The sequence below is a fragment of the Lynx canadensis genome, chromosome A2 (genome assembly GCF_007474595.2).
Source record: "Lynx canadensis isolate LIC74 chromosome A2, mLynCan4.pri.v2, whole genome shotgun sequence".
NCBI lineage: Eukaryota > Metazoa > Chordata > Mammalia > Carnivora > Felidae > Lynx > Lynx canadensis.
The window spans coordinates 131,962-257,100 of NC_044304.2; the positions used below are offsets into that span (position 1 = coordinate 131,962).

Here is a 125,139-nt window from a genome sequence, read left to right on the forward strand (position 1 = left end):
ATCAATTTTCCAGCGGAAGAATCTGAAGCTTACAGAGCTAAGTGTATTCAATTCCCACGACTGTTGTTACAAATCACCGTGAATTCAGTGGCTTAAAGTTACACACACTGGTTCTCACAGTCCTGGGCTCACAGGTCCAGGTCCTAACTCCCAGGTGTAGGCAGGGCTGGCTCCTCCGGGGGCCCCAGGGGGCCCCATCTCCTCGGTTTTCCGGCTTCCAGAGGTGCCGTCCTTGGCCCATGGCCCCTCCTCATCCTCAGAGCCAGAAGCACGGGGTCTGCCCATCTGTCTGACTTGGTCCTTTATGAATGGGGTAGATTACACAGGCCCCAACCACCGTGATTACCCAAAATAATCTCCCATCTCAAGATTCTTCTTCTTTTTAATGTAAGCTTTATGCCCAACGGACTCCAACTCATGACCCCGAGATCGAGTTGCATGCTCCAGCCAGGTGCTCTCTTCCCATCTCAAGATTCTTTTTTTTTTTTTTTTCAACGATTATTTATTTTTGACAGAGAGAGACAGAGCATGAACAGGGGAGGGGCAGAGAGAGAGGGAGACACAGAACCGGAAACAGGCTCCAGGCTCCGAGCCATCAGCCCAGAGCCCGACGCGGGGCTCGAACTCACGGACCGCGAGATCGTGACCTGGCTGAAGTCGGACGCTTAACCGACTGCGCCACCCAGGCGCCCCCCATCTCAAGATTCTTAATCTCATCTGCAAAGTCCCTTTTGTCCTGTGAGGTGGTATAGTCACAGGCTCTGGGATTAGGATGTGGACGGCTATGGGAGGTGAGGGGGGCATTATTCTCTCCCACAGTAAGTGACCGGCCCCATGGCACAACCAGGAAAAGGCAGGGTTGACCTCGAAGCCAGTTCTATTGCATCCAGAGCACACTGGCCATGAAGCCTCTGTCTTAGGACTCCATTTCCCTCTACCCTTGAGGGGCCACATTCTCTCCCGTCCGTCCTTTTATTCCACTCCTGCAGGCCCTGCCTCCTGAGATCACGTCTTCCTTCTCAACCGGCACGATTGCAGCAAAATGCCATTGTATACCTCTCCATAACATCTTCAACGCCCATGCTAAGAGTTTTCCAAATATTATCTCATGTAACTCATTTTACAGATAGAGAAACTGAGACCTGGCTTAGCATCCCAGGGCCATTTCCAAGGTCAGAGCAGAACTTAGGTTTGAATGCAGGGCGCTCCTGTGGCACGTGACGGGAGGCCCACATCAAACTGGCTTCATAAGAACGAAAGTAATTTATCAGTTTGCACCTCTGGAGCATTCAGAGGTCAGCATGGCTGCATCCAGGAGCACACACAGGGTCATCAGGATCCCCGAGTGCCACCTTTGTTCGTAGGGCTTGTGGTGATAAGACGGTCCCCTAACCTCAGGCCAGGTCCCCACTCAGTCACCCCAGCCCAGTGTTCTCAGAAAAAGTCCCAGAGCTGCATCTCATTAGATGGTTGGCCACATGCTGTTCCTGAACCAACCAGTGCAGCCAGGGGCTTGGAACGCTCTGATTGGGTGACCCGTCCCTGCAGCCAGGGTTTGGGGGGTCAGTCCAATTTGAACCTTACAGACTAAGAATGAGAAGCCCCTAAGGGAAAATCAAGGTGCTGTGGACACCCCAGATGACCAGCACTCCAGGATATTTCAGAGCCCAAGGAGCAGGCTTTCCTGGGGGATGAGGCCCCATGTGGCACCTGCTGGAGCGGCCATAAACTTGGTACCTCCCTTTACCTCTCCAAGGCCACCCCGCCCACCCAACACTTTGTGGGGCTGTGGGGATTACATAGGGAGATCCTGGGAAGCCTCTCTGGAAGAATCACGATTAGCTCTCACGACCGTTTATCTATAAGCTACCACACGCCAACGCCGACACTGCTGCTATAGGCAGAGAATGAGCGTCAGAGTGCACTTGGCACAGGGCACACAGTCCTTTCACAGCTGAGGGGCCCACTCCACGCGCCTCCAAGGAGGGCAGAGGTTCTGAGACTCGAAGCCCAGAGCCCCCTTTATGGATGAGACAGTCAAAGCCCCAGGCTTGGGTCAGCCATCTGAAGCTCAGCTCTGCCCGGGGTTCCTTCTCAGAGTACCCTGACTCTCTCCCCTGTGGAGATGTTGCTCACCTTGCCCCAGACAGGTTTACACCTGCCTGTCCTCAGCTGGGACACCTGGAGGAGGGCCGAGCCCAAGGTGTTGCAGCTATTGGCTGCCCCTGACACCTGCCAACAAGGCTACAGGCACATCCCAGGGCGGGACCACAGCAGGTGCCACTGGCCCAACGCCCACTCTCATGGGGAGCGGTCACCCTGAGGTTGTGCAGGATGTTGGCCTGGGCACCACGTCTGACTCTCATGCCCAAGTGTCCCAGCAAGGGTTGTGTGTCTAGGCCTCGGACCAGCCAGATCTGAGCTCAGCCACAGTCGGAAGGACAAGCTGGGGTGGAAGGTCAGTCTACGATTCGGGCACAAGCAGGGCTCAGCCGAGGGTGGGACTCAGGCGGGGGGTCCGGCCAGGATGGGTGCTGAATCAACACTGCCGAATGAAACCCGAAAGCGGAGGTGCACTGATCTCCCCAGCTTGCCTGGGGAGCAGTGTCTTGCCCATCTCTGGATTCCAGTTCGTCGGACCGAATTGAGCAGGGAGGTCACTCCTCACCTCTGCCTCGAGAAACTGAGGCACCGCCCAACGAGGACCGGGTCTGCGGACCCCAGACACTGCCTCACCCCACCCTCCCGCCTACCCACTGCCGGCCGGGCCGCCCTTTCCGCTCGCTCAGAACCGCGGGAGAAGGGAATCCGCCTCCGTCCTCCCTTCCCGGGCCAAAGGACCCCGCCCCGGCCCGCCCCCGGCCCCACCCCGTGCTGGGACGTCATAAAAAAGACCCCAAAAGCTCAGCGGCCCGTGCCGGGACGACGCAGCCCAACCCTGCCCGCCTCCCCGCGCACAGGGGTCCTGGGTGCTAGTCCGAGAGGGGGGCGACGGCGGCCTCCCGGGGGTCGAAAGCTCCAAGGCGCCTGCGCGCTTGGCCCCCCCCCCCCTCCCCGCGGTTGCGCCTGCGCGCTCGGCGGGCCGGGGGCGGGGACTCCACTTCCCGGCGTGCCCCGCGGGCGGGCGCGCAGGTGCGGTCCGGGCTCGGCCGCCGCGCGCAGGCGCAGTCGAGGGAGAGGGGGGGCGGCGGCGGTACGCAGGCGCAGCGTGGGGCGGGGCGCGCGGGTCAGGCCGAGGCGAGCGCCGGGCGGGCGGCGGTGCCAGAGCGAGTGGAGCGTTCAGGGGCCCCGAGCGGCGGCGGCGGCGGCGGTGGCGTAGAAGAGGAAGGCGGCGGCGGCGGCCCCAGCCCCGGCGCCTCCCCGGCCGGCGCGCGGCCCGGCCCGTCCCGCGCCTCCGCGGCGGCCCCACGGCCCAGCGCGCCCCCGACCCCGGGCCCCGCCGCCGCCGCCGCCGCCATGGCCCGGCCGCTGGTGCCCAGCTCGCAGAAGGCTCTGCTGCTCGAGCTCAAGGGGCTGCAGGAGGAGCCGGTGGAGGGCTTCCGGGTGACCCTGGTGGACGAGGGCGACCTGTACAACTGGGAGGTGGCCATCTTCGGGCCCCCCAACACCTACTACGAGGGCGGCTACTTCAAGGTGAGCCCGCGGCTCGCAGTCCCGGTTCCCACCCGGCCTCTGTGCCCGCGGCGGTCCCCGTCTCCCTCGGTCTAGCTGGTGGTTCTCTCGGCCACCCCTTCCGTCCCTGGAAGCAGCTCCAGGCCCCCGCCTTCCCAGCCGGTCTGCCGGATCCCCGGAGAGAGGGCTCGGGGCGCTCCCTGTTTGTTTGGGGGTGGGGCTCGTGCTTACCTCAGCCTCTGGCGGACCCGGGCCCTCAGCTGCCTTCCCCGCCCCCTGCCCGGAGGAGACAAAGAGCCTCCCCAGACCTAGCAAGCTCTATTGTTGGGGAGCACGGGGTTGGGGAAGGGAGGGAGGGAGGCCAGACTGGGGGGGCTGCTCCGCCACTTGTTTGGGTTCCAACAAAGGCTCAGATGGGGCCTTGCCAGCTGGGGCCTGCTTGGAAAGCAGCCACTCTTCCCGATAGCAGCCGGCCAGGCCCACTTGGCTTCCTCTGGAGCTTTATGTAAGTTGTTCTCTAGGGAACGTTGAGGCAAGACTGTGGCATCACTGCCACTCTCCACTTTGTCCCTGGGAGCCACACCTCAGAGAGCAACCCCACGGACCCGGGACCCTGGCCTCCAAACCTGGGGCCCCTCTCTTGCCGCAACTTGCTTTTCTCAGGTTTCGCTGAGCAGGTGTCCTTTTGGGGCTCAAATCTCACGTCTGGGTCGTTTTCTCTGCCCCCTGTGATAGTTTCATCCCGGGCAGTTCTTTTCTGGGAGCAGGGAGGGGGTGCTGGCCCCGGCACTGGCTGTGTTTCGCGCTAGTGTGACAGAAGATCTGAGCCAGAACCCAGGCAGCTTTCTTGATCTCACCATTTGAGCCCCCACGTGGCCTTGGAAGGACCCTTGTCAGATTGTAGGGCTTTGCTCTTTGAGCCAGAGGGATGGGGCAAGGGGTCTCCCTGCATGAGAGGTGGGGAAAGGGCCCTCAGCCTGGGAACACCCTCCCCCAGCCCTGCCAGGTTGGGGGGGGGGGCGGGCAGAAACCACAGCTAGGCCAGGCTGTGGGGGAGGGGCAGGTGATACTCCCAGGACAGATGTCTGCGTTTGCACTTTTGGCTCCTGTTTTAGCTGAGCCTGCTCAGTGGCTGTGAGGGAGCAGCCTGGTCTGCTGGGGGTGAGTCCTGAGTTGAGATTCCCCTGGTGTTGGGGTGGGATGGGGGGAGGACTGTGGACCGCTCCCGCCTGAGTTGTGCATCAGCAATCCGGCCTCTTGCATGCGGGGACTGGATTTGGGGTTGATCGCCTAATGGTCCAACTAGATCCCTCCCCCAGCCTCCTTTGTGTGCTTCAGGCTGGAGGGATGGGAGCTCCATTCAGAGCTGGAGGTGGAGTCCCACCCTGAGGCAACAGCGAGACTAAGAGACTAAGTGAGCTCACAGATCTGGAAGGAAAGGATGTGGGCTTCTGACTCTTGCTCACTAACTGGTTGCAGGGGATCCTCCACACTAGGGTTGGGGGATTGTCCCGTTTTTCTGGAGAAGAATGGACTGGGGGTGGGGCCCTGCCAGATTCGAACACATCTGCCATAGGTTGTGTTGTGTTGTGTCCTCAGAGAAGCCGGCGGGGGACCCAGGGTGGTTTTGGCACCCACCCTGATCCTCCTGTCGAGGCGTGACTGGGTGGGGAGACCCTCTGCGGCAGGTGTGGAACAGCCAGACTGGGAAGTGCCTGGCGGCCACCGCCACTTCCCAGCCACTTCCCGCGGCGCCTTCCTTGTCCTTCATGGGCCATGGTGAGCATTTGGGCGACGCGGTGTACTCAAGGGGGTGCCAGAGAGACGCGGTTCAACAACCTCCTCCGAGCTTGCTTGCTGTGTATCCTTGGGCAAGGTACTTTCCTTCTCTGAGCCTCAGTTTGCTCAGTAGTGAAGGCATCTCTGGGGACGCTTGAGACAAGATGAGGTGGGACTTGCAGAGTGTTTGAGAACAGCTGTCCTCGGGGCCATCGCTTAGAAACCTGTAGGGCAGGTTCTGAGCTCCAGGTTTGCTCTGCACTCACCAGTAAGTTACCTGCCTCCCAGGCCTCAGCACAATCACCCAGGAACAGAGGGACTTCTAAATGCCCCCGTGCCCCTGCCCAGGAGGGTGACTCTCCAGAGATGGGCCTGGGAAGCTCCAGCAGAGGAGCCCAGCTTTGGCTCCCAGCACACTGGCTCGCCCGGGAGAGCCTGGAGCACCACCAGGACCCTAGGCCAGACATCCCCATGTCTGGGACTGGGGCTCAAGCCGCAAACGAAGCTCCTTCACCTGCTGAGGCCTCGGCAGGCAGCCCTCCCCAATCTGCCCCAGGACCTTCCTGTCTGCCTTCCTGGCCCCCCAGGATGGATGCTTGTGGGCAGAGAGCCCATCCGTCCAGCGCTGACTCATCTCCTCCCACAGAGCCCAGCCCACAGAGGTGTCGGGAATGATTGCCGAGTGAACACACATCTATTTTTAACCTTCCCCACAGCCTGGAAACTGAGGCCTAGGAGTCGCCGCCATGCTGGGGGTGCACAGCTCCCTGGGGCCTGGCTCCTGGCCCCTCCCACGGGCCTGGGCCAAGAATGGCCTTGGAGTTGCCCTTCAGCAGCAGGAGGGGGGCCAGGGTCCGCTCAGGCCACCCCAAAGAGTCCTGGGGGGGGGGTCTGTGAGGGGTGACCAGCAGGGTCCAGGCGGTCCTCCTGCAACAGGTGGGTCTGTCCTGGCCAACGTCCTTGTTTGTGTGTTCGTGGGCACAGTCCCTGAGCAGTGGCCAGCACTGGCTGAGCTTTTCTGCTCTCTGCCCCTCCCCAGGCACGCCTCAAGTTCCCTATCGACTACCCCTACTCCCCGCCAGCCTTCCGGTTCCTGACCAAGATGTGGCATCCCAACATCTACGAGGTGAGCCCACCGGGCAGGCCCCTCCCGGCTCCCCTGTAGTGGGGAGGGCACTGCGCTGCCTGGTGGCAGTGCTGTGGGCACTGACCCCTCTCTCCTGTCCTCACACAGACGGGGGATGTGTGCATCTCCATTCTCCACCCCCCAGTCGATGACCCCCAGAGTGGGGAGCTGCCCTCAGAGCGCTGGAACCCTACGCAGAACGTCAGGTGAGGCTGGGCCAGACCCTGCGGGAGGGACTGGTCAGCACGTGGACCCCTGGCCCCCACAGCATTCCTGACCTTGCTCCTTCGGGGCCTCTTCAGGGCCATGACTCGCCAGAGTACCGTGGCATCTGTCCAAACTGGCCTCCCACCAGGATACTGGGGGCCCCAGAGACCCCAGGACCAATTCTGCTAGCCTCTCCTCTCATTTCTTGGTGCCCCCTGCCCCATCCACCGTGAGGAACAGCCTCTGGGAGTCTCGGGTCTGTGTCTTCCCGCCCACGGCCCCTCTGCCTGCCCCTGGGATCTCCCCTCCGTCTCAGGGCTGAGCTGCTCATCCTGAGGGGCTGGCCTCCCTGCCTCGCAGCCTGCACGTCTTTAGTCCAGCCCGAACTATTGTAGAAGTTGGTGGCACAGAGGGACCTGTTTGCCCGCAGGATGCCTCGGGGATAGGGACACGTGGGACAAAGGTGGTCCTGGCTTCAGCTGCTCCCACGTCATGTTGTCCTGGGAGCTGGGCGGGCAGGTGGATGGACTGGGGGGGGGCGGGGGTCGGACCCTGCTGTTCTTGGGGCCTGAGACAAAAAGGGACAACGAGAAGTCCAGTCAGATGTCATCTGCAGGGTTGGGGGGCTGTGAGGGTCCCCAGGCAGGTGCTGGCTTCAGAGTGTCCGGAAGCTCCCCAGTGACGCTTGGGCCTGGGCGTAGCCTGAGAGCCCAGCTCCTAGGTGGGTGGTGTGGGCCAAAAACGCCCTGCACCTGTTGACTCCCTACTTCCCCAGGACCATCCTGCTGAGCGTCATCTCCCTCCTCAACGAACCTAACACCTTCTCGCCGGCGAACGTGGATGCCTCTGTGATGTACAGGAAGTGGAAAGAGAGCAAAGGCAAGGACCGGGAGTACACGGACATCATCAGGTGAGGAGGGCTTCTGTGCAGGCCCACACACCTCCAGCTTGCTCATGGCCAGCAGTCCCAGTAGGGACTTGCAGCCCTGGGGAGGAGCCAGCCAGCCTGAAGCCTACACCTTGGTTCTTCTGCTGGTCTCCTTGCCCTCAATCTCAACCTTGCCCCCCCCCCCACCTTTTTTTTTTTTTTTTTAAAGAAAATGGGTGTTCTCTTTCTCTGTCGCACGGTGAGGTGCCCCAGTGTATGTCACAGATGTGTAGCTTAATGCCTGTGAGATGTATAACACGGTGTGTGCATTCAGAGCACCTGTGGTGCATGTGTGTCGCGCGCAGACCTGGTGGCACATACGTACAGAAGCCCCTGAGTGGTGACCGCCAGGCTTTAACAAGGGTTCGCTGCGGTTTCTTTGCTTTGTAACTAAAATAGCAGAGACTCTCCCGGTCTTCCGTCTGCCCCCGCCCCTCTCTCCTCCCTCCTGGGGAGCCTCTCCCAAGCATTGCGGGGCCTCCTGTCTGCATTTTGGCCCCTGACGCCTATCTACAAACGCTCCGGGACCACGGTCCTTCGGGTACCTGCTCCTGACATCAACTCTGTTTTCCTACTTTCTTTTGGGGGGGAACATATGTTTTGTGTACTACTGAGGCCTGGTTTATGTCACGTTGTATCTTTTCTGCTCAGTGGTTTCTTGCTGTGAACATCATTTACATTTGTAATTTTGAAGCTTGGAATCATTTCCTAAAGGCAGAAAATGATCATGATACTAGCGCATTTAGAAAATTGCTATCTTTTCTAGAAAATAAGTTTTGTCTGGTTAGGAAAGCGATGCATCACTTGGGGATTGGCCAGGACTAATCCTCCACCTGGCGGGTGGTCATTTCCAGTGCTCTCCCCTTCCGAATAAACAGGTGAGCACCCTTGGGACCTTTGCACAGGATGGACACTCAGCGGGCAGGTGCGGGACCAGGGTGGGAACCTGGTCTAAGGCCCTGGGTGTACACGCTGTCCGCTTAGGGCCTAGAGCTGCTTGTGCTTGACCCCCTTTTCTCTCTCCCTGGATTTGTGTGAGCTGCTCTGTGTCTGTTGTCCATTGTTGCTTTTTAATGCGGGTTTACTGACTCGTTTCATGACAGACTTAACCCTTTGTTAGGTTTTCCCTAGATGCCCTTTCAGTTTGTCATTTTTTAAGTTTTATTTAGGTGATCTCTACTCCCAACGTGGGGCTCGAACTCATGACCCCAAGATCAAACATGCTTTTCCGACCCTGCCAGTCAGGCACCGCCACCGCCCCCCCCCCCCCCCCCCGTCATTTACCTTTTAATTAAAAAAAAATGGGTAAGTCATGTGCACACCTACATTAGGACCCAGCCACTTGAGGTCTGAGTATTTACCCAAGAGAAACGGGGGCGCGTGTCCACACCAGTACGCACACGAATGTTCAGAACAGTCTCGATTTGCCAAAGCTGTCAACGGCCCAGGCGTACAGCCGCAGGCAAGGAGGGAGCAGGCCGGGGCCTGTCCACGTAGCCTCAGAAAGCACGTTGGTGTCTGTCAGAGAGGCAGAATGTAAAAGACACAGCAGAACCTCCGGGGGTGAGGGGTATGTTTGCGACCTCGCTTGTGGGGCAGCGTCTCAGGACATATGTGGGTCAAAACTCACCGCCATGCACTTTAAGTTGCCACAGTTCACACAGACGAAGCCCCAGAAACAACTGTGTGCTGAGAAGGCAACGTGTTCGTGATAGAGAAACACACACATCCTGAGAGAAACGAAAAGGAAGCCCCGTAACACTAACACCTGACAGTTTCTGTGTAGCCTTCCAGACACCCACGTCCACCACCACCCTGCCCTGGCAGCCGCTGATCTGCGTGCTAGAAACGTGGAGAACAGCGCCGTGCACGTGCACGGGCCTCACACTCACTTCCGCATCGTGTGCCAGAGCTCTTTGCCGCCTCGTGCTTCACGCTGGACAGACGCAGGTGTCAGGGGTCCACAGCCCGTAGCTGCAGGCCGTTTCTGTTGATTTTGGTTCTCTTTCCTCTGAGTAAAGTTGTGCCGGTTTTCTTCCGTAGACCTGGCCCGTTTTTTGCTGCTTCCGTGGTACTTTACGTGAGCAGAATTTTCTGAACGATTTCTGCGGTGTTGCACGTGTGACCTGAGTGCATCAGAGCCCCCCCAGGCCACACACGCGGCCCCAGGGTGACCCATGCGCATGTAGGGCAGCCCTTCCCCCGTTTGTTTGTCCCCCATTGTCGTCCCAGGATAGCTGTCCCCCGATGCCGGGCGGGGTCACAGCCTTGGGTCTGTGGCAGTGAGGAGGCGCTGAGCGGGGTGTCTGCCACGAGTGATGCCGGGTGCTCTGCAGGCCTCCCGGTGCTGCTGCGCGGGACCCTCGTGGGGTCTCGGGGCGAGGGCGCTCGGCTCAGCTCCGTGGCGGGGGGTCCTGCCCACATGGCCTGTTCTTCGCCCCAGTTTTTCCCAGCACCTCCCACGTGGTGCCAAAATTAAAACCAGACTGTTTTTATCCCTGAAGACTCCCCGTGGGCTGGCTCACATGCGCCCACGTGAGCAAGGCTGTGACGGGCGCTTCTGCCCGCCTGTCCCCCCGCCCCCGCCAAGTGTGTTCCCCGCGCAACGGGGGCAGAGCCCGCTGACTTGGAGGGCCCCCCCCCCCAAGTGGGGCGATGCTGCAGGGTGTCCGTCTGGGGTGTCATCTGTGCTGGGACGTGGGCTCTCGGTGTCCACCCTGCCACAGCTCATGGGGGCGCCACGCCGAGTCCCCAGGAGAGCTGTCTGCTCTGTCCTGGGCGTGACCCATGGCGCCTGTCACCTCCTGGGCCCGCGTTCCCTTGTCCCCGTTTCCCCCTGGCGTTGGCCCTCTTCATCTGCTCCGCCCCTGTCCGGCCGGCACAGGCAGCTGGAGATCTGGTCCAGCCCCGGTCCCCTCGCCCCTGGTGGCTGATGTCTGCCGGCTTGAACCGCGATAGTGGCTTCACCCTCCCACGGGGTGCCGCCGGTCTCCATGATTCCTCTCTGGTGGCTCAAGGGGTCCTCCCCTGTGGCGTCTGTGCTCCTGCCTGCAGGGCCCCGAGGAGACAGAGCGGTGACCTGTGGGCCCGTGTCTCCCGCAGGAAGCAGGTCCTGGGGACCAAGGTGGACGCAGAGCGGGACGGCGTGAAGGTGCCCACCACGCTGGCTGAGTACTGTGTGAAGACCAAGGCGCCAGCGCCCGACGAGGGCTCAGACCTCTTCTACGACGACTACTACGAGGACGGCGAGCCCGAGGCTGAGGCCGACAGCTGCTTCGGGGACGACGAGGACGACTCCGGCAACGAAGAGTCCTGACAGGGCGACCCCAAGAATAAACGTACAGATTTTACCTCAGCAGCCCCGGACTGTGTGGCGAGACTGCCCCATGGGAGGGGTGCTGCCCGGCCCCCTGGGTGGTCTCCTCCCGGGCGTCGCCCTCCCTTCCTGCGCGCGTTTGTCCCGGGTCCCTTGCAGCCCGCCAGGTGGGGCGGGCCTGGGCGGCGGTGGCCTGAGGGACGCGGACCCGCCCGTGTGCGTGTTCAGCTCCTGCTGGCCGAGCCAGAGACTTGGGCCTGCGGCTCGCGCTGACGGATTCACTTGTGGTCACCTCTTCTCTCTGCTTTGGTTTGTTTGGAATCTAAATAAAACGACTTTATGAGAAGCTACAGAACCAACTGTCCTTGGCCTTCCCGAAGGACCGCAGAGAGCGGTGGGCCACCAGGTGCCCCTTCCGGGCCGGGTCACGGCCCCAGATTCTTGGGGCCAGCTGGTCTGCTGGCGGGGCCGGCCATCGGGCCCCAGGCGGCCCCTCTGTGGCCGCAGCACCCCCAAGGAGTCCTGTGTGCTGGTGTCACCCAGGCCCGGTGGCTTCATTTCAGTGTAACTGTTAAGTCCAGAGTGGCCTGGGCTCAGGGTCAGATGGCATCAGGACTGAGGTCCCCCCTTGGGTCAGATGAGCACACGCCCAGCCTGACCAGTCACTGGGCTCAGACGACCCCACACAGGTGGGGGACGGGCCAGAGGGGCAGGTACATCCAGGGTGCACACAGATCCCCACGGCGGCCTGCACACGCCTTTCCCGGTTTGCCCTCGCGGTCTGGTGGTGTTTTAACCTGAATGATGTTTCTCCATTAAAACGTGGAAGGTTTCACTCTTCATCTGTGGCTTTTCTTAAACCCGGAGGGAAGTGCAGGGCGGGGAGGGGCCCCTCTGGACTCAAGTGGTGTTCTCGGCGGGACTGTGGCGGCCACACCTGTTCCCGCTCCTCCTGCACCTAGTTTGGGCCTCTGAGCTCTGTGGGGTATCACCAGCGACCCAGCCTCCGGAGTGGGAGCCTGGGCGTGTGACCCTCGCCCGTGTGCTGAGCAGGTGCAGGCAGGGCCAGGCCAGTGGCTCATGTTTATAACCTCCATAGGGCGCCGAGGCCAGGCTGGGCACTCCCTTCACCTCAGCCTAGAGGCGTTTCCGGGGAGCGGTTTTGGGGGGCTGGCAGCCTGCATGAGAAGACCTTGGTGGAGGTCTGGAAGCGGACGGCACGGTGGGGTGGCCCGTCCCCACCCCACCCTGTCCGGGTGTCCTCAGCACGGCAGCACGGGCTCCGGCGGGAGGACCCCGGGAGCAAGGCCGCTTCAACACTCGGGGGTCACACGCACCACTTCTGCACAGGGCTGGACACGGGCGTGCGCCCACCCAGACCCGAGGGGAGGGGCGCGGACCCCACGTCTCCATGGGAATCGTGTTCCCTTCATACCGTCCCCCCACACAACTGCCAAGGAAGCTTCTGCACAGAGATCTGACTGATACCTGAGGCCTTGGGGTTCACATCCCATAACCTATCTGCAAAACAGAGATCATAATTAGGGTTGCCCAGGGGCGCCTGGTGGCTCAGTTAGACGTCCCGACTTCAGCCCTGGCCACGATCTCACGGTTCGTGAATTTGAGCCCCACATTGGGCTCTGTGCTGACAGCTCAGAGCCTGCTGAGAATTCTCTCTCACTCTGTCTGCCACTCTCTCACTGTCTCTCTTTCTGAAAAATAAACCTTAAAATAATTAGGGTTGCCCAGTTAAATATAAATTTCAGATAAATCATTCTTACTGTATATATAATATGGTGGGTATATATCCTGTGCAGTGTTTGGGACATGTTTAGAAAGCATTTGTTGTTTATCTGAAATTCCAAGAACTCTCTATTTTTAGTTATTCGATTTGACCGTCCGGATACTAATGGAGCCTACTTCCTGGGGGTGGTTACGGCGAAACTAGACAGGACATGTGAACACACGCTATAAATGCTGATTTTTCTTGAACTCATCCCTCGCCTGACACACCCGACTGGGTGAGGACAGGATGCCACCAAATGGGCGGTAATGGTTTCCAGAGTCTCTGCACCTGGGTGAATTCATCTGCCTGTTGTGATCAGTTGTCTTGGCCACCTCTCCTTTATAATGACCCCTTCGGTAGCAGGACAAAATGCCCAACTCAAAGTGACTTAAACAGAAAGGAATTTAATTGGCTTCTGTGAGTGACAAGGCCAGGGATTTCAGGCATAGTCTGATCAAGGCACTGGTTCTGTGCAGTCTCTCCCCAGACCTGTGGTCACCAGAATAACAGCTCCAGAGATGTCCGTGCCCTGATCCCGTAACCTGGGAGCCAGAGAGCTCTCTGAGAGTCAGAGCAGGCAAGGGTGCAGGTCTCCCCTGGAGCCTTCACGGGAGCCAGCACTGCCCACACCCGGACGTTAGCCCCGTGAGGCCCGTTTCCTACTTCTGGCCCCATAGCTGTTAAAGAATAAGCTTGTGTGGCTTCAGGCCCTGAATGTGGTAATCCGTTAATCCGCTAGAGCTGCAAGAAGAAACCGTCACTGGCCAGGCTCAGCTTCCACTGAGTGGCCCTCGTTCTCAGGTGTGCTCCTGTCACCTTGGGCCCACCCAGGCTGACAGGCTAATCACGGCAAGTCCAGAGGGTGAGAGCTGCTTTGGAGAATCCCCACGGAAGAGGCTCCAGACCACGGTCTTCATTGAGCTGACTTCCTGGGCACCACGGGAGCCCGTAGCCCCTCTGCTGGCCCTGGGGGCCTGTGTGCAGGTGAGTGGGAGCCAGAGCAAGATGGGGACGGCCCCTGGCTGTCAACTTGAACCTCTCAGGAAACGGGGACTTGGGGCCACTGCTAGGCTAGTAACATCAGGTGTCTGGGGCCTCAGAGCTGAGGTAGCAACGTCACAGGAGGGGGTGGGGCCCCTGCCCGTAACCTGGCTCTCTCCCCAGGGGCAACGCCCTTGAGATTCACATCACCACAGGGTCTGCCCCCCACTCCTCGCCCATACTGGTCTCGCTGCGGAAAGCTAGAGCCCGCCTGTGCAGAGCTGGGGGGCAGTCCTCGTGCGCTCAGGACTGTGCCTCCCACCTAGCCACAGGGGCAGAGCTGACCCACGAGGGTGGCAAAGTCCACACCGGAGGACCCCGGGGCCTGCACGCCATGGTGAAGCCCCCAGATAAACCCACCCTGGAGCCAGCACCAAAGACCCCAGACTCCACTGGTTCGGGTAACCAAAAGGCCCCTGTTGCCTCCTGTAATGCAGAGTCTGGGAGGACACAAGCGTCAGGCACAGCTGGATCCCAGTGCTCACAAGAGGTCCTCACGACCCTGCCGCCTCTCAGCCGTGGGATCATGAAGGCTTTCTCTCCTGGCGGCAAGGACGGCTGCCCCTCGGGTCCCATGGAAAGCGCTTGTTTCTAGTGCCGCTGGACCCAGCCTAGGTTTCATGCTGGCCTCTGGACAAATCACTGCTTGAGGCAGAGCCCACGCACGGGGCAAGGCCGGAGCCTCTGCCGAGGGGAACCCAGCCAGGGGCTTGGCGTTTTTGGACACACGCCTTCTGGAGTTCGGGGCAGCGGTGGGAACAGGGGAAGACTGGCCAGACAGGAGCCAGGAGGGGGCTGCAGGCTGCGGGGCGTCCCCAGGACACAAGAGCAGCCTTATGCGCAGCATCAGGGCCACGGCCCAGCACCCAGAGTACAACTGGCCTCCAGTATGGAGAATACCTTCAAGATGTTCAAGGTGCATCCCAGGACCCCCTCCCCCAGCTTTCCCATCCTCCACTGCTCTCCTCCCCCCATCCCCACTCACCCACCCCTTCCTGTCACCTGTAGCAGGACCAGAGGCTCCTGGCCTTGCCCCAGTGTCCACGGGAGCCCAGTGCAACATGGCAGGCTGGGCGCTGACCCTCGGGGTGGGCCCCCACCAGGGCGCTTCGGGGCCGGGCCTGCAAATGCTGAACATCCAGAGTGTGTAATTCAGTGGGTGTTCGTACATTCACCGGGTTGTGTGACCAGCACCTCTGGAACATTCCATCTCCCCGGAAAGCAACTCTGTCCCCACACAGTCACGCCCCACCGCCCAGCCCCTCCCCCACGAACCCCCTTCTGTCCGTGGATGAGCCTGTTCTGGACGTTTCACACACGTGGACTCACACCCCGCGTGGCCCCTCGCGTCTGGTTCCCTCCCTGAGCGTCATGTGTTCGGGGTCCGTCCGCGGGGCGGCGGGGGTGGGCGCCTCGCTCCTGCTCGCGGCCGAGGGGCGTGAACCTTTCGCAGTGGACGTCCACCTTTTGTGTGTGTCCGTCCACCTGCCGACGGACACTGGAGCTGTTTCATTGGCTGCTGTGAACTGCCTGGAAGCACTTGTCTGCCCACACGCGCCCATTAGGACCGAGGTCCCCACTGGTTTTCAGGAAGCTGTGGTTTTTATTGTTCTTCAACAGACATCCTCAGGTGAGACTGCATTTAGAGGTGTGCTCCCAGGCACCAAGCAGCTTCCTCTTCCTTCGCGCGAGGCCTCGAGCCTCGTCAGGGGTCTGGCATGGCTCCATCTGGCTGCAGATTAGGGGAGGCCCGCCTGCTGCTGTCCCGGGAGAAGGCTTATCTCCCCGCCTGGCTGTTCCTTCCTGGCCCAGCAGGGCTCCTCCCCCCGCCCCCCCCCCCAACTGACCCCCAGGTGAACGGGAGGCCACCGACAGGAATAAACAGGTGCCCCACCCTGCCTGCCTGGGGACTCAGCACCCGCCCAAGGTGGTCTCTGATGCTTTGATGACATAGTGTGATCTGGGGCATCAAAGCCACACAGCAGGAACTCAGAACAATGGGACTCTATCTTCCCACATTCTGGGGCCAAAAGTCAGAGATCGAGGTGGGCTGGGCTCCCCGCCTCCACAGGCTCCAGCGGGGAGGGTCCTTCCTGCCTCCTCCAGCTCCTGGAGGGCCCGGGTCTCACTTGCTTGTGGCTGTGTCAATCCCGAGTCTGCCCCCATGATCACATGGCCCCTGCTCTGGGTCTGTGCCAGAATAACCCTTTCGTCCGGATGTCAGCCATAGGATAGGGCCTGCCCTGTCCGCTGCTGGCCCTCTTCTCAGGCCCCTCTCCCCTGGGCGGCTCTGATGTCTCCCTAGAACACAACAGAGGATGGACCGCCCTGGCTCAAACCCCTCCCAGGGCTCCCTAACACCAGAATAAAACCTGCCCTGTCCTCCTTCAGTCACTGCCTGGAGGGGGTGGATTTCAAAGCTCCCCCTTTCAGAAAAATGCACATAAAAAACTAAGCTGAAACATTTTAGCAGTGGACAGATGGGTAACAGAATGAAAGTCTGATGTCATCTCCTCATCTATGAGTTTGAGGGTTGTTTTTTGTTTTGTTTTGTTTTGTTTTTTACGTTTATTTAAGTGACCTCTAAGCCCAAAGTGGGGCTTGAACTCACAACCCTAAGGTGAAGAGCTGCAAACACCTCTGACTGAGCTGGCTGGGCGCCCCTGAGAGGTTTTGGAAGAAAAAGCAGAAGGCAAATGAACCAGAGCAGACGCCGTGTCCTGTGATGGGGCAGGGGTGGCATGCTGGGGCTGAGGTCTTGAAGACACGCTGCCCAGGACAGTCTGGTGGTCACTGGGGTGCAGGGAGGGAGCCAGCGGCACCACACGGCAGGACTCCGAGGCAGGACACGGGCCAGTGAGGCCTGAGGGTTCGGCAGGGGCAAGGTTTGCGGGTCTCCAGAGATGCTGCATCAGAGGACGGGCTCCTTGCCTTCTTTGCACCCCCAGTCCGGCTGCTGCACAGAGCAAAGCTGCAGAAACAGGCCAGAGAGCGGGGCTGCTTCCTTGCCTTTCTGTCTGAGGAAGACGTCCAGATCCGGAACCTGGGACCGTCCCAGTGCAGGCCTAGAGGCCAGGGGTGGGGGCGCGGAGTGAGGAGGGTACCCTGTGTCCCTGCTCTCACACACAGGTGGGTTGGACACGAGGTCACAGAAGGGACCAGTGCAAACGAGGGAAATGACAGTGGGTGATGAAGCGGGGCTGCTTTTGAGCAGATCAGATATAGAACAGATACATTTTAGCATAAGTCTACCCCAGATACTGCATGGGATAGACTAATACTTTTAAAATCACTCTTTTTTTTTTTAATCTGAAATTCAAATGTACCTGGGTGTCCTGCCTTTCTATTTGCTAAATCTGACAATGGAGTGGCCCTAGAAGGCTTCTCCTGCCCCAGGTGGGGCCAGGACTGAGCAGCAAAGGGATCCATCCGACCAGTGGGAGGAGACAGGGAAGACTTTCCAGAGAGGGAACCAGAAAACTGGGCCTGGGAGAGGACACAGCTTGGTTTTATAAACAAAAGCAAAGACTGCCTGGTGGCCCTAATATTTCCCACGAGATCTGTCCTCAGCCCAGCCCAGGGAGGGCAGGAAAGGGGGCCGTGGAATTCTATCCAGGCCAGAGGGACTTTGAAGCCAGCTGGCTGCTTTCCGCCCCATTCCGCACGTAGCCCTTGAGCCCCGACACTGCCTCCTCCCCACTCCCGACCGGCTGTTCTCAGACTTGCAGCTCACCTCCCGCGGCTGCTGCCTCTCTGAACAGCACAGCCTTCAAGAAGCGGCTCCAATCTAGAGCAGCCCTCCCTTTACCCACAAGGGGCAGAAAAGTCTCCCTGCTTCCCTTTCAGGTGCTTTGGCTGCTCTAATGATTAACGGATGTAAAACAGATGAGCAGGAGAAAAACAAGCAGAAGAAGTTTAGTAACACATGTACTGAATGGGAGACAGTCGCGAAAACCGACTGACACTCAGAAGCACGGAAGCCATCACCTTCAGAGAAAGCCAAAGATGACGCTGGGGGTGCGGAGTGTGTTATGGGAGGTGACCCGGAACCGCACAGTAGACAGGGGCAAGGCTGCAGCACATTCAACTCCTGCCTCCCCTCCTTACAGGTTTCTGAAGGGACACACCCTTACACAGGGACTTTCCCTTGTGAATGTAAATGTTTCTTGCAAAAGGGTAACTGCTGCTTGACTTTTCAGAGTATCTCAGGTATCTGCAGCTCTTAAATATCCAGTTGAAAACAATCAGGATGCACAGGAGGGACGCGGTGCCTCACCTGGCTGTGACCGGCACTCCCTGATGGCTCACGATGGCCGGCGTCTCCTCATGGACTCGTTGTCCATTTGTAGGTCTTCTTTGGAGAAGCGTTGTATTCAGACCCTTCATCCATTTTTTTTTTTTGATACTGATTTTTGAGAGAGAGAGAGAGAGAGAGAGAGAGAGAGACAGAGTGTAAGCAGGGGAGGGGCAGAGAGAGGGGGGACAGAGGGTCTGAAGCAGACTCAGTGCTGATAGCATCAAGCCCAACGCAGGGCTCAAACCCATGAACCACGAGATCGTGACCTGAGCCGAAGTCAGACGCTCAACCACCTGAGCCACCCAGGCGCCCCTATTTGTACTTGTTTTAAATTGAATTGTAAGTGTTCTTTATATTGGATGTGAGTCTCTTATCAGATCTATGATTTCCCAGTGTTTTCTCCCATACTGTGGGTTGATTTTTCACTTCCTTCTTGGTGTTCTTTGAAACACAAAGTTTTTAATTTTGATGAAATCCTATTTATCTATTTTCTTATTGTTGCTCAGGCTTTTCGTGTCACAAGTAAGAAACTACTGCCTAACCCAAGATCATGAACAATAGACTACCTGTTTTGTTTTGTTTTTTGAAATTATTTTGTCATTTAACAAGGTATTTGCTGTGGGGGCGCCCGGCTGGCTCAGTCAGAAGAGCATACGACTCTTGATCTCAGGGTCATGAGCTCAAGCCCCGTGTTAGGCGTGGAGATTACTTAAAAATAAAATCTTAAAAAAATAGGGGCACCTGGGTGGCTCAGTCTCAGTTAAGCCCCCGACTCTTGGTTTTGGCTCAGGTCATGATTTGTGAGTTCAAGCCCCACACCGGGCTCTGCACTGACAGCTCAGAGCCTGCTTGGGATTCTCTCTCTCCCTCTCTCTGCCTCTCCTCTGCTAGTGCTCTCTCTCTCTCGCACTCTCTCTCACAAAATAAGTAAATAAATTTAAAAAGTTTTTAATAAATAATCTCAAAAAATTAAAGAAGTATTTGTTGTAAAGCATGGGGAACCTCAGGATGGGTTTTCCAGACAAAATACAGGACAGCCAGTTAGTGTGAATTTCAGATAAACAGCGAATGTTCTTGCACAGCCACGTCCATATGTTGCACGGGATACTTACATTTAGAAATTACTGGCTCTCCACCTGAAATCCACACTTAACTGCCATCCAGGTATTTTTATTTGCTGAATCTGGCAGCCCACCCCAGCCCAAGGCACACATCCCACCTGTTCACAGGGATCCCCACCGCCTCCCTTAACGCTTTGTTTCTTTTCCGTATTGTGGTAAGATGCACAGAACATAAAGCGAGTATTTTAACCTCTACAGAGCACGCACTTACCTGTTCTGTCATCACACTGCGAGAGGCTGAGGAAACAGAGGCGGGGCCCAGCCCAGCCCTCGCAGGCCCCGCCCCCGTTTCCTAGCAACGCAACCACGCCCCTAGCCCGTGGGGCGTGGCCGCCAGGGTCACGTGGCACCGCTGCAGGCGCCCGCTCGGGCCGACGCGTGCGTATGTGCGTCCACGCGCATGCGCAGGGGGCGGCTGGCGTGCCGTGCGCGCCCCCGCCCCGCCCCGCCCCGCGACGTTGCCCTGCGTGCGCGCGCCCGGCCCCTCCCGGTTCTTATAGTGCCGCGGGCGGCGGTTGGTGGCGGGGACGGCACGGACGGGGGCGACATGGCGGCGCGGCAGCTCGTGGTCCTGGCGCTGGCGCTGCTGAGCGCCGAGGGCGGCTCGGGAGCAGGTGAGGGTCCTGCCCGGCGCGGGTGGAGGCTCAGCCGCGGCAGCGGGGGCCCGCCAGGCGGCCCTGCAGGTGGAGTCCCTAAACCCCGGCGGCCGGGGAACGCGAGGGGTCCGAGGGCTGGCCTGACCCCTGGGTGAGGGGACCTGGGATGGGGTCTGGAGGCGGAGCCCCGCCCTTCCGCCGTCCCCGCGTCCGGCGGCGGAGGCCCGGGCCGGAGTCCAGGAGCGGCCCCTTCTCAACCGGCGGGGTCCCCGCCCGCGGCGTGCCAGTGCCACCGCGGGGTGCATTGGCGCGGCCCCGGGATCCCGCGAGCCCTGGCAAGCCTGTGCGGCCTGGAGCGGTGGCCGCCTCCACAGGCCCTCACGTGGACGCTGGAACCAAGGACTGAGGAATGCCCGCCCCTGAAGCCGGTGGGCTGTCTGGCACAGGAAGGGATTGTCATTCTTCCCAGGATTTAGGTCCCATGTCTGGCTCTGGGTAGGCACCTGCCCCCTGGTGTTTGCCCAAACCCTGAAACCTCCGGCAGGAAGCCAGCACGCTCTGCTTCCTTTGGTTTTGTCTGATTCCAGGCCACAGAATGAGGTGGCAGCTGGTCCACCCTCCTCCTTTAACAGGAGTGGAAACTGAGGCCCAGGGCGGGAGGGGACGTGTTCCAAGGTCACCGTGAGGTCGCTTTGGCAGCCCAGTTCTGGGCAGGATGTGTTGAGAGGGTGTTTTTAACGGAGTCACGAACAGCACTTATTTCTGGGAGGTCCGCACCGTGTAGAGAACGCTCAGGGGAAAATGGATCAAAGCGTATTTTTCAGGGGAAAAGCGGGACAGGCTCTCTTTTGCCTGATGGAAATTTTCTTCCTTGATCGAGACTTCCCGTTTTGTTCTGGGTTAAAGATTTATAGTGATGGGCATGTAGGGAACAAAGTGCAGAGAAGGGTCTGGGGAGGCAGGAGTGCAGGGTCACAGTGTCTGCTGGGGGGGTGGGGGGCAGGAGGAGCTGCCTCTTGTGGGAGCTTCACCCACTTACTCCTGACCCACTTCAGGAGCTCAATTGGCCTCTTTCCTCTTCCTTATGATCAGAACGGCCGTTCATTGAACGCCTCTGGGCAAGGGCCTTGGCGCCTGGCGTGCACATGGCTCACTGCCCGCCAGCGGGTCCCTGGCCGCTGGAGCCCTTCAGGAATAGCTCTCCCTGGTGGGAGGTGGCCACGGACGGCCCCGGGGACGGCGGCGGGGGGGGGGGGGGTGAGGAAGTCTCTGCGCTTGCTCCTCCCATCAGGGGGAAGCCCTGGGTTAGCGCCTTTTCACCTGTTTCCTGGGACCAGGCACCAGAGCTGTAGCTGGAAGCCCTGGGTCTCGCGTAGGGTGTGTGTGCTGGGGAGTCTAGGTGTGTCTGTGCCGTGTCTGAATCCACCTGGGACCTTTTTACTTTGTCACCTTTCCCGGGGACCCTCACAAATACCATGCGTCCCTTTTCTGCTGGGACGTGTGAATTAGTGACCGTGTTCACCTCTCGTGGCTGGGTCAGCTAGCTCCCCAGAAACTTGTTTCAGGAGCTCTGCCAGGGCGACCCCTGCTCTCCCTGGGACTGTCCAGGGCCCCACTGTCCTGGTGCACCAGGTTGGGAGGGCACACATGGGCACCAGGTTGCTAGCTGGGTCCTGCGGGCTGGTGATTTGGCCCGAGCCTCAGGTGAAGGGAGCAGGAGCGGCCTCCTGGCCAGATGGAGGGGAGGGGAGGGTGGAGAGGCCCAGAACCCACGCCTGGCATCCCAGAAATGTTCTCTTGCTCCTCCTACCTGAGTAGAGCTGCTGAGTTGGGTGGGGAGGAGGGTGGGTGCCGGGAGCCTCAGTCTCATCCCCAGCTCGTGGGCTGTTTCCCATAAGGCCTGCCTGGCCCTGTGCCCTGCCCAGCAGCCTGAGGTCAGGGAGGAGGGGTGGCTGTTTTTAGATGAAGGTGACTTTACTTGAGAACGTGGGTCACAGTCACATGGCCAAAATGGGGGGGGGGTCAAATGTTCTCCCTTGTTCCTCCTTCCTGTCCCTGTGGCCCTTAGGGTCCCTGTGAATTCCGCGGGTGCCCTCCCCCCTCAATCTGCTGGGCCAGGTGGGGCGTGTCTCAGTTCCCTGCTGTGTGCCACCCTCAGGTCAGGGCAGGGGTGTCAGCCTGTGGTTCCTCAGACAAGGGAGGAGGGAGGCAGGGTGGGGGAAGCTGTGCCCCGGCCCTCACTGCTCCCGCTGGTGGAAGTGGCCCTCAGGCCTGTGGCCTTTGGGCGACTTCTTTCTCTCCCAGGGAGGCAGGGCGCGGCTGGGTAAGATCGGACTGACCTTTCTAGCAGCCTCTGGGTGAGGGGACAAGGGCACAGACGCGAGGCTAGGAGGAGAGCATTCTCTGGCTTCACTTCCTGCCCTGACTCACCCTCCCGGCTCTGCACCGGCTGTTGGGTTTTGCAATCTTGGGAAATCTTGACTCCTGAGAAATGTGGGTTGCCGGGAGGTGCTCCTTCTGAAGAGACAGCACAGCCACAGAGGGCTCAGGGCAGCCACAGAGCCCCAGCTTCACCCTTCTGCCTGCTTGGGATTGTGCCTGTTTTGAGTCCTGCGAATGGGCTTTGGGCCACCCCAGGGGCAGGCATGAAGGTCCACCTTGCCCCAGAGCAGTAGCCCGCGCCCTCCGATGCGGACTTGAAGCCGTGAGTGTGTGCACGCACGTGTCCCTATGTGTGCTTTGGGTGTGTGTCTGCACACACGTGTATACGTCTGTACTCACGTGTCGTGTGTATGTGTCTGAACCCATGTGTCCACGCGTGCATACACGTGCTGTGTGTGTGTGCACGCCCGTGACCACCCCCGTGTGTGTGCACGCGTGCGCGTGTGTGTGGTGCTGTGTGCGTGTGCTGCATGTGCGTGCACGCGCCAAGGGTGGGTAGTGCCTAGGGCAGCAGAGAGGAGCCTCCCTGTAGCTCCTGTCTGGCTGCTGCTGAGCTGTCTGCCTCTTCCCCTGCCCGTCTAGAGTCCTGGGACCTTGTGTCCTGCCCTCCACTGGCCTCAGGTCCTGCCTCTTCCACACACAGAGGCCACCGCTCCCCAGACTGGAAGTGCCTGCCTGTGGCCAGTCCGTAGCAGGACAGGGGAGGGGAGGATTCAGTGACCTCTCTCCAGTAAAGCTCGCCTGCTGCCCTTCGGGTCAGGTTAAATTTTCTTAATGACCGACCCGGTCTCTGGACGAGAGAGCCTGCTTCTTGTCGCTGCTTACTTCACACTGTGGCTTTTTAAATACAGTCTCACATTCTGATTTTTCACCCAGTTTTGTGCTGTAGGCGTCTCCCTGCAGACTGGATGGAAAAGAAGCTTATTGCCAATAGCCCCGGGATGGATCTCTGTGCCCAAATCATCTGGGCGTGGTCTTCTAGAAGGGACGCCTCTGGGGCATATGTCACCGGGGAGGCGAGCTGGGGACAATGTGGAATTCCAGGATGATGGCACCAGAGCGTCCCTGTGACACCTGCTCTGAGCCCCGGGATGGGGCTCTGACGTGCACAAGGATGGGTCTGCTGCTTCACCGATGCCCAGTGTCTGGTGTGGAGGGAAGTGGGGGGGGGTCCTCCTGGTTCATTCTCATAGCTCCGTGCCCCTCACCTTCGACCCTGGGTCCCCTTGAGCGCCTGACAGTCTCTCTCCCTGAACTCTGGTCCCTGGAGGGCAGCCCTCCCTGGTTCAAGCCTCCTTGCCTCAGCAGGCTTCTTACCGTCTGGTTCTAAGTGATTTTTTTTTTTTTTATGTTTTTATTATTTATTTTTAAGACAGAGTGTGAGTGGGGGAGGGGCAGAGAGAGGAAGACACAGAATCGGAAGCGGGCTCCAGGCTCTGAGCTGTCAGCACAGAGCCCGACGCGGGGCTGGAACTCAAGGACCGTGAGATCGTGAGCTGAGCTGAAGTCGGACGCCTAACCGACTGAGCCACCCAGGCGCCCCTGGTCCTAAGTGATTTTTGATTCCTAAAGAGAACATCTCAAGCCAGTGGGGAGGTTTGCGTAGTTGGAAATTGAACAGAAGGGCCAGGCCCTGGGAGTCCACCAGCAGTGCCTTGGTTGTCCCTACAGAGAGGCTTAGTGGCGAGTGGGGGTGCGCTCTTGGCCTTCCGGAAGAAGGTGCCGTTCAGGACGGGGCAGCTGGAGCCAGCAGCCCCTGCCCCAGTGGGAGGTCCCCACCTCGGATGGCCCTGCCTTGATGGGAGGAGGGGTGGGTTCCACAGGGGCCTCCAGGGAACGGCGGCTGGGACTGTGCTAGATTCACTTGTTTATTTATTTGTTTGTTTATTTTTGAGAGAGTATGTGAGCAGGGGAGGGGCAGAGGGAGAAGGACTTTTTTTTTTTTTAATGTTTATGTTGAGAGAGAGAAAATCCCAAGCAGGCTCTCGAACTCCTCTGAGCTGTGCAAGTATGACCTCAGGCAAAATCAGAAGTCAGATGCTTACCTGACTGAATCACCCAGGTACCCCCCCCCCCCCCGGTAGATTTATCTTTTTTTTTTCTTTTAATTTTTTTTTCTTAATGTTTTCTTATTCTGAGAGTGAGAGCATGAGCAGGGGAGGGGCAGAAAGAGGGAAAGAGAGAATCCCAAGTAGGCTCTGTGTTGTCAGCGCAGACTCCTGTGTGGTGTTTCATTTCCCCAACTGTGAGACCTGAGCTGAAATCAAAAGTCAGAGGCTTAACTGACTGAGCCACCCAGGCGCCCTTAGATTTATCTTTTTTTTTTTTTTAACATTTTTTTTTAACATTTTTTTTTTTTTTTTTTAACATTTACTCATTATTGAGAGACAGACACAGGATGTGAGCAGGGCAGGGGTAGAGAGAGAGGGAGACACAGAATCTGAAGCAAGTTCCAGGCTCCAGGCTGTCAGCACAGAGCCCGACGCGGGGCTCGAACTCCTGAACCGTGAGATCATGACCTGAGTCGAAGTCAGTCGCCCAACCGATGGAGCCACCCAGGTACCCCAGATTTATCTTTTAAAAGAGGAATTTCGGGGGCGCCTGGGTGGCGCAGTCGGTTAAGCGTCCGACTTCAGCCAGGTCACGATCTCGCGGTCCGTGAGTTCGAGCCCCGCGTCGGGCTCTGGGCTTATAGCTCAGAGCCTGGAGCCTGTTTCCGATTCTGTGTCTCCCTCTCTCTCTGCCCCTCCCCCGTTCATGCTCTGTCTCTCTCTGTCCCAAAAATAAATAAACGTTGAAAAAAAAAAATTTTTAAAAGAGGAATTTCGGAGGTGCCTGGGGGGGCTCAGTCAGTTAAGAGTCCGACTCTTGGTTTCAGCTCAGGTCATGATCTCGCGGTGTGTGAGTTCAAGCCCTGCATCAGGCTCCGTGCTGACGGTGTGGAGCCTGCTTGGGATTCTCCCTTCCTCCCTCCCTCCCTCCCTCCCTCCCTCTCTCTCCCTCCCTCTCTCTCTCTCTCTCTCTCTCTCTCTCTGCCCCTCCCCCACTCACTCTGTCTCTCTCTCAAAAATAAATAAATAAAACTTAAAAAAAATTAGAAAATAAAAAAAAGAGTCCAACTTCAGCTCAGGTCATGATCTCACAGCTCGTGAGTTCGAGCCCCGCGTCGGGCTCTGCGCTGACAGCTCGGAGCCTGGATCCTGCTTCTCATTCTGTGTCTCCCTCTCTCTCTGCCCCTCCCCCACTCACAGTCTGTCTGTCTTTCTCAAAAATAAATAAACATAAAAAAAAACCTTTTTTAATACAAAAGGAATTTCAGGTCTGTGCTGGACTGGACCCAGCAGTCCATGTCTTGGCCAGGTTCTGAGGCCCAGGGTGGTTATTGGCTTTTGTTTCCAACACCTGAGGCCCAGCTGGTTAGAATGTTTCCCGACAGAACCTTCATCAAGCCCTCTTCTCTGCAGCAGTAGCTCTGCAGACCCCAGGCTCCTTTAACTCCACAGAAGGTGTCCTTCCGGAAGGAGCCAGGTGTGATTCAGGACTCCTCTCCTCTGGGCCGGCTCAGGACAGTGTGGATGGCCTGGGGTGTCCGGGCCATTGCACGCTTGCCACAGGGACAAGTGGGCAGGTGGTTCAGGGTCCTGGGTTTGGGTCCTTTCTTTCCCTGACCTTTTGCCAATGTTCTCTCCCGTGGCCACCTAGGGAGCGGGATCTGGACATCTGTAGATGATGCTGGCTCCAAAACACGCCTTACCTGTGCCTTGAACCACAGCACCACTGAGATCGTCGGCCACCGCTGGGTGAAGGCGGGCAAGGTGCTGAAGGAAGACGCGCTGCCCGACCTGAAGACAGAGTATGAGTGAGTGGGGCCTGCCTCAGGGCCCGCAGACACACCGGGCCCCATCCCAGCCTGCAGGCGTCACCCCCAGGCCCCTTCCTGCCCCTGCTCCCACACCGTGTTGCTGCTCACGGCCTCTCTGGTCAATCAGAACTGGGGTTGTAGTCGGCGGGCCTGCTTTGGACAGACGTTAGACACAAGCTCTGCTCAGATCCCTCAGCGTGAGAAGCCCAGGCTTCTGGGGTCTGGGATGGCCGAGGCCTGGCATCCATCGAGGGTCCCCTGGCTGCTGAATGTAAGGCTGGACTCCAAGACCCTTCCCTTCTTTCTCCGGGGTGCCGGCTGAGGAGGGCAGGCAGAGCTGGGGTCTCCCAGCCCGGAATCCCCAAGCACCTGGCTCCCTGCGGTCTTGGGGCCTCTGTGCCACCCTGCTCTGAAGCCTGGTCTTAGTCGATGCCTGAGCCAGCTCCAGAACCAGAGTCCGGTTTCAGGGGTGACTGGGCACAGGGGCTCATCGATGCAGGCACCGGGTCAGTCAGTGGGGGGGGACCGGTTCCATCTGCCACCCATGCCTCCTCGTCTCTCCCTGATGGGAAGCGGGCAGCCTGTGCCCTCGTGCCCTGCAGGGACTCCCGAGTGTGGCCTTGCTCTGGCCCCCGGTGGGAGTCCCCTGCGGCTCGCAGAGGTTCGAACTTCACCGAGGACAGGATGGTGTCCGTCCCCACCACGAGCCCCGCTCATTGCTGCGCGTCTGTTTGCAGGGTGGACCTGGATGACCGCTCTGGTGAGTACTGGTGCGTCTTCCTCCCAGAGCAAGCAGGCAAGACCAGCATCGAGGTGAAGGGTGAGCTCTGGGGGCCCTCGGCGGCGGCGGGGGCGGGGGCCAGAAGGACCCCCAGAGAGGGACAGCTCCTCCTCCAGGGTCATGGGCTCAGGCTCCTGCTTTGCTTGGTTACCCCTGTAGGGCTCCCCAACATCAAGGCCGTGAAGAAGTCCGAGCACGCCACCGAGAGGGAGTCGGTCGTGCTAGGCTGCAAGTCTGACTCCTTCCCCCCGGTCAGCGACTGGGTGTGGTACAAGATGGAAAGCTCTGGTGACCAGGTGAGGCCCACGCCTGCCGGGGGAAGAGCTGGCCTCCGCCCCGGCCCCGGCCCCTACAAAGTCCGCCCACCCCCAGGTCATCAGCAACAGCTCCCAGAACAAATTCTTCGTGGTGTCCTCGGAGACGAAGACGGAGCTGCACATCTTGAGCCTGGACCTGGAGACGGACCCCGGCAGGTACGCCTGCAACGGCACCAACTCGGAGGGCACCAGCCAGGCCGTTGTCACGCTGCGCGTGCGAAACCGCTTTGCCGCCCTCTGGCCGTTCCTGGGCATCGTGGCCGAGGTGCTGGTGCTGGTCACTGTGATCTTCATCTATGAGAAGCGACGGAAGCCGGACGAGGTCCTGGACGGTGAGCCCACAGGCCCTTTGCTCGCTGTGCAGGGGGGTGGGGGGTGGGGGCAGGCCACTGTCCGGGAGTGCGGGACAGAGGAGGGCGCTGTGGGGTCAAACGGGTCCCCAGCTGGAGGTCTGCTCGCCTGTTGCCTGGTCTGCCCCGCTGTCCTCCCTCACTCGGCTGCAGGTGGGTGACCTCCGAGGGGAGTGGCTGTCCTCTTGGCTGCTCTGCCCCTGCCCATGGCGGCTGCTGAGGGCCCAAGGGTTGTAGGCACCAAGCATGCTCTTGACTTTGCACGTGACGGAGCTCAGGAAACCTGAGCTTGGCCCCTGCCTGGCTCCTGCGGGCTGAGTTCGTGGGGAGCGGGCAGGGCTCCCAGGCACCCCTTGGGCCATGACCCCAGACAGCTCGTTTTGAGGATGCACATGCTGGCAGCTGGGCCGGTTGCCTGCACTTAACAGGGAAACTGAGGGCAGGGCCCAGCAGGACCGGTGCCAGCCCACGAGGGGCCTTGTCCCGGGACACTTCCTGATGGCCTGTCCTCTCTCCACATGTGGCCGCGCGTCTGCACAGATGAGGACACCGGCTCCGCTCCTCTGTAAGTCGTGGCCTTGCTGGGCTAGCAGGCAGGCAGTGTTCCCCGGGCAGGGCCTGGAGGGGCTGCTGGCCTGGATAGCCTGCACCCTGCACGTGGTGGGTGGGAGCAGGGACACCGTTGTGTCTTCCCGAGTGTCCGTCAGCCCTCTGTCCCTCCCCAGGAAGAGCAGCGGGCACATCAACGACAAAGGCAAGAACGTTCGCCAGAGGAACGCCAACTGAGGTGAGGAGGGGCGGGGGGGGGAGGGGAGGGAGGACTACCCCTCCCCCACCCCACCCCCCCCCCCCAGCTTCGGGCTGCTGTCTGAGCGTCTGTCCTGCCCCCACACAGGCCTCCAGCCTCTGTCCGGAGCAGCTCAGTGTCTGCTGTTCGCAGAGTCCACGTTCTTTCCTCTTAAAGGAGACCCGCCCCACGAAAGCAGACCACACTGTGGGTCAGCTCACGTTTCTTTCCTTTTTAAAACTAAACTAGGGTTTTGTACGTGTAGATTTCCATTCTTTAGGAGTTTTGGTTTTCCTTTTTAAATATTTTGTGAGCGCCTTGAGGAAGCCATGAGCTTCCTGTGAGATTACTGGTGCCCTCTGCCCATCCCCTCGCTGTCCTCCCCCCCCCCCCACACACACACGCAGACACCTGTCCCTCCCGTCCCCCCAGCCCATCCCCTCGGCATCCCACCCCGTCTTGGGGGTCATGAAGGGCAGACTGGCCTTCTTGTGGGGCTCTACCTCCTGAGGCTGCTGGGTCTCGTTGGGACCCTTTGCAGAAAGTCATGGGTTGTGCGGTGGGAGCATATCGTGCCTGCCTGTCTGTCTGAGGTCTGTGCTGCCGGGTCGCCTCCAGTCTGTGTTGTGTGTTGGGACAGCTCGAGGCAGGCAGGGCCCCCGACATCCCCGCCTGGCTGTGGAGGAGTGGTGTGGCGGCCGTCCCGCCAGAGCTGCGTCCTGACCTGCCCGCCACCTGCCTGCTCACCAATAAAGGCTGACCCGTGTCCGTCTTTCCAGGCTCCTGTGTGCGCCGGCCCAGGGTCTCAGCAGGAGAACCAGGGCAGGGGTGGGGGGGGGGTGCAGATGGGGGGGGGGCAGAGGGGCCAGGCCTGTGGCAGGTCTGGGAATGGGGGGGGCTCACCAGCTGGTTCCCTCCACACAGCAGCCCTTCCCTCTGAGTTTGTTTCTTGCCGTCAAAGAGGACTGGACAGGGGCACCTGGGAATCCTTCCCATGGGCCCCCCAGGACAGAACAGACAACCCCCACCCACAGCTGCCTGGCACCCACCTGCCCTGGGCAGGAAGCTCCCTGTGGTTTGAGTGGGAGGTGAGGGGGTGGGGGGTGGGGCAGGCCCTCATGATGGATCCAGCCCCTTGGGACTTTGTCCAGCTGAAGGGGGGCCACTGAGGCCTAGAAAGCCCCGAAGGGCAGTGCTGTGGTAGGGAGGTGGCCCTTCTGAGCTGGCCCCCAGGAGAAAGGGAGTCCCTGTTTGCACAGCCCACCCTGACAACTGCAACAAACATGGGTGGGGCTGAGGGTCTGGGGAACACTCCATGGGAGCAGATCACAGGAGGTAGGGCCTCATGAGCTTCGTCCTCGCCAAACCTGGGGGCTCTGGCCCGTGCCATCTAGGCCTCCTGCTTGGTACAGAGGAGGAGTGACCCCGCAGCCACTCCTAGGGAGTGTGGTCATCCCATACCTCCCCTCTGGGGTCAGGAGGAACCAGAGGCCAAGGAGCCCTGAGCCAGCTATTCCCAAGTCTCCGTAGCAGCCAGAAATTGGGGCTTGCGTGTGAAATTCTTAATTTTCAATGTGGGCAAAAACCCCAGCGTAACGACGCCCGCGAGGTCAGGCCTGGCCCGCGAACTGCCAGTTTGAGACCCCAGGCTCTGAAATGGAGCTGACCGGGGTGCCCCCACCCCCGCTGAGCTCTGGCGGCCACACTGTCAGCTGCAAGTATTCCCTGGGCTTCTGTGGGCAGAACGGGTGTCCGTGATACAGCCCCCTCCCACCCCCAGGTCACCGGGAAGAGCTGAACCCGCTGGGCTGGGGCAGCTGCGGACCCGGCCTTCCCCCTGGCCGTCACCAGAGGGCGCTACGCACTTGCCGTGGAGCAGGCTCTAGGGGCCGGCGGAGCCCCTCCTCTACAGAGGGCTCTTGGGGCTGCACCCGCCTGGCCCTGGACACGGCTGGCCCAACCTCCCTGCACCCTGGGGTTCCTTGGGGGCACCCACCACTCACACTTTGTGGAGATCACGAAGCAACACTGGCTGGGCACCCGTGTCGTGGCTGGGCTGTGGCGGGGGAGGAGGTGATGACGAGGTGATGACGAGCTGGCCCCTCGCTGGGGAAGCTGCCGGGGCTCAGGTGCGGCCTCCCTCGTCGCCCGAAGTCAGAAGGCACACGTGCGCACTGGGTTGCTGGGGCTCTGTGTCCCCTGGGAGGCCAGGGCCCCGTCCATCTGCTTCCTGCTGCGCTCTGCACTGGGTCCAGACGGGACGTGCGGGAGCTTCTGGCCGGCAGAGCCTGGGGCAGGAGCGGGGTTTCCTGGGGCGTGGGGGGTGCTGTGGCGAGGCGAGCGAGGCTCGGCCTCCTTAGCAGCCCTCTCTGGTCCTCCTAGCCCAAAAGACCCTCCCCTCACAGACGCCCCTCACGTGGACGCGTAATTAGCCAAATTGGGACCACTCACAAGCAGCTTTGTAAGCTTTCTTTGTAAGTACTTAAGTATTCATCCCTCCATCTGTAAGCATTTAATGAGCACGGCAGTGTGCGCTCTGTGCCGCTGGGGGGCATTCTTGTTAACAGCCTGCTGGAGCCTGCCTCAGTTTCCCCAGAGTGGGGTGAAGAAGTGACAGCAGCCAAGTCTCAAGAGTCCATGGGTTCATATTTGGCAAGTGCTAGGAGGCTCAGGAACCGGTGTCTCAGGGTCCCAATCTGTGGAGGGCAGAAGGGCAGAGGGCTGGGGTGTCCATTAGACGAAACGGCACGTTGCCGGTGCTGTTTGGAAGTGCCCCACGGGCATCTCTGGGCCCACAGAGGGGGCTGTGCATCCTCTCCCTGGGACACCCCACCCAGAGCACCCCAAGGTGCGGGCACCCCAAGGTCTCACACCGGTTGGCAGCAAGGGAGGGATTGGGGGTCTTGCCCAGCAGCAGAAGACAGAGCTGGAACGAAGTAGGACAGAGGTGCTGGGGGTCATCAGGTTTGGCTGTCCCGCCCCACCCACCGGGGAGAGTGATCTCTGTGAGGAAAGGAAAACCCTGCTGAGTCCTAGGTTAGCAGAACTGAGGACATCCTCACTGCAGACACCATGAAGCTGAGGTCACTTGCCACTCTGGGCGGGACCCCCAGAGCACAATGGTGTTTGCATGTGCGGCTCTAAGACCTGGGGCACGTCACCCTCTCTTTCCTAAGCCAACCGTCCTGCCACCGATGTCTGATCAGACATCTCAGTGTTCTTTGAGTCCGGCAGCCCCTGAGGCTTAAACTCCGGGACAGTCACTGGTCTGGGGCCTGCCAAAGCCCTGGCCTCGTTTTGTCTTCTTGTTCTTAAATTATTTTTCACTCAGAGGGAGGGTGCCCAGACTGTCTGGGCTTCAGGGCCTCCAGCCTGGACTTGCCCCAGCTAGAGAGGGAGCAGGCTTGTGAGTGGAGGTCCGAAGGTGCCCCCAGAGCCCGTGCCGGGGGTAGCACCGAAGGAGGGACGGTGCCAGGGGCTCAGCGCAGCAGAGGCACCGTCCGTAGAGTCCAGGAATGGTGAGGGAGGATGGGGGGCTAACTGGATGGTGCGGAGGGATTGGGGTTTCCTTCCAAAGGCACTGGGGAGTCCAGAGCAGATTTAGGCAACAGACCTGCCTCACCCACTGCTGTCTCAGCGTCCTCATCATCTTCACCCACCCCCTGGGTCCTTGATATCCTTTCTTCTCCCACAAGCCTGGCACCATCCTGCCTCAGGGCTTTTTTTGCACGGGCCTTGCCACCTTTCAGACACTCTTCCCGCAAATGTCCACATGATACCAGCCCTCTCTTCCTTCTGGTTTTCCCTCAGGGAAGCCTCTGGACATCGCCGCCCCCCGCCCCCCCCCCCCGGCACCTTTTTCCTCCCTTTCCTGGCCTGAGTTGCGTGGCACTGGCCACCTTCTAATTATCTATGAAACGTAATGTTTACTGTGTTGACTGTCCCCTCTGCTTAACTGTTGGCCTGTGAGAATCAGTTCTGAATTCCAGCCCCTGATCAAGTGCTTAATGAAGATTTGTTGAATCAATGAATTGAATGAATGCAAAGAACACTCTGTCCTGGGCAGGTGGTGACAGGGTTGGGAGACGCACGCTGGTAGCCATCTGGCCCAGGGAGGAGTCTGTGGGAGGAAGGGGAGTTGTTGGGACCTGCGGACAGGGTCCCCAAGGCTCAGGAGGGGCCGGGACCCCCCCCCCCCACCGAGGCGACTCCCAGGTCCAGGCCTGCCTCTCCCACCCCCAGGCCTGGTGGGTCCTCAGGCTGGGCCACAGTCCGCCTCCCTCCCGCTCTCAGCCACAAGCCCTGGGGCTCTGGCGGCCTGCCCAGACTGACATGCTCCCGGGGTGAGCATAAAAGATCCCCCTTCAACTGGAGCACACATCTGCCCGGGGCGGGCCGCAGCCTGGCACTGCCAACCCTACTGCCCATCTTCTCGCCACCACCTCAGGACAGAGAGCAGCCCTGCCCGCCCACCCGCCTGGCCGTAGGTCTGGCCACAGGCAAGGTGGCAGTGACCCCAGGGAGGCCAGGCCTGCCTCATGGAAGCACCGGGGTCCCCGGGGCTCGAGGCAGCCTGGTGGGGGCTCAAGATGGCCCGGCTCAGTCCCTCTCTCAATCACCAGTGAGCACCCACCGTGTTCAGGGACAGTTACATCTCTGCTCTCATGGACCCAACATCCCAGCAGGTGGATGGGCCCACGGAACAGTGCTATGAAGGCTGGAGGCTCCCGGAGGCCAGGACGTGCCTTCTCCTCTCTGTCTCTCTCCATCACCTGCCTCTCAGGACGCCTCTCCCCCACTCTGGTTGAGCCCAGCTAGGGACGAGGGCCTAGGGGCTAGGGACCAGGGGCTAGGGCCTGTGCTCCCATGTCACTTAACACCAAGTAAGTCCCCAACCTGGCTCCTGGTCCCGGCACAGAGCCTCAGGTGTCCCCCCAGAGGTGGGGGCTGGGCCCAAGAGGCAGAGAAATGGGGCAGTCGGGTGGGACTCCCATGTGGGCATCAGTGGGAAGTGGGCAGGGACTCTGAGTTCCCCTCTATGATCCTGGGACCCACCAGCCTTACAGGAGATCCCAGCCCTCCATTGGATTTTAGGGGGTAGGTGCCAACACCAATGGGTGGCTCTTCCCGTTGGCCACAGTTTTCTTCACACGCAGGAGGCGAGAAAGACCTGGAGACTGGCCGCATGGACCCCGTTTTGCCCCTCCGCACACAACACACTCCCACGGGTCTTTCCAGGGCCCTCGAATTACAAAGCCAAGGCCCTTCTGGCCTTTAACAACATCCTTCTTCTTACGGAAATTCTCACTTACAGAAAGGAAGGAGGCTGGCACGGGGGCGGTCTCGCTTCCCTGCGCCTGGCTGTGGCCTCCAGGCGGGTGAACCCTGCGCGCGGGGAAGATCCCTTGCGAAGGTGGAGCGCGGAGGAGGCTCTGGTCCCCGGGGCTGGGCTCAGTGACCTTGGACGTGTCCTTCCGCCTCGCGGGCCTCAGTTTCCCTTTCTGGAACGAGGCCTGAGCAGGTCTCCAAGGCCTCAGGCCGCGTGCCCTTGGGCGGTCACCGACCCCGCGGCCTCAGTTTCCCCGGCGCGGGGGTCTGGGCGCGGCGCGCCGGGAGGGGGCGCGGGCAGAGGCGGGGCCCCCAACCCGCCCCTGCCCCTGCCCCTCCCCGGGGCCCCGCCCCCGCGGCCCCGCCCCAGCCCCCCGCCTCCCCCCCCTCCCTCGGGCTCGGGCCGGCGGCGGCGGCGGCGGCTCCGCTCCGCACTGCCCGGCGCCGCCTCGCCATGGACGCGCGCGGGGGCGGCGGGCGGCCCGGGTAGCCCGGCGCGACCCCCGCGTCGGGCCGCCGCCGCCCGCCGCCCGCGCCCCCCCATCCGCAACCCCGCCGCCGCCGCCGCCCTCCCCCCCCGGCCCCGGGCCTGCGCCCCCCCAGCAGCCGGCCGGCCGAGGCGGCGCCCCCGGAGCGACGGACGAGAGCGGCCCGCGGGCCCGGCTCCGCAGCCGCGACAGCTCGTGCGGCCGCCCGGGCACCCCGGGCGCGGCGAGCACCGCCAAGGGCAGCCCGAACGGCGAGTGCGGGCGCGGCGAGCCGCAGTGCAGCCCCGCGGCACCCGAGGGCCCGGCGCGGGGGTCCAAGGTGTCGTTCTCGTGCCGCGGGGCGGGCGCGGGGCCGGGGCCGGCGGATGAGGCGGGCAGCGAGGAGGCGGGCCCCGCGGGGGAGCCGCGCGGCAGCCAGGCCAGCTTCATGCAGCGGCAGTTCGGCGCGCTCCTGCAGCCCGGCGTCAACAAGTTCTCGCTGCGGATGTTCGGCAGCCAGAAGGCCGTGGAGCGCGAGCAGGAGCGCGTCAAGTCGGCGGGGGCCTGGATCATCCACCCGTACAGCGACTTCAGGTGTGGCCCCGGCGGGCGCCGAGGGGGGCGCCGTCCTTGGAGCACCTCGGGGAGGGCGGGGCTGCGCGCCCCGTGGGTGACCTCGGGGCCCCTCGGTGACCTCGGGCGCGTCCGAGACCCGCCCCGTGATGGCCTGGGCGCGCGAGACTCCGCCCTGGGGCAGGGGTGGGGGTGGGGGGGCTCTGGGAAGCGCGCGCAGGCTCCCGCGGTGACCCCTGAGCGCCCCCTCCCACGCGCCCTGACATCCCCATCCCTGCGGGATGGGCGCGCGTCATGAGCCGCAGGACCAGGGTCTGAGCGCGGAGGGGCGGAGAGGACGAATAGAGGGGAACGTGGGCGCAGGGGAGGCGGCAGAGCGGAAGGAAGGAGGAAGGAAGGGCGCCCGGGAAGGACGTGCCTGGGAGAGGCCGGCGGAGAAGGGGTTAAGCGAACGTGGCTCGCTCCCAAGGTCTCCACCTGCGCCCCACAGCTCAGGGAGGCGCGTTCCGGTCCGCGGGCCCGGGTATTGCGCGAGGAGAGGGCGCTGAGCGTGCTGGGGTCCCCAGGCTGTGTTCTCTGAGCCGCAGCAGCCGGAGCCACTGGGTGGCGTGCCCATGTGTCAGTGGGTGTGTAGACGTTGTCTGTGTTCAGGCGGTTGATAGGTGCAGAGGCTCAGAGCAAGGCCCAGCGCAGGGTCACGGCTGAGTATGTTTGTGGTTCTCGTTCCTGGGTGCGCGCCCTGTGGCCTGCAAGCGTGAAGCGTGCATATCACTGCAGGCTATGTGTGTGATGGGGAGCATGTGACTGCAGGGGGCGTGGGCCGAGCGATCTAGGGGGCAGGCGGGTCCCTAGGGGTGTGTGTGTGTGTGTGTGTGTGTGTGTGTGTGTGTGTGTGTGTGAAGTTAAGTGGCCGTCAGGGAGGTGTGACTTGGCACGCAGAGGGTCTCCACGGGGCCGAATCCCAGGGCGGGCGCGGCTTCAGCACCACGGACAGCGGCCCAAGGCGCTCTCGGAACCAAGCTCTGGGTCCTGCCCGGAGCCTGAGCCCCTCGCCCCCACCCGGGAACTTGTTCCGCGCTTGCTCCCGGATGTCCGGAGCTGGAAAAGGGGGCTGTGGGGTTCTCCCCTGTTCTGACCCTTCCGCAGCTCCAGGGCTCGACAGCTGAGGAAACTGAGGCCCCAGGGGCGCACAAGTCAGGGATAGAGACTGGGATTCCACCTGCCTACTCTTCAGACCTTCCCTGGGGGGTAAAGACACCCGTGACCAATGGCTTGAGTTCTGGGAGAGGCCACGGGTGGGGCGACCTGGGGTGTCCGAATGAGGTGCGTCTGGATGGTCCTGACCTGCACAGGGGCTCCCCATTCCGTGCAGGTGGTCCAGGCTGGGCGAACTTGGGTCAGTGTTTCTGCTCACGTTCCAGCGACCTGGCCAGCTGGCTGGGAAGGGACATCAGGGACATGGGGGGGGGGGCAGGGGAAGGTGCCTGCAGAAAGTAGCCATTGCCCTGGGTCTTCTCCAGCACGTCTGCCTGCAGCCAACCTCCCCCCCCCCCTCCAACCACCTGCCCACTGCCAGCGGTGGGGGACCCTGGGCTTCCTCTTGGCTGCAGAAGGGGCGGCTTACAGCCTGGGGGGAGGGGATGCCAGGGGGAGGAGCTGGGCTTCCCGGTGCTTGTGCCACTTGGAGCGTGGTCACCTGTGAGGATCTGGGCAGGCCACGTGGTCTGGGCTGGGCAGATAAGCTGTAAAATAGGGTTGAGCAAGCAGGGGGATGGGGACTAGGGGAGACACTGTCAAATTGAAAACAGGATATTTCCAATCTGGGATGCCGTGGGGCCTCTACAGCCCCCCATGTCTTAGTGGAGGGCTGATTCAGTATGGACACAGGCCCCAAGCTTCCTGAGGCTCCCTGGGCGGCCCAGGTGCCATGGCAGCGCCTTACTAATACTGATTCAGTCATGTCAGCTGTAAAGTGGGAAGGGCACAGAGAAGTTAAGTCACCTGCCCAAAGCTACACAATGAATCGGGCCAAACTGGGGGTTCGCACCTGGGCAGGCTGGTAGCCCAGCCTCTGGCCGCGTCCCATCCAGACCGGGAAGACACGGGAAGGGAAAGGCTTGCTGGAGACTGTTCGAGATATCGGGGTACCCGAAGGCGGGCTGCAGATCATTGCTATGCTTCTATGCGTGTGTGAGCTTTTGTGAAACTGCTCACGGAGCAAAAGGCGGAGGAGCCTTTCTGGGTCCGCTTTTCCACACTTGCCCCCTTGAAATCTGACCCGACGGTGCCTGCGTCCACACACTGTGCAGGCTCTAAAGCGGAAAGAGATTCTGAGGTGCAGGCTCCCACGCCAGCCCCCACGCCTGCCCAAGACCAGGGTGTCTCCACTTCCCTGAGCTCTCGCTGTTGCTTGCCTGTGAGGCCCTTCCCGTGCCCATCGGCCCGGCCCCCACCTGGCACGGAGAACGGGACGACGGGTGTCCGCTGAACTGGAGCCGCCCTGGCACCGCCTCGTGCGCAAGCGGGCATACACCTTCCAGGGCGTGGGGTGCTTGTGGAGGCCTCGAGGAGGGGGAGCTCTTGACACGTGGGAGTGGACAGAGGAAGGTGTCCGGGAGGAGAGAGCGTCCGGGGGAAAGGCCAGAAGGCAGCCGTCTGCAGAGGGCCCCGTGCTGCCTGCGGCTGGGCTCGCGTGCTCTCTGGGCCTCCCGCCTTGGTTTCCCCAAACGTGAGAGGCGGTGGTGTGGGCAAACGGGGGTGTGTGACTTTCTGTGCCATTCCGGCCCCTCCCCCTGCTTCCCTGGAACGACCAGCCTTGGCACACGCTGTCCCCTTCCCCACCCCTGCCCGCACCCCAGCTCTGACCCACTGCCGCCTTGTCTCACGGACGCGCTGCCGGCACACCCCGACGCGGCCATTTCCACTTCATGTTGCTGGCCTGCCTGCCCCTCAGCGCCTGCCGTGGGCCTGAGGGCCCGTGAGGTCCCTGTCACGTCTGGGGTCTCAGGTGTTTGCGAGCTCGCTGAGCTCACACAGGCGCTCCGTGGTGCCCATCCCGGGGCTGCGATGGACCAGCCCAACCCCTCCTGAGGCTGTTTCTCCGCGCGGAAACCGGGCATGTGGGAGGCACCAGGGCCAGGACGGAGAAGCCCCGGGACCTGTTCCAGAGGGGCTCGCAGGGGGCAGGGGTGGGGGGAGAGGGGGAGCAGGCGGAGAAACAGGTCCAAGGGACAGAGGGAACAGTTTGGGCTTGGGAGGCTTGGTGTTCCTTCTGGGCACCCTGAGGTCCGTGCCCGAACGGGACCAGGTGTCAGAACAAGAGTGCGAGGCAGGGGGGCAGCCACAGGGCCGGTGTGGAGGGCCACAGTCACAGCCGGCACCTCACCAAGTCCCCTCCCCTCCAAAAACACGAGAAAATAAGTACAGTTAATTCCTGTTCCTTTCACCTGGACCAGCACTGATTCCAGAGGGCAACAGGCCCCACGTGTGTGAAGCTCATGGGGGAACAGTGGGTGGGCAGGGGGACCCCAGCAAGGGTGGCCCCTGTGGGGCCCGGCTGGGACCTGCAGAGACGACCATCACTCATTCTGGGTTGTTCTCCCCCACCGCCTCCTCATGTGGTTGTCACTCTGGTAACTGAGGCAGCCCCGGGGCCCGGGCGCCCGGGCAGGTCTGGAAAGTTTGGGCGAGTGGCTTTCAACTTGCTCCTGTCTGTAAGTGCCTCTGAGGTCTGATCTGAGTCTCTGCCGCTGCTGCTGACTTTCCTGCAATGATCCCCAGTTGTCTACCGCGGGGAGGCCCCGTGTGAGGGGAAGAGAGGAGTCCTTTCCTGCCCCTCAGAGGCATTTAGACAAAGCCGGGACCAGTGGACGCTGACCTGTGTCTGTGTCACGTCCTCTGGGGTCCCCGGGGGACTGGGCCGGTGGAGGGGCTGGTCTGAAGCACCGGATGGGACTGGAGGCCCCTGTCTCCTACCCCAGATGGCCTGGCGGATCCGAGGGAGATCAGTGTGGGAGCACTGTCTGCAAATCCCCGCATTAACTCACGGGAATAAATCCTGCATTATCCGGGGAGTGGGGGGGGGGGGGCGGGGGCAGGGGTGAGACGAGGGTTTCCCTGGCTCCAGACCCAGCACGGAGGCACGTGGGGTGGGGACAGGGGACAAACCCAGCTCCCCAGGTGAGGGTTGAGGCCCAGGGCCCACCTGGTGGAAGGAAGGAAGCTCCATGATCCACATGAAGGGTGAGAGGCCATCTGTGGCCGAGGTCCCCCTCCTCTCTCCAGGGGACTCCTGCCAGAATTTGGAATCTCTGGTCCCTGCTTTAAAAAGCTCATGTCTCCAACCCCCTTGCTCCAACATCATGGGGACTGGGCCTCCTCAGACCAGACCCTGCTTCGCTTTTCCCCGTCAAGAAGCCGGCCCCAAGTCCAGCCACCACAGGCCATCCCATCTCCCTCCTGCCCCCTTCCTAACCTCCCCACTGCCAGCATGGGCCTCTCAAGGTACATTTGTCCGTCTTTCCCTCTCACTTACGGCCTCCCAAGGGCCTGCAGAACCCAGCTCCTGCCCTCAGCCGTTTCCTTTCGTGCCTACTCTAGCACCAGGCCACCTGGGCAGCCTTGAGAGGGGAAACCCCAGTGCAGCCACAGGACCTTTGCACTTGCTGCCTCCTCTGTGTGGGGCGCAGGGTCCCCTGAACTCTGTCAAGCGGCTACTTCTCCATTGTCTGCCCAAGTGCCATGCCCTCTGAGAAGCCCTCCCCACCCACTCTGAAGCATCCCACTCACTTATCTGTTGGTGTGGAATGTCTGTCTCCCCCACCCAGCCTGGGGCTCTGAGGGAGAGCTGGGTCTGTGTGGTCGCCAACTGTCCTCCCAGCCTGGCACACACCCTGCCCCCACAGCCTGCCCAGGCCCGGGCTCACCCAGGAATCCGCTGATCTTTCCGGGAGGTGTCTTCCTTTCCTAATCCCTGACACTCGACTCGGATTTGAAACTCCATAAGGGAGGGCTCCTGCCCGCCCTGGCCCTAATCCCTTCAGATTTGCCTGATTTGTAATTCCTGGACTGCTTCCTGCCAGGTTCTTAGTGCTGGGATCCTGCGGTGGGGTGGGGGGTGGCGGGCTGCCTTGGTTCAACAGCCCTTATCTGGCCTGGAAGTCTCTGCACCTGGGTTCTGTCCCTCAGCACTCGCCGTTCAGGGTGGGGGCCCCAGCTGAAGTCCCGTGCCCCTGTGGGTGCACGCGGGTGCATCTGGGACAGGGCTCCAGGACCTTCTCCCAGCGGCAGGGCACTGGAGCTGAGACGTCCTGGGCCTGGGGGCTGGGGGGCATGGCTGTCGAGCCCCGAGCTCCCTGGGAGACCCTGCATCGTCCCAGCGTCCCCGGGGCTGAGCCTGTGTCACTCAGCCAAGAAGGCCGCTGCCCTCCCGGGGCTGTGCTGGAGACAGAACCGAGGGATCCGGGTGCTCCCACAGAAGCAGGGGCCCCTCTGGGGCCTCATTGTTATTTGTCGGGGAAGGTTTTTTCTTTTAATGTTTATTTATTTATTTTGAGAGAGAGACAGAGAGACCGTGCGAGCAGGGAGGTGCAGAGAGAGAACAAATCCCAAGCAGGCTCCAAGCTGTCAGCCCCATGTGGGGCTCCATCTGACAAACCGTGAGATCATGACCTGAGCCAAAATCAAGAGTCGGACGCTTAGGGGCGCTTGGGTGGCTCAGTCGGTTAAGCGTCTGACTTTGGCTCAGGTCATGATCTCAGGGTTCGTGGGTTCGGGCCCCACATCGGGCTCTGTGCTGACAGCTCAGAGCCTGGAGCCTGTTTCAGATTCTGTGTCTCCCTCTCTCTCTCTCTCTCTTCCCTTCCTCCTGCTCATGCTCTGTCTCTCTCAAAAAATAAATAAACATTAACAAATATATATATATATATATATATATATATATATATATATATGGTGGGATGCTTAACCGACTGAGCCATGTTAGGGAAGATTTTAAAATATGGGATTTAATTACGGTCATTGAAGGCCCTGGGTAGCTAAAAGCTGACCGTGAGCCAGGCCTCTGCTGGCTGCCTGGGGAGGCCCTTGTAGTCCCTGGGCCCCAGTCCTGCTGGGGTGGCCCAGTGAGGGAGGGCTGCCAGGATTGGGCAGATGAGGCACTGAGGCTCAGAGGAGAATGGTTAGTCCCAGGCTGTGCGGCCCAGGAGGGAGGTCAGGGGAGGGGAAGGGGAGGGGCTTAGGGGGAAGACCGGGGTTCCTCTGTCCCCTGACCAGATCCTCTGCCCCAGTCCTTAGGTCCCCCTTGGTGGGTGTGTGCAGGGCCCTCTTCCTCCTCCTGTCCCCTTCCAGGGGACCAGGGGGCTGGTGAGGACAAGGGTCAGGGCCTCGGGCCCCTTTTGGGGCGTCCTGGTTGGAGCAGGTGGGGCACCCTAGTGATGGACCTGGGGATTGGGCCACTCTGCCCCAGAGCTGCTTCAGAGCCCCTGTCCAGCGCTCTGTCCTCTGTGGTCTGACTCCTCATTAGCCCAGGGGACACCATCCAACCTGGGAAGACAGCCCGGATAGAGCGACAGGACCAGGGATCGCTCCCCAGGGACCAGGGGCCGTGGACAGGGCTCCAGGCCTGCAGGAGGAAGGTTAGCCCTAGCCCTAAACAGGCGGGCAGTAGACAGAGGACAGGTCCCGAGGGCACCAGGCCTGGATCTCGGTTCTTTGCCCCCACTCCCTGGCGGGGCCACCTCTCTGGTCTGTCAGTGGGGAAGTGTGATGCTTGCTCCTACCCTCATCCCAGGAACAAAGGGAGAGAATGTCTGTGAAGAGTCACCTGTGAAGCCACCTTGCACTCTGGCCATTTAGGTTGTTTCTAGACTCCCCCTGGTGGTTTCTAACCGCCCCCCACCCATGGTTTCTAGGTCCTCTGGCCTTCTCAGTTACTCTTTCCCTCTTGCTCTGCCCCAGGCGTGTGCCGGAAGTGGGGGAGGGGGCAGGGCAGGCCTCAGTTCCCAGAGGGTGAGGGGTGGGACTACAGTGGAAGCGCTGGGAGGGAGGGTGGGGGGCAGGGGCAGCAGGCAGGTGGGGCCCCTCATCCGGCGCCCCACACCTTGCCTAGATTCAGGCAAAGAAAGGTCCTGAATTTTCAGCAGCCATTCGATTTTGCCCTTAATACTCACCCCCAGGGCACTCAGTCCTTTCAGCTCTCAAGGTCTTCAGGTCTTTGTCCCCATCCCCAGGCCCTCCCATCACAGCCCAGCCACGACCACCACCACCACCACCACCACCGAGAGGAGGCTCCCGCTGCAGGTGTGGGTGGGACAGGCTCGTGGAGGGCCCTCGCAGGCTGCCACTCCCCGGCCCCTTTCTCCCCGATGGAGAGAAGAGTGGGGGTCCCAGGGGCTGTGGGACTGGCGCACGGCCGCACCCACCAGCAGCCCAGAGAACCGGGTGTCAGCCCGGGTCTGGCCGCTGCCACCGAGGTGTTAGACGTTGGGTGCCTTCCAGCCTTTGGCTCTCGAAGACTGAGCTACTGTGAACATCTTGGTACAAATTGCTTTTTAATTTTTCTCTCTTCCTCTTGGACAGTTTCCTTGGGATCGCTTCCCCGAAGTGGAGGGCCTGGGCCAGCCGGCACACACGGGGCTAACTGCTGTTCCCCGCAGCGCCGCCCAGAAAGGAGCTCCCAAAACACAGAGCTCACTGTGGCCAAGCCAGTCTGCAGCCTTCGGCTTTGCTTCAAGTTTTTTCTTTTTTTTTAAGTTTACTTATTTTGAGAGAACGAGCACATGTATTTCAGCCAGGCAGGGGCGGAGAGAGAGGAGAGAGAAGCTTAAGCAGGCTCCTCGCTGAGCATGGGGCCCAGAGCGGGGCCCAGTCCCAGGGCCCCAGGACCCTAACCTGAGCCGAAATCGAGAGCCCAACCGACTGAGCCACCCAGGCACCCCTGGGTCGTATGGCTTTTTATTCATTTGTGCTAATTCGGGCGAACGCTGCGGCCCACGGACCCCTCCTCTGCCCCTCCGGCTGGCCAGCCAGCAGGACGACCCAGGGAGCCGCAGCCTTTAGGGGCCTCTGGGGCCTGTCCCGCCCACAGGTGACAGAGCTTTCTCTAAGTGGATGTGGGGACCCCCACCGTGACGGGGAGGGCACTGGGCCCACGGCAGAGCCCTGCACAAACCTGTCTGGGAGAGTGACCACCTGGAGAGAGCTCACAGGGCCGACGCGATCCAGGGGTGGGCGTCTCTCTCTGCAGTACTCAGTAAGAGCAACTGAAAATAAGCGACTTTGTTCAAAATTCGAGACTCTCCTCTACCTGGATCTAGACAGGATGTGTGGACCCAGACCCCAGATCTGGGGCACCCGCTCATCACGGAGACCCCCAACCCATAGCCTCAGAGTTCTTTTTTTCTTTTATGTGACATAAAATTTGGCATTTAGTCATTTAAAAGTATACACTTGGATGGCATTAAGTACATTCACAATGTTGTGCAGCCATCACCACCATCCAAATCCAGAACTTTCTCATCTTCCCTAAAACTCCCCAACCCCCACGAGCCCCCCTCCTGTCCGTGGATGAGCCCGTTCTGGACGTTTCACACACGCGGACTCACACCCCACGCGGTCTGTTGTGTCGCGTTCCCTCCCTGAGCGTCGCATGTTCAGAGTCCGTCCGCGCGGGCGGGGGGGGGGCGCCTCGCTCCTGCTCGCGGCCGAGGGATGTGCGCGTGCGCGGGGAACACGGTCGTCTGTGGACGTGCGCGTGCGCGGTGGACACGCTCATCCGTGGATGTGCGCCTGCGTGGTGGATGCACCTGAGGGGCGTGCGCGTGAGCGGTGGCCACGTTGTGTGAATCTGCTCCCCCACCGAAGTTTCCACCTTTGGCTTTTGTGAATCCTGTTCCTGCGAACACGCATGCGCAGTTATCCTTAGGTTCCTGTTTTCAGTTCCACCTAGGAGTGGAATTGATGGGTAAGACCATGATTCTATCTTTTTTTTTTTTAAGCTTATTTATTTATTTTGAGAGACAGAGCGAGAGCAGGGGCGGGGAACAGAGAGAGAGTCCCAGGCAGGCTCCTCGATGTTAGTGCAGAGCCCGACTAGAGGCTCGGTCTCATGAGCCATAAGATCATGACCTGAGCCAAAAGCAAGAGTCAGACACTCAACCGACTGAGCCACCCAGGCGCCCCGCTACTGTCTGGACTTTTGAGGACCTAACAGAACAGTTTTTCCTTGGAGTAGTTTTGATTTGCATTTTCTCCATCGCTGCTGTGCTGGGCATCTGTCCACGTGGCCCTTCTGAACCTGTGTGTCCTCATGCTTTGTTCAGAACACCAAGCCCAGCCACCAGCAGATGTCCCTTGAGTGGACAGGCCTTTCCCTGAACGTGCTTCCCGGGTGGAGTGTGGAATCGGCCTCAGGGACTTGGGAGTGGAATCCGCCAGTCAGCACTTTTTCAGGAGAGTTTGTCACATGAAATGTCCTCTCTCCGCCTCTCGCAGCCACCCACCTCCAGCCTGGGGGGGCTAGGCCTCTTTCCCCTGCTTCCCGCCCCCCGGGGTGCTGCCTGAGATGCAAGTTGGGCCAAGAGCCCCTTCTGGTGCCTCACTCGAAGCCCTGCTACTCAGGACAGTGTGCGCCCTGCATGCCCCGCCCCCATCCCGCACCCCAGGCCCCGTTGTCCCCCACTGTGCCTGTCCCCCCTTGCATGCCCACCGCCCCTTCCTCCAAAGCCCCCTACTCCCTGCCACCCCAGCTCCTCCTTGCTTGTCTCCCCTTTTCTTTCTCACACGGAATAGTTTTGTGGACACTGACCCTGTGTCTTGCACATTGAACTTTTTTGGTCATGGGAAAGTTTTAACCAATTTGGGGGGCACCTTTTGGGCTCTGCCAGGTCTCCTGCTTTTTTTTTTTTTTTTTTTTAATTTTTTTTTTTTCAACGTTTATTTATTTTTTGGGACAGAGAGAGACAGAGCATGAACGGGGGAGGGGCAGAGAGAGAGGGAGACACAGAATCGGAAACATGCTCCAGGCTCTGAGCCATCAGCCCAGAGCCCGACGCGGGGCTCGAACTCACCGACCGCGAGATCGTGACCTGGCTGAAGTCGGACGCTTAACCGACTGCGCCACCCAGGCGCCCCATCTTTTTTTTTTTTAATTAAAAGAATATTTATTTTTGAGAGAGAGAGAGAGACAGCACGCAAGCAAGCAAGGGAGGGGCAGAGAGAGAGGGAGACACCGAATCCCAAGCAGGCTCCAGGCTCTGAGCTGTCAGCACACAAATTGATGGGGGGCCTGAAGTCACGAACTGGGAGATGGTGACCTAAGCCCAAGTGGGAAGCTCCACCAACTGAGCCACTCGCGCCCCTCTCCAGTTTCTTTAAGGAGGGAAGGTCGTGGGCCGGCTAGAGGGACCCAGGCTGTGGGGGCCCGGCGGGCAGTGGGGGTCATCAGGGGGTGGGAGGGCTTCCTGGAGTTGGGGTACACACTGTGATTCGAGGCCCAAGTCTTAGCCTGGAGGAGGCGGGATCCGGGCCGGCCCTCGAAGGCGCGCGTGTGCTTGCGCGCGCCGCGGTGGGGACAGCGTGCCCCGCAGCTGCGTGCCGCGTGGGCCGAGGCCTGGCGGCGTGACGGCCCACGCTTCGCCCCCAGGTTCTACTGGGACTTCACCATGTTGCTCTTCATGGTGGGAAACCTCATCATCATACCTGTGGGCATCACCTTCTTCAAGGATGAGACCACCGCCCCGTGGATCGTGTTCAACGTGGTCTCGGACACGTTCTTCCTCATGGACCTGGTGCTGAACTTCCGCACGGGCATCGTGATCGAGGACAACACGGAGATCATCCTGGACCCCGAGAAGATCAAGAAGAAGTACCTGCGCACGTGGTTCGTGGTGGACTTCGTGTCTTCCATCCCCGTGGACTACATCTTCCTCATCGTGGAGAAGGGCATCGACTCCGAGGTCTACAAGACGGCGCGCGCGCTGCGCATCGTGCGCTTCACCAAGATCCTCAGCCTCCTGCGGCTGCTGCGGCTGTCGCGCCTCATCCGCTACATCCACCAGTGGGAGGAGGTGAGCGCCGGGCCCGCGGGCGGGTGCTGCGGGCAGGTGCGGGCAGGGGAGGCTCGGGGAGGGGCTGCGAGGGGCAGGGTCGGGGGGGGGGGGGGGCCGCAGGCGGGGCCCTCCACGCATTCGCGCGCCCCCGCCCCCCCCCCCCCGCTTCATTCTGCCCTGGGAAGGGGGGATCCCGCCCCCCGCCCCCACTGGCGGCAGCGAAAACAGGCCCAGAGGAGCGAGGTCACGCCCCCTCGGCCCCGAGTGAGCCGCTTCTGGACTGTCCTCCAGCCCGCTGCCGCCGATATCGCCCCCAGTTTCTGGGGCCGCGGCAAGGCTCCGGGGGGGCGGGGGGGGGGCGGCGGCCGCGGGTGGGGACGGGGTGGGAGGGGACCCGCGCCACGCGCTCTCGTCAACCCGGAGGGCAACGGGCTGGGGGGTGGGGTTAGAGCTTGCGGTGAGGCGGGGACGCCCGTCGCAGGTCTCGGGGGCTGGGGGTCCGGGCACGGGGGGGGGGGGGGGGGGGGGGGGGCGTCTTCCTCCCACCGCCCTGGTGGGTGAGAGGCGGCGGGCGGGGGACCCTCACGCCGCGCCCCGCCCGGCCCGCAGATCTTCCACATGACCTATGACCTGGCGAGCGCGGTGATGCGCATCTGCAACCTCATCAGCATGATGCTGCTGCTGTGTCACTGGGACGGCTGCCTGCAGTTCCTGGTCCCCATGCTGCAGGACTTCCCGCGGAACTGCTGGGTCTCCATCAACGGCATGGTGGTGAGCGCCCGGCCCACCGTGGCGCGCAGCCCCCGGACCCCGCCCACCCCAGTGCCCGCCTGGGTGCTCTGGTGACTCTGAGACCTTCAGACCCCAGCCGCCGGGAGGCGGCTTGTTGACCAGAGCGCCTAGGACAGCCTCTGGCACCACACACAGTGTCACCGACGTTTCCTCCGTGTCCACTGCTTACTTACACACACTATGTCGGAGAGGGCTTGTGGTACCCTAACCCTGAAGTGGGAAAGCAGTATCTTGGGCCGGAAGAGATGAGAACCCACCGAGGGAGGGCGCAAGCACCCGTGTGGATTCCTGGCGGAGACGCTGACCGTTAACAAGGGCGAGTCTCGGGGCCAGACGTGGGCCTAGATGGCAGGATGGGCGGGTGGGGCCCCTGAGGTCAAGGGACTCCCTGGGGTGGCGACCGCAGGCCCACCTGCCCCTCGTGGCTTTGCAGAACCACTCGTGGAGCGAGCTCTACTCCTTCGCGCTCTTCAAGGCCATGAGCCACATGCTGTGCATCGGGTACGGGCGGCAGGCCCCCGAGAGCATGACCGACATCTGGCTGACCATGCTGAGCATGATCGTGGGCGCCACGTGCTACGCCATGTTCATCGGCCACGCCACCGCCCTCATCCAGTCGCTGGACTCCTCTCGGCGCCAGTACCAGGAGAAGGTCTGAGGGCAGGCAGAGTCTGGAGGTCTGGGGGGCCCACCCTGCTGTCCCCCAGCTCCCTGTGTCGTGCCTAGGACAGGGGCCGGCAGGGAATGTGGGGGCTGAGGACCCTAGAGGGGTCCGTGGCTGCGATTAGGGGCAGTTAGAAGGTCCCCAAGACAGTGAGGAAGCTCGGGGCCCTTTAGGAGGAGGGCAGTCCGGAGCCTGGGTGGGAGACATGGTGGGAAGGGTTGAGGGGGACACAAGCTGAGGATAGGGTGGGAGCTGCGGTGGGGGGGTGGGGGAGGTCCCAACGGAGCAGGGCCAGTCCATGGCGCATCAGGGAGCCCCTGGGGGCTGCCTAGGAGGCGGGGCTCACCCCAGGGGACTCTGGGCCAGCGTGGGCGAGGCCAGAGCAGGGAAGCACAGAGAGGAGTCCAGGAATCCTGGGGTCGCTTGAGGACGTGCTGGGTGACTGAACCCACGGAGGAGGCTCCTGGGGGAGCAAAAGGATGTCTGGCCCCTCGGACCTGGCCTCTGGGCGGGGGCAGCCCCCCTCTGGGGGGGTGGCGCCAGGGCCCCCGGAGGGGGGCAGGAGGGGCCAAGGGGAGTGGGCAGAGGCCCCGTGTGCTGGCCCTTTCTCGAGTTCTGCCTCGAGCTGCACCCTGCCTCAGTGTCCCCCTTCAATGCCGAGGTGTGCTCGGCTCTCCGGGACACAGCCCCGTCCGTCCTGCACTGCTGCCTAGTGGCCGGTCCTGGCTGGGCAGCCCCACGGCAGCGCCGGCTGGGTCGGCCGGGTCAGCTGGGCCTGGTGCCAGGCGCCCCGGCTGTCCGGAAGCCACGGGTCTCACACCCAAACATGAGCTGGTGCTGCCACCCGCCTGGCATCACGGGTTCCGCTGAGCTCAGGGCAGCTGTGTCCGGGTGGAGCCGGGGCGGAAACGGGGCTGGGGGCACCCTGGGAGCACCATCCTGGGGACAGCAGGGCCTGGCACCCGTCTAGTGCCCACAGCCCCGCCCTGCTCAGGAGGGGCTGAGCCGGTGGTTTCTGGAAAGCTCTCTGGGGAGGGGAGGCAGGGCCACTGACCGATTCGGGAGCCTCTGGGATGGCTCCGGCATCCCGGGGGACCTGGGGAGTCTGGCCCAGCCCACTGTGAGGGCCTAGAGCCAAGCTGTCCCCCCACTTCTCGGGTCGGGGGGGGGTTCCCAGATAAAATCCAGGACACAAAGAGTAACTTACCTTCGCATAAGCACGTGCCAAATATTGCACGGGTACCGTTAAATATTTTTGCCGTTTATTTGAAACTCAGATTTAACTGGGCACCTCGTGTTGCCGTTGTTGAAGCTGGCAGGCGTGTCTGGGCTGCAGCAGGGGCCCCCGGAGGTGGCAGCCGCTGACCCGGGCCCCCCCTCCCCCCACTCACACAGTACAAGCAGGTGGAGCAGTACATGTCCTTCCACAAGCTGCCCGCCGACTTCCGCCAGAAGATCCACGACTACTACGAGCACCGCTACCAGGGCAAGATGTTCGACGAGGACAGCATCCTGGGAGAGCTCAACGGGCCCCTGCGGGAGGTGAGGCGGGGCCACGGGGCTGTCCCTGCTGCCAGGCCCTCCTTCCTGGGGTTGGGCGGCGGGGGGACTGGCCCGGCTGCAGCTAGACGTGTCCTCAGGCTCTGACCCTCAGCAGGTGCCCCTCTGTGAGTCTCCACGTGCTGCACCCCCACGATGCCCCTCGGCGCCCCAGACCCCGCTTCTGCAGAAGTCCTGGGTCCCCCACAGCCACTGCCTGATTCCCCTTACCCCGTCTGGGGTCCGAGCTGGACAGAGCGGGGGAGGCGGCCCGGAGCTGGCGAGCCCAGGGTGGTGGTCGGGCTTTGCTAAGCACAGGAGCCCTGCCGAGCACCAGCTTTGGGCGCCGGCTCTGCCGGGACAGCCCGTGTGACCTCTGGCGAAGTTCCTGGGGCAGCTGTAATCGGTTCCCGCCAGCTGGGCGGCTTCACACCCCAGAGATGTGTTCTTTCACATTCTGGAGCCTAGAAATCCGAGATCCAGGTGTGGCGGGGCCACGCCCCCTCCAGGGGCTCCGGGAGGGGGTCCTTCCTGCCTCTCCCGGCTCCTGGTGGGAGTCCTCGGTGTCCCTCGGCTTGTGGACACCTCTCCCCGATCTCTGCCTCTGCCGTTACATGGCCTCCTTCCCTGTGTCCCCCCTCCTCTCTCTCTCTCTTTTTTTTCAATGTTTATTTTTGAGACAGAGTGTGAGCAGGGGCGGGGCAGAGAGGGGGACAGAGGATCTGAAGCGGGCTCTGCGCTGACAGCAAGAGAGCCCATGTGGGGCTCGAACCCACAAACCGTGAGATCAAGAGTCGCATGCTCTACCCACCGAGCCAGCCAGGCGCCCCACAACGCAGTAGCTCTTAGTGTATTTAGAATTGTGCGGCATTACCCCCGTCTAACCCACAGCACCCTTGAACCCCAGGACACCGCTGGCGGCTAGTCGTCACTCCCCGTGCCACCCCCCAGCTCCTGGCAAGCCGTGTTCGATCACTATTTGCTCACACGGTTCCAAAGTCACATTTACAGAAACACGTATGTCCAGACAGTCTCTGGCTCCCGTCCTGACTTCCTCCTGCCACATCTCCCGTTTCCTTCTTCGACGCAAAACCAAGGCGTGGCCACCGCTCTCAGCTGCCTTCACTGGACCCTTCCGGCTGTGGGGGCCTCCAGGCACCGAGGCCCCAGGGTCCGCCCTCCTCTTTCCCCTGAGTTTCTGGCATGCACCTCTGGAATTTTGCTCATGTATTTGGGACGGGGCTGAGGGGTGAGGGGAGGGTCCAGTCCCTCTGGGCAGCCAGCCCCAAATGCACACGTGAGAGGGGCGTCTGGGCTCTTTATGTGATGAAAGGCTGTTTTGTGTTTCTCCTTCTGTGAACCGGCCATAGGTTGCGTTTGTATTTCTACAGAATTTTTTATCCTTTTGTCATCTTACAAATCCTTTATGTGTGGAGGACTTCATGTGACGCAAATCTGCACCCCAGTGGCTTTTAACTTTGCTTATTGAGTGTGTGTGTGTCTGTGTGTGTGTGTTGCCATGCGGGACTTTCATGCTCTATGAGTGCTTGCTGTACACAGCAGGTGTTAAATGTGTGCCTGCTGCACAGAGTGGGTGTGCAGTGGTCAGTGTCTATCTTCTGTACACAGCAGGCGCTCTGTGTGCCTCCTCCACACACTAGGTACTCAGCACCTAATTGCTGCACAGAGTAGGTGTTGAATACCTACTCTCTGTATACAGTAGGTGCACAGTACATGCTTGCTGTGCCACCCAACTGTGGGGGTTCACCCACACTTCCTTACAGCACTTCTGCAGTTCTGCTTGTTGGGCTCATCCTAGACTATCCCGTGGGGACGGGATGCGGGTTCATCTCCTGCTCTCGGGCTGAGACGTCTGGTTTGGCCTCGGAAGTTGTGGGGCAACCCTCAACTCGCTGCGTCGTGCTTGGGCACGTTTCTGGCCTCCCGGTGTCTCCCGCCGGCCCGCCTGCTCTGTGTGCCAAGCCCACACGGAGTCTGGAGGCTGCACAGCGTGTTTCAGTGTGCCGGGGGGGTCAGTCGCCCCTTCTGCTCTTCGGCACGAGCAGGCTTCGCTGCGATTTTTGCTCATTTGTTCTGAACGGCCTTGCGTAGCTTCAGTAACTAACAAGCAAACCTGATGGTGTTTTCTTTGGGAGCACGTTACGTGTGTGGATGAATAGGGAGAACGGTCGTCTTTCGTCCTCGTGACGGTGACGAGCTCTGCCTAATGACCGTGTGTTCAGCCTCCCACCGTGCCTTTCGGGGGGCTCTCCAAGCTCCCCTCATACAGGTGCGGACATTTCTTGACCTCGCGCCGTGCTGTTTACTTTGCTCTCTGTGCTGGTGTCAACGGGGTCTTCCCATGTGTTGTGTCTTCTTCCGAGTGGTTTTTGTTTGTATACGTAAAAGCTATTGAGTTTCCTTTTAAGGTTAAGCTTCCCTTTTTATTGAAATGTATCTTACAGAAAAAGTGCCCACGTCGTGAGGGCACACTGGACGGATGAGAGCGAGACCCTCGTGTACCCACTGCTTGGATTGAATGTGGAACATTTCCACCCCTCTCAGAGGTTCCTTGCCGGGGGTGACCATCACCCTGGTCTCTGCCACCACTGATTCATTTTACAGTTCTTGGGTTTTTGTGTCGATTTTTCCAATCGCTTGCTATTTTGACTCTTAATGTCGTAGTCGTACATGGAGTCTTTCGGATCTTCCAGGTCCGTCATATTAAAAGAGTAAAGAGATTTAGTGTCACTGTTTCTTTCCCAGTTCTCATGTCTCCGATTGCCTTTTTCTTGTCTAATTGCACTGGCCAGCATTGCTAATACAGCGTTAAATGGCAGGGTATCACTGCACATTTTTTTCTTGCTCTTGCCCCTGGCGGCAAAACCCTTCGATGTCTGCCCTGTAAGTAAGACGCCGGCTTTCAGCCCGAGTATTTGAAACTCCTTTCATGGGGCGCCTGGGTGGCTCAGTCGGTTGAGCGTCCGACTTCAACTCAGGTCACGATCTCGCGGTCCGTGAGTTCGAGCCCCGTGTCGGGCTCTGGGCTGATGGCTCAGAGCCTGGAGCCTGCTTCGGATTCTGTGTCTCCCTCTCTCTCTCTCTGCCCCTCCCCCATTCATGCTCTGTCTCTCTCTGTCTCAGAAATAAATAAACGTTAAAAAAAAAAATTAAAGCTCTTTTCATAGATGAAGAAACTGCGGGTCTGCAGGAGAGGCAGCCCCTAAGGGAGGGCGAGACGGGAACAAAAACCTGCGCCCTGTGTCACCCCCTGCTTCCTGCCCCTACAGGAGATCGTCAACTTCAACTGCCGGAAGCTGGTGGCCTCAATGCCACTGTTTGCCAACGCCGACCCCAACTTTGTCACGGCCATGCTGACCAAACTCAAATTCGAGGTCTTCCAGCCCGGTGACTACATCATCCGAGAAGGCACCATCGGCAAGAAGATGTACTTCATCCAGCACGGTGTGGTCAGCGTCCTCACCAAGGGCAACAAGGAGATGAAGCTCTCTGATGGCTCCTATTTTGGGGGTGAGCCGGGGACCAGGGGCTGGTGAGAGCTGGACCCCCTTCCTGGGGGTGGGGCAGGCGGGGAGCCTGCAGGGGTGATGCCGTGGGCGTCAGGAAGGACCTGCGGAAGGGCCCTAGGGGAGGAGGCGGGACTGAGCCCAGCCGCTGTGCGACCCCGGCGCGGGGGGGGGGGGGGGGGGGGGGGGGGCGGGGCTGGATGGGGGCCGGCGGGTGTGACCCGGAAGCTGAGGTCGTCTCCCTCGGCCGCGCGCGCGCAGAGATCTGCCTGCTGACGCGGGGCCGGCGCACGGCCAGCGTGCGCGCCGACACCTACTGCCGCCTCTACTCGCTGAGCGTGGACCACTTCAACGAGGTGCTGGAGGAGTACCCCATGATGCGGCGGGCCTTCGAGACTGTCGCCATCGACCGCCTGGACCGCATCGGTGAGGGGGCTGCTCTTGGCGGGGCGGGGCGGGGCGGCGGGGCATCCGGCGAGATAAGGCGGTGTGTCCCAGCTGACCGCAAGTCCCCTTGTAGTCCCCAGACCAGACTCTCTGACCTGCTTTGTCCCTTGGCCAAACATAGTCCTGGTTCCCCAGGAAAGAGCAAGTGCAGAGTGTTTCCAGTTGTGCAGTACTGCTCACTTGGCAGAGATTTGTGTGGCACCTGCAGCGTGCCAGGAGGTGTGGACGCTGGACCAAGAGGCTGGCTCGGAGGCCACCCTCGGGCTTATGTCACAGAGGAGGGGGTGGGGGTGGCAGGGCTTCTGCGCGATGCTGAGTAGAGGCCAGGCTGAGTAGCTGTTGTCAGGTAGAAAGGGACAAAGTACATTCTAGGAGTGAACACAGCATGTGCAAAGAAAGGCGGGGGGGGGGGGGGGGGGGGGGGGGGCCTGGAGCCCAGGGAGCTGGAGAAGCTGGGAGGTCGGGGAGGCAGGCAGGGACCAGGTACACGGGACCTACTGGGCTGCGGATGGGAGTTTGGACTGGGAGCAGTAGGGAGCCATGGATGATTCCGGGCAGGGGAGGGTAGCATACAGGAGAGAGATGGCAGCCTGGCCTCGGGTGTAGGGAGAGCCAGAGGGTAACCTCGGCAACGGTCGGGAGGTGGGGCCCTCAGCACTTGCTGCTGACTAGACACGCGAGTCAGAGAGGTGGTGGCCCCTGGTGCTATTTTTGGAAGTGAAGACAAGTGGGAAAGGACTGGGTGGAATGCAGCGGTGTTAGAGGAAAGACTTCCCAGCATACAGAAAGCATTCAATTCATGTTTGCGTACAACAGGCACTCAACAGTGTGCTCTATACATAGGTGCTCAGCATATCCGTGAGTGGCAGGTGCTTAGAGGTGTTTGCGATACACAGTAGTCTCTCGACATACGCTTGCTCCACACGGTGCGCACTTAGCACCCAGGCTGCGTACAGGCGAGTGCTCTAGGTGTGTTGCTGTATACTGCGGGTACTCAATACACGGATCACTGTACGTAGGAGGTACATTGCATGCTCGCTACGGTGTCTCATACCTGCTTTGTGTACACAGCAGGCACTTTAAGTGCTTGCTGTACACTGTGGGTGTGCAATACGTGTCTCCTGTATGCAAGAAGTTCCCCAGGCATGCTGGAGGTATACAGTAGGTGTCTCATGCCTGCTTTGCCTATGCAGTAAGTGCTCTAATGTGCTGGCTACACACAAGTACTTGATTAATACTGTATACAGTAGGTACTCCATACCTGCCTGTTACATACAGCAGCAGGTCATGCGTGCTTATTGTACACAGTAGGTGCTCAGTTTTGCTGGCTACACTACACACAGAAGACACTTGGTACCTATTTGCTGTAGGCAGGAGGGGCTCCATGCACGCTTGCTGTGTGGAGTGCTTACTTGTACGCGACGGTTTCTTGACGAGTGTGCCAGCTATATGTCGTAGGTGTCCGACACCTGCCCATGCTCTACGCTACACGCTCTCCGTGCGCTTGCTCTATACAGCAGGTGCTCCATACATGCCTGTCGTGCACAGCGGGCGCTCAGATTCTGGCCTAAGATGTGCAAAAGGTGCTCGGTGCGTGTCAGCTACAGCAGGTAGGTAGGTACGAGCGGGGGCGCGGTGCACACTGGCTGTGCCGAGTAGGCGCTGACAGCCTGACGCAGTGCACGCAGCGGTGTGCGCCCTGGATGGACAGAACAGGTGCCCAGTACCCGCGGACCCACTGCGGGAGGCGCGCCGCGGAGGCACACGCCCCCGGGCTGCAGCCCGCTGACGCCCCTGCCCCGCCCCCAGGCAAGAAGAACTCCATCCTGCTGCACAAGGTCCAACACGATCTCAACTCGGGCGTGTTCAACAACCAGGAGAACGCCATCATCCAAGAGATCGTCAAATACGACCGCGAGATGGTGCAGCAGGCAGAGCTGGGCCAGCGCGTGGGCCTCTTCCCGCCGCCGCCGCCGCCGCAGGTCACCTCGGCCATCGCCACGCTGCAGCAGGCCGTGGCCATGAGCTTCTGCCCGCAGGTGGCGCGCCCGCTCGTGGGGCCGCTGGCCCTTGGCTCGCCACGCCTCGTGCGCCGCCCGCCCCCGGGGCCCGGGCCCGGACAAGGGAAAGAGAACTAATAAGAAGAAGCAGATAGACGGGAAACGAGAAAGCCTGAAGTTAAACAGGGAGCGCCCGCCAGCCCCCGGGCGCCTCGGACCTCGCCCTACGGCGGCGCGCCCGGCTCCCCCGCCGCACCCCGCGCCGGACCCGCGCTGCCCGCGGCGCCGCCTGAGCCGCGCTCGCGCCCGCTGTCGGCCTCGCAGCCGTCGCTGCCCCACGGCGCGCCCGGCCCGGGCCCCGCGGCCTCCGCGCGTCCGGCCAGCAGCTCCACGCCGCGCTTGGGGCCGGCGCCCGCCACCCGAGCCGCCGCGCCCAGCCCGGACCGCAGGGACTCGGCCTCGCCCGGCGCCGCCGGCGGCCTCGACCCCCTGGACTCCGCGCGCTCGCGCCTCTCGTCCAACTTGTGACCTTCGCCGTGCCGCCCCGCGGGCCCAGGCGGGCCGGGGGCGGGGCCGTCACCCACACCAAAGCCATGCCATCGCGCGCTGCCCCGGCCGCCGTCGTCGTCGTCGGCCGCCCGCCCCAGAAGCCATAGAGGAGTCCTAGGTAGTTGTAGTCGGACGGGCGGGCCGGGGCGGCGCGGCAGCCCCCTCCGAGCCCCCGCCGTGCCCTTCATCGCCCTGCGCCCACCCACATCGTCCTTGCCCCCGGCGGCGGCCTCGCCTGAGTGCGTGCGAGGGGGCCCCCCTTCACCTCGGTGCCTCAGTTCCCCCAACTGTGAAGCGGGGACGGGGACGGCCCCGTGGCCGAAAGGAGATGGCTGTGGAGTCCTGCCCGCCCCCACCCTCGTAGGTGGCCCGTCCGATGAGGATTCTGTTTTTTAAGTGCAATACTTGGCCCGCCGGCTTCCCGCTGCCCCCATCGCGCTCACGCAATAACCGGCCCGGCCCCCCCCCCCCCCCCCCCCCCCCCGACCCCGTCCGCGCGCGCGCGCGGCCCGCGGTGACCTCCCCCCGGAGCGGGCACGCCCCGCCCCCTCCGGCGCCCAGGGGCGGGCAGTCCTGGCTGCGCCCGGGCGCGGGGGTCGGAGGTGAGGCCGGGCCGCCGTGATGAATGTACCGACGGGCCGAGGCAGCAGCGCCCCCGCCGCGCTCCACGCCCCTAACCCCCACACCCCCATTCCGCGCAATAAACGACAGCATTGGCGTCCAGCCTGCCGGCCTCTGACTGCTTGGTGCCGGGGCCCAGCTGCTCGGGTGCCCCGAGACCGGCGGGAGACGCTCGACCCCATGGGTGGCAACAGCTTTATTTACACTATGGTACAGGGCGGGCGGCGGCGCGGCGTCAGCTGAAGAAGTAAGTGGAGTGCTTCACCTGCTTCAGGTCGAAGGCCCCTGTGGAGCAGAGGGCCCAGCGGAGACCTTGCGGCGGGGCCCTGGGCGACACCTCCGCGCCCCCCGCCCTCAGGGAACGCTCGGGGTGTCGGGCCCTACCTGTCTTGGGCACCGACTTCAGCGTGTCCTGGAGCTTGCCAGTCCGCACGCTCTTTAAGTGCTGTGGGGACCTGAGGCCGAGGGCAGGGCGGGCGTGAGGCCCAGTGCGGCAGGGAGGGGTGGTCCCGGCCGCACTGGGGGAGGGGGCGCTAGACCTGGAGCCAGAGCAGAATCGCTTCATCAGGAACCTGGACAGGTTGTGCAGGATGGGCTGGCTGTGCAGGCGCACAAACTGCTCCCGGCATACCTGGGGGCGGGGGCGGGGGGGGGGGTCGTCGGGAGGGAGAACGGGGGGGCGGGGCTTCCCAGGTCCCGCCCCAACCCGGGCACTGACGGCTGGACTGAGGCAGCCGGTGCCTGGTGCTACGGGCGGGGCAAGGGCGTGGGGTCAAGGGGACCCGCCGCCCTCCGAGGGGGGCCGGGTGTGGGCGCAGGGCGGGCAGCACCTGGTTCATGACCTCCACGTCAGCTGCGTGGGTCCAGAAGCAGTCGTGCACGGAGACGAAGGTCAGGCCTTTCCTGCGGTGGCAGTCGGGGTCTCCCGTGAGGGGGGCTGCCCCTCCAGGGCCACTCCCCCCTCTGCTCCTTCCCATCCTCACCTCAAGCCCCCCCACCCGCGGTGGGACCCGGCTCCCCACCGGTCAGCTCACCTGTTCATGGTCCCGCCTCACACCCTCTTCACACCTCCCGACCCCCCGTGTCCCAGCCACTGTTTGCCAGTCTTGTTAATACCGGGAAACGGTTCTCCTCTTAGTAAGAAAACTCTGTCCCGTGTCACTGCCCCCCCCCCCCGCCGTCCCCAGTTGCCGCAGCCGATACTGTCCCCCCACCCGTCACTACAGGGCTCCGTCCCAGGGGTCCTGTGCCACCCGCAGGAGGCAGGCACAAATGGCAACCTGTCTCTGAACGCTGGCTCCTTTCTAACCCGACTATCCACACACCTGCCCTATGGCCATGCTTGGGTGCCTCTGCAGAGCTCAGAACAGAAACCCAGACGCTTCCCCCTACAAGGCCCACGAACCCGTCAGAACAGTGTGCTGCCGTGCCGGCACTCCCTTGGATGGAACCACAGGCACTTCTCACTCGGAGCAGTGACACCTTCCCCACCGGCCCAGCCAGCTGCTTCCCCCTCACACACACCTCGCCGCCTCGGGGCCTTTGCGTATGCTTACGTGTAGTCCTTTTCTGGGCACCGGGTCCCACGACCCAGGTGACTAGGGTCCTCGCCTCCCGTAGGCCTCGGTCCTGGTCCCCTGACCCTGTCTGACCCGGCCTCACCACCCGCCTTCCCCACTCGGTGGGTCCCCACTGTGTCCCCAACACCCAGAAGAGGGTGTGCACACAGATCGCTAACAGACACAGTCTGAGCACGCCCGGCCCACGAGGCAAGCTGCAGACGTGGGGCCCACCTGTAGCAGTGGAGGGCTGTGAGCATCATGTGTGAAGAGTCCAGAGAGTGGATGAAGTTGGGGGGGAAGCCGTTCTTCTGCTTCAGTGTGTTGGGCCTCCTGGGGAGGGGGAGGACTCAGCCGCCTCTAGCCTGGTCTGACCCGGGGGCAGCCCCCAGCCCAGCACCCCCACCGGCACTCACTGGCTGGTATCCCCGCTGTGGCTGAAGGTGAGGCTCTGGATCCCGCCGCCGATCTGCAGGAGCGGGGTGGGGAGGGTCAGGAGTCCCGCCCGGACAGGGACACACGGAGCGGGGGTGGGGTGGTGGGGGCGGGGCCGCACCTACCATGACCTTGGAGTCCCGGTGGTAGGGCTGGATGACGGGGATGCCCAGGGGCGTGACCCACTCCACAGCCGAGCCCGCGTGGGCAATGAGCCGGGCGCTCTCAGTCAGCCAGTGCTGTGGACACAGGGCACGGGCTCAGGGCAGGGCCCCCCTTGTCAGGGACAGCCCGGTGGGCCCGGGGAGGGGGCGAGGACACACCTGGATGGCCCGCGTGCCCGAGAACATCTCCTGGAGACTGTTGAACACCTGGCGCACCAGGTAGTGAGACGCCTCCCACACGAACTCCTGGAGGGGGTGCGGGGCAGCGGTCGGCGGGCGCACAGGGTGGGCGATCACCCACCCACCGCCCCCCAGGAAGACGACCTCATGGCACCCTCTGGGAACCCAGAAGCCCGGCCCCGTCTTTCTTTCGGAGAGAGACACGGGAGCCCCTGAGGCTGGGGGGTCGGGGGGGGGGGGGGCAAGGACTGCTTGCTGTCCAGCAGCTGGCCGTTCAGGGCAGGGGGCGGGCCGGGGCCGGGGGAAACCTCGACGCCGCCGCGGGGCCAAGCGCCCGCCAGGCTGCGCACCTGGGGGAAGTCGCTGAGCTCCCGCAGGCGCCTCTCGATCTGCAGGCGGCCCCCGTAGCGGGTGACCCCGTACACCACAGTCATCACCGTCTGCTTCACCACCTTGCGGCTGATGAACCCCTCGAGCACCTGGGCGACCCGCACGCCCCGCTTGGCGTCCTGACTGCGGAACACCTCCACCTGCGCAGGCGTTCGGGGTCAGCGGGCGGGTGCGTAGACCTTCCACCTCCCGCCCTGCCCGGCTGCCCCTTCTCTTCCCAAGGACCCCACCGTTCCCTCTTCTGACCCCTCCCCTGGGGAAGCCCACCCTGACTGCCTGCTCCCGTCACCGGTGACTGGGGCCACGCGACCTGCAAATCCAGGTGTCCCCAGGACGGAGACCCCACGCGGGCCCTGGGCACGAGCAGGCGGGGACCGCGGTGCCCACCTGCGCGGCCACTCCGCTGTACACGTCCTGCGGCACGTCCGAGGGCAGCAGGTTGACGGAGGCGGCCCCGATGCTGTCGCGGCCGAGAGCGGCATAGTGCTGCAGCCCGTTACAGGAGCCGTCCTGGGGCCGACAGGGGCGGGGGGCGGGGCAACCCTGGGGATCGAGCCAGCGCTCCGGGGCGCCCCAGTGTGCCGCCCGTACCACCGCCGTAGGAGGTCGCCCCGCAGGGCCAGCCACTCCCACGGGGGCCGGCCTCCACGAGGGGGACACCAGCCAAACACAGCGGGATGTGCACTAGACGCCCGCACTTCTACGGAACCTCGCACGCCTCCAGCCGCGCCCCGCTGAGCCAGGCGCACCCCGAGACAGGGTCCCCGCCAGCTCACCTGGTGGACCGGGAAGTGAGAAATATAGGCAGCGGGGTCGGGAGCGCGCACGGCCCGAGCGATCTCCATGCAGCAGGCCAGGGCCTGCCAGGGCTCCTCCACCTCCATCCACCACTTGCGGCCCTGAGGGAGGGCAGCATGAGGCCGGGACAGAGCCCCCCGGAACAGCGGCGGGGGGGGGGGGGGGGGGGCGACGGGAGCGATGGGCAGGGAGGGACACCCGGGAACAGCCCCGAGCGAGCAGGAGCGGGACGGGGAAAGGTCTGGAAGGAGAGCTAACCCTGGAGGGAAGGGCCGCAGAGCCGCCGGGGAACCGGGGCCAAGGGAAACCCCGAAGGAAGGCCGCCGCCAGGAGCGTGCCAAGGGAGGGGCGGGGGTAGCGGGTGCCGGGAACAGGCGGGGGAGGTGGGGGGAGGGGAAGACCCCGCCCCTACCGTCATGGGCCGGTCGGCAGAGTCCAGAATGTCCTCCATCACCTCGTCGGCGAAAACCAGGCGCGCCCGCAGCGGCTCCCGCTTCTTGAGCCCGGTCAGGTTGACCAGGTGGATCTTGAGCCAGTCGAGGCCGCGGGGACCGAGCGGGCGGCCCTGGGCGAACTCCAGCAGGGCTCGCGCCAGGTCGCTGCCCAGGTGGTTGAAGTGGGGCGGGCAGGGGTAGGTGCGGCCGCGGAAGTCCATGTTGTGGGGCAGCCAGAAGACGCAGTGACGCAGGTGCTGCGCCAGCGAGAGGCGGTAGAGCGCGTCCGACCGCAGGCTGTGCATCTCCCGGGCCACTTTGAGGCAGCGGGCCAGCTCCCGCCGCAGCTCGGCCTTCTGGGCAGGCGAGGCGTCCGGCGGCAGGCGGCCCTCAGGCGGCCGGGGCGCCTCGGACGGCGGGGCCGGCACACCCAGGCGGGGGCAGCCCTTGGCGGCGAAGAGCTCCAGCACCAGGTCTAGCACGCGGCCGTTGACGCGCCAGGCGCAGTTGCCCAGCTGGGTGAGGGCGTCCAGGGCGCCGTGTAGCTCGGCGGGCGGGCAGCTGTCCAGCAGGCGCTGGTGCTGCGTGGTGCCCTCCACAGAGCGCACGAGCTTTGTGGGACTCAGCAGGAAGGCGCCCGTGTGCGGTGACGTCCAGGGCAGCGGCGGGCACAGCATGGGCACCTCGGCCGCCTCAAAGGTCAGCGTGTGCTCCGCTGCGGTCGCCAGCAGCTGCGTGAAGGCCGGGTGTGGCTTCAGGATCCCGATCTGGGGGCGAGGCGGGCAAAGACCGGCAGAGGCGTCGATCGCCCCGAAGGACGCACGGCGGGCAGAGGGCCCCCTCCAGCCCCGGGCCCGGGCGTAGGACCCCAGCAGGATTTCCACAGGACCCGGCCGCGGCCCCCCTCCGGGCCCCCCGGAGCACCCCCGCCTCGCGCAGGCCCCACCTGGCGGAAGCTGCGGAAGGAGTACACGTGGTAGAGCACCGGGATGAGCGAGCAGGAGCCCTGGGGGGCGGCCAGGCTGCCGGGCATCCGCACCACCTCCACCAGCATCTCTGCCAGACGCTTGCCCAACTGCACCAGCACAGGCAAGGGCCAGGGCTGTTCATGGGGGGCCTCGGGCGCCCCCAGCGTCTCCCAGTACTGCCGCGGCAGGCAGGGCACCGCCACCTGGGGGCGGGGGAGTGGGTCAGGGGCTGGGGGTCTGAGCCCAGCCCTGCACCCCCCCCACCGCCCCGGGCCTCACCTGGGTGTCCGAGCCGCCCCCCCCCCCCCACCGACGGGCCTCACCTGGGTGTCCGAGCCCCCCCCCACAGGCCTCACCTGGGTGTCCAAGGCCCCCCCCCCCACAGGCCTCACCTGGGTGTCCAAGGCCCCCCCCCCCCCCCGACGGGCCTCACCTGGGTGTCCGAGCCCCCCACGGGCCTCACCTGGGTGTCCGAGGCCCCCCCCCCCCCGGGCCTCACCTGGGTGTCCGAGCACCCTCCCCCAGCACGAGCCTCACCTGGGTGTCCGAGGCCCCCCACCCCCACCCACGGGCCTCACCTGGGTGTCCGAGGCCCCCCACCCCCCCCCACGGGCCTCACCTGGGTGTCCGAGGCCCCCCACCCCCCCCATGGGCCTCACCTGGGTGTCCGAGGCCCCCCCCTCCCCCACGGGCCTCACCTGGGTGTCCGAGCCCCCCCCCCCACGGGCCTCACCTGGGTGTCCGAGGCCCCCCACCCCCCCCACGGGCCTCACCTGGGTGTCCGAGGCCCCCCCCTCCCCCCACGGGCCTCACCTGGGTGTCCGAGGCCCCCCCACCCCCCCCCCACGGGCCTCACCTGGGTGTACGAGGCCCCCCCTCCCCCACGGGCCTCACCTGGGTGTCCGAGGCCCCTCCCCTCCCCCCCCAACGGGCCTCACCTGGGTGTCCGAGGCCAGCAGGTGCAGGTACTGGTAGTAGCGTTGCTGCAGCGCCTGCACCTGGCTGAGCTGCTTCTTCTGCACCGCGTGCCGGTTGAAGACGCGCAGGCCCAGCTGCTGCGCCAGGGAGAGGAGGGACTCTCCCTGCGGCGGCAGCACCTGCAGGGTCTGGGGCGGCACCGTGAGGTGAGCAGAGCCCGGCCAGCGCCGCCGCCACCCCCCCCCCCCGCCGCCCCCCAGCCCGCCGACGCCCCACCTGCAGCAGCAGCCTGGCGAGCTCCCGCTCGGTGAGCAGACACAGGTACGGGAAGAGCGTGGGGCGGCCGGAGCGGGCGGCGCGGGCCTCACTGGCCTTCACGTCCCGCAGCCCCGCGCACAGCGCCTCCACCCACGCGGTGCGCAGCTGCTTCAGGGTCCTCCGCTGCGGGGGCGGGGCGGACACAGGAGTCACCGCCTCGGGAGGGGGGGGGGGGAGTGGAGGGGGGGGGGGAGGGGGGGGGGTGGGGGGACCCCGGAGGAGGGGTCCTGCCGAGCCACGTGGCCCACCTCGCACTCTCCTCGCGGCGGCGGGCGACCCACGGGCTGCCCCGGCCCCACCGCCCGCCCGACCCCAGGGGGCTGCGATTCAGCCGAGCTCCTCACCGCGTGCAGGACCTCCTTGGTGAGCAGCTGGGCCTTCTCCACCGACTCCACAGTGACGGTGGTGGCCATCTCCACACGCAGCTGCTGCTGGAAGAGGGTCTGCAGCTTCCACAGAGGCAGGTGCAGCTTGGGGTATGACACGGGGCCCTCCTGCGGGGTGGGGACAGTATGACACGGGGCCTTCCCGTGTGTGTGGGGGGGGCAAGCAGGAGGTCAGGCCCCCACAGGCTGGACTCTCCTACACACAAGGCCGACGAGGGCAGCTGTCCGGCGGGCACGTCCAGGACCCCCACCCGCAGAGCCACATCTGCTTCTCCGAGTCCCCGGAAAATCACCCCTCCGAGAGGATGGAAGGCAGCAAGGTGCCAAAGAGCACGTGACAGCCACCCAGCATTTGCCCGGCCTCACTGGGTGGGGGTGGGAACTACCTGGGGAGACACAGCTCAGGTCTCTGGGCGGTGAGCTCGTGTTTAAACTGGAAACTGTGCAAATGCGTGACCCACCCAAAAAGAGAAATCGAAAACCGCAAAACCCAGCACGCTGAGAATCACACACAGGCCCACACAAGGCAGGTCTTCTAATGACTGCACAGCGGACAGAGCCCCGGCCACACTGCCCACCTGCTGCTTGAGGCTGGCCAAAGCTCGGGCTGTCTACACCCAGCTCTGGTACGACGCCTGTGCTCTGCTCGCCGCTGAGCCTCTGGGTGGGAACCCAACGGCGAGGCTGTGGCACCTTCCAGCTTTAATCTTTAGGGTCAGGGCCCCGGTGGGGACTGGGACTTGCCAAGGCTGGTTCGTCTGGCCTCTGAAGAGCAGGGAGGGCACCCCTGGGACGCGGGTGGCTCCGAGAGAAATTAAAGGAGGGGCCGAGGAGACTCCACAAGGACAGGGTGGTCCCGGCTCATCCCCAACAGGACACGCCCCCCCCCCCCCCCCCCCCCGCCCCGTGGGTGTCCGGGCCCTCTCACCTTGGCGTAGATCTCCCTGAGCAGGGGTGAGGTGTTGACCTGGGGCTCGGGCTGGGGCTGCAAAGGAGGGCTGAAGGTGGGCTGGGCCTTGTGCACTGCCTGCAGGAGCGCGGCCTGCTCCTCCTGGCACAGTGGCACGCTGGAGAAGAGGTCCTGCAGCCGCAGCCCATCCTGGGCCATCTGGTCCAGACACCTGTGGGGGCGCATGGTGCCTAAGGGATGGGCAGCCCCCAACACCCTGCAGGTCTCAGTGCCAGGCGGCCATGGCGGCCTTCTGGGCGGCCCGGGCCCCAGCAAGGGCCCGATGCCCACCCACCTTTGGACGGTCCTGGCGTCCTGGTCCAGCCGTCCCATGCACTGGAGCGCAGCTGCGTAGGACAAGAGGTCTGGGGTGAGGCCGGCATCTTTCACCATGAAGAACACGTAAACCAGCTCTTTGAAGGAGCCCTGGGGAGATCAAGTTGGGGTGAGGGTCCTGGGGTGGCCAGCCCGTCCCTTGAGACCTTGCTCTCCAGCCAGCGAATTAGGAAAAGGCTTGCCGGCCAAGTGCAGCGCAGGCACTTGGTGACACCACGTGGGACCAGGTGGGGGCTGGGTTCCCGACGGGAGAGGTGCTGATACCGTGGACGTGAACGTGCACTACTCCAGCCGCTACAAGAGGCTCTTCAGTGTTCTCTGCGTCCGTGTGCTGTCTTCCACCCACCTGCTCCGGGGTTAGCCCACCTCTTCCCCATTTCCGCAAGTGCTAGTCCTGTCCCTGGTTTGAGTGCGGCCTCTCTCACACAGGCGCCGTGGCTGTCAACCTCCCTCCGACACCCCCCGGCTGGAGGCACGCCGCGTTCAGGCCTCCGTTCATTTCCAAGTACAGGAAACCTTGTTTGCGAGCATAAGTCGTTCCAGAGACATGTGTGTAATCCAAAGTACTTGTATGTCAAAGCGATTTCCCCATGAGAAATAATGGCAACGCACAATCCAAACATATTCATGTAAAAATGATTACGATACTGTAAGATAATAGAAAATAATATAACTCACGGTATAAAGAAATACACATTAACCTGCACTTACCTTTGAGAACCTCCGTGGCTGGAGCGAGGGAGAGGAGAGAGAGGAGGGTGACTGTGCAGGACAACTGTCACTATCACTAAGGGAATCGCTGCTATCTATCGGCTCAGTGCAATCTTCTTCTTTTCCTGAGGCTTTAACAGGGAACCTATCCGGTGACGCTTGCTTTGCCTCCTCTTGAGGGTTTCGCAAAAACGGGACATCGCGTTGTCGCTAAACAGACCCGTTGCTCACATTGCTACAGCCTTATTCGGGCGGTGCTTTGCTACACAATTTTGCAGTTTCCCACACTTCACACATCTCCCTAATCTCGTGTGAAGTGAGGGATTCCTCCGCCTTCTCCTCCTCCTCTGCAGGCGAGGTACAGACGTAGACTTCCTGTAAAATCTTGCAATTTCAGCCCCTGCATGCCTCGTTCATAGTCTCCAATGATTTCCTTCGACTTCCACCAGAATCATCTCCTTCTTACCGCCTTTCTCCTCAACCTTTTTCTGCGTGGGGGTCACTGTATACGCTGCCGCTGGTGCTGACTACAGCACATGATTAATAAACTTTTGTCACGTGCCGCACTTAACGTAACTGGCAGCGAGGCAGCAGAGGACAAGGTCCCTATCTGCAGGCGGCCCGACCTAGAATGAAGCAAAGCGTTCCCGAGCTCGCTCTTGGATGGAAAAGCAAAGGGCTGTCCGCAGGTGCGTCGAGGGGACAAAAATACACGAGCGCCAACGTTCTGAAAACTCACTGAGTTCTGCCAACGAGACTGAGCATCCCAGCGTGGGCGATGATCACCCACCCCCACAGAGAACCACTGGCTCAGCTGCGACCACATGACACTCGGCGTCATGTTCTAGGTGAACTGCAAGACCTCGCTCGCTCACCAAGTGAGAATGTATCAGGAACGTCTGCCTGTCTCGCGGAACAGCTTCCTCGCGGTCCAGGTTCTGCTGTACGTGCTACGTTCTCTTGCAGCTGCTTCCCGGACCACTGGAGGTCTGTGCCGCTGCAGACCCGCTGGAGAAAACAAGGCTCCTAGCACGCCCCACCCCCGCCCCCAGCTCCTGCTGCCTTCATCCAAGGCGTGCCGCCACACCAGGGACCGCGGTGCCGGCAACCGGGTTTTCAGGCGCTTGTCTCAAGAACCTCGCCCAGGCCGCCCTACTGGCCGTCAGCGGCCACACGTAGCCACCACGTTTAAACCTTCAGCTCTGCAAATGCTCGGGGGTCACGCGCAGCCGGAGCAGGTGAACGTGCCAACGGGGCAGGGACCCCCGCCGGACAGCGCTGGTCTACAGGAAGCATGTCTGGACCCCACGTGCCGTCTCACCTTTACGCTTTACAGAGACACACGCGCGCACGCGGACACGGTGGCCGAGGCTCTAAATCAGGCCCCTCTGCCTTACACGCGGGGACACCGAAGCTCAGAGAGAAGTGGGAGGTGTGGGCCACACGGTGGGCAAGCGGCAGCCACGGGACTCAGGCTGGGCTCTGGGTAACAGCCAAGCCCCATCCCGCATGCGCAGGCCGCCCAGAAACCATGACTTCCGGAGCCCGGGATGCCTGTGCAGTCCACGCACGACGGGCCTGGGATGGGGTTAGCAATGCCCCCAAACCCCCACCTACTCGGGACCTCATAACACGGGCCCTTGAGGGATCTTTGCTAACGGAATGAGTTCAGATGAAGCCGCGTGAGGAGTGTCAGGACAGGGCAGATGCGGGACACCTGGAGACGCCTGGGGACGCGGCCACAGGCCCAGGACCACAGGGGCTCCGGGAGCTGGAAGAGGCAGGAAGGCAGCGGCCCCGCCCGCTTTGACCTGGGACTGGAAAAAAATAACTGTCACTCTAAGCCACCCAGGTTTTGGTCATCGCCGCAAATGCAGGAAGCTGGCGCCCGCGCCAATGGCAGAAATGTCCCGCCGTAACAGGGCCCTGTGACCTTGGGGGGAAGAAAACGACCCTCTTGCCTTCACTAACTCCCTGAAGCTAGTGCGTCCCAGTGACAAAGACGAACGTGACTGCCGCCTGTGGGGACCGGGCATCTCCACGCCACGGGCCGACGCAGACGTAAAGCGATGGTGGCCCCTGGGCCTGCTGTCCTGTCCTCGAGTGAGGCCCGGCCGTCTCGGCCACAAGCCCACGCTCACAGCCGGCGCCTCGGTCCCCACGCGACGGTCTCTGCCTCGGGCCTGAGCACAGGGAGGGGGCTCGGAGCTGCGCCCCTGCGAGGCCACGTGAAGAACACTCTTGAACAAGCAGCCCGGGCCGCCGCCGCGGGGAAATTAAAAACACTTGGAGAGACACGGGGCATGGCCAGAGCGGACCCCGCAGGGAACCCCACGGCCACGAACGAACGCCCGCATCGAGACGCGCTGAGCTAACTCCCCACCCGAGGAAGCCCCACCTAAAGCAGCGAAGTCGCTGTCCCGAGAAGGGGCTGGAAACTCCCCCGGGAGGCCAAAGCGCCCCTCACACCAGTCAGGCACGGAGGCCCCGGTCGAGGCATCCAGAAGGAGCTAACTCCCCACCCGAGGAAGCCCCACCTAAAGCAGCGAAGTCGCTGTCCCGAGAAGGGGCTGGAAACTCCCCCGGAGGCCAAAGCGCCCCTCACACCAGTCAGGCACGGAGGCCCCGGTCGAGGCGTCCAGAAGGAAAGGGACTAAAACGTTCAGCAGGACTCCCTCCTTCTCTTTTGGCTGTTTTGGGAAATGTCCCTTGAGGGCCACGTGGGACCCATGGTTGACAAGCCACGAGAATCATCAGGACGGTAACAAGCACAGGACTCGGCCTCTGGGGCTCAGAGCCCCGGGCTCGGACCAGGCGCGCCCCCGGCGGACCCCGCAGACGCCCCTCCCCCGGGGCCGCCGCTCACCTCGCGAGCCCAGCCGAGCATGACGGTGTTGTACGCGGCCAGCGTGAGCACCCGCCGCTGCCGCCACTTGCTGTGGCAGGTGACCAGCACGTGGTGGGCGAGGGGCAGGTGGCCCGAGAGCAGGCAGCACTCCAGGAAGGCCAGGAGCCTCTGCTGCTGGGTCTCCAGCCGCGCGGGGGCGCCCCCCGCCTCGTGGGCCCGCTCCGCCTCGCAGCTCAGCCTCCGCGGCGCCTCCCGCAGCAGCCGCGCCAGCTGCTCCTCCCAGGGGCTCCGGGGGGTCTCCTGCTCCCAGCGCAGCAGGCGCTCGGCCAGCGGGGCGCTCAGCAGCTGGGGCACCATCCGCAGCCTGTGCTCACAGGCCAGCTGCTGGGCCCGCACCTGCAGCTTCGCCTGCAGCCGCTGCTTGCGCCTCTGCATCGCCCACTTCTCCTGGTCCAGCTTCTGCGCCCAGTGGCCGCCGAGCCCCGGGGCGGTGCCCTCGCCCCCCTTCTGGGCCTTCCTGCGTGGCTGGAAGCCGCCGGCTTCTGGGAGTCGGGCCGGGCGGGGCCTCCTCACGGTCACCTCCGACACACGCGCGGCCTGCAGCTGCCGCACCCGGGCCTCGAGCACTGTGGGGGCGAAGGGCGAGGACGTCAGGGGGACCCCCGTGCGAGCAACAACCTCTTCAGACCTGCGGTTTTGGGGGGTGGCTGGCCTCGCCAACTCTCGGGGCCTTGGTTCTTTTTTTTTTTTTTAAACGATTATTTATTTTTGAGAGAGACAGAGCGTGAACGGGGAGGGGCAGAGAGAGAGGGAGACACAGAATCGGAAGCAGGCTCCAGGCTCCGAGCTGTCAGCACGGAGCCCGATTTGGACTCGAACCCGTGAACCACAAGATGACGACCTTAGCCCAAGTTGGATGCTTAACCGACTGAGCCCCCCAGGCACCCCTCGAGGTCTCAGTCCTATGTTATGTCCCCCAATTTTCAGGCGCATACACCCTACCCACTCATTCAGCACCTCTGCGACAGCCTGACTCGACTTCCCAAAACCTGCCCCTCCGTGTCATCGTCACTGGCTGTCACTGTCACTGGCGGCGTGGTCCTTGCAGGCCCTCAGCCAAAAAACCCTTAAGATCGTCCAAGCCTCCACACCCAGCCTGTCTGCACACCCTCAGAGGTGTGGCGCTGCCTCAAAATCCATCCAGGTGCCCCAGGGGCCCTGCCCTCGCCTCCCCCCACTCCCCCCAGGCTGCGGCCACAATAGCCTCAGGGCCTCTGCACACTCTACTCCTGATCGCTATGATCGGTATGACCGGAGTTTCCTGCAGAGTCAGGTGCCACGGCTAGCCCTGCGTCACAACGGCTTCACAGATCACGGGAGTCCCCGACAGATCAACACGTAACCTTCTTCCGTGTCCCTCTGTTTAAGATGCCTTATTTCACATACGTTGTTAATTCACTAACGTTGAGCCCACAGCCAACAGCACCGCAACTGTAAGCAAACACCTATTTCTGGGCGCCTGGCTGGCTCAGTCGGTTAAGCGTCTGACGCTTGATGTCGGCTCAGCTCATGAGCTCACAGTGTGTGAGTTCGAGCCCTGTGCTGGGTTCTACACTGTTGGTGTGGAGCCTAGCTGGGATTCTGTGTCTCCCTCTCTCTCTTTCTCTCAAATCAATTAAGTAAACATTAAAAAAATAAAAACGAAAATGTGTATTTTCTCCAAAAGGCACATCACAGCCCTCTCGAACTTAGGCACTATGCTTGGGGACCACGTTAAACAGCAAAATCACCAACAGACAGCCCCCAAAATGCAGAAACGTGGCACTACACATACCTTGAGAAGGACACTTGTTTACAATATGTGCTAAAACAAGAGGCCAGTGTGTCACCTGCTTCAACCCCAGCTGGGGACGGGGACATCGGGCAGCTCCACTATTTGCTGCTCTGCACGTGTCCACAAGGGACTGGGACTTGGGGGTTACGGATGGAGTTTAGTTCTTAGGTAACTGTGCAAATACTACTGAGGACCAACGGCACCCACGCAGTCCAGCCGCACCCGCCGGCTTCGGTCCAACAAAGACTTGCTGGAGTAAACTGAAGAGGCAGGGCGGCCTTGGCCCCTGTAGGAGCCAACACGTGGGGCGTGCATGTGGGGCACCCGTGTCTGTCGAGGAGGTGAGGCCGACGTGACGTGGCTGTGCGCACAGCTTTTCTCCCCGCGGTGGCAACGGTGCCTTTGGATGACAAGGCAGGCATGGACCTGTGACTGTCGGGGGGGGGGGGGGGGGGAGGGTTATTAGCTTATCCTATGCTAGAGGACAGAGTTGGCGGGTTTTTAGGCTGGAGAGTGATGTAATGCGATTCAGACTTCCAGAACCTTCCTCCATTGAACATAGGATACTCGGGCTTTAAGACAATTAGGTAGCGAGTAAGAAACGAAAGAAGGTTGGTGTTGAGGACGATGGTACTCTACTTCTCTATGTTCAGAATTTCCTGAAACAAACTTTTCCTTTTTAGACACACTGGAGACGCGGGGCGGGGGGGGGGGGGGGGAAGCAGGAAGCAGTGGCCATGGTCTGGGGGGCTCCAGTGAGGGAACACACATGCCCCCACCTCCCTGTGGCGGTGCCAGGACTGGGCCGGCCCACGCTGTGAAGACGGCAGGACCCCGACTGGACCCCTCGGGCGCCCGAGCCCAGACAGCCGGGCCAGGGCACGTGCGTCAGTTCAGGATTCGAATCCTGACTCTGCAGGAGCAGTTCGTGCAGCCTTGGGCCAGCCTCTCCAGCTACCACGTTGGGCCTCACCAGGAGAGTAGGAGCGCCTGCGGGGTTCGGGGAAGGGGAAACAACAGCCCTCTGTGTACAGCACAAGCTTCCTGTCACCATCCGCATGAGGACACTGAGGGCAGGGGAACCATTCAGTTACCCTGCTTTGCAGAATGCAGCCCTTCTCGTGGTGTCACTGTGAGGAAACGGGGAGGTAACCCCCCAGCAGAGTGCCCGTGGCTGGGAGGGGCGGGGGGACAGAGAGGAGGGGCTTCAGGCTCCAAGCCTTCAAGCCTTGGGGGTCTGGGCTCACCCTCCAGCAGCTCCGCGTGGCCCCAGTCCTTCCGGCGGTCTTGCTCACAAGGGCTGGCGGACAAGCTCCTTCTGCGGCCCCAGACACCACTGAGGGCCCCTGTGGGCGAAAGAGAGAGGCTGAGGGAGGCAGAAGGAGGCCCGCGGCCTGGGGGGCTGGGAGGGCCTCGTGTGGACAGAAATCGCAGGATCCTGGGGCAAAAGAGCTCTAAATTCATTGCAAACCGTCAGTGGTCACGGGCCTCACGTTGGAAAGAACCCAAGAGGTCAAAGGTGAAGGGGACCTTACAGAAAAGAAATTTGGGCGTGGGATCAACATAAAGGGTTCCTCCAACTAAAGGTGCTGTGAGAGTTCAAAGGTCAAGGGCCCTAAGTCGCAAAGAAGGGGTCAGGGGACTCCAAAAGAAACCAAGAGTCAAGCGTCCAAGTGCTGTGCCGATCCCCATCGGGGGAGTGGCCTAAGGGCGAGTGAAAGCGGGGTCCAGTCAATGGGTTCCACAGAACCACACTGGGCAAGGAGCAAAGGTGGGGGGTAGCTGGATCCCGGGGACCTAAAAGCCGAAGGTCACGGCCGTGGGGAGAGGAGGCAGTGGCAGCGGCCATGGCGTCACCCTCGGGTCTCCCCCGCGTTACCTTCCTCGGCCAGGGGGCCGGGGGGGCCCGCAGGCCACAGGGCCCTCCGGAGACCGGACGCGCCGCGGCCCCAGCGAAACGCCGACATTCCGCACGCCGACCGCCGCGCCGCCCGCGCTGTTCGCACCGCCCACACCGCGCCTGCGCCGCCTGCGCCTGCCGGGAGTTGTAGTTCCACAGCCTACGGCGGCTGTGAAGGGACCTCGCAGCGAGAGGAGGCAGCCGGAACCACGATTCCCAGGGAGCAGCGGGGCCCGGGAGTCTCCGACGCATGCGCCGATACAGCCCTCTAATTGGCTCTTCCTCCTGCCAGGGAGGGGCGGGACAGAGCCGTTGCTTGGGTAACCCGGGGTGACTCTAAGCCGTCTTCGGGAGGACCGGGAAGCCGGATTGTTGTTGTTGTTGTTGTTCTTCTTCTTCTTCTTCTTCTTTCTTTTTTTTTCCTAAAGGAATGGTCGCCAAATAGTTAAGACAGCGTTCTGCAATTTAGAGGTTCCTGTCTGCGATCTTCATTGCTCCAACTTCGACTTTGGAGCGGCAACTATGACTAGCCCCAGTTTATTGCGGAGGAAGTTGAGGCTGGGAGAGGTCGAGCAAGTTGCCCCAACATTAGGGAGACCGCAGTGAAGGCAGAGGTCTGTCTGACTCCCAGCCCCAGACCAGGGGGAGCTGGGACGTCGTTTCCAGGACGTCTCCCTCGTCCACTCCCTCCAGTCCCAAGGACAGGAGCAGAGCAGGGCGTGAAAAGCAGACCAACCTACTAAACTGATCTGATGAAAAATGGAATGAGCCCGGAGCCTGAAAGTTCCCAGTCCTGATCTTCAGGGTGGTCTCACTCGGGAGTAGTCAGAGCCAGAGCTTCAGAATCAGACCAGGAAGGCACTTGGGAAACTGAGGCGGGGGGGGGGGGGGAGAGGAGCATCAGCTGGCATGGAAGGATGAAACTAAGAATATCTGGGGTAACTGTGTTCCAGGCAGAGTTCACCGCAAGTGCAAAGGCCCTGAGGCAGAGTCAGGTGTGGATACCTGGAGAAGCTTGAGCAGAGAGGGGGTTAGGAAGAAGAAGCTAAGACAAAGCTGGAGGAGTTCTCAGGGGCCAGGCCAGTGGGCCTTAGGGGCTTCAGCTCAAGCTGCCACCTGCCCTTGGGCTCTCAGACTTGGTTATCCCATTAGCCCAGAGTGGAAGCTGGACGTGTGCTCTAGAAGGGCCAGCCTCCTCGGCCTGGCGGCCTCTTGAAAGCACATTCCAGACGCAGCTGCCCACGCGGGCCTGTGCAGTATGATTCCACCGGCTGGGAATGTTTTCAGCAGACAGCAGCGTCCTCTCAAACCTGCCCCAACCCACTCCAAGATGCCCCAGGGGCCTCGACCTCAGATCTGACTCACTCCTGGGATGGCCTTCCTGGCCCTGAGGGGCTGAATCAGTATGACCTGGTCTCCCCAAGACCTAGATACACCCCCCTCGGACCCCCTCAGTCTGGCAGAGCCAGGAACCTGTGCTGGAAGCCTAGACTTTGGAATCGGTGTGCCTTTCTTGACGCCTTGGTCGTCTCTTACATGCAACGGGGCATCAGATGCCCTAAAGCATATTCCCCTGGAACCAGGGTCCTGGAACTTAGCAGTGAGAAAGTTCTTTCTGCTCCCACTCAGGCACAGGAGGTCTCGCTGAGTGCTGCCTACATCTGACTCCTACCTCAGCTCTCTGGCTGTGATCCTATCGGTCTGAGAATTTGTCACATGGTCGTCTCCTCAGTGTTTCTTTTTATGGCTTATCGTCATCATGTGTGTGTGTGGTTCTGGTTTTCCACTCCTGATGGTGACATCAAGTTTCCTTGTAAAACTTAAGTAAGAAAAATATGAGTAACACACAGGACAGGTGGAGGCAGATGTAATTAAACGGGGAACACAGCGTCAGAGGTTGGAATTTGGGCAACACCGTGTTTCAGAAGCTGTTTGCTTATGTCGGGTTCTGACCCAAAATGTTCGGTCAGATTCGTGCCATGAGACATTCAGATGAGCCTGGGTTGTGTCCATGTTGAGAAAGGTGGAGAAAGGCCAGGATCTCTAGATGGGAGGAGATGGTATCAGCCCCCTAGGGCTGCGTGTACCTTCAACAACAGAAAGTTATTCTCTCACATTGCTGCAGACCAGGGCAACGTAAGTATCTGTGAGCTGAAATAAAGGTGTGGCAGGGCTGTGCTCCCACTGGAGGCTCCAGGGGAGGGTCCTTCCCACCTCCTCCAGCTTCTGGGGGCTCCACGCGTCCCTTGGCCTGTGGCTGAGCCCCTCCAGTCTCTGCCTCCGTGGTCACGTGGCCTCCTCTGTGTCTATGTCAAATCTCCCTCTTCTGCTTCTCTTATAAGGACACTTGTGACTGTATTTAGGGCCCACTGGGATGATTTCCTCATCTGAAAATCATCTGAAAATCTTAATTGTATCTGCCAAGACTCTTTTTCCAAATGAGGTAAAATTCACAGGTTCCTGGGATGAGAATATGGATATATCTTTGGGGACCGTTAATCAGCGGATCAGAGACTATCCTGAGTTTGTGATCAGGAAAAAAAAAAAAAAACTATTGGAGGACATTGTGGGGACAACAGGGGCCATCTGAGCATGGATGGTGGATTAAATTGCAGTTTGGTTATGACAGAGGACCTTGCCTTCGGGAGATACATCCACATGTTTAGAGGTGAACTGGTACCATCCCTGTGGCTTATTCTCGAATACCCACTTACGTAAAAAGATTACGTGTGTGTGTGTGTGTGTGTGTGTGTGTGTGTGTGGAGGCACAATGTCAACAGTGCACAGGTCAAGAATATAGCTCAGTTTCCACCAACCGGACACATGGGTATTCCGAAACATGCCCCGCCCCTGAAGCCCCCTCACGGTCCCATAGCTGCCCCAAGAGTGACACCCACATCCTGATGCCTCACACCGTGGCTGCTTCGGCCCCGTCGCAGACTGTGACATAAATGGACCTCCTTGTGTCAGGCTACTTCTACACAACATTATGTCTGAAATTCATCCACACTGTGCTGTTCCTGGGGCATAGAATTCCTGGGGGCGCCTGGGTGGCTCAGTCAGTTGAGCGTCCGACTTCAGCTCGGGTCATGAGCTCACGGTTCGTGGGTTCGAGCCCCGCGTCGGGCTCTGTGCTGACCGCTTGCTCAGAGCCTGAAGCCTGCTTCGGGTTCTGTGTCTCCTTCTCCCTCTGCCCCTCCCCCACTCACGCTTCATCTCCCTCTGTTTCTCAAAAATAAATAAATGTCAAAAAAATTTTTTAAAAATTCCCTTGTGCATATACGCGACAGGGTGCATGCCCTCCTGCTGATGGAGAGCAAAAAGAATACATAGAATTGGAGAATACAGGAACAGGGTGCTCACTGCACTGTCCTTACAACTTTTCTGTAGGTTTGAAGTCTTTCAAAAAACCGCAGTGAGACATCACTCTGCCCCCACGAAGGTGCCGGTAGTCACAACAACGGACGATCACCAGCGTCGGGAGGGTGTGTAGAAATCAGAACCCTCAGGCACGGCTGCTGGGGCGTAAGACGGGGCAGCCGTTGTGGACAACGGTCTAGAAGTTCCTCAAAACACTGAACACAGAATTATTATATGACCCAGCAATCGCACTACACATATACACGAAAGAAACGAAAGCAAGGCCACACACAAACCTGTACACCCACGTCCACGGCAACATAATTCACAGCAGCCAAAAGGTAGAAACAGCCCATGGGCACCTGGGTGGCTCGGTCCATTAAGCACCAGACTTCGGCTCAGGTCACGATCTCACGGTTCATGAGTTCGAGCCCCGAGTCAGGCTCCGTGCTGACGGCTCAGAGCCTGCAGCCTGCTTAGGATTCCACGTCTCCCTCTCTCTCTGCCCCTCCCCCGCTCACACTCTGTCTCTCTCTCAAAAATAAACACATTAAACACTTTTTTTAGGGGCACCTAGATGGCTCAGTTGGTTAAGCGTCCGACTCCGGCTCAGGTCATGATCTCACAGTTTGTGACTTCGAGCCCGGCATCGGGCTCTGTGCTGACAGCTCAGAGCCTGGAGTCAGCTTTGGATTCTGTGTCTCCCTCTCTCTTTAATGCCCCTTCCCCACTCACACTCTGTCTGTCTCTCTCTCTCTCTCAAAAATAAATAAACATTAAAAAAAATTTTTTTAAAGGTAGAAACAACCAAGTATCCGTCAATAGATGAATGATACACACCATGTGTCCACCGCGCACGCGCACATCCCTCCGCCGCGAGCAGGAGCGAGGCGCCCACACCCACTGCCCCGCGGACGGACCCCGATCACACGACACTCAGGGAGGGAACCCGACACGAGAGGCCACACGGGGTGTGAGTCCACGGGTGTGAAACGTCCAGAACAGTCTCATCCAGGGACACGAGGGGGGCTCGTGGGGGCGGGGGCTGGTGGGGGAGGGACTTGAGGTGAATACTAATGGGTCCGTGTTTCTTTCTAGGCTGATGGAATATTCTGGAACTAGATAGAGATTCTAGATGATGGCTGACAACTGTGCACTGAAAACAGAGTTGTGTACTTACATGAGGGAATTGTGTGATGTGTGAATTATATTTCAATTTTTTTTAACGTTTATTTATTTTTGACAGAGAGAGAGAGAGAGACAGAGACAGAGACAGAGACAGAGACAGAGACAGAGCATGAGTGGGGGAAGGGCAGACAGAGAGGGAGACACAGAATGTGAAGCAGGCTCCAGGCTCTGAGCTGTCAGCACAGAGCTCGACACAGGACTCGAACTCACAGACCGCAGAGATCATTGACCTGAGCCCCCCAGGCGCCCCCTGAACTATATATTTCAATGAAGCTGTTATTAACCTGCAACAACGCCTGGGGCAGGACAGCTTCCTGGGCGTGGGTCCCACCCCCGTCACGCAGAGCCCGAAGACTGTCCTCCTGGGGGGCAGGGTGGGGAAACTCCAGGAAGGGAAGACTGAGTGTTGCCTGGTGGGAATCAGGACGTTATTCCAAGTTTGTGTGTTGCACCCTCTGCCCAGCAAGGTCACGGATTCCCTCATTCTGTCCTTCCAGCCTTCCCTTCCCGGCCCATTTTCCAGAGACACCGAGGCTTGGGGACCTGATACAAGCATGCAGGGTCCCCCAGGCACTGGCCTCAGGGCTCTGGGTGTGGGGGACATCCTCTCCCAGATGGGAGGGGGCACACACCACGCCTGGCCCTCCTGGGGCCAGGAAGAGGGATCAGGGAATCCCCAGAGCCACAAGGAAGGCATCCCAGCTTCTGGCCAGACCGGTTACCCCTCCAACACGCCATCAGGTCAGGCTTGTCACCTTGTCTTCACCCGGGTGCTATTTAAAGGTGCCACCTGGGGCTCTGGCTGCAGGACTGGGTCTATGGCAGCAGAGGGACAGGGACTGGAGCCCTGGGATGTGTCCTGCGTGGGGCTTTGGGGAAGCTGCTGACCCACTCAGCCTCGGTTTCCCCATCTGTCAATGACATCTCTTGGCTCTGAGTCTGTGAAGGAAGGTTCACTGTGCTATTCTCAGGATCCAGGGCACAGGGTGCCTCCCAGTGGGCCCTGGGTGTGTCTGTGAATGATGAGCAGGTGTGGGTGTAAACGGAGCCACGCCATTCCCACCTCGGACATGCAGCTCTGAACGCTGGGCACAGGGTGCTGGCCTCAGTCATCACCCATGCCCCTGTCAGCCGGCCAGAGATGTGCTCATGTGTCCACCCGCCATCAGCCACCTTCCCGCCCCCAGCACCCCATCCACCCCCCTGCTCCTACACCTGTAGCACAGCATTCCCAGGCATTCACTTGCTCCCCTACCTACATGCCTCCCCATGCCCACCCCTCAGTGAAGACCCTGCCCCTGAGCCTCTCAGGGAGTTCAGTCTGGAGGGCAGACAAATCCCACCTGGGCATGCCCAGTGCAGGGACCGGGCTGGCACGGACACGCAGGCCAGAACTTCCCACCCAGTCTCTGACCCCTGAGCTGCTCCATTTCTCCCGGTATCTCTCAGATCTCTCTATCTCTCTCTGTCTCTGTGTCTCTTAGCCGCCTTTCCTCGTGTGTCTCAGAGTCTCTGTCTCTCCATCTTCGTCTTTGTCTCTCCCGTAGCTGTCTCCCTCTGCGTCTCTACGGGCTCGCCTCTCTCACACCCACGCCCCCGCAGCCCCTGCAGGCTAACCCGGTGACTCAGGAACATGCACTGCTGCCCTCCCCATCCCGCAGGACAAACACGCGCGGAGGCAGGAATGTTTTCCCGAGTGGGCCCCGCCCCGCGTCCTGGTCCCGCCCCAGCCGCCTCGTTGCCCCGCCCCTGCAGCGTTTGCCCCGCCCCCCCACGACGCCCCATTGGCCAGCCCCAGCCTCTCCATTGGTTGGCTCGTTGATCGCGGCCCCGCCCCCGGCCCCGCCCCGCCCCCCTGTGGAGCGGCTCCCGCCCCCGAGGCTCCCTATTGGCCCGCATGGGCCGGCCCCTCCGGGCGCCCCGCCCCCGTCCCGGCGATGGCCCGGCCGCGGACGCGCGGGGAGACAGGAGAGGGCGGCGAGCCGGGCGCGGGGACATGCGCGGCCGCCTGTGGCTGAGCCTGGTGTGGCTGCTGCTGGCGCGGGCGTCCGGCGCCGCGGGGACCCCAAACAGCCCGCGGAGACCGCGCAGCTACCCACACCTGGAGGGCGACGTGCGCTGGAGGCGCCTCTTCTCCTCCACCCACTTCTTCCTGCGAGTGGACCCCAGCGGCCGCGTGCAGGGCACCCGCTGGCGTCACGGAGCTGACAGTGAGTCCGGGGAGGGGGTCCAAGGCAGACAGGCCGGCAGTACCAACAAGGGCAACATGATAGTAAGGATGAGCCGGGCCCTCCTGCGCGCGTGGGAGCGTCCCAGAGGCTCCTCTGGCTGTGTGTGTGCTGTTGGCCAAGTCGCTTCCCGTCGGGGACCTCAGTATTCTCAACTGTGAAATGGGCCCAGCCCACACGGTGGGAGGGTTGGACAGTTAAAGTAAAGGTCACCGAGGAAGCTCCTGGCTCTGGGCCTGGCTCCGCAGCACAGAAAGGTCTTTGCAGAATAGTCGAGGCTGGGGTCGCTGGGGCCATCTACAGAAGGGCAACTCTGCTCCTGGAAGGGCCCCCGGGGGGCCCAGTTACATCACGAAGTGGAGACAGAGCTGGGGTCTGGACTCTGGACTTCCCACACTGCAAATCCAAACTCAGGATCTGCCTGAGTTAGGGACCCCTCTATTTCTTCCTCGACATCCTTTTGGTAGATGAGGAAACTGAGGCACAGAGAGGGAAAATGAGCAGCCCTGGGACACACTGCTGGGGTGGGGGCAGGGGTGTCGCTGGGGCTCCTTCATGCCCATAACCTTGTCAAGATGTCCTGCCTAGCAAACAGCAGGCACTCAGTGTTTGTGGGATGTATGAGGCAAGAGGGGACATGGGGCCAAAGAGAAGCTAGAGCCTGGGACAGCTGGGGACAGTCAGTGGCCCCCGGTCCTGTCTCAGTCTCCGGAGAGCTCTGAGGCCCAGGTCAGGGAACGGGGTGGGGCGTGGGGGGCGGTGGCTGATCACTGGCCACTGCCTGAATCACCACCATTAGGGCAGATAATCACCCCCTGCCCCTCCAGCTGCTTTCATCGGGCTCCCAGGGCTCTCATTAGGTTCACCGGACAAGGGCGATGACAGGGGGACTGGCTGGGCCAGTTGCTCAGCGGTGGGCACAGGCAGGCAGGGTGGCCTCAAGATGGGTGTGGGGCCTGGATCTGCCAGGTGACTTGGGACAGTCGCCGTTTCTGTCTGAGCTGCACCTTCCCCATCTGGACAGCAGTGGCAGTGACATGGTTGATGGCTCCACAGGGTGGGGGTGGGGGGGTCCTTGGAGCTCTTCTCTCCTTCATTAATTCTGTGGTTCCTAATTGGGCACCTATTGTATGCTGCCTTGGGCACGGGGGACGTAGCAGTGACCAGGACAGCCACCTTCACGGGGCTCCCACAGCAGAGTAAAGCAGTAAAACAAATGAACAGCTAATGTGGTAATTTCACAGGAGGCCACAAAGGGTGCAAAGAAAATGAAAACAGAGTGACGTCCAGGAGATGACTGGGTGGCAGCTTTATCTGAGAGGTCTGGGGCCTCTCCATGGAGATGGGCTTGGGTTGGCTTTCATATAGGGCGAAGGAGCTGGCATGGTGACACTCAGGACCACACAGGCCCTGCGGGAGCACCCCAAAGATGTGGGGGTGACCGAGGGGGCAGGAAGGACACTTGAGCCAGCATGAAGGCTCGCCCTGGTCCTGCCAAGTGGGAGGAAGTCAGCAGGGCAAGGAGCACTTTCCTTTCTGACAGAGGAAATAGGAGGAACAAAGGCCCCATGCAACAGAGTGAGCTCCCCATCACCTCGGGCATCCAAGTCCAGACTGAAGACCAGAGGGCAAGGCCTTGACTCCAGATTAGGCCCCAGTACATGGGGGGGGGGGGGGGAAGGTTGAGGCTGTGGGCGGCTGCTCATCCCACAGTTCTACTTCACTGAGCAGCTCAGAGTGGGACAGGGTCACCCAGGGTCACCCATCTGCAACTCAGGCCCAAAGCTGGCTCTGCCACTTCCCAGGCTCAGTTTCCCTCTCTAGGAAGGAGACACAGCAGGCACCTCCCACCTGGAGTTGATACGTGGGCTTGGTGGGACACAGCGCTCCAGCAGCATCCGTGCTGTGCTCACTGCTCACGGAGTTGAGCACGGTAATCTGTAGACACCCCGTGTCCCGCCTCCAGGCCTTCGCCTGGACCATGCCTCCCCTCTGGAGGCCGACTGGGGGGTCTACGCCCATCACACCCGTCACTTGTTCTGACATCACGGCATGCCCAGGCCATCCCCTGCCTCCTCTGGCTTGGTTTTCTCACCCTTGACCTCAGTGCCCTCCTGCCCCGCTGACTTCCCCCCGCTTGGCAGGGCTGATCCTGTCTTGAGCCTTCACATTGGCTCGAGTGTCCTTCCTGCCCCTTGGTCACCCCCACATCTTTGGGGTGCTCCTGCAGGGCCTGTGTGGTCCCGTGTGTCACCATGCCCATCACAGGGCCAAGCACACAGTAGGTGCTTGGTGAATGTCACCTGAACGAATGAATGAATGAACAAACGAACGAGAGTGCACAGGTGAGTAGATGGCGGACCATGGGCCCTGACTGCCCCCTGCCCCCAGGCATCATTGAGATCCGCTCCATCCGTGTGGGCGTCGTGGCCCTCAAGGCTGTGCACACCGGCTTCTACGTGGCCATGAACCGCGGGGGCCATCTCTACGGGTCGGTGAGTGCACAGTGTATGTGGTGGTCGGGGGCGGGTGGGTGTCCAGTGCGGGGACCAGTGTCTGGGGGACAGGCAGGGTGTCCGGTGGGGGACGGGGCGTCCAGGGCGGGGCGGGGTGTCCGGTGGGCGGGCAGGTATCCGGTGGCCTGCCTCACACACCCGACCCCCCGAAGCGGGTCTACACCGCCCACTGCAGGTTCCAGGAGCGCATCGAGGAGAACGGCTATAACACCTACGCCTCGCTCCACTGGCGTCACCGCGGTCGGCCCATGTTCCTGGCGCTGGATGGGCAGGGGTCCCCGAGGCGCGGTGGCCGGACACAGCGGCACCACCTGTCCACCCACTTCCTGCCCGTCCTGGTCTCCTGAGGTTCCCAGGGGCCACGAGGAGCAGCTGGACAGAGATCCCACAAGATGCCCGAGCTGCACGGCCGGGGGCTGGGGAAGCCCAGGCCCTGGCAAAGCACGTCTGGTCACTTCTCTGTTCCACAAGCAATAACGGTGTGTCCGCAGTGTGCCGGGCTGGGGACACTGCAGGACCCCCACAGATGCAGCCTGACTCCCAGGGGGCTCCTGTCTGAGTCTGCGGGGAGGTGGACGCTCAGCTGAGCACAGGCTGCAGGTGTCCGTTCACAGGCTGGGAGGGCACGGAGGCCCCACTCACCACCGGGGACGGAGACTGAAGGATGTGGCCGTGTGCTCACCGGAAGGTCTGGGAAGGGCACTCCGGGCCGGACCCGGCCCAGGCAGAGGCTCTGAGGTGGGAACCCACCGGTGTCCGAGGCAGGGAGGAGGTCTGAGGGCCAAGAGAGAGAGGGCAACGTGGATGTGCCTGGGTCACAGGTCCCCATTCTGGTCCTGGGACCTGCAGATGTGTCACCCATGTGGCAGAAGGGGACCTTTCAAGGCCCCCTTTCGGGGGGGGGGCAGTGTCCTCACGAGGTCCTCTCGAGAGGGAGGCAGAGAGACAGGCAGACCCCGAGCTGCTGGCCGTGAGGATGAGGAGGGGCCACGGGTGGGCCAAGGGGGCTTTATGCCAGTGTCCTTCAGGAGCTCAGGGTCCCGGGGAGGCTGTGCCTGCTGCCCGCCGGGCACCCCTGAGCCCTCCCCGCCCAGCCCAGCACCAACGGAAGGAAAGGGGGCGGAGCTCAGAGGCCAGGTCCAAACCCAGCTCTGCAGCCGGCCGAGGGAGATGGGATACTCTGCTGCGGGAAGGGGACAGTCCCTGGGGTGGGGGTGTGTGCAGCCCGGACACTCACTGGGGTCAAGGCCCCTGGTCCCCGCCCGCCCCCCCCGCGGCCACACAAACACACAGTCAGGCTCCCAGCGGGCAGGGGGCGGGGTGGCGCTGCCGACAGGCCCCGCCTCAGCTCACCTTCTGCAACACCGTGAAGCTGCCGCCCGCCCGGGGTCCCGGGGTCCCGGGGTCCCCGGGGTCTGCGGCCACGGAGCCCGCCAAGGCCGGAGAAGCTCGACCCGCCCCTGGCGCCGACGCGGAAGGAAGACCCCGAACTACCTGCTTCTCTAAGTAGGTGTATTTTTAAATAGCTTTCAAGATACACGTATTTTTTCCTTTAAAAAATGTCTGTCGGAGCAGTTTTGTTCTTGTTTTGCTGGTCATCCTGTGGTCCCGAGCTCCCGGCGCCTGGGTTGGGGGCTGGCGACCCGTCCAGGCGTCGCGGAGACCACGGCCTAGCGGCTCCACCCGCTCTCTCCACAGATCATGCAGGCCGCACGTGAGCTAAACGTCCATTTATTTCAAAGCAGTAATAATTTAAAATTATAAAAACCTTTCCGCCGTCGAATGTGTAGGGGTGAGGTTAGAGACAAACGGGTGGGGGGGTCGACGCGTGCCCAGGCTCCTGCGCGACACACTCCGCGGGGAGGGCTGAGCCTGCTCCGGCCCGGGGAGGGGGGGCTGCGGTCCTCGAGGCTCGGCCGGCGGTGGCGCGGGGGTGGTGCGGGGGCGGAGGCAGGCGGGGGTACCTCCAGGCTCCAGCCCCGCCGCGCCGCCCCCTGTCCCGCCCCGCCCCGCCGGGCCTGGCAAGGCCCAGGTCCTGTGCCCTCTCTGGAGGCCGGCCGGCGCGCTCACGAGTTGCCCGCTGGGTTTTCGTTGCTCGGCGAGCTCGAGGACGACGAGGACGACGAGGACGAGAAGCTCACGCCGCTCAGGCCCGGGGGGTTGGTGGCCGTGTTCTGTCCGGTGAGGCTCTTCCGGCACACGGGGCAGCTGTCGTGCTGTGTGGGGACAGCGGGGGGGGGTGGGGGGGGGGGGTGGGGGGTGGGGGTGGTGAGGGGCCGAGCCTGCGGCGGGGGCGGGGGCGGGGGCCGGGGTTCGGCCCGGGGGTGGGCAGGGGCCGGCTCACCTGCTGCAGCCAGGGAACGATGCAGCCGTCGTGGAAGAGGTGACTGCAGGGCAGCTGCCGCACGCGCTCTCCCAGCCCGTAGTCGTCCTTGCACACGGGACACTCCAGCCCGGAGCCTGCGGGGCAGGGAGCCTGTGACGGCGGAGACCGGGGAACCCCCCACCCCAGGTGTCCCCGGGAGGGGGCGAGCCACTTACCTACGTGTTCCTCGGTGACGGGGACGGTGGGGAGGGCCTGGATCTTCTCTTTGTCCGCTGGGGGGGGGCCCGTGTTTTCAAACTGATTGAGGAGCTGAAAGACAAGAGGCCAGAGTGCCAGGAGCTCGGCAGGCAGGCGCGGCCCCTCGCCCCGCGGGGCTCTGAAATGCAAGGCCGGGTTACCTGCAAAAGCACCAAGGCTGTGTTTTTCTGGGGCCCCGGACCCCCCCCCCCCCCGAGGCTGAGCCCCCTTGCCCCCCACGCCTGTCCACTCTTCTGCTCATCCTGTCGGGGTCACCCTGCAGCCAGGGAGGCCCCTCCCAGCGCCGAGGGTCCCACCCTAAGTCCTCTCACCCGCTAGAACCAAAGGGCTGGGCCTGGCTGTGGCCACGTTCACCACCAGTTCACCAGCGAAAGGCTACAAAGTTGGCAGCGTTCCTACCGCACAAGGGCCACCAAGGTCATGGTGAACACCCCATCCCCAGGGACAGCTCAGGAGAACGTGCAGGTCCACACGGGGCCCCCCAGCCTCAGGATGGGAGTTATGGGGAGCAGGGCATCCACACCAGGGACATCCTGGTCCCCGGAAGATGGTGACACCCTGGCGCCCACCTCGGGGAGGCCACCCTGTACCTGCGTGATGATGGCATCCAGGCCGTTGGCCCCCCAGGCGTAGTCCATCGGGTTTGAGTGCAGGACACCCCTGGGCAGAGAGGTCTGGGGTTCAAGTGGCAGAGGGGCTGGGCAGGGCGCAAGGGGACCCGCCCACCTACTCACCAGGGGCCCAGGCCCAGGCTGGGGATGCTGGCAGGAGTGATGATGCCATTGACCAGCTGCTGGATGATCCTGGAACAGAGCGGGGCCCGGCCTGTGGTCAGCGCCCTCCAAGGCTGGGCACCCCCAGGGGAGGCAGCAGAGGACACACGTGTCCGGCTTTGAACTTCACGGTGTTTTAAAGGTTGTGTTTTCAACCAGCAAGATTTGCAAGCAATCAAACACAAGACAGGCCGAGAAAAGTGTCTCCCTTGCAGATTTTCGGGCCAGCTTTCCCAGAGGCCTGGACCGTGCCCGTTAACGCATGGCCACACCTGCTCCCTATTTTACAACCTGGGGGGTAGGGATCCCCAGCCCTGCTGTTTGCAGACGCTCCGCAACGTCCGGCTGAGGTCACAGCGAAGCCCGTGTCCGAGCTTGGGGGCGAGGGGCTGCTACAGGGCAGCTCACGAACACGAGACACCTGGGGGGTCAGGGCAGCCCAGGCTGTGTCCTGGGCTGGAATGGAACAGAGAGCGTCGGGGCTCCCTGTGACACAGGCACTTCTGTGCACAGCCTGGTTCCATCTGCGAAGATGCTGGAGGACCCTATGTTCTCTGGGAGTGGGGCCCTCAGAAAAATGTTTCCTTTTCACCCCAAGTCCTCTGAACAAGCCTCAGGTTACAGAGAAGCCGTTCCTGGTGCCGACGCCGACACGGAGGGAGCTCGGGGCTTTGTGGTGGAGCAGGGGGGCCCAAAACCCACCCCACTTGCCTGCGGCCCTGGGAGGCAAGGACCCAAATGTGAATCGGCCATGTCTGAACAGATGGGGATGAGGGAGTCGGGGGACAGACACCCCTCCGGAAGGATGGAAGGCACTGAGTGGACGAGAGGCCCCCCCGGGCCACACTGCAGGGGCCCCCCTCCACAGCTCTTCAGCACGGTGGGCTCTGCCTGGATGCACAGGGGAAGTGCCCCGCCCACAGGTCGGCCCCAGAGCTAGCATCCGCCCCTCTGCAACCACAGAACCTTCTGGAGGGGCAGACGCTCAGGCCGCCTGAGTCAGGGTGGGGCAGGCTGCAAGACTCTGGGGAGCGTCCCACCCGCTGGCTGCCCCCAAGCGCCCTCACCCTTCCAGCGTGGGGACGCCTTCGTGCCGGCCGGTGGCCCGTCGTGCAGTGAGGCGGGCGCGAGGCTGCCGGGCGCCATACCGGTGCCGGGAGTGCTGCTCTCTCTCCCGACGGCTCTCAGGGTCCCTGCCCTCGTCGGCCTGCACCCCAGGGGGGAACGTGGGGATCTCGAAGCTGTCGTCAAAGATGCCGAAAGCAAACTGCCCGTAGCCCTGTGGCAGTGTGAACAGGTGCTGGTCCGCGTTCTGTGAGGGGGAGGGCAATGTGACCACGGGGCGGGGGGAGGGCAGGGCCCCGAGGACCTTCTGTGGGGAGGAGGGCCATGGGACCGTGGGGGGGGCGGCACAGGAGTCCCGAGCGGCCACCTGGGTCCCACCTGACCCAGCCCCTTGCCTGGACCCCACGTCTCCTCCGTGTGCCACGGGGCCCCGTCCCAGGCTTGGGGTTCTGAGGGTTGAGGATACAGCAGGGGAGCCTTGGCATGTGTGGGAGAAACGAGGAAGGACAGGTCCCAGTGGTCAAGGGTCAGGTGGGAGGACCGGCCCACATGGGGAGGGGAGGGCAATCTGGGGCCCGACTCACCTCAAACGGTGGCCTGCTCTGGTCCGTGGGGGCTGTGGAGGGGGCGGAACCATTCTCTGTACTCCTGGGAGGATGGGGTGTCCTGAGTCAGGAGAGAGGGAGGCCCTCTCCACCTCTCACCCCTGCCCGCCGCGGCCTGTCCAGGCTCTGCCCGCCCACAGCCCCGCCCACCCCAAGGGGCCTGGGCGCTGCCAGCGTGCACCTGGGCTGGGTTACCTGGTCTCTTCGGGAAGCTCCTCAATAAAACCAGACTCGCATCTGGGGCAGGTGTAATCCTGCGGAGGAGAGGGCGGGTGAGTGCGATCTCGGGGGTCCCGGCCCCCGTGCTGTGTCAGCCGTGCCTGTGGGGTCACCGGACACCCCCACCTCAGGCCACACCGAGCGGCTCCAGGCACATCGGTGAAACTGCTCAGGCCCAGAGTCCGATTTGGCACAGACCTGCCGGGTCTCTGAGATGTCTGAGAGGCGGGCGCCCTTCATCCGAGGCCACCACCTCTGTGTGGTGATGACCGCAGCCACCTCGACCTGCCCCTCGTGCAGGCGAGGCCTGAGCCCCCAGGTGAGCTCCTGCCGTGCCCAAGTCCATCAGCCCACGCTCCTCAGGGTGACGAAACTTTCCGAGCTTCAAGGCCTCCACTCAGCCACACCAGCTGTTGAAGGCGCCGAAGAAGCCTGTACCAAACGGGCCAGCTGACGCGGGCCCACCTAGCAGTTCCCGACTGGTGCAGACGTGAGACGTGAGAACATTCCGTGAGAGACTCCCCTTTTGCGTATAAAGGCACCTGCCCCGAGCTCCTGAGAAGGTTGCAGGGGGGACTGTGGGGTCACAGGACCATCGAGGCCTCAGTAGCTCAGCTCCCAGGAAGGCGGCCGCTGAGGGCGGGAAGCGCCACCTGAGCAAAGGGACCAGCCCGCGGGCGTCCCGTGGCGGCATCTCTGGAACATTCCAGCAATCCCAGCGCAGGGCCTGTGATCCCAGGCTGCAGTGTGACCCCACCCCCATTGGCCATGCCCCCTCCAAGCCCAGCCACTCCCGCCCCAGCCAGGCCCGCCAGTCAGATGGGGGAGGTGTGATGTCCCGAGTGGAGGACGGGCCCCAGGGGCCGCAAGGCATGGAAATGCCAAAACCAAACATGTGGGTTGGGGGCTCGCACGGGTGTCCAAAAGCCACCCAGACAGGAAGACGCAGACGTGAGTGCCAGCTGTGCTTCTACCTAAGGTGACGTTTTGGAAGCACTGTCCCCGCGTGCCGAGTGGGAGACACAGAGGGGATGCAGACTCTGTCAAGGAGGGGGCCGCCAACGGCCCCACGTGAGCCACAGGCACCGCTGGCTCAGCGGGCACGGGCCTCCCTGTGGACACCCAGCGGGAGTGCCAGGCACCTCCACCAGGGCAGCGGGTGCCACCACAGCACGCGCCACGTCCCCCCTCCTACCCCGCCACCAAAAGCAAAGGGGGGGTGGGGTCAAAGAACACTGTCTGCGCCGACTGGGGAGGACAGGAAGGAACTGCACCCGCCATAGGAGCTGGGATCCAGAATGCAGAGCTCTAACGCTTCAACGCCAAAGACACAAACAACCCGGCTAAAAAATGACCAAAGAATTAAAACAGTTCTCCAAAGACACACAAAGGGCGACCAGCCGGCAGAGAGCCGCTCGACACCGTCAGGCAACGAGCAAACGCAAACCGAAACCCGTGAGACACCACCTCCCGGCCGGCCGCCGGGACCGCGACACTCAGCCGACTACGGCTAAGCGTCAGCGGAAGCGGAGGAACCAGAACCCCCGGCTGGCGGTGGGGACGAGAAGCGGGACGGTCTCTCTGGAAGACAGGCCCGCGGTCAGTTCCTCGTCAGGTCAACCCCAGGGTCACCACACGACCCCGCGACCCCACTGCCGGGTCCACACCCGAGAGACACGAACACTCACGTCCACGCAACCCCCACCCGCACGCCCACACATGACCGCGTCCCCCGCGCACGCGCACAGATGACCGTGTCCACCGCGCAGGCGCCCACCCCCGCTGCCCCGCGGACGAACCCTGAACGCACGACACTCAGGGAGGGAACCCGACACGAGAGGCCCCACGGGGTGTGAGTCCACGTGTGTGAAACGTCCAGAACACGCTCGTCCACGGACGGAAGGGGGTTCGTGGGGGCCGGGGGAGGGGAGGGGGAGTGAGGGTGAACGCTAACGGGCACAGGGCTTCCTTTTAGGGTGAGGGAATGTTCTGGAACGAGATAACAGTGGTGGGTGCAGGGCTCTGAGCGTGCGGAAAACACTGACATGCACACTGTGAACAGGTGACTTGTATCTCAACAGAGCCGTCAGAAGGCGCAGCGAGGACAGTGACCCCTGCCCTCCCAAGTGGGGACACGGGGGCAACGGGCAGCTCGGCTCCACAGCGAACGACCAACCCTCGGACCGTTGGCTGCGGTGGAAGACGGCCGCGTGAAGCTCTGTGGACGGGCCAGGGCTCTCACGGCCTGGTGCAGCCCCAAGGGGAGAGAGGGCCACGGGCATGGGCCAGTGTGGCTGCAGGTGGCTGCGACGGCCTCGGTTAGGATGCTGGCAATCAAGCCCTTAGCGTGGCCATGTCACAGACGACAGCAGGCGTCTGCTCAGGGCTCCCCTTGGCTCGGGGCCGGCGGCAAGGTCCAGGCTCTCTCTGGGCCCTGGTGGAGCCCACCGCCACCACACCTGCCCTACGGGGGAGACGGAAATCAGAAGTGCGCCCGCCCTCTCCAGCCAGGATGGGGGTGGGGGGGCCTGGGTGAGAAGCTGTCCCTCCCCCTCCTCTCCTCTGAGCACGCCGCCCGCCCCCAGTCTCCATGCTCCCCTGGGCAAGCCTGGAAGAGCCAGGGCAGGACCGGTGAGCCAGGCGGCCTCAGCCTCAGCCTCAGCCTGACCTGCTAGAAACAGGCAACCTCTTCTGCTACCAAGGCCGGGTGCCATTTCTGAGCGTCACCTTGGAGCCCCATCCCACGCGGCGCACAAGAACCTCATCGAACTACCTACCTGCTCTGCACTCTCCTCCCCTGCGGTCGGCTCAGAACAGGCTGGCCCGCCACTCCCACTTCCCTGCCCCATCCAGGCCACCGCCACCTGCCCTCTCTTCTCAGGGCCTGCACACCATCCCCTCTGCCGGAGCATTCTCCCCCAGATAGCTACCTGGCTTGCCCCCTCTTGGAAGTCGGGTCTCTGCTCAAACGTCACATCCTGGCTGCAAGCCTCGGTCTCCCCACCTGTAAACGGAGGATGGCCTCAACCCTAGGGCTCTGAAATCCAGCAGCCACTGAGGACCAGAGGGCTATGGCTCATCAGCTGGCTGCGGTCAGGGCCCTGCCTCCACACTCTCCATCCCCACGCAAGCCCCACGCTAAGTCCAGATCGGCCTGACCATGGGCCACCTGACACCTGGCATTTCAGGAGTGGGCTGCAGCTTCTGCTTGGATGCAGCAGGGAAGGGACCAGATCTGGGGCTGCCCCAGTGCTCTCCTCCTCCACGGGCACCCCCCACCGGTTCCTGTTAAATCAGACTAGCCAGTAACGGCCATCTGCATCCAAGCGAGGAGACGCTGGGATGGATGTCTGCCACCCACAGGGCAGAGCCCAGGTCCAGGTGGTGACAGCCCCACTTCCCAGGTGGGGGTCAGCCGGCGTTCGCTGGCCCTAACTTGTGAGCGCCTGTCTCTGATGGTTCCTCACCGTGAATCAGTTACCTCTCCCCCTAGGAGGAGGAGAGGGAATGAAGGGGACCACCCCAGCATCATCAGCAAGGGCGGTGGCCAGAACACCAACGACAGGACAGACAGACGCAAAATTCACTGAGCACTCGCTCTCTGTGCTCGGTCTCTATGCCGCGCCTAAGAGGTGCAATTCAGCCCCTCCTCGGCGACGAGGAGGACCCGGGGGCTCAGACCAGGGAGTAGCCTGCCCAGGTCTCCCAGGGTCAGCCAGGGCAGCCCTGGGGGACAGGCGCCACTCTTCACACCACAGCCAGGCAAGCATGATTCAATCAGGGAAACTCGGGCGGGAGGTAGAGAGGTGGCTGGCCCCACGGGATCGCCTGCTGTACAGTGACCTCGGCCTCCGTGGGCCCCGGCCCCTCAAGGCCCCTCCAGGAGAGGCAGAACCCAAGTGTAGCGCTGCGTCGAAGGAACATGGACTCAGCCCCGGACACAGACGTGATGGGACAGCCAGGCCCCTGCTGCCGGTGCTCCCAGCCTGTGCCCCACCAGCCCACGGACCGCGGGAATGCACTGGCTGCTCTACACAGCCCTCCTCAGCTGCCACTGGGCAGACAGGTGCCCGGGGCCCACGGAAGGCCCACCCTGCTGCCACCACACCCCACATTGAGCCCACCTGTCCCCCAAGCGCCCGTGAGCATCACGCACACCGCTGGATGCCAGGGTGCAGAGCCACGCCGGGATCTGGCCGTGCGTGAGGCCCACTGGGAGCCAGTGATGCTTACACACAGAGCCCAGCAGATGTTACAAGCTTCCTTGATCTTGCCAGGGTGCTTCTGACACCACTGCTAGGGACCGGGACCCCGTGTGACACGACATGTGTGCCCACTGTGCTGGGAGCCCCACCTCACTTCAGCCTCCCCACAGTGCCACGTGACTCAGAGGCCTGGGGTGCCCTAGGATGTGGCTCCGCCCAGCATCCAGCCACCTTCTGGGGGCTCAGCTCACTTCCTGCCCCGCTGACTTCAGACCCTGAGCAAATGCCAGCCCTCTCTGCAGCACCCGCTGTGTGGAGTTGCAGGGTGGGGTCTGTGTCCCCCAGAGGGGCAGCCCACACGTCGGAGCACCCGGATTTCTGCAGCGGTGAACAGACGGCTGGTCACAGGGCAGGACCCGGCACGACACACAGCATCCGGAACGTGGGCACACAGAGCTGTCAGGTGGCCAGAGGGACCCGCCCGAGGCCACAGGGTGCCTGGGGAGGCAGGCCCGGCCCCGGGTGCCCCATGGGAAGGACTCCGCTTATTCTGCTAAGCATCAGGGGCCAGGACTCCTCGAGGCCCCTCGAAGGGCAAGGACAGAGGACACGTAGACTGAGGCATAAAGAGAGCGAGGGCGGACACCCACCGCCGCTGGGCGCTGACCACAGGCTGGCTTCCTCCCTCCAGCGCCCTCCGGGTCCGGGTCCCGCCCAGTCACACACTCAGGCCGTCCCTGAGAAGGAAAGCAGTCGCCAGCAACGAGAAGGCGGCCTGAAGAGGGCCACCGGAGGCACCGCCTGCGGCGAGGCGCTCGGGGCCGTGGCACAGGGGTGGATACGACCCCGGACTGTCACCCGCTCAGCCCCCCTGGTGGGAACCTGCACCTCCTGGCGAGCCCCAGGGTGCCAAGCACGGCAGGTGGCGGCCCGTGGACGCTGCGTTTCCACAGCCCTGCAGTCGCGCCACGCAACCCCGCACGTCCGCCTCATCCCAAGAGCTGCCGTTTCCTGGGCGGGTTCGAGTCTGGGCTTGTGTGCCAGGCTCGGAGGCCCTCACGCCAGCCGGCCTGTCTGGTTCCTGCTCCCACATGCCCTGCTCCGGCTAGGCTGCCAGCCATTCCCCGTCCTGGGAGCCAGGCACTGGGCTCCCCCCTACACGTGTGCTCCCACCGAGCCCCACCGAGTGGACACGGGTTATCTCGTCAAGCCCATCTTGCAGGCGAAGAAACGGAGGTCCAGGGAGGTCGAGCACCTCACCCGGAGCCACACGGGTGATAAGAGGCACAGCTGGGTGTGGCCTCAGCCCGACCCTGCCGAGAAGCACCTGAGAGCGGGCACTATCTCAGTGCCTACGGAGGTACCACGATGGTGACAAAAATCAAAAGTAAGAACTGCACAAAACCCAGCCCCAACGCCCTAGAGCAGGCCAAAGTCAGGGCTACCTCCCGTGAACAGAACGTGCTGCGTGCTGGCTGGGACCTGCCACCGCTACCAGGTTGAGGGCCAACCCTCCCCATCCCGAAACAGCAGGTGCGCCCCTTACTGGTAAACAGTCACCCTGTCTACCGGGCCTCATGGAACCCTTCAAACCCACAAACAGGCACACGAGTACCTTACTGCCATTTGCTAATTTTACGGAATTTGCCAGCATTCCTAACTAAATATTTGCCAATCACTTATTCAACACTGGCTCCCTGACCAGCCTATAAACTCTGAGGGCAGAGGTCAACGATACCTTGTCACCACCGGATTCTTGTGCTGAGGCAGGTCCTCCCCAGCCCGGTGACAGCTGCGAGAGATCAGGGTGCTCCGGGTCCAAGGCCACATGGCCAGGAAGCGGGCACACCTGGCCAGGCCCCAGGCCCTGTGCTGGCCCCAGGAAGAGAGGCCCAGAACAGCTGGCTATGCAGACCGCCCAGCCCCAGGTCCCCCTCGGCTCCGGGCAGGCTGCTCTGGGGAAAGCCTGGGTCCCAGGGCCTGTCCTGGGCTCATACCAGCCGCAAGGGGCTGCAGGCAACTAACTCAGGCCGGTGAGCTGTCAGGCCACCAGCCGCCTCCTGCCGTGGTGACGGTCGAGAACGGAGCTGGGGCTGCAGAAAGCCAGAAAAGGCAGAAGCAGGACTTCCGGGAGGCTAGAGTGAGGCAAGTGTCGGCTCCCCCAGCGGGCGCTCACAGCTGAGGTTTCGTTTTATTTCTCCCTCCTCCCTTGCTTCTGGAAGCCGCACCTCCCTACCTTTTCTCGCCTTCTGGGCCCAGGCATTGCTCTCTGCTCCCAACCTGACTTGAGCCCACTTCCTTCCTCTGTGGCTGGGATGATGCCCATAGACTCCTTCCCCTGGCCCCCTCCTCCCAGGGGTCCCCACTGCTGGCAAAGGCAGGACTGAGTCTGGCTTTGAGACGAGAACAGCCTCCACCCACCACCCACCACCCAGGCGACTGTGGGGAGCATGCGGGCCGGAGATAAAGTACTAGGAGCACCTAGAAAGTGCTCAATAAATCCTCACCACCTGCAGGGCCTCCACCATCCCACACCTCCCTCTTCCTGCTCCGTGGGAGCTGGCCCAGGGGCAACTGTCAGGATGTCAGGGCCACAGCTGGCCTGCGCTTCCCCTGGCTTCATTTTTCCCACCTGTAAAATAGGAAAGGGTCGAACTAGACCACCGCTTTCCCTGTGGGCCTGGAGCAGGGGAACACGGGCCCCATCCTAGACCTGCTAACTAGGAACCTCCGGGGCGAGGAGCCTGAAACACTGTCCGTTGAACAAGCAGTCCCCTGCCGCACCACACGGTTTGGGAAACGCTGGCCTAAAGGAGAAGGCAACACCTGGCCACAGGCGGGCCTAAACCCGCCCCCCAACCCCCACTCCGGGGAAGCACAAAAGCGCAGGCTCAGGTCACGAAAGTCCGCCCGGGGCTGTCAGGCCCGGGCCAGGTACGCAGCCGTCCCGTCTCGACATCGGGAAAGCAGGCGGGAGCGCTCGGCGGGGCGGCCCGCAGCCAGGCGCCCGCAGCGCCGACCACGCGCTCCGGGAACGGCCCCCGGAGACATCTCCCGGGGTCCGATTCCCCCCACCTCCCTCCTCCGGGGCGGGGCGCCGAGCGCAGGTCACGCGGCCTCTGCGGGCCTCAGTTTCCCCGTCGGGGACCGAGCGGCCTCCCCGCCGCGCATCTGGGATCATCGGTCCCGCTGCTTCCCCGGGGGTGGGCCCCGCCTCCGGGCCCTCCGCAGAGACCGGGGCCAACGCCGCCCGGGCCTCAGTTTCCCCGGCGGGGCCAGCTCGCTTCAGGCCAAGGGAGAGAGAGCCCCCGCCCGCCGCCCCGGCCCGCGCCTCACCGGCAGGCGCGGCACGATCTCGACCGAGCAGCAGTGGCAGAAGTACCGTCCGGGCTGCGGCGACGCCTCGGCCATGGCCACTGCCGCCTCCTCCGCGCCGCCCGCCCCCCGCGCGGCGCCCGCCGCCCGCCGCCGGCCGTTTGCTGCTCCCTTGCCGGCCGACGCGCCCGCGCACGCTCACGCAAGGCACGCAAGGCACGCACGGCGTGGGGTGGAGGAGCGCGCGGGAGCGAGGCGGGCGGCGCGCGCGGCAGGCGCCTGCCCGGGCGACGGTGGTCGCGGAGGGACAAACTCAGTGCGGGCGCCTCTCTCGCCGGGCTCCGAGTAAGGGGACGGAGCCGGGCCTGGAAGCCCGAAGACGGGGCTGGGAGGGGCGGGGCCGAGTCTCCTTGGCAACCCGGAGCAGGGAGCGGGGGTGTGGCTGGGGGCGAGGCCCGGCTCCGAGGAGGCCGAGGGGAGCGGCCTGCGCGGGGTGGGGTCGAGCCCCTCCTCTTCTCCGAAAGAGGCCAGGCTTCCACTTCCCTCGTCGGGTCTTCTATCCCAAGTGCCGCCTTTCTGTCCCCCCGCCGTCCTCACTGGTTTCTGGGCACCGGGCGCACTCTCACCTCCGGGCCTTTGCACTTGCTGTGCCCCCGCCGGGTGCACCCCAGACACCTGCGTGGCTTGCTTTCTCCTTTTCTCAAGCCTTTGCCCTTCTCAATGACACTTATTCCCTCCTGACGAACCACAGAGTCGGCTCCGCAGTGGAAGGGGTGTTTCTGTCTTGTTCCCAGCTGGACTCCTAATAGCGCCTGGTACACAGGTATTCCATGAACACTCGTTGAATAAATGCAGGGAGACCCGTTCCTGGGTCGAAGGAGGACTGCCCTCTGTGCCTCAGTGTGACCCACGGGATAAGACAGTGCAAGGCCTGCGGGGTGTGGCCTTGTTTTTGAGAGCAAAGAGAACCTAACCACTCCCCTCTCCAAAAAATTAATCAGCAAAAACTGCACTATCACCTGGCACAGGCCCGGAACATTTCTGAGGTCAATTCCAGCCCAGTCATGAACTTATTTCCCTCATCTACTCACCAGAACGTTCATGGGTCACCTGCCACATGCCACACTTTGTGATGGGTGGTACAAGGACACAACACGGAACGCAACGCAACAGGCAGTGGCTCGGTGGCTCAGGGAGACAGAGCTGGACGCAGGCACCCCAGCCCCGTGAGGCTGAGCCAGAGGATGGGTCCCTAAGGTCGTACTGGCTCTGCCTGGGGAGACAGACAGGGTTTCCTAGGGGAGGGGGCATTTGAGCCAGGGCTTTGAGGAATGAATAGGAGTAGGTTGGAGTTGGGCCTCCCGCAAAAGGGGGCACAGGAACCAGACTGTCAAGGCATTAAAAATTGGAGCCTGTGTACAAAGGATCTTGAATGTCAGGGTAGGGACAGGGACTTCTCTGACAGTCAGTCTTGTCCCCCTCAAGGTTCAGGGGGGATTCCAAGCCATTCCTGGTCTGGCCACTAGAGAGTATGCGGGTCCCATCACTGGGAATCCAGGAAACCCCAGATCCAGGGAGGGCAGTTCATTTCAGGCCACTCAAGCCCAGCCCCTAGCTCATTTCATACCACCAACATTCATTCATTCATTCATTCATTCATTCATCCATCCTGTAGAAGTTTATGAGGTATTGAGCAAGAGGCCTTACAACCATCAGGCCTGTGTTCAAATCCCACCAAGTCATGCTGGCTGTGTGACCCTGGGTAGGTCACTTAACTCCTCTGTGCAAATGGCAGAACCCACCTCCCGGGTTTTGGGATTGGATGAGGCTGGGAGCACACATGGGCACACACGGCACTTCCTTGGTCCTCGCTGGTCCCCTTGGGTGGGCCAAGCTGCATCCCACCTCGCGACCCCTGTCTGGTCATGCCCTCTGCTGGGCACGCCCTTCCCACTGTCCCTTCTGTTTCCTTGCTTCTGTTCCCAGTCCCTTCCTGAGGGAGCCCCATCCCATACTGCACCCCGCTGCCTGGCACCCTCTTTCCTTCTCCTACAGCTATCCCCAAATCCAGGAGTTATCAATGGCGTCTCCCAATACATGAGGCCAGTACTCAGCATATAGTAGATGCCCCATAGATTCTTGAATAAACGAATAATTAGTGAGTGCCTGCTGCGTGCCAGGCCCAGGCAGGGTTTGTGTACTATAAATCTAAGGGCTAAGTATGTGCTGGGCCTGAAGTTTAATCTTCATGCAAGCACCATGATGTGAGGAAAATGAAGACCCCCATTTTATAGTTGGGGAGACTGAGGGCTCAAACATGGTCATGCGGCAGGGCCAGGACTCAGGCACAGGCCATTGGGTCTCTGTGCCCTCTGCATGGGCTCTTGCCTGCTGGCTACCCTGGGACTGTGGCATTGGAATGCAAGCACTCGAGCCGTGTCTGCAAACGACCCGGTGTCTCTGCAGTTCTGGGGCCCTCAGGTACCCACTTCCGGCCCTGTGGCTACCTTGCTGCTGCTGCTGCTGCTGCTGCTGCTGGGACAGACCTGGGAGGGCGCTCTGATTGCCAGGCACAGTGAAACACAACTTGAGGGTTGCCCAGCACTTCCCGAGAAAGGCTCTGAAAGTGGGTTGAGGAGGTAGGCGGCACCTGGGCCCTACACATACCCCCCAGGACAGGGCCACGCCTCCCTCCTCAGACTTCCCACAACACGGTTGTGCTTCCCCCTAGACACTGCAAGACAAGGACCAACAGCCCCTCCAAGACTCAGTCTTTCATCTGTAAAGTGGGTCTGCCTCCCACCTCCCGGGGAGGCTGCCTCTGCACGTGGCGGCTGTGATTATAGTCTCCCAGCTCTCTCTAGTTGCTAGACCTTTCACGTGCCTTCCCCTTTGCCGGGAGCACCCTTTCCTTCCGCCGCGGCCGCCGCCACGCTGAGCCAGGGGCCTCAGGGGCAGAGGGGAAGTTGCCCTGACACCGTGCACCCTTGAGTCTCCGCCTTGGGCGGGTGACTTCTGCTCTTGCTAGGTTTCCTCGCCTGTCACCCAGGGACACAGTAGCTTTGTCCTCTGTGTGGGGAGATTTCAGGAGGTGGAGCCTGTACAAGGGCAGGCCCCCCCCCCCCCTCCTAATCCTCTCCCAGGTTCACTCTGTTCCTTTTCTTGTGGCTTTGTAGTGTGTTCGGATCTTGATTTGGGGCAAGTGACCATGTTTGAACTTCTTTTCTTTCTCATTTATTTTTCCAGATGAGAGTTAGAACGGTCTTGGTTCGTTCTCAGGAGGGACCAAGCCATGGAGATTCCGATTGGAGCCACATTCAACCACCAGAGAGCTGGTGGCATTAAGTGGCCTGTCCTGGGCCAGGGGGCAGGTGTGCCCTCATGTATTCACCTGCTTAGTTCAAATCAAGCCTCAGGGAGGAGCCTTCGGGGACTTCGGGGTTGGAGAAAGCGAGTTCCCATGTTGCAGGCAAGAGACTGAGGCACCAAGCAGGTAGGGCCACTGGCCCACCAGCCAGTATTCCTACAGGTGTGAATATGCCACCGTCTGAGTATGCAGTTTTTGTCTTTGAAAAATTTTATTTGTGGATTTTGAGTTACGTCTTTTCTCCCCCATTTTAAAATTTTTATTTGAGAGAGAAAGAGAGAGAGAGAGACAATGAATCCCAAGCAGGCTCCACACTCAGCCTGACTCTGGGCTCCATCTCATGACCCTGGGATCACCACCTGAGCAGAAATCAACAGTCAGACACTCAACCGACTGAGCCACCCAGGCATCCCTTCCCTTTTTGTTCGTGTTTGTTGGCTTGTACTTTTTATTTCTATTTTTCATTTTATTCATACACACCCAGGTGTATCTCCAAAAGCAAGCTGCTCGCTTACCTGAACCGAAGGCACATTTACCAAAGACACAAAGTCAGGGCTAATTCATCTCCATGGTTTTGTCTCGTTCCGCATCCCATCCTGTGGTTGTCAGCTCTCCCACATGGGACATTTTTGGCCGCGACCTTACACACGGCATAGGCTTGGATCAGGCCAAGCGAGTTCTGGTGCTTTCTCTTCCCGTTCACAGGCCCAACCCCAGAACACTGGACACCTGAGCAAACAGACGACGGGCCAAGGTGGATGACAGGACAAGGACGTGCCCAGGTCGCCCCTGTGCCGGGTGGTGAGGACGTGCCCTGGGGGCGAGAATGCTGTAGGACAGAGGACGCGCCCTGGGGGCGAGGAGGCAGAGGCCACCCGCCGGACAGCGGCGAGCGCTGCGACTCCCCGACACATCTGATTTTGGCCGCTGAGACCCGCCTCAGACCGCTGACCCCCAGCACCGCGAGTCGTCGGGTTTGTGCAGCTAGAATCGCGGTCATCTGTTAGAGCAGCAAACGGGAACCGAATCCATCAAGCTCTCACGGGTCACGTGCACACACGCTCGGCCGCGCCGTCTTCCAGTCCCCGCCCTGGCAGGTTGTCTCTCCTACCATTGGCCAGATCTGGGTCACATGGTCACGCCTAAACCAATGGCTAGCAAGAGGAGGGCGGGCCCTACCTTTGGTTACAAATCATACTGCCGGCTCCCTGCCCAAGATCTGGTCACTTTGCGGGGACGGGGGTGCGGTGGGGGTGCGGTGGGGGCGCTTGGGGGTGGCGTGGAAGAGTTGCGGCGGGGATTGCATGGATTGAGCAGGAAGGGCCTGGAACCCAGGCTGAGAAGGCTGGACTTCGTCCAGGGGCCATGGGGAGCCATGGTGGCGTTTGAGAGGGGAGGGCACATCCGATGAAGGCGTCATGAAGCCCAGCTCTGACCAGAGTTCTCCCGTAGCATCCGCCATGCCCGAGTCTTCAGGTGCTGCCTTGGTTATCAACATCACATACCCTATCGGAGAACCCACAAGGCCTTGAAGTTTTCAGGTCCTAGTGCAAGGGCTGTGGACATTGAGTGTGGAGTCCATCACAAGCCTTCTTCCGGCTTGAGGAAGGTGGGAGCTGGGAGGAAGGAGGGGGAGGAGGGGGAGGAGGGGGGGGGGGGGGGGAGGGGGGAGGGGAGGGGAGGGGGGCGGGGGCGACCCTGACCGTTCTGGACCAAGCTAAGACCCATATCCTGGAGGCAAAGGTCTGCACTTTAGGGTGTGTGTGATTCCTATAGCCCCTGCAGACCCACTGCTCTGGGTCCTAAAGGCTCCACTTGAATAAAATGTAAATGGGCTTGTTGAAAGCTGGTTTTGTCCACTACGAGTGACAGAAACTCAGCTTAAATGGACTTCGTCTTATTGGGGTGGAGGAGTTCAGGTGCAGCTGGATCCAGGACTCCCAATAGCGGCACAGGGAATTTCTGCTGCCCCCTCTTGGCTCAGCATCTCACTGGATTGGCCTCTCCCTGGCCATTGGTAGGAGCCACCTGCAGCTCTAGGCTCACACCCATCTAGCTCGGGCAGGAAGTTGGTGTCTCTGGATCCCAGAAAAAAAAATCTCAGAGCTTACTCCTCCCGGCTTGCTGAATGTCAGATGATTCTAATTGTTTGAGCCTGGGTTGGTGTCCATTCCTGGGGTCATTTGGACTGGAAGCACAGGAGGTGATTTCTCAAAGGAAAATCCAGTGCTGGAACCAGAACGGGATGCCAGCCACAACCCGGGGGCTGGCCCCCAATGTCCGATCCGGAATGGGGAGGGACCTGCCCCACAGTTCAGCACACGGGGCCTGGGATCTTGCTTCTCTGGTACTGTCCCGACACTGTGGGGCTTTGTGACTGCCGGAAAGTCACTTTCCTTCCTCCAGCTTCAAATACCCCCTCTGTAAAACGGATGCCTGCCTCACAGCATTGTGGTGAGTGGCAGAGAAGACTCGTCACGCATCTTCCCTGGACAAACAGCTATCTGCTGGTTAATAAGAACCTGGGCACACATGTCGTGCCCCTACTGTGCACCAGGCACTGTCCCTGGCGTCCTTCCTAGAATCTGCAGGCCTGGGATCTGTGCCCATTTTACACGTGAGAAAATGGGCACAGAGAGAAAATAGCCACACACGTGGCCTAGCCAAGGCGGCACATCCTCCTTCCCCCAGAAGGCCCCTTCTCGTTCCAGGCCCCAGGGTCACCCTCCTGCTCCTGGGGGCGTCTATACCGCCGCCTGCCTTCATACTTGTGATCACTCTCGTTTGTCTCCAGCCAAAGGGGACCCTCTCACTGTGGCACCAAACCCAGTCTGTAGCACCCAGACTGCAACCCAGTCTGTTGCACCCAGACTACAACCCAGTCTGTAGCACCCAGACTGCAACCCAGTCTGTTGCACCCAGACTGCAACCCAGTCTGTTGCACCCAGACTGCAACCCAGTCTGTTGCACCCAGACTGCAACCCAGTCTGTTGCACCCAGACTGCAACCCAGTCTGTAGCACCCAGACTGCAACCCAGTCTGTTGCACCCAGACTGCAACCCAGTCTGTAGCACCCAGACTGCAACCCAGTCTGTTGCACCCAGACTGCAACCCAGTCTGTAGCACCCAGACTGCAACCCAGTCTGTAGCACCCAGACTGCAACCCAGTCTGTTGCACCCAGACTGCAACCCAGTCTGTTGCACCCAGACTGCAACCCAGTCTGTAGCACCCAGACTGCAACCCAGTCTGTAGCACCCAGACTGCAACCCAGTCTGTAGCACCCAGACTGCAACCCAGTCTGTTGCACCCAGACTGCAACCCAGTCTGTAGCACCCAGACTGCAACCCAGTCTGTAGCACCCAGACAGCAACCCAGTCTGTTGCACCCAGACTGCAACCCAGTCTGTTGCACCCAGACTGCAACCCAGTCTGTTGCACCCAGACTGCAACCCAGTCTGTTGCACCCAGACTGCAACCCAGTCTGTAGCACCCAGACTGCAACCCAGTCTGTAGCACCCAGACTGCAACCCAGTCTGTAGCACCCAGACTGCAACCCAGTCTGTAGCACCCAGACTGCAACCCAGTCTGTAGCACCCAGACTGCAACCCAGTCTGTAGCACCCAGACTGCAACCCAGTCTGTTGCACCCAGACTGCAACCCAGTCTGTTGCACCCAGACTGCAAACCCAGTCTGTTGCACCCAGACTGCAACCCAGTCTGTTGCACCCAGACTGCAACCCAGTCTGTTGCACCCAGACTGCAACCCAGTCTGTTGCACCCAGACTGCAACCCAGTCTGTAGCACCCAGACTGCAACCCAGTCTGTAGCACCCAGACTGCAACCCAGTCTGTAGCACCCAGACTGCAACCCAGTCTGTTGCACCCAGACTGCAACCCAGTCTGTAGCACCCAGACTGCAACCCAGTCTGTAGCACCCAGACTGCAACCCAGTCTGTTGCACCCAGACTGCAACCCAGTCTGTTGCACCCAGACTGCAACCCAGTCTGTTGCACCCAGACTGCAACCCAGTCTGTAGCACCCAGACTGCAACCCAGTCTGTAGCACCCAGACTGCAACCCAGTCTGTTGCACCCAGACTGCAACCCAGTCTGTAGCACCCAGACTGCAACCCAGTCTGTAGCACCCAGACTGCAACCCAGTCTGTTGCACCCAGACTGCAACCCAGTCTGTAGCACCCAGACTGCAACCCAGTCTGTTGCACCCAGGCTGCAACCCAGTCTGTAGCACCCAGGCTGCAACCCAGTCTGTAGCACCCAGGCTGCAACCCAGTCTGTTGCACCCAGGCTGCAACCCAGTCTGTAGCACCCAGGCTGCAACCCAGTCTGTTGCACCCAGGCTGCAACCCAGTCTGTAGCACCCAGGCTGCAACCCAGTCTGTTGCACCCAGGCTGCAACCCAGTCTGTTGCACCCAGGCTGCAACCCAGTCTGTAGCACCCAGGCTGCAACCCAGTCTGTAGCACCCAGGCTGCAACCCAGTCTGTAGCACCCAGGCTGCAACCCAGTCTGTAGCACCCAGGCTGCAACCCAGTCTGTAGCACCCAGGCTGCAACCCAGTCTGTAGCACCCAGGCTGCAACCCAGTCTGTTGCACCCAGGCTGCAACCCAGTCTGTTGCACCCAGGCTGCAACCCAGTCTGTTGCACCCAGGCTGCAACCCAGTCTGTAGCACCCAGGCTGCAACCCAGTCTGTAGCACCCAGGCTGCAACCCAGTCTGTAGCACCCAGGCTGCAACCCAGTCTGTAGCACCCAGGCTGCAACCCAGTCTGTTGCACCCAGGCTGCAACCCAGTCTGTTGCACCCAGACTGCAACCCAGTCTGTAGCACCCAGACTGCAACCCAGTCTGTAGCACCCAGACTGCAACCCAGTCTGTAGCACCCAGACTGCAACCCAGTCTGTAGCACCCAGACTGCAACCCAGTCTGTTGCACCCAGACTGCAACCAGTCTGTAGCACCCAGACTGCAACCCAGTCTGTAGCACCCAGACTGCAACCCAGTCTGTTGCACCCAGACTGCAACCCAGTCTGTAGCACCCAGACTGCAACCCAGTCTGTTGCACCCAGACTGCAACCCAGTCTGTTGCACCCAGACTGCAACCCAGTCTGTTGCACCCAGACTGCAACCCAGTCTGTTGCACCCAGACTGCAACCCAGTCTGTTGCACCCAGACTGCAACCCAGTCTGTAGCACCCAGACTGCAACCCAGTCTGTAGCACCCAGACTGCAACCCAGTCTGTAGCACCCAGACTGCAACCCAGTCTGTTGCACCCAGGCTGCAACCCAGTCTGTAGCACCCAGGCTGCAACCCAGTCTGTTGCACCCAGGCTGCAACCCAGTCTGTAGCACCCAGGCTGCAACCCAGTCTGTTGCACCCAGGCTGCAACCCAGTCTGTAGCACCCAGGCTGCAACCCAGTCTGTTGCACCCAGGCTGCACCAGTTGTAGCACCCAGGCTGCACCCAGTCTGTTGCACCCAGGCTGCAACCCAGTCTGTAGCACCCAGGCTGCAACCCAGTCTGTTGCACCCAGGCTGCAACCCAGTCTGTTGCACCCAGACTGCAACCCAGTCTGTAGCACCCAGGCTGCAACCCAGTCTGTAGCACCCAGGCTGCAACCCAGTCTGTAGCACCCAGGCTGCAACCCAGTCTGTAGCACCCAGGCTGCAACCCAGTCTGTAGCACCCAGGCTGCAACCCAGTCTGTTGCACCCAGGCTGCAACCCAGTCTGTAGCACCCAGGCTGCAACCCAGTCTGTTGCACCCAGGCTGCAACCCAGTCTGTAGCACCCAGGCTGCAACCCAGTCTGTAGCACCCAGGCTGCAACCCAGTCTGTTGCACCCAGGCTGCAACCCAGTCTGTAGCACCCAGACTGCAACCCAGTCTGTTGCACCCAGACTGCAACCCAGTCTGTAGCACCCAGACTGCAACCCAGTCTGTTGCACCCAGACAGCAACCCAGTCTGTTGCACCCAGACAGCAACCCAGTCTGTTGCACCCAGACTGCAACCCAGTCTGTTGCACCCAGGCTGCAACCCAGTCTGTAGCACCCAGACTGCAACCCAGTCTGTTGCACCCAGACTGCAACCCAGTCTGTAGCACCCAGGCTGCAACCCAGTCTGTTGCACCCAGACTGCAACCCAGTCTGTAGCACCCAGGCTGCAACCCAGTCTGTAGCACCCAGGCTGCAACCCAGTCTGTAGCACCCAGGCTGCAACCCAGTCTGTAGCACCCAGGCTGCAACCCAGTCTGTAGCACCCAGGCTGCAACCCAGTCTGTTGCACCCAGACTGCAACCCAGTCTGTTGCACCCAGACTGCAACCCAGTCTGTAGCACCCAGGCTGCAACCCAGTCTGTTGCACCCAGGCTGCAACCCAGTCTGTAGCACCCAGGCTGCAACCCAGTCTGTAGCACCCAGGCTGCAACCCAGTCTGTTGCACCCAGGCTGCAACCCAGTCTGTAGCACCCAGGCTGCAACCCAGTCTGTAGCACCCAGGCTGCAACCCAGTCTGTAGCACCCAGGCTGCAACCCAGTCTGTAGCACCCAGGCTGCAACCCAGTCTGTAGCACCCAGGCTGCAACCCAGTCTGTAGCACCCAGACTGCAACCCAGTCTGTAGCACCCAGACTGCAACCCAGTCTGTTGCACCCAGACAGCAACCCAGTCTGTTGCACCCAGACTGCAACCCAGTCTGTAGCACCCAGGCTGCAACCCAGTCTGTAGCACCCAGGCTGCAACCCAGTCTGTTGCACCCAGGCTGCAACCCAGTCTGTTGCACCCAGGCTGCAACCCAGTCTGTTGCACCCAGGCTGCAACCCAGTCTGTTAGCCCAGGCTGCAACCCAGTCTGTAGCACCCAGGCTGCAACCCAGTCTGTTGCACCCAGGCTGCAACCCAGTCTGTAGCACCCAGGCTGCAACCCAGTCTGTAGCACCCAGGCTGCAACCCAGTCTGTTGCACCCAGGCTGCAACCCAGTCTGTTGCACCCAGACTGCAACCCAGTCTGTTGCACCCAGGCTGCAACCCAGTCTGTAGCACCCAGGCTGCAACCCAGTCTGTTGCACCCAGGCTGCAACCCAGTCTGTTGCACCCAGGCTGCAACCCAGTCTGTAGCACCCAGGCTGCAACCCAGTCTGTAGCACCCAGCTGCAACCCAGTCTGTAGCACCCAGGCTGCAACCCAGTCTGTAGCACCCAGGCTGCAACCCAGTCTGTTGCACCCAGGCTGCAACCCAGTCTGTTAGCACCCAGGCTGCAACCCAGTCTGTAGCACCCAGGCTGCAACCCAGTCTGTAGCACCCAGGCTGCAACCCAGTCTGTAGCACCCAGGCTGCAACCCAGTCTGTAGCACCCAGGCTGCAACCCAGTCTGTAGCACCCAGGCTGCAACCCAGGCTGTAGCACCCAGACTGCAACCCAGTCTGTTAGCACCCAGGCTGCAACCCAGTCTGTAGCACCCAGGCTGCAACCCAGTCTGTAGCACCCAGGCTGCAACCCAGTCTGTAGCACCCAGGCTGCAACCCAGTCTGTAGCACCCAGGCTGCAACCCAGTCTGTTGCACCCAGACTGCAACCCAGTCTGTAGCACCCAGACTGCAACCCAGTCTGTAGCACCCAGACTGCAACCCAGTCTGTAGCACCCAGGCTGCAACCCAGTCTGTAGCACCCAGGCTGCAACCCAGTCTGTAGCACCCAGGCTGCAACCCAGTCTGTAGCACCCAGGCTGCAACCCAGTCTGTTGCACCCAGGCTGCAACCCAGTCTGTAGCACCCAGGCTGCAACCCAGTCTGTTGCACCCAGGCTGCAACCCAGTCTGTTGCACCCAGGCTGCAACCCAGTCTGTTGCACCCAGACTGCAACCCAGTCTGTAGCACCCAGGCTGCAACCCAGTCTGTAGCACCCAGGCTGCAACCCAGTCTGTAGCACCCAGGCTGCAACCCAGTCTGTTGCACCCAGACTGCAACCCAGTCTGTTGCACCCAGACTGCAACCCAGTCTGTAGCACCCAGGCTGCAACCCAGTCTGTTGCACCCAGGCTGCAACCCAGTCTGTAGCACCCAGGCTGCAACCCAGTCTGTAGCACCCAGGCTGCAACCCAGTCTGTTGCACCCAGGCTGCAACCCAGTCTGTAGCACCCAGGCTGCAACCCAGTCTGTAGCACCCAGGCTGCAACCCAGTCTGTAGCACCCAGGCTGCAACCCAGTCTGTAGCACCCAGGCTGCAACCCAGTCTGTAGCACCCAGGCTGCAACCCAGTCTGTAGCACCCAGACTGCAACCCAGTCTGTAGCACCCAGACTGCAACCCAGTCTGTTGCACCCAGACAGCAACCCAGTCTGTTGCACCCAGGCTGCAACCCAGTCTGTAGCACCCAGGCTGCAACCCAGTCTGTAGCACCCAGGCTGCAACCCAGTCTGTTGCACCCAGGCTGCAACCCAGTCTGTTGCACCCAGGCTGCAACCCAGTCTGTTGCACCCAGGCTGCAACCCAGTCTGTAGCACCCAGGCTGCAACCCAGTCTGTTGCACCCAGGCTGCAACCCAGTCTGTAGCACCCAGGCTGCAACCCAGTCTGTAGCACCCAGGCTGCAACCCAGTCTGTTGCACCCAGGCTGCAACCCAGTCTGTTGCACCCAGGCTGCAACCCAGTCTGTTGCACCCAGGCTGCAACCCAGTCTGTAGCACCCAGGCTGCAACCCAGTCTGTTGCACCCAGGCTGCAACCCAGTCTGTTGCACCCAGGCTGCAACCCAGTCTGTAGCACCCAGGCTGCAACCCAGTCTGTAGCACCCAGACTGCAACCCAGTCTGTAGCACCCAGGCTGCAACCCAGTCTGTAGCACCCAGGCTGCAACCCAGTCTGTTGCACCCAGGCTGCAACCCAGTCTGTAGCACCCAGGCTGCAACCCAGTCTGTAGCACCCAGGCTGCAACCCAGTCTGTAGCACCCAGGCTGCAACCCAGTCTGTAGCACCCAGGCTGCAACCCAGTCTGTAGCACCCAGGCTGCAACCCAGTCTGTAGCACCCAGGCTGCAACCCAGTCTGTTGCACCCAGGCTGCAACCCAGTCTGTAGCACCCAGGCTGCAACCCAGTCTGTAGCACCCAGGCTGCAACCCAGTCTGTAGCACCCAGGCTGCAACCCAGTCTGTAGCACCCAGGCTGCAACCCAGTCTGTTGCACCCAGGCTGCAACCCAGTCTGTAGCACCCAGACTGCAACCCAGTCTGTAGCACCCAGACTGCAACCCAGTCTGTAGCACCCAGGCTGCAACCCAGTCTGTAGCACCCAGGCTGCAACCCAGTCTGTAGCACCCAGGCTGCAACCCAGTCTGTTGCACCCAGGCTGCAACCCAGTCTGTTGCACCCAGGCTGCAACCCAGTCTGTAGCACCCAGGCTGCAACCCAGTCTGTTGCACCCAGGCTGCAACCCAGTCTGTTGCACCCAGACTGCAACCCAGTCTGTTGCACCCAGACTGCAACCCAGTCTGTAGCACCCAGGCTGCAACCCAGTCTGTAGCACCCAGGCTGCAACCCAGTCTGTAGCACCCAGGCTGCAACCCAGTCTGTTGCACCCAGACTGCAACCCAGTCTGTAGCACCCAGGCTGCAACCCAGTCTGTAGCACCCAGGCTGCAACCCAGTCTGTAGCACCCAGACTGCAACCCAGTCTGTAGCACCCAGGCTGCAACCCAGTCTGTTGCACCCAGGCTGCAACCCAGTCTGTAGCACCCAGGCTGCAACCCAGTCTGTAGCACCCAGACTGCAACCCAGTCTGTAGCACCCAGGCTGCAACCCAGTCTGTAGCACCCAGACTGCAACCCAGTCGTTGCCCGTTGCTGCTCCAAGGAACTGCCACGAACGTGGTGGCTTGAAACACGACACATTCTTCCCTTCCAGTTCTGGGGGTCAGAAGTCCACCCCTGAACCAAAATCGAGGTATTGGTAGAGCTGTGTTCCTTCCGGAGTCTCGGCGGGGGGGGGGGGGGTCTGTTCCTTGATTTTCCAACTTCTAGAGGCTATGCACTGGCTCAAGGCCCCTTCCTCTGCCTTCACAGACAGCAATGGCAGGTCACGTACATCACTGTGACCACAGAGGGAAGTGGTCTCCGCTTTTGACGATCCTCTGATTCCACTGGGCCCACCTGCGAAGCCCGGACCATTTCCCTGATCCAAACCTTTGAGGTGGGTTTTCTCTTACCTGTAGCACAAACATCCTATCACTTCTGTCCCCACACCCCCTTCCTCACCATTGTTCGGTCCAATGCGATTTGAATGTCCTCCTCCTCTGGGAAGTCTGCCTGGGCCTCCCCAGTCTGCACTGGGTATAGCATCCTCCATCACAGTCCTGATCACTTTGGATTGTCATTGCCTGTTTTCGTGGGGTCTGGAGGAGTGAAGCCTGGGGCCACGGGGAGTCATGGTGGATGTCTGAGCTGGGGGAGGAGCCTTATGGTAGACAGCCAAGGTAGGAAGCGGGCTGCAGGGGATGAGGCTGAGACCAGTTCAGGGTGGACAGGAGGGCATGAAAAGGAGAGACCAAAAGGGGGGGGAGGGCTCCCCAGAGAGGGCCAGTGTCTTGCTTAAGGTCACCCAGCACATGGCCTCTGGGTCGGAGAGATAGGCCAGGATGGGAGGCAGGAGGCTGCTGGCAACTGGTCTCAGTTTCGAACCCACGCCAGGCCAACAATGACCCTTTGGTTTGCACAAACCCAGGCTGGGGCGGCTGAGCCACAGCAGGGTCAGCCCTCGGCCAAGGCCACAATGTCCAGCTCTTGCACACCCCTGGTGAGGACATAGGGTCCCATCCCCGCCCCATCCCCAACCGGGGGAGAATCCCCTCACATACTCAGAGGCCAAGGACAGGCCAAGAAGCTGGGTGTCCTCCCTCAGTGCCACTGGGCGGGGACGTGGCCCTTGGCCACGGGCGGGGGCACATGGGTCAGGCTGAGCAGCTGAGATGGGGCAGAGGTCTAGGCGTGGTGTATGCTGCTGACAGATCTCGTGTACACGGAAGGCGTCTGCTGTGTGGCTGCAGGGATCTTTGGGTTCCATACCTGGGGAAGGAGTAGGGGGAGATGCGGGAGTGGGGGGGGGTGACGAGGCACCCCCCCCACGATACACCATACTGCTCACAAGCGTTTTTATTTTCCCGAAAGCATTTCCCCTCTTTGAAGTCATATATTAATTTGTCCGTGTAGGTATTTCATTTCCGCGGCCCCTGCAAGCCATGGGCTTGGTGATGACAAGACAGGGCGTTCCTTGGTCACTCGGGAACCCAGCACCCCTGAACAAGCCCTGCCATGAGGAGATCGTCAAGAATTATTTCTTGGAAACTCAGAGAGGGGCTGTACAGGACCCCCGAGCCTTTGGAGGATGCCCTGACAATTGGGGGGGGGGGCTCCCAAACAGGAAGAGTGTCCGCTGCACTCAGGCCCTAGTGGTCACTACTTTCCAGGGCCACGCTGATGTCTGAGGTCACTGTCACAAACTGGAAAGTCTGGGATTCCAGGTGGCCAGGGGCTGCAGACACAGCACTGAACCTGGGGAGAGGAGAAAACCCTAGCCAGTGAGTTCTCTTTGATGCGGCCTGGGAGGACCGTTTGCAGGGGTCTGGGGGGCGGGCGCGCCCGGCACACTGTGGCAGTCGTGCGGTACGATCGCTGCTGTCCACGACGCCGGGAGGGACCGTTGGTGGCTCTGGGTCTCCCGCTGTCGCCCTTGCGCCCCTCCGCCTCTGCTGCCGCCCGGCCCTCGCCCACCCGCACTTGCTCACGCCCAGCTGTGCCCACGGGCTCCAGCGGCCAGGTGGGGGCCCCGGGGTGCCAGTGGGCGTTGCCGGGACTCAGGTCTCCGGAAGTGTGTGGGCGCACCGGGGCGGGGATGAGTCTGGGGGCGCCACGTGAGCGAGCGACCGCAAGCAAGCCACGACGCGGCTGACACGGAACCGTAGGCCGGCTCCCCGTGGGTCCCCGGCGAGCTCAGCCACAGCCCTCCGGCCGAAGACCCCACCTCCCCAAACGCGCGGTGAGCCCCGGAACTCACAACAGGGGCCAGGCTGGCCCTCTCGCCCCGGCCACGGGGACACCTTCCCGGGCGAGTTCTCGGGCTCCAGGGTCGCACTCCCGCTCCCCCCCCCGCGCAGCTGCCCTCGGGGTGGCCAGGCCCAGCCCCTGCACACACCGTGCGCGCCCCGCGCCCCGCCCCGGCCCGGCCCCGCCCGCAGCCAGCGGGACCTTTATAGGGAGCGCCCGGCCGCGGCGCGCTGGGAAGTCGGTGCCGCCGCCCTCCCAGCCGCCCGCCCGCCCGCCCGCGCCTCCGACGCGGGGGCCGCCGCCGTCTCTGCGTCCGCCATGCGTCCCGGGACGCCGGGGCCACTGTGGCCACTGCCCTGGGGGGCCCTGGCTTGGGCCGTGGGCTTCGTGGGCTCCGTGGGCTCGGGGGACCCCGCGCCCGGTGAGTGGGGCGGCCGGAAGGGGCGGGCGGGGTGGGCCACCCACGTGGGCCTGCCCGGAATGCGGGCCTTGGGGGAGACGTTGGGGGCACGGCGGCCGTGCTAGCCGCTGATCGGGCGGCCTCCTCAGGTTCAGTCCGGGAGGGCTTGGGGCTCCCCTCCCCCAGCCCCAAAGGGCCTGAAGGAGGGTCACCAGGAGGTCAGCAGAGCAGACGTGACTCCCTTTCACAATTGTCAAGAGTGGTCGTCTCGATGACGGCTGACATTTATTGAGCGCTTAGTGTCTACCTCTCGCCTCCTTGAATTCATGTGATAGCCCACTAATGTGTGTCCGCCCATTTTCCGGATGGGGGAGCTGAGGCGCAGTCACACAGCCCGTCGGTGGCCAAGTCAGGATTCGAACCGGAACCATCTATGTCCTGAAGCCCCAGAGAGGCGGGAGTGGGTTGGGGGGAGGGGGGGTGGCAGGCCCCAGGACCTCCACCGGAAGTGTCAGATCCTCCCCAGCTTTGGCTTAGGCAGACGGGCCATTGGAGTCCCGTACCTGCCACTTGTTAGGGGACGCCAGGCAAGGAATATCCCCACCGCTGGCCTCAGTTTCTCCTTTTAGAAGACGGGTGCCAGAGTGCTGAGTTCCCAGAGCTGCCCCCTGAAAGGAACCAGCAAGCTCCCGGGGATGGGGGCCGGGGCCATTCCCGCCCCCATTTAAGGGGGAAGGGATTGAGGGCTATCTGCCTTCCGACCCCACCCAGCAGCCCCACCCCAGCCCCGCATGAAGGGGAGAGCTGAGCCCCCTCCCCGAAGGCCGTGTCCCCAGGGAGATGTGAGCTCATGCAAGGAGAATGTTCCCAAGTTGGAGTGAGTAAGAGGCGGGCCAGGCAAGGGGGGGCTGCTGGGCGAGGGGGGCTCTGCGTGCCCTCGGGCCCTGTCTAGACAGAGGGCAGAGGCGGAGAGGGGGCTCCAGGGCCCACTGACCCCGGCATGTCGAGCTCTGAGTGTTTGACTGGTTGGGCAGGACGCCAGGCCTGGGCCTGGGGGCCTGGGGGCCTGGAGCAAGGTCGGGGGAGGGGTAGGGAGAGCTTCCCACCAAGAGTGAGGGTTGTGTGTGGGGTGGGGCTCAGAGAGGAGGAAGAATCCCAGAGGGATCGAGAGCGGAGCTGGGATGGGAGCACCTGTGCAGGTCTCTGCCCCTCCTTCCCAAGTTGGGAGCAAAATCATCCCCTGTGTAATCACCGAGCACCAACTGTATGCATCTCCTGTGGGTGGGGAGCTGGGTGGAAGGCCTGGGCATTGGGAGCGGCACAGGAGGGCACCTCTGGTCCAGTGGTCACTGTCCCCCTCGTCCACAGGCGGCGTCTGCTGGCTCCAGCAGGGCCGAGAGGCCACCTGCAGTCTGGTGCTGCAGACTGACGTGAGCCAAGCCGAGTGTTGTGCCACCAGCAACATTGACACCGCCTGGTCCAACTTCACTCACCCGGGGAACAAGATCAGCCTTCTGGGCTTCTTGGGCCTTGTCCACTGCCTCCCCTGCAAAGGTGAGCTCCTGGGCATCAGCCACGGGTCAGGGTCACCGCGCAGCAGGTGGGGCAGCTGCGAATGAGCTCCCCACCTTGGGAGTATGGCTGTTAGGAAGGCTGTTTGTGGGGGGACCCGGGGCTCGGAGAGAGACAGGGGACCTGAGGTTCCAGGCCTCAGCCTCCCTCTGTTGAGGATTCAGGAAGAAGCTTGGAGGACTCCCCAGCTTGGTTTCTAGCCGCTAGGCCCTTGCCCATGCTGAGCCCTCTGCCTGGATGGCCTTTCCCAGCTGCACCCCGCCTGGTATACCCGACTCACACCCAAGTCCTAGGAACATGGATTTTCCTAACTGGCCACTTGGGTTTGTGACTCCACAGTCAGTGCTCCCAAACACTTGATCTTCCCATCACCACAGATTCCAGCGATCTGTGGTGGGGCCACAGATGCATGTTTCATAAGCGTGTCCCTTCTGGATCGTGTTCTGAGAAATGCTGCCTCTTTCTTCAGCCTAGGAGCTCTTTGAAGGCAGAATGATTGAGTGAATAAGCCAAGACACATTCTCTGCTCTGGAGAAGGGGTTGGGGGTCCTCCCAGGCCTCTCTGGCTGGGGCTGAACCTGCAAGGGCCCAGAGGTAGTGTGAGGCATGGCTTGAAGGAAGTGGGCATTAGGACCAGGGTGTTGGAGTGTGATTAGGAGTTTGCCAGATGGAGAAAGTATGGGATCAGGCCCTAGTGGGTGGGGTCAGGGCAGGGGAGCAGGGAGGAGGCTGGAGCTGAGGGCCAAGCGCAGAGCCCAGCTGGCCACTGGGATGTGATTAATCCCCGCTCGGCCTGGCTGGGTGGTCTTGGACTCACTGCCATGTGCCCTGGCTGGCTCCCTCCAGAACCTACTCTGGGTTCTGGCAGGGGGAGGACAGACTTCAAAAAGTGCCTGGCCTGGGCATGAGAAGGTCCAGATCACCCCCCCACCACCACCACATCTCATCTGGCCTTGGGGAAGGGAACTCAGTTCTCCCACTTCCGTTCTGCTTGTGAAGCCTCCCAGGGGGAGCGTTTCCAGATGTGTGTGTGGGCAGGCAGCGTGGGAGGTGCCCAGGTGCGGCCCACATGCCCTGCCTCTGCCTGGTTGGGGGCACCAGTGCACCAGCTCATTTTATGCTCATGCTCCGCCTGTGAGGTGGGTACCCCAGTCAGCCTCACTTCCACACAGGGAAACTGAGGCTGAACTCAAGAGCTCAAGTCTGCCCTCCAGGTCCACAAGCAACAGAGGTGGGGGGTTCCATCTGGGGCCTGGCCTGGAATTCTCGTGCTGAGGGGCCCCTGGCTCTCCTCCACTCACAGCTGTGACAGGGCCTCGATTTCCCCCTTCTGTAAAATGCTAATGAAGTGTCATCACCTCCTAGGGGTGGTTGAGAGACCGCAAGCAGCCTGGGAGGGCCTGTGAGAGGAGCAGGGCAGTAATAGGTCGGGGGGGGGGGGGGGGGGGGGAGCGAAGACCCCAGGGAGAGACTTGCCCTGGCCAGACCTGTTTCCCTGCCTGAGAAATAGGGCTGGCGGGGAGGGGTATCCCCTGGGCTCACTGGGCTCGGGATGTGGGAAGCCCCCTCCCCAGAAACTGAGCCTCAGGCCAGGTGCCAACGCCCCACCCTCCCCGACGGCTCCTCTGGGTTGGTCCTGGCAGGCCCGGGGAACAGACGCGGCCGGTCCTCCCCAGGCCCGCTCCTGGACGGGGTGGGGCCCCCCTCTGATGACGCAGCCGGGCCCCGCGCCGGCCTTCCCATAACCGCGCGTAAACCAGGGAACGGACGCCAGCCCCAGCGGGTGGCCCAGCTGCGGAGCGACACCGGGACTGGGTACTGGAAGCTCGTTCCTGGACCCCCAGAACCGAGCGGAAACAACCCACTCCCGCCCGTTCCGAGCCCCAACTCCAGACAGAACCCCAAGCCCAGGCGCAGCCTCGACTCCCGGTCCACCGGGACCGTGGCTGATCTCGTCCCCAACGGATCCCGCACCCAGACTCTGAACCAGTCGTCCTCTCCGGGGTTCCCGGACTCCCGCCCGGCCTCCGGCGTCAGAGCAGGGACGGGGGTGCCGTGGGCTCCGAGGACGCCCGGCCTCGGCCACGCACCTCTCCGCCACCCCCACAGCCACCACCACCACCGCCACGCGCGCGTGCCCTGTGTCCGCAGATTCGTGCGAGGGCGTGGAGTGCGGCCCCGGCAAGACGTGCCGCATGCAGGGGGGCCGCCCGCGCTGCGAGTGCGCGCCCGACTGCGCTGGGCTCCCGGCGCGCCTGCAGGTCTGCGGCTCCGACGGCGCCACCTACCGCGACGAGTGCGAGCTGCGCGCCGCGCGCTGCCGCGGCCACCCGGACCTGCGCGTCATGTACCCAGGACGCTGCCGCAGTACGTGAGGGCGGGGTGGGGGCGGGGCCTGCGGGGGGCGGGGCCTGGCGGCGCTCTGAGGGAGGGGCCTAGCGAAGGGACAGCGCCGCCGGATTGGGTCTTCTGCCGGGGTCGGTCGGAATGAGGAAAAGCGGGGTGGGGTTTCGGGAAGGGAGGCTCACATGGGGTGCGAGATTGGGGTGCGTGACTCAGGGAGGGGCTTGCGGGTGCAACCGGAGGGGCGGGGCCTGGGTGTGGAACGAGAGTGGGCGGGGCGCGCGGAAGGGGTGTGGCTTCCGGCGCGGCCGGGGGCGGGGCCTGCGGGTGGGACCTGCGGCGGGCTGGCCCCCGCCCCTGACCGGTCCTGGCTCCCCGCTCGCAGAGTCGTGCGCGCACGTGATGTGCCCGCGCCCGCAGTCGTGCGTGGTGGACCAGACCGGCAGCGCTCACTGCGTGGTGTGTCGCGCGGCGCCCTGTCCCGCGCCCTCCAGCCCCGGCCAGGAGCTCTGCGGCAACAACAACGTCACCTACGTGTCCTCGTGTCACCTCCGCCAGGCCACCTGCTTCCTGGGCCGCTCCATCGGCGTGCGCCACCCGGGCAGCTGTGCAGGTGTGGCGCGGAGCGGGGAGCCGCGGTGGGGCCCAACCTCCCGCCCCTCTCCGCGCCCCCACTTTTCTTTTCGTCCCTCCCGCTCTTCAGGCACCCCTGAGCCGTCGGATGCGGAGTCGGAGTCGGAGGAGGAGAACTTCGTGTGAGCCCGTGGGGCCGGCTTGGGCCTGGCGTTCAAGGCCTCCCCGTTTTATTTATTGCCACAGCCGAGTCTAATTTATGTCCCGTGGACACTCCCCAGAGCCTGGGCCGGGACCACTTAGGAGGAGCCCTGGAGCCCCCTGACAATACCTTGGAAGGATTGGGGGAAGGGGGCCTCGGAGTGGGGCTGGTAGGTGGGGCTCCCACTCCAGGCAGGAGGACCCCATGCTTCTGCTCTAGGGGTTAGCTTAAATTATGGTCACCACGGAGAGGGCTGGGGATTGCCTGCCAGCAATTCATGAAGAGGCACCCCCGCCTTCTAGACCGCAGGCTGGGAGTAACGAAGGGGTCCACAGCCCGGATGCGTATAAATGAGCCGCAGAACCTGCCCAGGCCCCAGATAGGCCAAGGAAGCAGCCACCGTCCACAAGCAGCTCAAGGACCCCAGGCCCTACCTTCTCAGTGCCTCCATTTCCATTTCCCCAGGACGTCCTGTGGTGGCTCCTGAGAAGAGCCCAGTGTGTCTCCTGGGGTGGGAGAGGCCAGAAGAGAGCACTATGTGTCGTGGTGCCCAGTGCACTTTGGGCGGGACCCAGCGGGGCCCACGAAGACCCCCTGCTCACCCACCGTGGGGTTTGTGTGCCAAGGCCGACTGCACACCCTGCCTCCCAGAGCTGTATGTCTTAGCGGCACCCCTCGTCCCTGCTGCGCCATCCGAAGGGAAGGTCCAGACCAGGACCCCTCGGTCCCAGGAGACTTGCCTTGGCCAAGCCTCTAAGCCCGGTTTCCAGGTGGACCCACCTCCACCACCAGCCTGCTCTGGGCAGGGTCGCTGCCTCCTGTTTGCTCAGTGTCACCGCCCCGTGTCTGCATGTGGCAGAGGCTCAGACTGGACATGGGGGGCCCAACAGGCAGGAGCCCACCTCCCCGAGTTTGCAGTGAGCCATGCAGGGGCCAGTTGTTTTCATCCTCTCCTGGCCCCTCGGAAGTGCCTTACCTGTGACACCCAGAAAAGTGCCCCTGAGGCCACCTCCGCACCCTGGGGTCCTGCCTCACCAAAGAAATAAAGACTATAGAAAGCCACTTTGGAGTGTCCGAGCCTTGGTTTGCCTCTCTCTGAGCCTCTGTGCAGTCTCCTCTTGCTAGTGCTTCTACCCAGTCGGAAGCCTAGGGGGCTGTGAGGGTGGTGAGTGGGGGGCTCTGGGAGCATCTGGGGGAGATGCCTTCTGTCTCTGGGCCTCAGTGTCCACCTCTGGGCAGTGGGCGGCAGCCAGGGAGAGGGCTGAGGTAGGTGAGGTGCAGGGTGAGGCCGGGGGGAGAAAGCAAGCCTCCGTAGGGCAGGAGACAGAAGAGGCAGCCAAGATGGCTTAGGGCACTCCGGAGAAGCCACCGGGTTTAGGCTCCAGAAACAGAGGCCCGGCCTGGAAGGGCTGGGGGTGTGATGGTCGCCATAACACCGTTAAAAATAATACGACGACCATAACACCAGCTGGGACTTACCCAGACGTGGCCATATGCCAGCACTTTCTTCAGTGAATAACGGACTTCACGTGGGGCCAGGCCAGCCTGAGACTCTACACAGAGGACCAGGAGACCCCCCCCCCCGCCATCCCCATTGGTTTCCCCATCTATGCCTGGGTGTGGTTAGCTGGAGGCCGAGGGAGAGATGTGCTAGGCTGGGCCACTGCTCGGGCAAAGGCCAAGAGGCTGTCCCGAGTGCAGGCTGTCGGGTGGGGGTCGGTAAATCCAGAAGGGCCGGTGGTGAGGAGGGCGGGGAGGGGCCTGGGTCGCCTCTGAGCAAGCAGCTCACGGTGTCAGGGAGGCCGTGGCCGAGCCAGACCCTTGGCCTCGCTGAGACAGAAACTCCAAGGATCGTGGACAGGCCCTGGAGGTGAACCATCGTGTCTGGTTATTCAGTTAACATTTTATTTGGTCATTTTGGCCCTTTGCATTTGGAACCGATGCCCTCTCTACCCCACCCTCCACCCCACGGATACACCAGGCTTCCTGGAGTTTGGGGGCCCACGGATGCCCCGCCCCAGCCATGGAATTTCCAGGCAGGAGCTACCCGAGTCATTTACCACCTCATTTGTGTACCCCGTGCCGTTGTGGTTCAGGCAACTCCTGAACCCAGCGGTCCCGGGCAGGGGACTGGGCTGGGGCCCGTTTGGGCCTTCGAACCACATCCTGTATCCAGCTTACGAAGGCAGACACCTGCGTGTACACATCAGGGGTCTTAGGGTCGCCGCACCAGAGTCCAGAGAAGGAGACCAGACCATGTGCCCGGTTCCTGCACACCAGGGGTCCCCCAGAGTCCGCCTGGGGATGGAGGGAAAGGCAAGGTCAGGGGTCCATCTCTGGGCCTCTTTCCCTGGCCTCCCTGCCTCGAAACCCTTCCAAGGCTTCCTAGCGCTCCTCCAGCAAAAACTAAACTTACAGCCTTCAAGGGACTTGAGCATCTAGCCCCCACCCATCTGTCTGCACTCCTTTCCCTAGGTTCCTGCCCCACCACCCTTCTGGGCTGTTCCTGAAGCAAACCAAGCTTGGTCTGGCCTCTGGGCTTTTCCATATCCCTGAGACCTGTTACTGCCCCCATTGGACACTGCTGGTATAGACATACAAGTCTGCAATACTTTGTGCAGTACACAACTTGCACAGCTGTACATGGCAGCCCTGTGATGGGTGTCTCTGCCTGGCATGCCTTCCCTCAGATCTCCTCAAGCCTCCTTCCAGTCTCAGCTCAAAAGGTGCTCTCCTCTGAGAAGCCTTCCTGAATACTCACCCTAAAATTCCCGCTTCCTCCCCTCCTCTCCCCTTCCCAGTTGTATCACCCTAACTGTAATCTGAAATCACCTCTGACCCTAGGAAGTAGGTACTATTAGTGTGGCAGTTTTACAGGTAAAGAAAGGTCCAGAAAAGTGAGGTGACTTTTCCAAGGCCACACACCTGGGAAGTGTCACAGTCTGGATTTGGACCCATGCGGTTGGACTCCAGAATCTGTTTTGAATCACTCTCTTGCCAGGAACAAAAAAACCCTCCAGGTTGTTTCTCCCTCGGCACCAGGGCCAGGGTTGCCCAGAGTCCACGCAGGGTCTCCGGAGCAGGAACTCCTTGACGGAGATCTGTTACTGCGCCCTACTGAACGCTGCTTATAAATACACAAATCTGTAGCCCTTTGTGCGATGCGCGATCTGCACAGCTGTACGTGACAGCCCTGTGACCTCGGAAAAGTCTTTGTCCTTCCAGGGTCTCAGTGAGGCTTCACCTGGTCAAAGGTGAGCTTAAGGACTTAGTTCCCAAGCCTCTGCCTTCTCTAACCCTGTCTGTGGGCCTCGGTTTGCCCATATTGCAGGAAGGTAGGGTGGGGACCCAGTGTCTCACCGAGCAGAAGCCACGCCTCCGGCGGTCCCCACTGTGGGTGCAGAGCATGGCAGGGCTCAGCTGGCCCTTCCAGGAGCTGTTGCAGACGTCCAGGCCCAGCACGCGGACTTCGGCCTCCATCAGCCCGGGTGGCAGGTCCTCGAAATCGGATACAGAGCCCCAGCCAGCCACCCGGCAGCGTGCCCCCGCCCTGAGTGGCGTGGCATCTCTCCGTGGCAGCCTCAGCAGCCCCACCGCAGGACCCAGGATGGCAGAGCCGTTGAGCTGCAGAGAGACCGCTGAGTTTGGGTTTACCCCCGACCACCCATCAGTGCTCCTGCCTCAGTTTACCCATCACGACGCCTTGGCTCTTTGTGGCCTCATGGCGAGAAGTCAGCAGCCGCTGCCGCGAGGCTCGGGAAAGCCTCTTGCTGCCACGCGGGCCTGCCCATCAGGCCTCACCCGTTCAGACCAGGACGCTGGCCTCCCCCGCTGCCAGCGGTGTCCTTCCAACCAGCATCTCCCCTGCTCGCAAGCTCTCCCATGGCTCCCCATTGTTCCTGGGACAATACGTCCTGGCTCACCATTCAGCCCTCCCCTCTACCCAGAATGAATTTACTGTCATTCCCTGGTCCCCACCACCCCACCCCCACTCCCCCCCGCACCCCGCCGGAACACCCTCCCTATCCATCCTTCAGGTCTCAGCTTAGATGCCACCTCCTCCAGGGAGTCTTCCTAGACTCCCAGGATAGGACAGGAGCCTCCTCCAGGTTCCATGTGCCCCTGCCAAGGCCGATTTACCCAGCTGCCACCGAGTTGGACCGGAAGCTCTAAGGGGACCGGCCCTGGGGTGTCCAGGGCCCAAAACAGCTGGTGGGCGCTCAGTCAGCGTTTATGGGATGAATGACTCAGGCCCCTGGTTTTGGTACTCACTCCCTAACCGTGGCCATATCCTGACCGTACCCCAGCCTCAGTTTCCCCAGCTGCATAACGGGACGGGTGACCAGAGCTGTGGGCTCCAGGTTTTGGGGTTTCACAGATGAGCAAAACCCACATGGCAGCTTTGGCCGCGGATACTCGCTGCCCCCTTCTCATTTTGCTTGGAGAACAGCCCCCGCCCCCAACCCTCTCGTTCCCAGGAACCTATTTCTGTTACGCTGAGCATCTCTGTTTTGACCTTTCACCACATTTGGACAGCAGGCCTGAGGTGTTTTCCCTTGAAAACGGAGCCCTGGGGGCCCCTGGAATTGAATTTGGGGCACCTGAGCGTCCTGCGGGGGGCGACCCCAGGCAGGCAGGGGGGGGGGGGCGCTCAGAAAGGACGCACCTGTGTGGGCAGGGAGGGAAGGAGCCACTTCCTGCCCGGAAACCCCGCAAAGGGCCTGGGGGGCAGCGACTAGAGTATCTGGTGTCCTAGAGTCTCACGCGCTTCCCCTTTCAGCGTGAACACCGGGGCCTGCCGTGCGCTACACACGGCCATAAGGAGAGAAAAATCCCTGCGCTCCACGTCTGGAGGAGGAAGCAGTGAACGTTGGTGAAGAAGCAAATGGTTTCAGCTGTGGGGGACACAAGGAAGTTGGGACAGAGGGACGGGATGGGGAGATGGGGGGGCCGGGGGAGGGCAGGTGACAGGGGCTTCTCGAGGGAGGCCCCAGAGGAGGGGACTTTCGAGGGAAGACAGGGAAGGGTGGAGGGACAAAGCCATGCGGTGTCTGGGGGAACAGCGCCCTGGAGGGGACGCAGCCAGTGCAAAGGCCCGGGCGTAGGGGGCATGGGGGCAACACCGATGGCTCAGTCTGCCCCCAGGGGGCACCGAGGGGGCCATGTGGGAGGCACAGAGGGCAGAGGCGGGACGTAATCTGACTCGGGTGCTCACAGGACCTTACAGCTGTTTTTAAAACATGTGGGGGTGGCCAGGGACGGGCCAGACCCGCGTCCGGTGCCCCCCAAGGCTCACCTGCAGTAGACAGATGTCGTTGGCGTGGGTGGTGGGCTGGTAGTCCGGGTGCCTGACGACGGTGGAGATGCCCAGCACCTGTCGTGTGGGCTCCGAGCTGTGCAGGACGTGAGCCCCCAGCACCACCAGGCCCATTCGGGAGTCCCTGCAGGGGGAGGGGCAACTGAGAGCGAGCCTGGGGTCTCGGCGTCCCCGTCTGCAGAACGGGGTGCGGCCCCACGACCATAATTACGTTTATTTCCGTTCCCACCTCAATTGCAGCCTTCACCCAGATAGGCGCGCTATTAACGTTAATACATATTATCACGAGGTACTTAGAACGCGGGCGATACTGCCTACGTTTCTTACAGCCCCCCCCTCAGTTACAACATCACCCCCAATATTTTCCGTGGCAACGCCGTGGTTATTCAACAGGAAACCCGGAGCGGACCCAGGGCTGCAACCCCGGCTGTGGCCACGACGTCGCTCTCACACACTCTTCTCGCCGAGCCCCCCCTTGCCGTCCGGAGCCGGGGGCCTGGGGCCCGAGTGGCAGCGGCGGGGGCGGCCCCCGGGGTGGGCTCACCTGTGGCTGAAGCAATGGGCCGCGGAGACCACCCAGCGGGAGCGGAGCAGGAAGCCTCCGCAGTGGTGCTGGCCCTCGAAGGCCACAGACACCATGTAGGGCCGGGAGTGGGGCTTCACCTCGTGGCCCCCGATGATCCGGGCTCCCCGGGAGCCTGCAGGAGGGGCGGGACAGAGGGGTGATGCGAGCGGCTCCGGCACCTGCCGGGGTGGGGGTCGGGTGGGGGCGAGGCGCCCGGACGAGGTCCTCGAGCGTGCCGGGAGGGAGCCCGGACTCCAGAAAACCCTGGGCCTGGGCCTCCACCCCGGCCCCCAGTCCCAGCTGAGGCCGAGAGGGGCAGCGACCCAGAGGGCTGAGTAGCTGCACGGGGTCGGGGGCTCTTACCTGGGGGCCCCGTAGGCAGCGTGAGCGCCACAGACACTGCCAGCAGCAGGCGGCCCAGCTCGTTCGCCTGGGGCCCCATGGCCGTCACCGGCTGGTGGCTCCCTCAGAGCTCTGCGGGACACGGCCCGGAAAGGGGGAACCTGGCTGTGGCCTGTGGTGGGAGGTCGGCCAGGCCACACCAGCAACGCCCAGTTCGGTGCTGGCGCCTCTGGGAGGCCTCGGGCCGTTGACTGTCCCAGCCGTCCAGGAGGCCAGGACGCAGGGCGGCGAGGGGACGAGCGCGCGGCTCTAGGAACTGCCTGCCTGGGGCGAAGCCTGGCTCTGCAGGGCCCGGAGGTGACCCCAGAGGCCACTTACCGCCCCGTGCCTCGGTTTATCCAGCATCTGCCCACGGAGCACGTGCAGGGAGCTTCCTGCAGCGGCCAGGACCCGGCCGACAGGCATCGTGCCCCCAGCTGCCTCCTGGGCGTGTGGGGCCGCCTCTCCAGCCGGACGGGGTCTGGCCCCATTGCCACCTGCTCCCCCTCTGCAACTCCGGCACCGACCTCGGGGCTGCGAGTTCCCCGGAAAGCCCTGAGATGGTTGCTGCCTTTGTTGCACTTACCGAGCGCCTACTGTATACAGCCTCTGGCGGGAGCTGGAGATAGGAGTGTGGCAGCGACCGAGGCCCCCGCCCCAGGTGCCCCTCCCACTCTGCCGGCCAGGCCACCTCGCGGAGCCGGGGTGGTGGCCGTCCGGCTGGCCATCACAGGGCAGTAGGTGAGGCCATGTGATGCTGGAGGCCGGCGGGCAGGTTCCGGTGTCGCGGGCCGTGGGCCCACACCGAGGGGGCTGAGGTTTCTGTTTTGGGGGGTGTGGGGACAGGGCGCTAAGGCTGGAGCCCCCAGACCCGCAGCCCGTCCCCACCCCTCCCTTAGGCCCCGGCCGCTCACCCAGCCTCCCCATGGTGCGCGGCCGCAGCAGCACGGCTGGGAAGTGAACTCACCCAGCTCCCGGGACGCCACGAAGAGGTCTCAGTGGGGCACCGTCTTGTGCCCCCTATGGTACCACCTCTCAGGGTCCCTGCGAGTTGGGAGCCTGTGACCGCACCCCCAGATGCTGCCCAGACTCGAACTTGCCTGGCATGTCTGTGTGACCTCCCGGGGCCGCCGGGACCCGTCACCACATACCGGTTCTGACAGCTCTGGGCTCAGAAGTCCTGACACCCAGGCGTGGGCAGGGCTGCTCCCCCCAGGGCCCCAGGGAGCCCCGTCTCCCCCTTTTCCAGCTTCCAGAGCAGCACGGGGTCCGCCCGGCTCTCTGCCTCCCTCTCGTGAGGACCTCGTGAGGACACTGGGCCCCCCGAGCCCCCAGGTCACCCCCGCCTGGTGATATGACAGGTGCCTGGTCCCGGGACGAGGACAGGGACGTCTTTGGGGCCGCACTTAGCGCCCCCCGGTCCATGTGTGTCATCACCCCATTTCACAGACAAGGTCCAGAGCCGCGAAAGCAGCGGGGTGAGGGGGGCCTGGAGGAGGCCCCCGGCCCGTCTGGGTTTGAGCCCCGTGAGGCCCACTGATCAGGTACTAAGTGAATGTCTCGCTAAGCCACCATGTCCGTGGTGACCCGTCAGACCAGCCGGCGGGAACCGGCACGGCCGGGAGAACCCGCGGGAAGAAACCACAAGGTCAGCGTCACGGTTGTTTCTGCCAGCGTCAGACCCCATGTGGCCACCCAGAGCCCTGCGGTGGCCGTTTCCGTGAGGGGCCACGTGGGGCCCTGTCTGCTCTGGGGCTGCCCCAGACCTCAGTCAGTCCCCCTGGCCACGCTCCTCCTGAGGCGCTGGGGGGGGGGGGGCATGGCCCAAAGCTGCAGGGGTCCCGTTCGGTCCTACAACCTGAGGTGGTCGGCATCGTTTGTAGCCCCGTGACCGATGGAGAAACCGATACGCAGAGAGGGCGAGTGCCTTGGCCAAGGTCACACAGCGAGGGAAGTAGGGGGTCAGGGCTGCGGCCTCAGGCCGGCCCCTGTTGCCTCTGCCGACGGCTGATTCTGCCCACAGCCGGGCCTGTTTCCTTCCCATCCGGTGAAAGATTATGAAACAAATAACCGTCCTTCCTGGTCAAACAAGCGAGCTTCCCAAAGCCCCGAGGAGCGCGTCAGGGGTCAGTGTTTCCGTTTCCCAAACTGAGGCCCAGAGAGGGGAGCCTGACTTGTCTGGGCTGCCCAGCACAGGGTCCGACACCACAGCTCTGGACTTCAGTCCTTGAAGGGTCTTCCCGCAGAAAAGTTGGGTGGCTTTCCTGGTCAGAGCAGGCTCAGCCACGACGATGGTGACAATGACGGTGATGATAACGACAGCTCCCTTTACTGAACGCTTACTTTCGTCACGGATCTGTTGGAGCTCTTTGTACGTCGAGGAGATTAGCTCACGGTCAGATGGATTTCTTCTCCTGAGCGAGCTTGGATCGGGTGCCGAGAACCCAGCCTCCCCGGGGGCGCACGTGGATTCTGATGACGTGCAGAGGGGACCCAGGGCCCACGCGGCCAGAGCCGGTGGCTCCGTCAGACCTCGAATGCTCCCGTCTCCCTTACCTTCGGAAGCTGGAGCTCCCAGGGCCGTCCCACGAGCAGGCCCAGTCTACCCAGGTCCGGCGGCCCCAGCCCTGAGGGTGCGCGCATCCGTTCACCCCTCAGCCCGGGCGGCGCACAGCCCCTTTCGGCGGCAGCAGGGTGGTAGGAGAGGTTCTCGCGGCGAGGAGAGGGGGTGGGGGTGTGTCTGGAGCCACGGGAAACGGGAGAAAAGCTCACAATCTTCCCAGAAGACGGCGGGCGCGGCGTCGGGGCCCGGGGACCCCAGCTGGCCCGCCTGTGCCGGGGCCTCGGCGGTTAGCGGGACGCTAGCAGCACTTAGGAGGGCCCAGGCCGGCAGGCGTCCCTCGACGATGCTTTCGCTTCTCTCACTCAATTGAACGAGCATTCCGAGGAAGCCGCGTCTGATTTCTTGACGCGGATGGTGCGCCCGCCGCCAGGCCCAACGACACCCCGCGTCCCCGCAGCGCCTCTCAGGACTCGGCCCTGGCGAGCGTGGGGCTGCGACGCACGTGCCTGCCTCGCGCGGACCCTCCCTGGCCCCGCGCCTAAAGGCCTGGCAGAGAAGGGGTGCGGGGTGGGCGTCTCGTACGGGGGGATCCTTGAGCGAGCCCGTGCCTCCAGTGGGTAAACTGAGGCTTGAGGGCCCAAGCCCCACCACCTCTGCCCGCCTCATCTGCCTTCATGGCTCCAGATTTCCATCTGGGGAGGGCACTGGGGAAAGCAGCCTGGCCAGAGCCGCCCCCCGCGCCCCCACGCCTGGGGCACAGGTGACCCTGGGGCATCTCGAGATGCCCAGCGAAGGGTCAGCGAGGGGCTGGGTGCCCACCGGCCAGCTGCAGTAGTGCCTGCCATCCTCCCCACAGGGCGGGGGGGTGGTCACAGTGCCCGGCGGGAGGCAGGAAGCCACTCATCCCACGGCTGTTGACTGAGCACCGGGGACACAGCAGCAGGGAAGACAGGCCAGTGTGTGCCCGGTGGACCGAGCAGATGATGTCGTCTACCAGAAGTACTAGGTGGTAAGACAGTGGCCAGAGAAGGACGGGGAAGGGGGTAGGGCTTTAAAACAGGGAAGCCTGGAGACCCAGTAACAGTGGACAAGTGGGGAAGGTCCTCCTGGAGGTGGGCACGGAGGGTGCAAACGCGGGATGTTGGGATGCGGGTGGGGGAGGTGAAGGGAGGGCCGGGCTTGGCAGGGCTCAGCTGGACCCGGGATTAGGCTGCCGGGTCCTGGGGAGCCACAGCAGACGTCTGATGGGGACGGTGGCGTCCACAGAGGAAGCAGGGAGACCTGGGAGGCTCCGGGGCTGGGAGGCGGGGGGTGACAGGACACAAGACCCAAGCTAGGGTCATGGCTGGGGAAGGTGAGGGCGTCTCTGACTCAGTGACAGGGGACGGGTGGGCTCTGGGGGCCGGCACAGAGCCCGGCATGAGAGAGTCCTGAAGTCCCAGGGCCTCAGAGGACGTCCGGGGGTGGGGGTGGGGTGGGGGGCGGGCAGGAGCTCAGGGCAGGGGCTGCTGGGCAGAGCCCTGGTGGGGGGGGGGGGACACGCCCAGGACAAGCAGGGGGAAGGAGCGTCATCAGGGACACGGTGGGTGCAAGTGGCCGGGGGAGGTGTGGGCCGAGGGTCCAGTAACCATGCCCCCCGACTGGGATGGGGGCTGCAGGGTGCCGAGCGGAGAGGAGGGGAGTGGGTGATGTGGCCGCCTGTTGGGGAGACCGCTCAGCTCTGGCCCACGGCACACCCCGCCCTGCCCACCTCCCAGCCATCGCCTGCCACATGTGCCACCGGGGATGCCCACCCACCGTCTCTGCCTCATCTCCCTGTCTCCTGTGGCACCACCTCCGGGCTGGCCCCCTGGAAGCGGTCTGGGGATGTCGGGGTCTCTGTTGGGGACCCCGAGAGCCTCAGGGAGGACTTTGCTTTCGATCTGAGGGAGGCGGGCACCCTGGGAAGTTTAGGGCTGGCGAGGGACGGGAATGGCTTGTCACCTGCCCCTCTCCATCCGTACGCTCTCCTTTCCCCCCAGTCCCTGAACAAAACGCAAACCTCAAAGCTTGCATCATTTACGTAGTAGACAAAAAGCGCCCCCTCTCCGAGGACAAGGCTTCTGCAACCCTAACCCTATCAGCATCAGGGGCTCGAGACATGTTTGGGGGCGTGACGGACACAGAGGCAGGGGGTAGCGGTGAACGCACGCACGGCCCGCTTTTGCCGAGCCCCTAGCGCAGGGTCAGGCCGGCCGGGCACCTGTTACATAAGCAAAGTTTTATTGGCACACGGCCCCACGGGTGCATCTGTGTGCTGCCTCTGGCCGCTCTCCCGCTGCGATGGCAGAGTCCAGTCCTTGCGACACAGATCGGCCTGCAATGCTGAAAAGTGCTTACTACCTGGCCCTTTACGGAAAAAGTGCCAAGCCCTGAGTGGGCATGTGCCTGAGTGGGAACAACGCTGTTCCAAGGCATCGTGTATATTCGCTCCATCAACCCTCCCAGCGGTCCTAGGACGGGGGAAATAAGGCCCAGAGAGGTTAAGAAACGGACCCAAGGGCACACAGGATACGCGGAGCTGAGCCGGCACTCAACCCCAGGGCTCCCAGGCTTCTCGGGACTGTTTTCTTTGCTCTAGGCTTGCTATTTTATCTCACTGGTTTAATGCTAAGCAGATGCACATCCGTTGTAAAGAGAGAGAGGCAAAGACCCACAAAAGGAAAGGTGTCGACGTCCCTCCCCATTCAGAGCTCATT

General features: G+C 62.2%; 8 protein-coding genes and 3 long non-coding RNA genes across 17 annotated transcripts; 8 read left to right on the forward strand and 3 right to left on the reverse strand.

Annotated features, from left to right (window-relative positions):
* The first annotated feature begins 3,435 nt into the window (after window positions 1-3,435).
* CDC34 (cell division cycle 34, ubiqiutin conjugating enzyme) lies at window positions 3,436-11,810 on the forward strand. Of its 5 annotated transcripts, none has more exons than XM_030297521.2 (5): window positions 3,436-3,633; window positions 6,431-6,517; window positions 6,626-6,723; window positions 7,500-7,634; window positions 9,439-9,694. In XM_030297521.2, the coding sequence occupies exons 1-5, from the start codon at window positions 3,457-3,459 to the stop codon at window positions 9,644-9,646; spliced, it is 705 nt and encodes a 234-aa protein (XP_030153381.1). In that variant the 5' UTR covers window positions 3,436-3,456; the 3' UTR covers window positions 9,647-9,694. The 5 variants fall into 5 exon arrangements, with proteins under 5 accessions (XP_030153381.1, XP_030153399.1, XP_030153362.1 ...); XM_030297539.2 differs by lacking the exon at window positions 9,439-9,694 and adding an exon at window positions 9,299-9,410 and having other exon boundaries at window positions 3,438-3,633; XM_030297502.2 differs by lacking the exon at window positions 9,439-9,694 and adding an exon at window positions 10,707-11,810 and having other exon boundaries at window positions 3,440-3,633.
* Window positions 11,811-13,008: 1,198 nt separating this feature from the next.
* LOC115502291 lies at window positions 13,009-18,222 on the forward strand. The gene is made up of 3 exons (XR_003965033.1): window positions 13,009-13,738; window positions 14,062-14,711; window positions 17,642-18,222. It is a non-coding gene; the product is annotated as an uncharacterized LOC115502291 (long non-coding RNA).
* A 1,489-nt stretch (window positions 18,223-19,711) lies between these two features.
* Window positions 19,712-29,120, forward strand: BSG (basigin (Ok blood group)). Its single transcript, XM_030297562.1, has 8 exons — window positions 19,712-19,827; window positions 25,954-26,110; window positions 26,851-26,933; window positions 27,054-27,190; window positions 27,267-27,543; window positions 28,102-28,126; window positions 28,287-28,348; window positions 28,457-29,120. The coding sequence occupies exons 1-7, from the start codon at window positions 19,761-19,763 to the stop codon at window positions 28,345-28,347; spliced, it is 807 nt and encodes a 268-aa protein (XP_030153422.1). The 5' UTR covers window positions 19,712-19,760; the 3' UTR covers window position 28,348; window positions 28,457-29,120.
* A 5,010-nt stretch (window positions 29,121-34,130) lies between these two features.
* HCN2 (hyperpolarization activated cyclic nucleotide gated potassium and sodium channel 2) lies at window positions 34,131-55,803 on the forward strand. The gene is given in 9 exon segments (XM_030297588.1): window positions 34,131-34,182; window positions 34,185-34,737; window positions 45,359-45,782; window positions 46,374-46,535; window positions 46,990-47,208; window positions 48,616-48,762; window positions 52,050-52,290; window positions 52,548-52,712; window positions 54,543-55,803. Coding segments are annotated over 9 exon segments (2,682 nt in total). The 3' UTR covers window positions 55,262-55,803.
* A 200-nt stretch (window positions 55,804-56,003) lies between these two features.
* POLRMT (RNA polymerase mitochondrial) lies at window positions 56,004-71,098 on the reverse strand. 2 transcript variants are annotated; one of them, XM_030297581.1, is made up of 21 exons: window positions 71,011-71,098; window positions 70,379-70,477; window positions 67,316-67,923; window positions 63,698-63,828; window positions 63,382-63,574; window positions 62,412-62,561; window positions 62,026-62,190; window positions 61,770-61,937; window positions 60,810-61,034; window positions 59,842-60,630; window positions 59,408-59,530; window positions 59,019-59,141; window positions 58,592-58,771; window positions 58,221-58,307; window positions 58,023-58,136; window positions 57,879-57,931; window positions 57,697-57,795; window positions 56,734-56,806; window positions 56,443-56,534; window positions 56,288-56,358; window positions 56,004-56,188 (listed from the first exon to the last, which is right to left on the reverse strand). In XM_030297581.1, the coding sequence occupies exons 1-21, from the start codon at window positions 71,096-71,098 to the stop codon at window positions 56,139-56,141; spliced, it is 3,681 nt and encodes a 1,226-aa protein (XP_030153441.1). In that variant the 3' UTR covers window positions 56,004-56,138. The 2 variants fall into 2 exon arrangements, with proteins under 2 accessions (XP_030153441.1, XP_030153434.1); XM_030297574.1 differs by having other exon boundaries at window positions 56,288-56,534.
* A 6,477-nt stretch (window positions 71,099-77,575) lies between these two features.
* On the forward strand, window positions 77,576-80,903 carry FGF22 (fibroblast growth factor 22). Its single transcript, XM_030297871.1, has 3 exons — window positions 77,576-77,789; window positions 80,199-80,302; window positions 80,476-80,903. The coding sequence occupies exons 1-3, from the start codon at window positions 77,576-77,578 to the stop codon at window positions 80,668-80,670; spliced, it is 513 nt and encodes a 170-aa protein (XP_030153731.1). The 3' UTR covers window positions 80,671-80,903.
* Window positions 80,904-81,874: 971 nt separating this feature from the next.
* On the reverse strand, window positions 81,875-93,441 carry RNF126 (ring finger protein 126). Its single transcript, XM_030297790.1, has 9 exons — window positions 93,111-93,441; window positions 85,546-85,604; window positions 85,330-85,393; window positions 84,748-84,992; window positions 83,642-83,710; window positions 83,498-83,567; window positions 82,865-82,958; window positions 82,668-82,783; window positions 81,875-82,539 (listed from the first exon to the last, which is right to left on the reverse strand). The coding sequence occupies exons 1-9, from the start codon at window positions 93,183-93,185 to the stop codon at window positions 82,390-82,392; spliced, it is 942 nt and encodes a 313-aa protein (XP_030153650.1). The 5' UTR covers window positions 93,186-93,441; the 3' UTR covers window positions 81,875-82,389.
* Window positions 93,442-96,308: 2,867 nt separating this feature from the next.
* Window positions 96,309-99,296, forward strand: LOC115502499. Its single transcript, XR_003965112.1, has 3 exons — window positions 96,309-96,582; window positions 97,162-98,065; window positions 99,251-99,296. It is a non-coding gene; the product is annotated as an uncharacterized LOC115502499 (long non-coding RNA).
* A 6,986-nt stretch (window positions 99,297-106,282) lies between these two features.
* On the forward strand, window positions 106,283-108,247 carry LOC115502503. Its single transcript, XR_003965113.1, has 3 exons — window positions 106,283-106,389; window positions 106,509-106,635; window positions 107,652-108,247. It is a non-coding gene; the product is annotated as an uncharacterized LOC115502503 (long non-coding RNA).
* A 510-nt stretch (window positions 108,248-108,757) lies between these two features.
* Window positions 108,758-114,637, forward strand: FSTL3 (follistatin like 3). 2 transcript variants are annotated; one of them, XM_030297824.1, is made up of 5 exons: window positions 108,758-108,906; window positions 110,254-110,439; window positions 112,609-112,824; window positions 113,186-113,413; window positions 113,504-114,637. In XM_030297824.1, the coding sequence occupies exons 1-5, from the start codon at window positions 108,804-108,806 to the stop codon at window positions 113,557-113,559; spliced, it is 789 nt and encodes a 262-aa protein (XP_030153684.1). In that variant the 5' UTR covers window positions 108,758-108,803; the 3' UTR covers window positions 113,560-114,637. The 2 variants fall into 2 exon arrangements, with proteins under 2 accessions (XP_030153684.1, XP_030153695.1); XM_030297835.1 differs by lacking the exon at window positions 108,758-108,906 and adding an exon at window positions 108,942-109,762.
* PRSS57 (serine protease 57) lies at window positions 114,329-119,899 on the reverse strand. Its single transcript, XM_030334995.1, is given in 8 exon segments — window positions 114,329-114,421; window positions 115,055-115,128; window positions 115,623-115,722; window positions 115,724-115,873; window positions 116,936-117,199; window positions 118,872-119,016; window positions 119,437-119,590; window positions 119,821-119,899. Coding segments are annotated over 8 exon segments (1,059 nt in total).
* Window positions 119,900-125,139: the final 5,240 nt, after the last annotated feature.

Bases quoted from the DNA above. Each gene is read 5' to 3' on its own strand.
- POLRMT (XM_030297574.1), bottom strand. From the start codon at position 71,098: ATGTCGGCGTTTCGCTGGGGCCGCGGCGCGTCCGGTCTCCGGAGGGCC. The intron at 56,807-57,696 runs GTGGGCCCCACG...CTGCCACCGCAG, and splicing joins ACAGCCCTCCACTGCTACAG to GAAAGGCCTGACCTTCGTCT. The intron at 56,535-56,733 runs GTGCTGCCCGCC...CCCCGCCCCCAG, and splicing joins ACGTGGAGGTCATGAACCAG to GTATGCCGGGAGCAGTTTGT.
- FSTL3 (XM_030297824.1), top strand. From the start codon at position 108,804: ATGCGTCCCGGGACGCCGGGGCCACTGTGGCCACTGCCCTGGGGGGCC. The intron at 112,825-113,185 runs GTACGTGAGGGC...CCCCGCTCGCAG, and splicing joins GTACCCAGGACGCTGCCGCA to AGTCGTGCGCGCACGTGATG. The intron at 113,414-113,503 runs GTGTGGCGCGGA...CCCGCTCTTCAG, and splicing joins CCACCCGGGCAGCTGTGCAG to GCACCCCTGAGCCGTCGGAT.
- BSG (XM_030297562.1), top strand. From the start codon at position 19,761: ATGGCGGCGCGGCAGCTCGTGGTCCTGGCGCTGGCGCTGCTGAGCGCC. The intron at 26,111-26,850 runs GTGAGTGGGGCC...GTCTGTTTGCAG, and splicing joins GACCTGAAGACAGAGTATGA to GGTGGACCTGGATGACCGCT. The intron at 28,127-28,286 runs GTAAGTCGTGGC...GTCCCTCCCCAG, and splicing joins GACACCGGCTCCGCTCCTCT to GAAGAGCAGCGGGCACATCA.
- CDC34 (XM_030297502.2), top strand. From the start codon at position 3,457: ATGGCCCGGCCGCTGGTGCCCAGCTCGCAGAAGGCTCTGCTGCTCGAG. The intron at 3,634-6,430 runs GTGAGCCCGCGG...GCCCCTCCCCAG, and splicing joins ACGAGGGCGGCTACTTCAAG to GCACGCCTCAAGTTCCCTAT. The intron at 7,635-10,706 runs GTGAGGAGGGCT...TCCTGCCTGCAG, and splicing joins GAGTACACGGACATCATCAG to GGCCCCGAGGAGACAGAGCG.
- RNF126 (XM_030297790.1), bottom strand. From the start codon at position 93,185: ATGGCCGAGGCGTCGCCGCAGCCCGGACGGTACTTCTGCCACTGCTGC. The intron at 85,394-85,545 runs GTAACCCAGCCC...CCATCCTCCCAG, and splicing joins GAGCTTCCCGAAGAGACCAG to GAGTACAGAGAATGGTTCCG. The intron at 83,568-83,641 runs GTGAGTAGGTGG...CTCTCTGCCCAG, and splicing joins AGCCTGGGCCTGGGCCCCTG to GGGTGTCCTGCACTCAAACC.
- FGF22 (XM_030297871.1), top strand. From the start codon at position 77,576: ATGCGCGGCCGCCTGTGGCTGAGCCTGGTGTGGCTGCTGCTGGCGCGG. The intron at 77,790-80,198 runs GTGAGTCCGGGG...CCCTGCCCCCAG, and splicing joins CTGGCGTCACGGAGCTGACA to GCATCATTGAGATCCGCTCC. The intron at 80,303-80,475 runs GTGAGTGCACAG...GACCCCCCGAAG, and splicing joins GGGGCCATCTCTACGGGTCG to CGGGTCTACACCGCCCACTG.